Source organism: Quercus suber, unplaced genomic scaffold (genome assembly GCF_002906115.3).
Source record: "Quercus suber isolate HL8 unplaced genomic scaffold, Cork oak 2.0 scaffold_256, whole genome shotgun sequence".
NCBI lineage: Eukaryota > Viridiplantae > Streptophyta > Magnoliopsida > Fagales > Fagaceae > Quercus > Quercus suber.
This window is the reverse complement of record NW_027069712.1, coordinates 417,573-561,751: the sequence shown is the minus strand read 5'-3', so window position 1 is coordinate 561,751 and position 144,179 is coordinate 417,573. Positions and strand designations below refer to the sequence as shown.

The 144,179-nt window shown below is 35.0% G+C and overlaps 9 protein-coding genes and 1 long non-coding RNA gene across 12 annotated transcripts; 5 read left to right on the top strand and 5 right to left on the bottom strand.

The window, feature by feature from the left end:
• Nucleotides 1–33,090: 33,090 nt before the first annotated feature.
• Nucleotides 33,091–34,433, top strand: LOC136070738 (extensin-like). The gene is made up of 2 exons (XM_065781089.1): nucleotides 33,091–33,593; nucleotides 33,630–34,433. Exons 1-2 carry the CDS (start codon nucleotides 33,158–33,160, stop codon nucleotides 34,331–34,333), a joined length of 1,140 nt encoding a protein of 379 aa, XP_065637161.1. The 5' UTR covers nucleotides 33,091–33,157; the 3' UTR covers nucleotides 34,334–34,433.
• A 12,319-nt stretch (nucleotides 34,434–46,752) lies between these two features.
• Nucleotides 46,753–47,875, top strand: LOC136070732 (uncharacterized). Its single transcript, XM_065781069.1, has 2 exons — nucleotides 46,753–46,764; nucleotides 47,492–47,875. The coding sequence occupies exons 1-2, from the start codon at nucleotides 46,753–46,755 to the stop codon at nucleotides 47,873–47,875; spliced, it is 396 nt and encodes a 131-aa protein (XP_065637141.1).
• A 2,325-nt stretch (nucleotides 47,876–50,200) lies between these two features.
• Nucleotides 50,201–50,623, bottom strand: LOC136070730 (uncharacterized). The gene has a single exon (XM_065781068.1). The coding sequence runs from the start codon at nucleotides 50,621–50,623 to the stop codon at nucleotides 50,201–50,203; it is 423 nt and encodes a 140-aa protein (XP_065637140.1).
• A 15,207-nt stretch (nucleotides 50,624–65,830) lies between these two features.
• On the top strand, nucleotides 65,831–74,584 carry LOC112008808 (retinoblastoma-related protein). Of its 3 annotated transcripts, XM_024041149.2 has the most exons (19): nucleotides 65,832–66,095; nucleotides 66,410–66,552; nucleotides 66,876–66,980; nucleotides 67,077–67,219; nucleotides 67,310–67,406; nucleotides 67,533–67,579; nucleotides 68,286–68,484; nucleotides 68,844–68,910; nucleotides 69,058–69,237; nucleotides 69,319–69,512; nucleotides 69,611–70,502; nucleotides 70,812–70,974; nucleotides 71,096–71,168; nucleotides 71,794–71,970; nucleotides 72,058–72,177; nucleotides 72,253–72,397; nucleotides 72,507–72,619; nucleotides 73,999–74,114; nucleotides 74,214–74,584. In XM_024041149.2, exons 2-19 carry the CDS (start codon nucleotides 66,421–66,423, stop codon nucleotides 74,362–74,364), a joined length of 3,114 nt encoding a protein of 1,037 aa, XP_023896917.1. In that variant the 5' UTR covers nucleotides 65,832–66,095; nucleotides 66,410–66,420; the 3' UTR covers nucleotides 74,365–74,584. The 3 variants fall into 3 exon arrangements, with proteins under 3 accessions (XP_023896916.1, XP_023896915.1, XP_023896917.1); XM_024041148.2 differs by having other exon boundaries at nucleotides 65,831–66,095; nucleotides 66,414–66,552; nucleotides 67,077–67,406; XM_024041147.2 differs by having other exon boundaries at nucleotides 65,831–66,095; nucleotides 67,077–67,406.
• A 1,025-nt stretch (nucleotides 74,585–75,609) lies between these two features.
• LOC136070737 (uncharacterized) lies at nucleotides 75,610–76,715 on the bottom strand. Its single transcript, XR_010631972.1, has 2 exons — nucleotides 76,578–76,715; nucleotides 75,610–76,481 (listed from the first exon to the last, which is right to left on the bottom strand). It is a non-coding gene; the product is annotated as an uncharacterized LOC136070737 (long non-coding RNA).
• An 85-nt stretch (nucleotides 76,716–76,800) lies between these two features.
• Nucleotides 76,801–82,599, bottom strand: LOC136070729 (retinoblastoma-related protein-like; the record flags this gene model as incomplete). Its single annotated transcript, XM_065781067.1, has 14 exons — nucleotides 76,801–77,162; nucleotides 77,272–77,416; nucleotides 77,492–77,611; nucleotides 77,699–77,875; nucleotides 78,501–78,573; nucleotides 78,695–78,857; nucleotides 79,167–80,058; nucleotides 80,157–80,350; nucleotides 80,432–80,611; nucleotides 80,759–80,825; nucleotides 81,185–81,383; nucleotides 82,090–82,136; nucleotides 82,264–82,360; nucleotides 82,451–82,599. Coding segments are annotated over 14 exons (2,646 nt in total), but the record flags the coding sequence as incomplete, so codon positions are not given.
• A 22-nt stretch (nucleotides 82,600–82,621) lies between these two features.
• Nucleotides 82,622–84,959, top strand: LOC136070736 (retinoblastoma-related protein 1-like). The gene is made up of 4 exons (XM_065781087.1): nucleotides 82,622–82,763; nucleotides 82,873–82,985; nucleotides 84,372–84,487; nucleotides 84,588–84,959. Exons 2-4 carry the CDS (start codon nucleotides 82,923–82,925, stop codon nucleotides 84,736–84,738), a joined length of 330 nt encoding a protein of 109 aa, XP_065637159.1. The 5' UTR covers nucleotides 82,622–82,763; nucleotides 82,873–82,922; the 3' UTR covers nucleotides 84,739–84,959.
• Nucleotides 84,960–85,986: 1,027 nt separating this feature from the next.
• LOC112008799 (uncharacterized) lies at nucleotides 85,987–92,021 on the bottom strand. Its single transcript, XM_024041138.2, has 5 exons — nucleotides 91,897–92,021; nucleotides 91,633–91,716; nucleotides 88,857–89,449; nucleotides 86,963–87,138; nucleotides 85,987–86,866 (listed from the first exon to the last, which is right to left on the bottom strand). Exons 2-5 carry the CDS (start codon nucleotides 91,652–91,654, stop codon nucleotides 86,413–86,415), a joined length of 1,245 nt encoding a protein of 414 aa, XP_023896906.1. The 5' UTR covers nucleotides 91,655–91,716; nucleotides 91,897–92,021; the 3' UTR covers nucleotides 85,987–86,412.
• A 12,307-nt stretch (nucleotides 92,022–104,328) lies between these two features.
• On the top strand, nucleotides 104,329–136,872 carry LOC112008798 (DNA-directed RNA polymerase I subunit 2). Its single transcript, XM_065781086.1, has 23 exons — nucleotides 104,329–104,426; nucleotides 105,001–105,064; nucleotides 105,591–105,661; nucleotides 110,032–110,109; nucleotides 110,201–110,246; nucleotides 112,337–112,517; nucleotides 112,600–112,652; nucleotides 112,798–112,871; nucleotides 112,966–113,083; nucleotides 113,840–113,960; nucleotides 116,049–116,164; nucleotides 122,862–122,989; nucleotides 123,076–123,155; nucleotides 123,663–123,904; nucleotides 123,992–124,156; nucleotides 124,295–124,459; nucleotides 124,572–124,646; nucleotides 129,111–129,214; nucleotides 129,301–129,376; nucleotides 130,102–130,230; nucleotides 130,311–130,451; nucleotides 134,197–134,409; nucleotides 136,555–136,872. The coding sequence occupies exons 1-23, from the start codon at nucleotides 104,335–104,337 to the stop codon at nucleotides 136,855–136,857; spliced, it is 2,835 nt and encodes a 944-aa protein (XP_065637158.1). The 5' UTR covers nucleotides 104,329–104,334; the 3' UTR covers nucleotides 136,858–136,872.
• A 566-nt stretch (nucleotides 136,873–137,438) lies between these two features.
• Nucleotides 137,439–141,856, bottom strand: LOC112026427 (probable LRR receptor-like serine/threonine-protein kinase At3g47570). Its single transcript, XM_065781066.1, is given in 7 exon segments — nucleotides 137,439–137,682; nucleotides 138,442–138,860; nucleotides 139,151–139,957; nucleotides 139,960–140,283; nucleotides 140,286–140,369; nucleotides 140,372–140,599; nucleotides 140,602–141,856. Coding segments are annotated over 6 exon segments (3,075 nt in total). The 3' UTR covers nucleotides 137,439–137,682; nucleotides 138,442–138,483.
• Nucleotides 141,857–144,179: the final 2,323 nt, after the last annotated feature.

Below are 144,179 nucleotides of genomic sequence, written 5' to 3'. Positions count from 1 at the left end.
TATTTTTACCCACATATGTTGAGGAGTGCTTATGAGAGAAAACCCTAGCCACGAACCTTGAGAGTTAGAGATTCTTATACCTACATTTCTCTACACAATTGCTTGTGGATTTTCCTCAACTCCTACCTCTCCATTTCCACACCATTGAGAGGTTGATAACCCAAACACTTACCACACCCTTCCAGAGTGTCAAGTGAGGTTTTGGTGCTACTGGGAAGCATTAGAAGAAGCCAGACTTTGGTGGATGCAATCGAGCATATTGTGGGATTTGGAAAGCTAGACAAGACACGGTTCCGAGAAGCCTTGTTAGAGTAGGAGCTTGGAGAGCTTAGGTACATCAGGTAGATTAGGCTTGGAGGATCTTTTGCTAACCCATGTTTCCTAACTAATTGTCTAGTGGATCGATTACCGCTTAGAGAGCGACAGAGAGGTTTTTCGCCGAGTTTTTCGGCTTTCTCTTCGATAACACATTATCATGTTATCTTGTGTTTGCATTCTTCTTCCCTACTCTTTTACCTTTCATTTTATTGCTATATTATAATGATTATGGGTTAGAGTAGCTTATTTGTTTATCCGCTCGCATTTACTCTATTCCGCACTTAGTATTAAGTTAGCGTAAAATCTATCGAGCGGTAACTTTTATTTGGGGGTCTAAACAGCTCTTGTGTTTTCAACACATTTTCGAGCATTCATTATGTTTTTCACTTTTGAAAATATGTTATTTAGAAACATGGTACCTAACACATTTTTTGCACTTTGAGTACTTTAAACACATGTTTTTACAAAACTTTTTAAAGCCATAGTTTTCTCATCATTTGAAAACTATTGTTTGATTCACAAACCAAACAGAACTTAAATGGCTATAGTTTGGTGCTTAAATGTTGAGAGAGAGAGAGAGAGAGAGAGAGAGAGAAAGAGAGAGAGAGAGAGAGATTACTTCTAGGGAATCTCTAGCTCCAAGAGAAAGGAAAAACTAGAGAAAAACATGCATAAAGGTAACAACTTCTTTATTTTTCAATGGGGAAAAATGCACATACACCCCTAAACTTTCAACCACTAGTAGGGATGGAGTTAAGAATTTTTGTTTGGGGGGGCCAAGTTGCAGTACTAATATATTTATCAAGACAACCCTCCCTCCCCCCCCCCCCCAACACAGACACAGAGATATATACACAAGCTTTGTTTATTATATACACACATATATATACACACACTTTTTTATTTGGTAAGTTCTATATATACACACACCAAAAAAAAAAAAAAAAGGCTTAGTATTGTCAATCAAAATTATGTTTGATGGCAATCTTTCATAAAATTAATAAAATTCATTTTTATCATTTTCATGGTGAAATTCTTAAAAAGTTTCATTTTCTATACAAATTATCAAATTTTATACTAATGTAAGTAAAAAATCATTCAATTGAACTAATGAAATTTTCAAAAACATGAATGATCCAAAACTTGGAGGAACAAGTTAGGCTCCAAACATATTTGAAGCTATCTTGCTTTAACCCATTATGTGGCAACTAAAGAGACATTTCATGTGTAGTTTTAGTGACAAGATTTTTTAATGAGTCAATGACTTGTTAATCGCCACACAACCAGTTGAAAAAGATAAATTCAAACATGTTTGGTGCCAAACTTTATCAAATATTTAACAAATATAAAAGCACATTTTACAATAAAAAATAGAATTGCAAAAAATAAAGTTATGTCTCTATAACTATTAGACCAATTTTTTTTTTTTTTTAAGAGCATCATTGGACTAATTCAAATACTTGGGGGGGGGCGGAACTCTTATTTTTGTTGACTAAATTCCGTAAATATTAAAATAATTATATATATATATATATATTTCAAAATGTTTGGGGGGGTGGGCATGGCCCCCCCACCCTTCAACATAGCTCCTCCCTTGACCACTAGCCAAGACACCCCCTAAGTTGTTATATTGGCCAATTTACTCCCTATACTATTCGTACCTATCAAATCAGTACTTCAGTTAGTCTAACTTTAAAACACTAATATAATGGGCATGTGAGAGGCATGTGTTCCTCACAAACCAAATTCAATCATACGAAAGAAAGGATAGAAAGAAGAGAGAGGAGAGACCAGAGGTTTGACCAGTAGAGAAGGGAGAGAGAGAGAGAGAGAGAGAGAGGTGGTAGAACTAGAGCCACCGCAGAGTGTCTTCTCATCATCTTGCTACCCTTGTTTTGGCTATGCCTTGGTGGTGTAGACATCGCATTTTGTGCCCCTTACGACTCGAGCCCCCATTCCCTAATGAGGTTCGAACTCCAAGGCCTAAGGCCACTTTAAAGACTAATTAGATATTAAATTGACTTGAGGAGTGTTAAAATGAGAAATATAACCTTTAAATGAGCAAAAATCTATTTTTAGAAATAAAATGACCGAAGTGATCCTCAGCCTCTATACGTGGGTTGCGACTTGTGTACGCGGCCAAAGCATGCGTACGCAACTAGGGTTTCAGAAGCATAAGAAAGACAAGTTTTCTACAATAATGGTTGAGGTTTGAAATGAATCCCACATCGTCTGGAAGCTGTTCCAAATCCCATTTTTTTCAACTATAAAAAGCCTTACATGGTACATTTTCAAAAGACACACAGAAATCCTACAGGAAGAACCTAAGATTCACTAGAAAATAGTGAATCAAAAGAGAGTTTTTCACAAGCCAATTTTATTTGATTGGGACCTTTTCTGGCCCCAATCTTTTTAGTTTAATGTTGCTAACCACTTTTTTATTGAATTGTCATAGATTAGACGGAGGGGAATGGTCAAAATCAAGCTTGGAAAGCTTTTTGTGAGGTATTCCTTCTTCACTTCTTTTCTTTCTTTTTTGTCTTTAAATCTTTCTTTTTCTTTGTTTGTTTGTTAAAACATGTTTTAATATGCTTCTCTAGGTTAGGTTTAAGTTTTGGTATGCTTAAAATGTATGTTTGTTAGTTAGAATTAGGGTTTTAGTTCATGCTCTGTTTTTTGCCTTGTTCATTTCTGGGTTAGGGTTTTGAGTAAGTCCCACTCACACATGCCATGAGCATGCGTACACGAGTTAAACCTTGCGTACGCAGGCTTCGGGCTATGTATACAGGTGCTTGCCCAGAAATCCTAATCCAAATTCTTTATGTTGTTTATTTGGTTTGTTTCACATGTTTTGTTCCTTTTTAAAGTCTGTTCACATGTTTATATGTGCCAGTACCTCTGCCTAACATTCTTGCTTGCTATCACATGCTGGATTAGGGTTTTTTCTTTTTTTACCATGCCATTCATTCATATGTCCATGCATTAATGCCATAGGGTGTTGCTGAAAGGTAAGTAAAGGATAAGTCATGCATTAGGAATGTCCATGCATTTGTGTTGGTTTTTGATAATATGATGGAGCATGCTTAGATGTAAGATTAAGGTTTCTAATGTGTTAAATGCTTTGATGCCATGATTAGATGAATGCTAGGGTTTCTTATGTGTGTTTGGCTTTCTTTTGCTTTGTGGATGGATAAGCATGCTTGTTTAGGGATAAAGATGTCATGTTGTTTGCTAGATGCATGTTAGTGTGTGCGTGAGTCAGGAATACAAGTGTTGAACTAATTTTTAATAAGGTTAAGATTAAGACACAATGATAGGAGGCCAACCTTAGGATTGGGCAATCTTGGGTGCCTAACACCTTCCTAAGAACGTACCTAAACTCCAAACCCATATCTCTAGTAGTAAGATCAAAAGTTCTTTCCTCGAAGGGACGCTATATATATGGTTGCTAAACCATTGCAAAAACTAGGTGGCGACTCTAAAGACCCCTTGTGTTCACAGGTGGTTTCGCTGTGCTGTTTACCAACCACCACTGTTATGGGTTTTTTTTTTCCCCTTTCTTACATGGGCTGATAAAATCTCCATTTACGAATTTCTTTAGTAGAAATTCTTGGTTTGGTTTATTTTTGGGTTTGGTCTTTGTGAAATTATGAGAAACGACGCCCCCGGCTAGTTTTGGAATTGATTTGGTTTGGGCCAAAATCATGTGAATGGGTGGAATTGTGTTATCACCTCTCAAAATGGAGGTTCGATTGATTATATTTTTCTCTTTAGATTAAAGGTTTTACAATAGAGTCACCATTTACTCAATTATTGGAACAAATAAGAAAACAAAAATTGAAAAATTCATCATTTTATTGATTTGATAATTAATTTACATTGATCATAGCAAATTACATGGCTTTGGTCCTAGGTACAATCTAAGATATAGTACATGGTTTTGTTTCCTGGTTAAAATATGTCTCTATGAAATTGTGAGAGATTGTGCCTCCAGCTCGTTTTGGAATTGATTTGGTTTGTGCGAAACCCAAATGAATGGGTAGTCATGTTATAATCTAGAGATTGAAAATTACATGGATAAATATTGATCTACTAACTTTTGATTTAAGCTCAGACGCTATGTTACAAGATAGGAAGGTGTTAGGCACTCACCTTACCTGGTGAAACTGGTCTTCTAGACTATAATGGCCAACATTCATATCATATCATCTAACATGTTATCAATTAATTTGCATGTTCATTGCTTTGTGTGTGCATGTGATAAACCATAATTTCATTTATTAATTATTGCATTTGGATTAAAAAATAACTTCTAGTGAATGTGTGTGAATGGTGATGCCCTAAATTCAAGTATTTGGAAAATTATGAAAATAACTTGTTTTTCATATTTTGGATGTGAATTTAAGATCAAAGCTAGTGTTGTGCATGAATATGTGATGAACAACCAAGAACATGTAAAGAATGATATGAACAACATTCAAGCATATCAAGAAATTTAATAACCAACTAGCATTTTGTAATCTTAAATTGACATTATAGCAACATATAAAAAAAAAAAAAAATGCTAAGGAAAATGATTATACCTGCATGCAAGATCCACAAGGTGGAGGAGGAGGCTTTTGGTAGAAGTCCTAAGGGTAGAGTAGAGAAGAAGAACTAGGAGAGGGAGAGTGAGTCTCACTCAATACCTTAAGTCTCAAGAAGACCAAGAAATGACAATATTAACTCTACTTCACTAGAACTCAAGAGGGGAGAAGAAATGATGTTTTTTGTCTCCTAGAATGGAGGAGAGAGGGGGGTTTATATAGTAATGGTAGAGAAAATATGAATGAAATGACATTTAGTAAGGGTTGAAAAAGGATCAAAGAGAATCATGAACCTAGACCCTATTTTGGCATTTAGAAAAAGTTGGTACGTTAAATTTGGAGGTTGGTGGGAGTGATGAGCAAGAAAAATGAATAAAACCTCGATTTTCCCGTAGCTCATGTAACAGCTTTCAGGGCTAAATTGGAGGTTGGTGCTAAGATACTTATCTCCAATGTGAAATTACTCTTTTACCTCCATGTGAGGTTAAATGCAGGTTGTAAAATGAGGTGTCAACAGAAATTCTTAGTGTTTTTTTATTTTTATTTTATTTATTTATTTATTTATAAATTTTTATCTCCATATGCCATTTACTTGTTATTGCTATTGAGTATGCCATAGAACTATTTGATTAAATTCCTAAGATAGATATTACTCCTACTCAAATGGTTCAATCTTACCAATGAAGCTTGAAACTAGCTGCATGCATTAGTGGGTGTGTCCAGATTTTTGTTGATGGAAAGGTATTTAAACTTTCAGCAATGAATTTTCTTTCGTATTGTTGTGTTGGAATGCATTAGGGATGAAATAATTGGATTTATCTAAAGACCCTTATAAGAAAGGAAACTAGGTGTCTTCTACCATGATACTTATATAATTACTTTTTTCTATACACCACATCATGTTTTCTGGTAAGACATCTGTCTAGTGATTTTTCAAAGCCATGGAAAACAGTGGTCAAGTAAATTATTGATTGATGGAACAAGATCACAGTTTGATTATAGGCTGTTAAGATCACCAAAGACAAAAGTAAAATTCCCAAATACCCTATATCTTCCAAATTCTCAGCAAAACACATTTAAGTAATGGTCATTGAAATCAAGAACAATTTCATGTTTGCTTGGTTTAATCTTTGGGGTTGGTGTTTCTACAAGGTTGCTTGCAAAGTCTTCATCAACAACAATTTCATGCTTGAGGTTGGTGAAAGAAAACAACAAATACACAAAACTTCATGAAAAAATATAATACCTATGGGGAGAAAGGATTTTTCCTAAATTTTTTAGAAGGTTTACTATTAAACTGTGTTGATGCCTCACGGCGGTCGACCACCCATCGCAGTGATGCAAGTGACTGGAATGAGTTGATTTTAAACCTATTAATTACCAAAAGTAATTGAAGATACCACCAAACATTGGGTTTTTTCTAAGGTGTGATTGGTCACCTGACTGTATTTTACTTTATTACCAATTCTAGGCTAAGAAAAAGGTCATTTTTCCTAATCTAATACGGACAGGTAAAAAATCTTGATTCTTGAGTTTGGAAGTTTGATTATGTGTGAGAAAGGTGTTAGGCACCCCACAACACTTGTTTGGAGACAGTCATTTGTTTTGATAAAATCTTAATTTTTGAACATTGGCAATTAAAACAAGTTATTTGCATTAGCTTTTAGGGCTTTAAAAAAATTGGGCTTCAAGGTTTGATTTTGGAAGGGGTATGGTCTTAATTAATGCTTTGCTAGCATTTTGGAATTGTTGCCAAATTTCCACAAAGAAAATCTGGTTGCATCTCGCCTTATTTTCATGGCAAAAATTTGACAACACTTCGCCTCAAGTGCTTCATAACACACAAAACATTATTCTCACCAAGCATTCTTTGTGAGAATATGGCAACAAAGATGCCCCATTTTTCATGGTGAAAATCTGGTAGAGTTTTGCGTTTGGTGTGTTATGGCACATCGGTAGGGTTTCATGCCTGTGTACACGGTGTGCGTCAATATGTTCATACTAAGGAGAGCCAAAGATCTCCAAAGCAATAGAAAGGTTGATACATGTTGCATACATGAGGAAACCAACATCACTATCTGATATGGATCAAGACAAACACACTGCAATGACCATGCACACAATATAGCATGAGTATACACCTACAACAGTCGCCTTGAGCGCATACCCATACTGCAAGGTCAAGTGTACCCATGATCATGATAGGGTTAGTCTCCTAACCATGAGAGTCCATTATACAAAGTGCACAACCCAGCAAGGTATAGGAAAGATAAATCAGACATTGCCATACCCTAGGAACATGACCCAAGCAAGGTATAGGAAACATAAAACAAGCATCGTCTACATCCCAAGGTGATGGCCTAACAAGGTATAGAGAATGTAAAATAGACATTGTCATACCCTAGGAATGCGGCCCAAACAAGATACAAGTAAAGGAAACCCTAATCTAGATAACCATATGGAGAGGCTAAGCCTTCTATCTACTGAACATTGCCCTTTTGGGGCTTGCATCTTCTTGCTTTCACTTGCCCTTTTAGCTTGCATCTTAGAAGTTGTGTCCTCACTCCAAGCATGCACATGAAACAAAAAAGAAAACAAAGCTAGCAGATAAGCAAAAGAGATAACAAAGAAACAAAGGAAGCACACAAAAGGGCAAACAAGGAAAGAAAGCACACAAAGGGGAAAACAAGCATGTTATCAAACAAACATTTGGAGAGGCTAAGCCTTCTATCTACTGAACATTGCCCTTTGGGGCTTGCATCTTCTTGCTTTCATTTGCCCTTTTAGCTTTCATCTTAGAAGTTGTTTCCTCGCTCCAAGCATGCACATGCAACAAAAAGGAAAACAAAGCCAGCAGACAAGCAAAAGAGATAACAAAGAAACAAAGGAAGCACACAAAGGGGCAAACAAGGAAAGAAAGCACACAAAGGGGAAAACAAGCATGTTATCAAACAAACATGTGGAGAGGCTAAGCCTTCTATCTATTGAACATTGCCCTTTTGGGGCTTGCACCTTCTTGCTTTCATTTGCCCTTTTAGCTTGCATCTTAGAAGTTGTGTCCTCACTCCAAGCATGCACATGCAACAAAAAAGAAACCAAAGCCAGCAGACAAGCAAAAGCGATAAAAAAGAAACAAAGGAAGCACACAAAGGGGCAAACAAGGAAATAAAGCACACAAAGGGGAAAACAAGCATGTTATCAAGAAAAAGAGGGTGTCTTGGAAGGACAAATGTAGGTTTGGATTTGATGTTCGAAGTTCCATTATATTGGAGTATGAATGACACATGTGCCATCAAGCAAAGTTCCCTAGAGGGACTCGGGATCTCGTGTACAAAGACGGGTGTGAACCTGCATGAGATTATAAGTAGGAATTAGGCTTGATGACACAAAAAAGCATACAAAGACACATGCATGAACATATAAACAAGTATGCAAAGATGCAAAGAAATTAAGGAAGTCAAACAAGATGGTGTAGATATTGTATTTTATTAGCCCTTGATTTGCGTGCAAGACCCCAAAAATTTCAAAAATATCAACTTTCTTTCATGGGGCTGCGAAAATATCTAGATTGCATGGTGCAACCCATTCGGGCATCGGAGCACTCGAAGTGCCATTTTAGGTCAAATTGACCAAAATGCCTTTGGTTAACCCTAGGTTAATCGAAAGTCAAAGTCGGTCAAAATCATCCAAAATAATATTTTTCATGTTTCTACATCAAACACGAGCTACTCAGTGATTTTCGTCAACTTTGAACAAGTTTGACCTGAGGTTGACTCCTAAGGGGTCATAAAAACCCTAATTTTGATCTGATAGTCAGAACAGGTTGAAACTAGCATCATTGTGAAGATTATTGAATCCATTTTCCAACGATAATTAATGGGTCAAAATTAGAGTTAAAACGGTTGAAATATCCTGAAAACTGTGCAAAGCATGTCAGCTCGCTTCTCGACGCCATAACGTTTGATCCGACTGTCAAAATTTCATTTTGTTTAGTGTTCTGGAAACTAGACATCTAGAGCTTTCCAGGGACAGCAAGATCAACTTAATCAAAGTTTGGAAAGGCCTTCAAATATGCATCCGAATTTGAACTAGGGAAGAAGTTGGGATTGTTGATGTTAACATTGGACCTCGTGGCCACTAAAGGGCTGCTGGCCTAAACTAGTGGCCACTTAGTGGTCACTGGTATTTGAAGTGTTATATTTTCACCATAAATACCCCCAAACACCCTCAGATAAAAAAGAAAAGAAAAAAAAAAGAGTAAATTTGGGCAATTTTAGAGATTTTTTAGGTAGATTCTCTCTCTTTTTCTTTCTAAATTCTTTCCCAAACACATTAAAAAGCCTTTGATTTCTCTCTCTTCTCAAAAATCTAGAGGCAGTGTTCTTGCACTCTTTTTTTCTCTCCTTGGATTTAAGGTTTAAAAGGTGTAGATGTAGCTTTTTAGCTACAATCTACACCCTTTGCTTTATCTTTCTTCATAGCATGTCTATTTACTTTCCATAGTATATCTTTGCTTTATCTTGTTTCCTAGCATGTTTTATAGCTTTCCTATCATGTCTCCTTGCTTTTTGCCGTGATTTACTGCTTTGATGATGTTGACCTAACTTTCTTGGGCTAGGATATGCCTAAATATTGTATTTGTGCTTAGATCCTTGTGCCTAGGTGCTTCTTGCCATGTTTATGCTTAGATTTCCATGTTTATGTGCTCCTTGCCATGTTTATGCTTAGATCTATATATTTGTGTGCTCCGTGCCATGTTCATGTGTCTAGATCTACATATTGGTTGCTATGCCATGTGCTTCTAAAGCCATTTATCTCTTATTATCTCTTCTTTCTTGTGTTTTGGCCCTTTAGGTAGGGTGTAGATCTAGATCTTGTGGTGTAGGCTTATATCAAAGGGTTTGGATCATTTCCTTTATGTATATATATGATTTCTTGCTTCTATGCTTTATCTCCATGTTTGCATGTCTAGATCTAGGCTTTGCCATGCTTTGTGCCCTCCATGGGCTTGTGCTTGTCGGTCTTTAGGGTCATTTCCTTGTGTGATTGCATCCGTCCTTCCTATGGCTTATTTGGGAGTGACCACTTGTGAGATACAACACCGTGGTGTTGGATTGCTTGATGCATACCCATTCTCTGCTCCGTGCAATGTTATGCTTGCTTTGTGCTACCCATTTGCCTTTCTTTGCTTCTTTGCATTTTTGCACGCATATGTTCATTCATGAGTTTGTGTGTCATCCCTACTCCAATCTCATGGAACTAGGGACACCGATCCAAACCTACATTTGTCCCCTTAGGACACCTTCTTTTGTTTGATAACATGTATGTTTGCCCTATTTGGCTTCTTCTGATTGCTTGTCTCTTAGCATGCTTTCCTTTTAGTTGTTTCTTTGCTTGTCCACTAGCTTGTTTCCTTTGTCATTGCATGTACACGCATGGAGCATGGACACTTGGAGAAAGGGCATGACCTCCTAGGCATAAGCAAAAAGGCCAAGGATGCAAGTAAGAAGACACAAGCCCACAAAGGGCAATGTTCAGTTGATTAGGAGGCTTAGCCTCCTCAAGTGGTTATATATTTCTCCCTTTCTCATAGCGTCTTCCCTAGAGCAATGCATTAGGTTTCCCCCTCTCCTTGTACCTTTTATCTTTCTTGCATCTTGCTTAGGCTGCATTCCTTGGGTATGGAAATGTCTATTTTATATTTCTTGTACCTTGCTGGGCCATACCTTTGGGACATTGACAATTTCTGTTTTACTTTCCTGCTCTATGTGATGGCATTATGCATGATGTATGTATGTATATATATATATATATATGCTTGCACGTGTGTGGGTAATCATGCACTTTGTATGATGGACTTTCATGGCTATGTGAGTGACTCTCTAGTCATGAGAGCTCTTGACCTTGTGGCATGGGTATGTGCTTAAGGCATTTGCTATAGGTGCATACTCATGTCATATTGTATGCATAATCATCGCGGTGTGACCATCCCGTTCCATTTCACCAAGTGACATTGGTTTCCTCATGTATGCGACATGCATCAATATGCTTGATGCTTTATGGGGTTCTAGCTCGTCCTAGCACGAGCACGTTGGTGCGCACAGGCATGAAACCCTGCCAGTGTGCCATAGCAGACCAAATGTGAAACTTCGTTGGATTTTTTCTGTGAAAATAGGGCACCTTCATTGCCGTATTCTCATGGCAAAAGCTTGGTGAGAATAGCGTTTTGCGTGTTATGATGCATCTGAGGTGAAGCATTGTCGGATTTTTGCCATGAAAATAAGGCGAAATGCTGCCAGATTTTCATTGTGGAAATTTGGCAATGATTCCGAACACACTAGGGATGCATCGATCAAGACCACTCCCTTTTTGAAACCAAACCTCAAAGCCCAATTCAATTAAAGCCTCTAAAGCTAATGCTAAAAGCTTGTTTTAAATTGCGAATGTCCTTAAATTAAGATTTTACCAAAATAGAGGATTGTCTACGGATAGACATTGTGGGGTGCCTAGCACCTTCCCCACACGTAACCATACTTCCAAACTTAAGAATCAAGATTTTTTTTTTACCCATCTGCATTAGATTAGGAAAAACAACATTTTTCTTAGCCTAGGATTGGTAATAAAATCAAATTGAGTCATGTGACCAATCACACCGTAGAAAAAAACCAATGATTGGTGACGACTTCACTTACCCTTGGTAACTCGATTAAAATTGAATAATTTTTTAGTCACACAACAGAGGTACAACCGTTGTCACAACACCTGAGCTCCCAAGCTCGTACTGTGCAAGTGCGCGAGTGTCACCACGATGGGTGGTCGAACCGCCACGAGGCATCGATGGACTGGTGACTTCACTGAGGGCACTTAGAGAGTTTAGCCCTTAGAGCTTTTGATAAGATCTTAATCTTTGGACATTGGCTTTCAAAAACATTGAAATTGGCATTAACCTCTGGGGCTTTCCTTTTGAAAAATGCTTTTACTATATCCTAGTAAACTATTTTCAAAACTCAAAAATATTTTCCAAAAAAAAAAAAAGTTTTCAAATGGTTTTCCAAAAACTAGCTTTGAGGTATTTTTGTATGTGTGAAGCTTTCCTGCCTTCCTAAGCATGCTTTATAGCTTTCCTTCACATGTGCGAACCTAAGGTAGTAGACTTAATTTCTTATACACCTTTATCTATTCATATATCTGTTGTACTTGGAAAGTCTTTCCCCTTTCATTTCAAAATGCATGACATCATCCCTCATATTGGGTCAAACCCGGACTTAAAGTTGAAGGCGAATGCTGGATGCGTATACCTTAGATAGTTATTGGATGTCGAATTATAGGCTTTTCGTGAATTCATGTGTGGACAAGATTATGCTAAATAGGCCCCCTTGATCTACTTTATCCCACAACTTCTCTGAAGGGAAGATTTAGATGATCGAGGTCCCCCTTAAAGATAGGACCAACTTACCAGTTAAATCATGTCTCATATAGTTGGCCTAGACTAAGTCAAAACCCGTGAGGACTAGGAAGAGCCAAAGCCGAGTGAACATCCAAACCTAGGGTAGAATATCCTTCTTAGGATTGCTTTCAAAATGAGTCAAGGGGAAAGTTTCTAGTTTCCGTTTGCAAGTTTTCCCTTTTGCTTACATTAAAGAGTTGTGCTCTACTTCAAGTTCTATCCATCCTGTTTACATAGCATTTGTGATTAGCCCCTAGGGAAAAGCAACCTCGTTGCTTGTACATTAGATCATACCCAATCCCTAAGGGTTTCCAACACTAGAAGGCCATGCATGCATACACTAAATGCCTCCGTCTTGTAAATGTGTACAGATAAAATTTGTGGCAAGTAGCTAGAACTCTGCACCAAGGAGGACATTGCCAAGAGTCCAAGATCTTCTCCGAAAAGGCAAGGCCATCTAGAATGAAGCCTCTTCATTGTAAATTTGAATTTTCTTGTATTGTGAAAGGCCCACTGTTGGAGCCATTGTTTATAGCCCATGTTTTGAGGGCATTGTAAAAAGCCAAAGTTTTGTAAAAGCATTGCTTTCCTTGTAGTCAAAAGAGAAGGGTCCATCCCGCAATTTCAAGCATGATATGAAAGTTCTGATTACATGCCAAGCTTGTGCATTAATTCTGCATCACTACAAGAACTCACCATGATAAAAACCCGCTCAAGGGTCCAAGCCAATATTTTCAAAAAAAAAAAATAGGTGCATTTTTAATAAACAAGAACCTAAACTAACTTCATATTAGTTTTGTGTTTCCACATTGTCAAATTTTCAAAGGTACCCCGTTTCTTGCACATCCCATTCTTACAAAGATGCCCCATTTCTTACCATCACATCGTGATCCTATCATCACTAGGTCTTGTGCTAAAGAGATGTCTACTAGTGGTCCTTCCCCCATCGAGGAAAACACTCATGAGATTGCTCTTCTGAAAGAGCAGATGACAGAAATGATGCACACGATACAATAGTTGGTTGTAAGAGGGAGTTGAGATTCATATGGTCACACTCCAGAGGGCCCTGCAGCCTAGTGTAAAAATGAGGCCCGGCCGTTGCCAGATCCAAATCAAGGCCAAGCCACGCCGCCATTCATCCCACAAGGGGGTGGCCAAGAATTGAATCCTCCTAAGGATAAAACCTTAAAGTCTGGCTACGGTAGGTCAAAAGTTAAGTGGAAACCCTAACTGAGAAGATTCGTATCATAGAGGGCTTCGGTGCTTAAGGAAGTGTCGATTTGGATAGCCTGGCCAATTTCCCTTAGGTCATTATGCCTCCCAAGTTCAAGGCACCTGAGTTTGTCAAGTATGATGGCACTGGAGATCCTTGCGCCCATATGTGCATGTTCTGTAGGAACATGGGACCAGATCCAAACCCAAATTTATCCTCCTAGGACACCCTCTTTTGTTTGATAACATGCGTGTTTGCCCTCGTTTGGCTTCTTTGATAGCTTGTCTCTTAGCAAGCTTTCCTTCTAGTTGTTTCTTTGCTTGTCTGCTGGCTTGTTTCCATTGTCATTGCATGTAAATGCATGGAGCATGGACACTTGGAGCAAGGGTGCGACCTCCTAGGCATAAGGAAAAAGGGCAAAGATGCAAGCAAGAAGACGCAAACCCACAAAGGACAATGTTCAATAGATTAAAAGGCCTAGCCTCCTCGAGTGGTTAATCTTTCTCCCTCTGTCATAGCCTCTTCCCTAGAGCAATGTATTTGGGTTCTCCCTTTCCTTGTACCCTTTATATCTCTTGCACCTTGCTAGGCCATACCCTTGAGACATTGGCAATGTCTGTTTTACCTTCTTGCTCTGTATGATGGCATTGTGCATAATATATATATATATATATACACGCCTGCGCGTGTGTGGGTGATCATGCACTTTGTATGATGGACTCTCATGGCTATGTGAGTGACCCTCTTTAGTCATAAGAGCTCTTGACTTTGTGGCATGGGTATGTGCTCAAGGTATTTGCTGCAAATGCATACTCATGTCATATTGTGTGCATAATCATCGCGATGTGACTGTCTCGATCCATGTCACCAAGTGACATTGGTTTCCCCGTGCATGCGACACGCATCAATATGCTTGATGCTTTGAAGGGGTCTAGCTTGTCCCTGTACGAGCATGTTGGCGCGTGCCATATACACAGGTATGAAACACTGCCGGTGCACCATAGCACACCAAACGCGAAACTCTACCAAATTTTCGCCGTGAAAATGTGGCACCTCTGTTGCCATATTCTTGTAGTGAAAGCTTGGTGAGAATAGTGTTTTGCGTGCTATGATACATCTAAGGCGAAGCGCTGCCGGATTTCCGCCACAAAAATAAGGCAAAATGCTGGCAAATTTTCGCCAAGGAAATTTGGCAAAGATTTCGAACACACTAGGGAAGCATCGATTGAGACCATACCCTTTCCGAAACCAAACCTTATAGCCCAATTCGATTAAAGCCTCGATAGCTAATGCCAATGGCTCATTTTCAATTGCCAATGTCCTTAATTAAGATTTTACCAAAATAAAGGATTGTCTATAGATTGGCGTTGTGGGGTGCCTAACATCTTCCCCACACATAACCAGACTTCTGAACTCAAGAATCAATATTTTTTTTTACCCATCCACATTAGATTAGGAAAAAAAGACACTTTTCTTAGCCTAGGATTGGTAATAAAATCAAATAGAGTCAGGTGACTAATCACACCTTAGAAAAACCCAATGAATGGTAGCGACTTCACTTACCCTTGGTAACTCAATTAAAATTGACTCATTTTCTAGTCATACACCAGAGGTACAACTCTCCTCCACAGCACTTGAGCTTGTACTGTGCAAGTGCGCGTGAGCATCGCCGTGATGGATGGTTGAACCGTCCCAAGGCATCGATAGATGACATGAAGGCAAGCAAAGGAAGCATAAAAGAAGCAAAGTATGTTATCACACAAAAGGGGGAGGGTAAACATGTTAAAATACACAGTCAAAGGCTAACATGAGAAAGCCTAACACGTAAAGCTATGCAAAGGAGGAAAAAAGCAAGTGGCAAGTAAGCCAAACATCACGAAGATGTACTCCTAAGCATGGTTGCATCCGAAAAAGCCACCAAAGGGGGTGGATGCTACCAAACAAAGCATATGGCCCCAAAGACCAACAAGCAACAAACCCACAAAGGGAAAACAAGCAAGAACAATGCAAATGCCTAGATTTAAGCAAACAAGCATGGATCCAAACATAAACACATGGATAAAGGGGAAAAAATTCAAAGAAGAACTAATCCAAACCCTTTATTCGAACTTGGGTGTATGTATGTAGGCCTAGTCCACTAGATCTAGATCTACACCCTACCCAAAAGCCTTACACAAGAAAGAGGCATAAACAAGAGATATAAAGCTATAAAAGCACTAGGCATAGCATCCAAACAAAGCTTTAAGCACATGAACATGTATATCTAAACATGGCACGAAACACATAAACATGGCAAAGAGCATAAACAACATATCCTAGCCCAATAAGGCTAGGCCAACAATATCAAAGCAATAAAACATGTTATAAAACAAGTAGACATGCTAGGAAAACAAGTTAGAAAACAAGATAAAGCAATAACAAGGCTATGAAATTAAATGGGTGTAGATAGTAGCTATAAAGCTACATCTACACCCCTAAACCTCAAATCCAAGGAACCAAGACCAAGGAGAGGAAGATGAGAGCAAGAACACTACCTCTTGATTGTTGAGAAAAGTGAGAAATCAAAGATTTTTGTGTTTGTTTTGGAGAGAAATTAGGGAGAAAGAGAGAGAATCTACCTAGAAAATGCTCCAAAACGCCCAATTTATTTATTTATTTTGGTTATAGGGTGTTTAGGGGTATTTATGCTAAAAAAATGGCTATTTAGCTTTCAGTAGCTGCCTATTAGCTCCAACAACCCTTTAGGGTGCGCTAGGCTGACATGCTGACATCATCAGTTTCATCCTTTTTAGTCCTGACTTCGATCACGCATTTGAAGGCCTTCCCAAACTTTGATTGAGCTGATCTTGGTGTCCCTAGAAAGGTATGGCTGTCTATTATGAAAGTGAGCTGATACGTCTAGCACGGTTTTTGAAGATATCTCAACCATTTTAACTTTGATTTTGACCTATGAATAGTCATTGGAAAGGGAATTCAATAACCTTTTCAATGGCATTAGTTTCAACCTATTCTAACAGTTGGATCAAAATTAGGGTTTCTAGTGCCCTCAAGAGTCAACATTGGGTCAAAGTTGGTCAAAGCTGACAAAAATCTTCGAAGAACTCGGGTTTGATGTTAGAACATGAAAAATGTAGTTTTAGGGTGATTTTGACCAACTTTGACTTTTGGCCAACCCAAGGTTGACTAGGGGCATTATGGTCAATTTGACCTAAAACTGTACTTTGAGTGCTCCGATGTCCAAACGAGTTGTGCCACGTCAATCTAGATGTTCTCATGGCCCAATGGTGTATGGTCTGTTTAGGTGCACACAGCTTATAAATGAGCTGTGTTAAATTTCACTCAAATCGGGCATTAAAAGCTAATATTTGCTAGGAGGTTAAAGCTGAAGAAAAATTTAAGCTTATTTTTCGCATGAATGAAAATTTTTTGACTTCGTATTTTTGAATGCTAACGGAAGGGTTTTATATATATATATATATTATGAGTTATCAATGGTAGTGATTGTAGTCTTTAGTGGTGCTTGCGTCTCATGGTTTCTGATTTCATTTATATTGTATCTAATGGCATTTTTTTTTTTTTCCATGAGCCAGCTTTTACTAGGTTATATATGTAAAACAATTCACATTCTCCCTTCTTGGACAAGGAAATTATTATTTAAGGGTTGTCTAGCTAAGAACCTTGTAGGTCAATTGACACATTTTGGTGTTTTTAACGGAGATGTCTAAGATTCAAATCTCCTTATGCATCACCTTTCTATCATATGCAGATTTTCATGGCATGTAAATTTGCAGATTTTATAATGACTATAACTGTTACATCCTTACTTCTTTCTTAGATATGTAGATTCCTTTCATTATCTCGATTATCTCTTTTGTTCTCTATAACATTTATTTCTAATTTTGCCCAGTCTAATAATTTTTTTTATTGTTTATTTATTTATTTATTTTGATAAATAACATCCATTTATTTATTTATTTGGTTGTGTAGGATTGTAATGTATATATTTACCTTGAGTGGCATGGTTTTGAATTCATAGCAAGGAGTAGAAATGTTATTAGTGGACTATTAGACACTAACCAAATGCTGAAGAACAAAGTTGCAAAGTATAAGAGAATTTTGTTTAAGTCTGGGTGTTAATGTTGGAAGTGACTTGAAGTGACTATTTACGTATGAGTACTAAAAAAATGGTTTGAGACATAATAAGAATGGAACTGGTATTCTGCTTCCATATTAAGTACCTATATTTGATTGTTGAGTACCCTATATAATATACAACCATACAATATAAATTCCATCAATGAAACCATTTGATGAAAAGTTCAATGTAGTAGTACTTGAAATTTACCGGTAATTATTTACTTCCTTTAGCTCTAGACGTAGATGATTGTCTTGATTGCCCTTACTTTTTCTTTTTATAAGCCTTCTTGTTGGGGTTATTAGGAGCTTTATAGGTTCTTTGATTATGGCCACATTGGAAACAATTCCCACATTTCATGGCAGTTCTTTTGCCTCCCTCTTTCTTACCTTTTTATGCTTGCCTACTTTCTTTGTAAATTTTGGGGGCTTGATTGGGTCATAAGGTATTTTTGGCTACTGTTATGGCTTGGAAGTGGGCTTACCATCCATTGGTAACAACGTAGGACTATCTCCTTACTATAAGCAATGTCTACATAAGTCTCAAGCTGCTTTCCATGCTCAATTATTGCAGCGACAACATGAAATCATGGGATGGGATTCCACTCAATCCCCATCTCCCATAACAACAAGTCCTCTCATTCAAGTCCACCACATATCTTCCACCATAAATATACTCCACCTCATATTTGGACTCTCCATTCCAAAGAGAAATGCAATGTACAGCCTTGCTTGTTATCCTCTCAATATTTTTATGGATTCTTGGAAAACCCTCCCTTCATACCTTCTCATAGATCTCTTTTGGTATGCAACCTTTGCGTCAGCATCATTCTTATGATCTCCATCATTGTCAACACTAGTAATTCACAAATATACATTAGTAATTCACATACAGGTTATAAATTAGGATATTTTAAATATATATATATATATATGTATATAAATAATTTACATTCACATTAATTGTTTCTTGCCTTCTGTCAACCTGAGATAAAGATCCATCGATTCTCATCCACATGTCCAATGTCATCCAAATGATATTGTAGAAACTAGGTCCAAGAGCTTTTATTCTCAATTTCAACGATAGCATAAGCGATTGAGAAGATATTATCATTCTCATCCTTCCTAACAGCAACTAGCAACTGTTGCCCGGTTGTCCCTTTCAAATGACAACCATCTATCCCAATAAGTGGCCTACAACATGCTAAAAATCCTCTTTTACAAGCATCAAGACAAACATATATTCCCTTAAACACAATATTCGCAATTTGTATCTTCACTATGCTACCTACATTCCACTTCCTAATAGCAGTTGCATAATCCCAAAGTCTCTCATACTGCTTTTCCTCAGCACCATGTCTCGTCTTGAAGGCCATTCTCTTAGCCTTATAACATTGGTCCAAAGTCATATCAACTTCATGTTCCCTAGACACTGTAGCCTTCAATGCATTTGTTGTCCAAGTATGATCATCCTTAAAGAATGAAAAATATTTATTGGCTAGCCACCTTGAAGAAATCTTACAATTCTTATGATCATTGCCACACATATGTATGCTCTTAAAAGTTTTGATTTGAAAGACATCTTCCATTTGTGTTTGGGATGCATGTATCTTCCAACCACATTATATATATATATATATAGAGAGAGAGAGAGAGAGAGAGAGAGAGAGAGAGTTGTCACTCTCCCTTTATCATTGTGCTTATACTCAAAATCATGTTTTTCTCTAATACACCACTCTTTTAGTGCCTCCTTGAAGACTACATGTGATGCAAATTTGAGATCCTTCATTAGTTGTACATTCTTCATGCCAATGCGCTGGTTAAACTCAAGGAACCTAGGCCTTGAATTCCTTTCATCATCAAACGACTCTTCTACACTACTCAACTCATCACTGTCCCCATGGTTTGTGTCTCCTTCACCATTCCAAACTCCTTCAAGCTACTTGCCCCCAATTGCTCTATTGATTTGATCATCCTTCATACCAAAATCTTCATTTATATCATCATTAGATTCAGAAAAATCACTCAAATTGTAATCTTCATCATCCTTATCATCCTCCACATCAATTGGAACATTCACAACTTTAAATTGGCCATCAGTCTCAATAGAATCATATTAGGTTTGTGATGAAAATCAACAAATATTAAAGGATCCATTACTTGTTCCAGTTGGGCCTATTACAAGAGCAAGATCTAAGAAGATCAAAGAAGCACTTAATGGGCTGATTCTAATACAAGACATTCTAAGCTTGGCTCAAAGGAAGATGAAGGCATAATAAATTTAATACAAGCTATTGAGCAAGGTAGTCAATAATGTATTAGTATCGGCCGATATGTACCGTACCGGCATGTATACCGGTATCGAAACATCAACGTTTCGTACCGGTTTAAATACTGGTCGTACCAGCTATGTATCGGCCATACCAGCCAATTTCGGGCAATACCGACCAGTACCGGGTGTACCGGTCGGTACAGAAAAAAGTTTTTTATTTTTTAAGTTTTGTAATTTTTGAATTTTTGTTAGGGCAGAACGGTAACTTATTTGTATTAACTTATTAGTATTATTTGTTTTCTTAGTATGCAATAGTAACCTATTTTTTATATTGTGTTTTTTTTTTTTTTCTTTTAATTGATACTAAAGTTTAAAACCATAAATAATTAGTTCTGAATTGAAGAAATGTTTGATGGTAAACTTTTATACTTATTATAATACACACACACACACACACACACACACACACACACACACATATATATATATATTTATTTATTTATAAATATAAAAAATAGTAGTAAACCCAAAACGCAAAACGGTACACTAGTATTGTCCGGTATCCGAAATATATCGTACCGCTGGCCAAACCGGTACAGCCTCCGGTATGGTATTGACTCCCTTGCTATTGAGTGCTGATCTGGCTTAATTGGGCATGATTTATGGTGTGGATTAATGGTTGATTGACTTTCCAGCTCTATACCAATTAACAGATGTTTTTCCTATTCTGGAGTTGCCAATTTCAGACCAAATCCACCTTAATTTTAGGCTTCTATTATTTAAAACGTTTTTTAGCTATTTTCATATTTTTGAGCTGCTAATTTCATACCAAATCAATTTAATTTAGGCTTTCATTATTTAGTACGTTTTTTTTTTTTTTTATATTTTCCTATTTTCAGTCATGTCTTACAAATAGCATGCACTCATTGTAATGGAGGGATTATTGAATAAAAATAAGAAAAACGTGATTTTTTGCTTCTTTTCTTGGTTCTTCAAAAATTGTGAACTTATCAGGGATTCTTTCTTGTGACGTTCAAATTTTGTACCTGCAGTTCGTAATTCAGTTATAATCATTGGGTCGGAGTCTGTTACTTATACCTTTGGTTTGTGTTTCATTTATAAACGTTAGGTCAGGGTTTCTATCAAAATCTGAGTTTTAGTTTTTTTGGGCAAATATTCCAATATTATCTGTTAGGTCTCAAAGCGTGTCGATTAAGGTTCACATCAGTTTGAGAGGCTTGTATATTTGGCATAGAAGGTGAATTTCTAGGGAGTGATAGTGGACATTCATCCATGGCCACAACACAAAATTAACAAGAACATTAATTGAAAAGCTGTAGGAAAAAAAAAAAAAAAAAAAAGGAGAGAATAGTTAAAAAAAAAAATATATATATATATATACTTGAATGCAATAAAAAGGCAAGTCAACTATGAAATAGTGGGATTAGAAAATATATGAATCTACAACTTCCAATTCAATATGATAACTAGACATGGCAAAACAGGCGGGTTAGGTCGGGTCAATCGGGTTGCGGGTCAAACGGGTCACGGGTTAAAAAGGGGTCATTTTAAGCGGGTCAAAATCGGGTTCGGGTCAATCGAGTTCGGGTCGGGTCGGGTCAGGTCGGGTTGACCCGTATTTTTTCATATGAATTTTTTTTTAATAATTTTTATAAAGAAAACAACATGTATCTGTCATTTGGAAAGTTATGCAACAAATTACTTGATATAAAATACATTATTTTGAATTCACCACTTATATCAAGAATGAACTCAGTTAAACTTATTAATACTTATTCAATAATTTTAAAATTATACAAATCCTAACATTACTATCTAAAACAAAATAACACAAAGATAAGTAAAACAAATACACAAGTTTTATTTCTACACAATATCAACATTCCAAATATAAAACAAAATTACAAATGACTTATTGGATAACTCATTTGATAAAGAATAAAAATATATAAGAAATTTACAATCTTGAAAATTAATTTTATAATCTATTATCAGTTGTGGTTGACACTCTATTTCAATTTGAGATATACTTTAAAATTTGATTGCTTACTTTTTGCAATGTCTATTGCTTACTTATTGTTTATATGTCTTTCTTTCCACACATGCGGTGATGTGTTTGTTGAGTGTTTCAGGAAAGACAGGTACATTCTGATCAAGACCTTCTACCTCTTCTTGCAACTTCTAGGTTAGGAGTCTTAGATTGGGATGTGTGATGTATTTGGGCATTTTATTGTATATGGGCATTATGTTGTATGTGTGTTTTGTCACAGATTGCCAAAGGGGGAGATTGTTAGGTTTTGAGTTTGTAATGTTGGCAAACCATGACAAAACATGACAAAAACTAAGTCTCATTAGTTTAGAATGGTCTACATTGAAGCCAAAGACAAAACTTCAAGTTCAGGATAAAAACAAATGAGNACTAAAATTTGTATCGTTGAGATAAGATATTACAAAAGGAAGTCTAAATGTGAAAGCCTTCATTTATTAGTCTGTAGCTGTGTGCAACACTATCTTCTTGAGATTTGGAAACAGCTGTGTGGCCCATGAAAATGAGATGATAAATCAATAAATCATAAAGTAATCATATTTGATATTTACCATTCAACTAGGGAAGATGTAGTGAAAATATTTGGTAATTACCTTAGGGATATATAGAGTTGGAGATGATTAAGAAGGGAGAGGGAGCTGGGGCTTAAAGGCTTGAGATATCTTGTATGCGCTCCATCATACCCACGCTGTCTGGTTGACTGTACCTTGGGCTCTATCTTTTAAGCCGAATTTTCAGCTGTGGCCTGAAACCTGTAAGTATGGGTTTGACAGATCTATAGCTGCGTTTTTACAAATGTGGCTATAGGCCGAGGCCAATGGCTTCGTTTTTAGAAACACGGGTAAAGGACATATTCTAACTACATTTATGAAAGGCAATTATACGGGAGGCTATAGCCACATTTTAAAAACGTGGCTATAACACTTTTGTTTTGTTTTTGTTTTTGTTTTTGTTTTGTTTTTTATTTTATTATTTTTTTAATTTGGCTATAGTCGCATTTTTAAAATGCTGCTATAGTTTTTTTTTTTGGCCAGATGGAAAATGCTTGGAAGTAAATGAAAAAATTGGTTGGAAATAGAACCCTAGATAAATATGTGTGAGAGTCTGTGTGTGTGTCTAGTGAGTTTGGTTTGAAGAGCTCAAGAAAATGACCTCTATGAAAAATATTTGTAACGTCAAGATAAGAAATTGGAAATGGAAGTGTAAACAAGAAAGTCCGCCTTTATTAGTCAATAGTTCTGTGGAACAAATCTTGGTGAGAGCTAGAAACAGCTGTGTGTCCCATGAAAATGAGATGATAAATCAATAAATCATAAAGCATTCATATTTGATATTTATCATTCTACTAGAAGATGCGGGAAAATATTTCGGTAATTACCTTAGGGATATATGGACTTGGAGATGATTAAGAAGGGAGAGGGAGCTAGGGCTTAAAGCTTGAGATATCTCGTATGTGCTCCATCATACTCTCGCTATTTGGTTGACGGTTCCTTGCGCTCCATGTTTTAAGCCGCGTTTTCAGCTGTAGCCTAAAACCTGTAACTATAGGTCTGAGGGATCTACAGTCGCGTTTTTACAAATGTAGCTATCGGCCAAGACCAATGGCTTCGTTTTTAGCAACGCGGCTATAGGACATATTTTAACTGCATTTACGACTGGCGGTTATAGGGGACAGCTATAGCCACATTTTAAAAACGTGGCTTTAACCCTTTTGTTTTTGTTTTTGTTCTGTTTTGTTTTAGTTTTTATTTTTATTTTTTTGAATTTTGCAATAGCCGTATTTTTACAATGCGGCTATAGTGCTTTTTTTTTTTTTCTTGGCCAGATGGAATGTGCTTGGAAGTAAATGAAAAAATTGACTGGAAATAGAACCCTAGATAAATGTGTGTGAGTTTGTATGTGTGTCCAATAAGTTTGGTTTTAAAAACCTCAAGATAATGACCTCTACGACTAAAATTTGTATTGCCAAGATAAGAAATTGGAAAAGGAAGTCTAAACATGAAAGTCTTCATTTATTAGTCAATAGTTCTGTGGAACACTATCTTGTTGAGATTTGGAAACAGCTGTGTGGCCCATGTAAATGAGATGATAGATCAATAAATCATAAAGTATTCATATTTCATATCATCATTCAACTAGAGAGAGATGTAGTGAAATATTGGGTAATTACCTAAGGGATATATAGACTGGAGATGATTAAGAAGGGAGAGGGAGCTGGGGCTTAAAGGCTTGAGATATCTTGTATGTGCTCCATCATATTCACGTTGTCTGGATGACTGTACTTGCGCTCCATCTTTTAAGCCGCGTTTTTAGCTGTGGCCTAAAACCTGTAACTATAGTCTGAGGGGTCTATAGCCGCGTTTTTACAAATGTGGCTATAGGCCAGACCAATGGCTTCGTTTCTAGAAATGTGGCTATAGGACATATTTGACTTATTTATGAAAACGGTTATGGGGGACAGCTATAGCCACATTTTAAAAACGTGGCTATAACCCTTTGTTTTGTTTGTTTTGTTTTTTGTTTGTTTTTTTTTTTTTTTGTTTTGTTTTGCTTTGTTTTTTATTTTACTTTTTTTTTTTTTTTAATTTGGCTATAGCCGCATTTTTAAATGCGGCTATTATTTTTTTTTTTCGTTGGCCAGATGGAAAATGCTTGTAAGTAAATGAAAAAATTGACTGGGAAATATGTGTGTGAGTTTGTGTTTGTGTCTAGTGAGTTTGGTTTTACAAACTCAGGATAATGACCTCTGTGACTAAAATTTGCATCGTCAAGATAAGAAATTGTAAAAGGAAGTCTAAACGTGAAAGTCTTCATTTATTTGTCAATAGCTGTGTGGAACACTATCTTGTTGAGATTTGGAAACAGCTGTGTGGCCCATGAAAATGAGATGATAATCAATAAATCATAAAATATTCATATTTGATATTTATCATTCAACTAGAGAAGATGCTATGAAAATATTGGGTAAGTACCTCAAGGATATATAGACTTGGAGATGATTAAGAAGGGGAGGGAGCTGGGGCTTAAGGCCTGAGATATCTTGTATGTGCTCCATCATACTCATGCTGTCTGGTTGATTGTACCTTGCACTCCATCTTTTAAGCCGCGTTTTCAGCTGTGGCCTAAAACCTGTAACTATAGGTCTGAGGGATCTATAGCCGCAAATGTGGCTATAGCAAGCCTTCGGAAACACTATAGGACATATTCTAACTACATTTATGAAAGGCGATTATAGGGGACAGCTATAGCCACATTTTAAAACGTGGCTATAACCCTTTTGTATTGTTTTTGGTTTTGTTTTGTTTTGTTTTGTTGTTGTTGTTGTTGTTTTTTTTTTTTTTTAATTTTTTAATTTAGCTATAGTCGCATTTTTTAAATGCGGCTTTAGTTTTTTTTTTCTTGGCCAAATGGAAATGCTTGGAAGTAAATGAAAAAATTGACTGAAATAGAACCTAGATAAATATGTTTGTGAGTTTTGTGTGTGTGCCTAGTGAGTTTGGTTTTACAAACTTCAAGATAATGGCCTCTATGACTAAATTTGTATCGTTGAGATAAGAAATTGGAAAAGGAAGTCTAAATGTGAAAGTCTTCATTTATTAGTTGTAGCTGTGTGGAACACTATCTTGTTGAGATTTTGAAACAGCTGTGTGGCCCATGAAAATGAGATGATAAATCAATAAATCATAAAGCATTCATATTTGATATTTATCATTCAACTAGAGAAGATGCGGTGAAATATTGGGTAATTACTTCGGGGATATATAGACTTGGAGATGATTAAGAAGGGAAGGGAGCTGGGCGTAAAGGCTTGAGATATCTTGTATGTGCTCCATCATACTCACGTGTCTGCTTGACTGTACCTTGGCTCCTTCTTTTAAGCCGAATTTTCAGTTGTCGCCTGAAACCTGTAACTATGGTTTACAGATCTATAGCCGCGTTTTCACAAATGTGGCTATAGGCAAGACCAATGGCTTCGTTTTTACAAACGGGCATAGGACATATTCTAACTACATTTATGAAAGGCAATTATCGGGACAGCTATAGCCACATTTTAAAAACGTGGCTATAAACCTTTTTGTTTTTGTTTTTGTTGTATTTTTTATTTTTATTTTTTATTTGGCTATAGTCTCATTTTTAAAATGCTGCTATAGTTTTTTTTTTTTTTTGCCAGATGGAAAGTGCTTGGATGTAAATGAAAAAATTGTTGGAAATAGAACCTAGATAAATATGTGTGAGAGTTTGTGTGTGTGTCTAGTGAGTTTGGTTTTGAAGACTCAAGAAAATGACCTCTATGACTAAAATTTGTATCGTCAAGATAAGAAATTGGAAATGGAAGTTCAACATGAAAGTTTCCTTTATTAGTCAATTGTTTTTGGAACATATCTTGGTGAGAGCTGAAACAGCTGTGTTTCCCATGAAAATGAGATGATAAATCAATAAATCATAAAGCATTCATATTGATATTTATCATTCAACTAGAGAAGATGCGGTGAAAATATTGGTAATTACCTTAGGGATATATAGACGTGGAGATGATTAGAGGGAGAGGGAGTTGGGGCTTAAAGGCTTAGATATCTCGTATGTGCTCCATCATACTCTGCTGTCTGGTTGATGTACCTTGCGCTCCATCTTTTTAAGCCCGCGTTTTTAGCTGTAGCCTAAACTTGTAACTATAGGTCTGAGGGATCTATAGCCGTGTTTTTACAAATGTGGCTATAGCCAAGACCAATGGCTTCTTTTTGAAACACGGGTATAGGACATATTTTAACTACATTTACGAAAGGCGGTTATAGGGGACAGCTATAGCCACATTTAAAAACGTGGCTATAACCCTTTTGTTTTTTTTTTTTTTTTTTTTTTTTTTTTTTTTTTTTTTAATTTGCTATAGTCGTATTTTTAAAATGCGGCTATAGTTTTTTTTTTTTTTTCCTTGGCCAGATGGAAAGGGCTTGGAAGTAAATGAAAAAATTGACTAGAAATAGAACCCTAGATAAATATGTGTGTGAGTTTGTGTGTGTGTCTAGTGAGTTTGGTTTTGAAGACCTCAAGATAATGACGTCTATGACTAAAATTTGTATCGTCAAGATAAGAAATTGGAAATTGAAGTGTAAACATGAAAGTCTTCCTTTATTAGTCAATAGTTCTGTGGAACATATCTTGTTGAGATTTGGAAACTGCTGTGTGTCCCAAGAAAATGAGATGATATATCAATAAATCATAAAGTATTCGTATTTGATATTGTTAGGTTTTGAGTTTGTAATGTTGGCAAACCATGACAAAACATGACAAAAACTTAGTCTCATTAGTTTAGAATGGTCTACATTGAAGCCAAAGACAAAAACTTCAAGTTCAGGATAAAAACAAATGAGTTACAAGCTGGTTGGTTCGATCGATCCAATCTAATTTTCGATTGATCGAAAATCGCGTATCAGTAAAATCAACAAACGTAAAAAGGCCATAACTTATTCGTTTGAAGCCCAAATTGCGAGCCCTTTTTTTTCAGTATTTGAAGGACATCATAAGCTAACCCTAGGGAGGGTTTTTAGTGCTTTTTAGAGAGATTAGAGTGCCTCTTGTGCCTCTTTTAATTTTTAGGGTTTTGTACCCAAAAGCTCTCTTATGTTTTCTACCGGTGTTATCCCTTGAAGAATCTCAAGATCCGGTGTTGTAGAAGTTGTTGCCTTCTCTAGTCATCAAAGGTGTTGATGATCTAAACCTTCAAGGGTGGTCTTGGAGTCACAAACAGGAGATTTTGTGTTGATAAATCTTTGAGTAGGATCTCAAAGTCACAGACGTGGGTGTTTGTGTTTTGCAAAGGCCAAAGAAAGAAGGAGTCCGTGAATTCGGAGCTTGCTCGTGGTCGTGTCAGTAAGTTCTACTAGTGGGTAGCATTAGGAAGTCGAGCGGGGAGCCTGTAGTCCTTTTGTTTGAACTTCGATTCTTTCTAGTGGATATGCTTTTTACCTTAAGGATAGCTAGGTCAAATCCTCCCCAAGTTTTTACCGTGTGGTTTCTTGGGTGATCATATCATTGTGTCTTTTATTATTCCGCTGCTTTATTATTTTGATATGATTATTTGATTGCTTTAACCTAGAATTTTTCGGAGCCTGCGCGTGGTCGTGTCAGGAAGTTCTACTGGTGGGTAGCATTAGGAAGTCGAGCGGGGAGCTTGTAGTCCTTTTGTACAAACTTCAATTCTTTCATAGTGAATTCAGGTTAGCCTTGAGGATCGGTGGGTCAAATCCTCCCCAGGTTTTTACCGTGTGGTTTCCTGGGTGATCATATCTTGTGTTATTTATTTTCCACTGCTTTATATTCTTGATATGATTGTTTGGATTGTTTTAACCTAGAATTGCTTAATTTGACTAAGTAACAACTTGGCTAATTAATCCAGGCTACGCAATCTGGTTGTTTAAGGGGTCTAAATTCCTGTCAGTACCAAATTGATTTAGAGAAACCTTAAAAAGCAGCCACTCTCCAAATTCTTTAAATAAAAAATTAGAGTAAAGAATATTATAATATTTCAGGGTTCAAACAAGAATCTCAAATTCACCAAAGGGTGCAGGACCATTGAATGTTCAATTATTCCTCTCCCCCTCCATATGGTCAATTTTAAACAAAGAGGAGCTGTATTGCAAGCAAAAGAACTTCTATGCTTGCTATATCAGCTTCTTCAGCCATACATTTGCACATATAAGCTGAGGGTACCAAGGAATGAATTTTTTTTTTTTTTTTTTTAGAGTAAAGTTACTTAAAATTTTCTAGATTGCAAAACAAAAGTAGTGTCAATTCCAAGAAATAATGAAAATTATAAAAACCTAGATATACCAAAAACAATGAGTACTAAAACTTTTAAGGGATATGAAAGAACTTAATTTGTTTGTTGCTGTACTAAACACTACTATTTCATCACTCTTATTGGTTTTTAACTAGACTTACAGTAACTGACTTTCTATTTCATATGAATGTGTATTGTATTTTATAGATTTATGTATATAGGATGTCATTATGGGCAGAACATCTTGGATTTACGGAAGACTGCTTCAAACAACCAGAGTCTCATCATTTTCATCATTTTTTTCTTAACACGTAATCAATAGAACCAATCTTTGTCCAAACCAATCTTTACGAGATGGGTTTTGCTTCAGTGCTAACGGTTGCTGCTAGAGGCATGAGACACATTTTACACCATTTACAACAACTATTCACACTCAAACATAATTAGTTTGACACTATTTACAACAACTATAACAAAATCATGCCTACAATCAGATAAGACACATTTTACACAAACCCAGAGACATCACTGAAACACTACCACTCGATTTGCCAAAACCCCCCATCAAAACCCCAAGCACATTTAAACTCATTAATGAGAAAATAATCATTGCAGCATGTGAAAGACAACAAATTTCTCATTAATGATAAAATCACACAGACATAACCATATAGCAAGAAATACTTTACATCATCATCGCAGCATATAAAAGACAACAAAATTCTCATCTTGATTAGTAAATTTACTGCTTTTTAAGTAAGTTTCAACAAAATAATCAAAATCCCACATAAAACACAATCTAATATTAACCAAGATCAGAAAAGATATCAGAGGAGGGGACCGTACCTGTAATCAATGGCGGCGAGAAGCAACGACGACTAAGGGAGACTAGATAGGGAGAGTGAGACTGATGGAGAGTAAGGAAGAGTCAGGAAGCCTGATCGTAGAGTGAGCGAAGGAGAGTGTAGAGAGAGAGTGATGGCAGAGAGCGAGGGAAAGAGAGTGTACAGGGAGAGAGTGAGTGAATAGGCGTTGTGAGACGTTAGGGTCCTATTGATTCAAACAGCTGAAGAAAACTTGATTTTACGATTCCCAAGTTATGAATGACTACACAATCATTTTTTTTTTTATTGGGAAAAACCCATGTCTGCTGCACCAGCGTGGCACAACGGTCAGAGTAACTCGATCATAGTAATATAGAGTTCTTCATAAAAACTCGACTCTCGTATTATCGAGTTACAAAACAGGGGCATTTCCCTGTTTAGTTTGGAAAATTGGGCAAAATGATGTTTAATTTGCCTAAAAATGGCAAAAGCCCATTTTTTCCTGAGGTGATATGATACTTAGTATTTTTGGTGACAATAACCAAACACTTTATTATTATGTAATTTTACAATTCTCATTTAATGTACCAAAGATTTTATAATTTCATATAAAGAATTTTGTTTTTGTTTTTGTTTTTGTTTTTGTTTAATAGATGTAAGGTAGAAGTCATGTGAATTTCTATTATTTTTAGTTAAGAGGTGTAAATTGAACTGATTTTGATTTAATTGTATCCATTTAGAGCAAGAGGAGTATGTAATTGCCATTTTTTTTTTTTTTTTTGGAGAATGAGTATGTAATTAAGTACACAGTGTACTCACGGGTTTAATATCACACAACTGACTAACCACAAAAGGGCCCAACTCTTGTTGAGAGTGAGAAGGCTTTAAACCACTGGTGTGAGTTCCTGCCATCCGATGTGGGACTTTACGCCCCGCTTCTTTTTTTGAGTATGTAATTACTTAGAGCAAGAAGAGTGTATTTGGTGCAAGTGTAGTGACAACTTTTAGGACTGACTTTTATTCAAGATTAGCCAAAGCTCATTAGAGTAAATAATTTTTTTCATAAATTCAACAAATAGCTCAACCTTTGATTGGAGTATTATTTTTTTAAATTCCTGCTTTCGTTATGAGATTATTACTGGTTTTTCAAAAGATTTTATTAATTTATTTATTTCAGAAGATAAAAAATTACCACAATTGTCAACTGAAGGGATCAACATTCTGACTCGCATTATATATAGCATTTATGGTTATATTGTTCCAAAAAAAAAAAGTATTTATGGTTATAGAGGGAAGACAAGGATCTAGGGCCTGTTACTATTGCACGCAATGAAGGCTCTCTGTCAAAATTGGCACTTAGAACTAGGTGGCCCTTCCATTGAATTGAATACCACCCACCCTGCACACCATCCATCATTCGATGAAACTTGAGCCCTAGCTGCCCTACGAAAGCTGAGAGTGAGAGAGTTCCAATATATATATATATATAGTCCATACAAATCCATTTATTGAAAGTTTTTTTTGATAATCTCCATTTATTGAAAGTTGTAACATTAGCTGGCTATGTTTAAGCTTTGTAGTTTTTTGCGCCTGGATTTGTCTTTCTGGTATTCACTGCATAAATAAATGTACACCGTGCATTTAAGATTATACAGGGATAGTGTGTTTTTTTTTTTTTTTTTTTTTTTTTTGGTCTCTTAGAAGGATCTGGTAGTGTATGTTTCCACCGTACATTTAGCAGCTCTTTGCATGTTTTTTTTTTTTTTTTTTTTTTTAGTGTGTTTTTTTTTTTTTTGGTCTCTTAGAAGGATCTGGTAGTGTATGTTTCCACCGTACATTTAGCAGCTCTTTGCATGTTTTTCTTAAAAAAAAAAAAAATTGAGATAATTTCATTTTTAAACTCTAGTTTAGGAATAGTCCCAATTAAATCGTACACAGTGTAATTTTAAAAATAAAAAATTAATTCCTATATATTTTTTAAAGTAATAAATTAAACTCTGAAATCAAATTTAATGTAACACCGTCTAACGTTAACTATTGAGAGATAGGGAGAGAGAGAGAGAGAGAATTAAGTAGATACCAGTGTCAAAGCATGAGATGGAGATATGACGTTTTGTTCTTAAAGATAACCAAGTGGACAACATCATCAAAACTACGAGTATCACAAGAGATGTCCCTAAGGATGTTAAGGAGTGGTCTAAAATTGATCCAGATCTCTTTCTAAAACTGAAAAAAAAAAAAATTAAAATTTTAAAATTAAAAAATTTTTAAAAAAAATCTACTTTTATGTTTTATCAGCGTCCCCCCCCCCCCCCCACAACCAAAAAAAAAAATGTTTATTTCAACGTGTTCCACCAACTTTGACTCTAGAATTTGAAATTATAGATTTAATTTGGATTATCTTTTTTTTTTTTTTCTAAATAAAAAATTTGGTGTGGACTCATCGATCCCATATCATGAGATGGTAAGACTAATACCATGTATACTATCATCGACTTGATGAGGCTATTGTTGTGGGTACAACACATTTGTTTAAACGCCACTGATTAGACTACTAAACTTCGCTCTACAATTTCATGTTAGGCGATACGAAGATTTCTACTACCAAATTATACCCTGTAGTGATAATTTGGATTATCTTAAACTATAGAGTTTAATGTGAAATTATCAAACATTCTTTTGCCATCTCTTTTAGCTCAAAAAAGGGGGGGAAATGAATGTACGTACGTGCTGAAATTTCAACAGCAATTTCACATTAAAAAAAAAAAAAAAAAACAGCAATTTCACAAATATATTGCTTTTATTTTCACTTTATAATTGTTATTTTAGTTTTTTTTTTCTTAGAGAAAGAAATTTTATGTACATTTTTTTTACGCCAGTCCTTTTTAAAAATCCTTTTGGCATTTTTACTTTCTCTTATTTCTGGCTTTTTTGCTTCTTGTTGTTTGCTTGTTGGCATACTAAGGAAATTCTTTATGCCAAGAAAAATATGACATTTATTTAGCTTAAATGAATAGTAGAATGTAAAGTGCATATTGTAGGTAAAATGATTCTTCTAATATGGTTAATATTTGTTAATTTGAGAGAAAGTGGACATTCTTTTTGCTTTATTCAGTGAGTTTCAGTTAAATAATGTTTTTGATGATTAAATAAGAAATTTAAGGTTCAATCTTTGTTTACATAAAAAACTTATTATTATCTTGATCTGATGATAAAGAGCTTCTTGTAAAAGCAGACACTATATATTGAAACTATCTCAAAAAAAATTTACCTTTATTCATGTAAACTAATAATTTTTCAATATTACTTATGAATACTCCGTGAAATTCTGGCCTGATTCTCATCCTCATTAGTACACCATTACAATTTTCTTTTCCATTCTTTTTGTTTTGTGTACGTTTTGGTCAAAGCAAGTTCTCAGTTTTCAGTTTCACCCCCTATATATATATATATATATATTGACTTCTACATGCAGAAAGATACTTGAACAAGGGGCTAATATAATAATGTAGTAGAAATGAAAGCAAACGTAGTGCTAGTAATCTTTGTAGCTATACTTTTGCTAACTCACTCCCTCACAGAAGGCAGACCACATTCCAATCACAAGCACCAAAGTAAAGAAGTAGAAAAGAGAAGCAACAGAAACCGAACCAGAACCAGAGGCAGAAGCAGCAGCAGCAGCAGCAGTACTGGGAGAAGAACAAGAGCATCCAATTGTGACCCATTTTACCAATACCTCTTTGATGCCTGTGGCCAATGGCCTTTTCCAACTTCTCCTTCCCCAGACAACCCTTTTGACCCAACACCAAGACGATCTCCTTGGCCTAATATTTCACCTCCCTTGCCACCACTTGCGGCTTCTCCTCCACCTATATATATAGTACCATCTCCACCCCCAATTGTGCTCCCACCAGCTCCCATAATATCACCTCCACCACCTTCACCACCCCCACCTTCACCTTCACCACCACCACCTTCACCACCCCCACCATCTCCACCACCACCCTCTCCACCACCACCACCATTGGTTCCGTCACCCCCACCACCACTACTTCTACCCCCACCAATACCTCCATTAGTTTCATCTCCTCTAGTTCCTTCCCCACCACCACCTGATGTTACACCAATATTTCCATGGCTAACACCTCCAGACACTACAAACTTTCCACCACCAGACTTAATTCTCCCACCTCCCATACCAGATTTACCACCAGATGGCTTTACGCTATCTCCACCATTTGTCCCAATTTTTTCTACGCCATTATTACCACCACAAGAGCCATTATTTTCATTTTCACCACCAATCATTTCAACCCCACCTGCACCAGACACTGGTGTAAATCAGCCATTACCACCAGAGCTAATTCTTCCACCTCCTCTACCAGATTTGCCACCAGATGAGTTTACACTAGCTCCACCACAGTTTCCAATATTACCACCACAAGATCCATTTTTTTCATTTTCACCACCAATCATTTCAACCCCAACAGTACCAGAGACCTTTCTGCCGCCTCCCTTGGTGGATCCTGAAGTTCCTGATGTTCCACAAGAACCTCTTCCGTTTTGGTCCACGCCACCAGCACCTGATATGGTTTTTGATGAACCAGTACAGCCATTGATGTCACCACCGCTTCCTTTCTTGCCTCCTTTTCAGCTTCCACCATCATCTGATTCTCCTCCATTTATGAACTAAATTGCATCTTCAACCTTGCGTCCACTTCGAATAAATAAGTTGTAACTTGTAAATCACTGAAAGCTTTGGCTTGTGAATTAATTTTTCATTTGTTCTGTGATGCATGTTCTCTTATAATGTCTTGTTTGCTGGTTGACGATGACATCTTTAGAATAGGATGAGGAGAAATATTGTTAACAAAAACAGCGTGTAGAATATATGACTATATATTTTTTTTTTTTTTTTTTTTTTTTTTTTTTTAACTGTCCCGTGCAAGTCTCTCATTTTTTACAAGATTTGGAGAGGTAATACCTTACCTTTAATTATTGTTTTTTGAGAAAGTGATTCTTGGATTTGAATCCAAAATATGTCTCTTCTGATCAAAGGCAGTTAAAATTGCACCAAGACCCCATCTCCTGGATAACAAATTAACAATTTATAGGTGTCATACATCTCTTGGATAACAAATTATCAATAGGTGTAAATGCACTATTGGTCATTATATTTTGCATTTTTTTTATTTTAGTCTTTATATTTCTATTTTACCACTTTTAGTCCCTAAAACTAAAAACGCGTTCCATTTTGGTCCTTACCATCACTCACTTAACGAAAATATCTTACATGAAAAACGGAATGCACTGTTGGCACAGTAAATACTGACATATCTATTAAAATAATATTTAAAAAATGCTACATCAGCATCCACGTCAGCTTCCATATCAGTATCTAACCTTAAAAAATAAATTTATCAATTTTAAAAATTATAAAAATTATAAAAAACAAAAAAAAAAACATAATTAAAAAAAAATGGTGGAACTTAGATTTGTTATATTTGTGCCTAGTTTCTTTTTCTTCTTTATTTTTCTTCTTCTTCCCCAAATCTTTCTCTCAGTTTCTCCGCCTCCCTTTCTTTCTTTAGTCTTCTTTCTTTCTTCCTCTTTTTCTTCTTTCTCCCTCTATCTTGGTGCTTAGCCTTCTTGAACTCTTTAAGCAAGTTCCTCCACTTCTCTCATCTCCGACGAAATCTACTCCCACAAGTGCTTGTTCGACTTCGGCTTGAACCCACGTCTCAGCTCTTGTCTTGGACCCACATCTCGGCTGGCCTTGACTTCAACTTCGACTTCATGGTCCTCGTCCTCGCCATTGTTATCACCGAGAATCATTTGCTAGTGCTGATGGTGAGAGTGGGCGTGAGTGTGAAGGTGAGGTTGAGGAGCGTGGTGAGGTGGTAGGTCACCGCAGCCGCGGCCATCGTATGGGTTTCCAGTTAGATCGGACACCCCTTTTCTTCCTCACTTTCTCATCTCTCTCTCTCTTTATCTGGGTTGAGTTTGCTGTATTTGTTTTGGATTTTTGATAAATTTTAAAAGGGATAATATGGGTTTGTGAAAGGAAGTTTTTGGGTTTGTGTATAAGGGGATCTGATGGGTTTGTGAAAAATGTTTAGATCTTAGGATTGACATCAAAAATTTGGTTGGTTGTCAGATTTGGATTTTTTTTTTTTTTTTTGAAACTGAAAAATTTGTTTGGTTGCCAAGAAAATATATAAGAGTATCTTAATTTTCCTTAATCCAATCTAAGTTTAAGGATGGAGTTCTTCACTACCTTGAGTCCATTGGTTGCCACGGTTTGTGTGTGTTTTTGTGTTTGGTTGACAAGAAATGGCAAGAAAATGCTAGAAAATTTGGGTGTGTGTTGTTATATTTAAATATGGGTTTGTGTTCATTGTGTTATTGTTGAAGATGAACTCAGATCTAAATTTATGTATTTTTTGAATTTTAATTTTGCTGTTATTTTTTTTAAAATTGATAAATTAATTTATATAAAAAAAAAATTTGATGCTGATGTGACATTTTAAATTTCTAGGCAATCAAACATGTTTAAGGAAGAACATGAAGAATATGAACAATCATGTTTTTCCTAAAAACTAATGAATTTTATTTATTTATTTTAATGTTTGTTTTTAATTTAATTAATTAATGTGTGTGATTATATTATTTTTAAATTCCATAGTCAGCTACGTCAGTTTTTGTCGTTAGTTGAGTGACGGAAAAGACCTAAATGTACGGCGTTAATTGGTTTAAGGACTAAAAGTGGTAAAAACAAAATGTAGGGATCAAAATAGAAAAAGTGTAAAATGTAGAGACTAAAAGTGCATTTACACCTTAACAATATATACAATCAATTTGGAAATTGGTAATTTCAAGCCTCCGAAGTAGTACAGCTAGAGAATAAGGCATAGTTGAAGGATAAGCTTGGTAAAAGGAGTATACTGTTAGGATATGTGCCCTTTAAATCCTATTGTATGATGTTATGTATAACATTATGTTGTGATTAATAAAGTTGTTTTATTATTATCTAAAATAATGGTAACATAAATATTTGGACATTATCATATAGTCCATGAGATGCATAGTATGTGATTTATGTGATTTAGTTACAGAAGATATAAATTACAAGTTTTTGTAAACTCAGAATTTTAGTTCATAGTCGGTGATGAAATTGGGCATTTTATCTGCGAAGACTATAACATATCAACTAAGATGATTTGTCTTGATCATGGAAGTGGAGACTTCTAGTTGGTATGTTTTAAATGTTAAGACATGTTGAATTAGACTGCTATGAGATTTATTATTCTACTAACTACAGTCAAACGAGTAATAAATTTCACGACCTCTGTTTATATCAACTTTTAATCCTGAGAGAATAATAAACCTGATCATGAAGTGTAAGTTACATTAATATATCAAGAGTGAGATCTAAAGTCACGATCAAAACCTAAGTATATTGGGTAGTCACATTTAGTGTTGAAGGAACATATATTCTCAAGATGGAATTCATAATTTCATAACGGATATATAAAATATTCCCTTGAGATAAGTTTAATGAGTTTGGTTATTCAAAATGTTGGGCCTAACCACTTTAGTAAGAAGTTACTAAAGTATATATTTATGAAATTGGATTTCATAAATATATGATGAATAACTTAAAGAATTAAACCGGGTACTCAAGAATTAAGATGTAATAATCTTCATAATGACAGTCAACATTCATGACTTTGTATTACTACGAATATTTTAATGAAGAGGTTGTATATATAATAAAGTCTTGAGATATAATTTATTAATAAGGCCTAAAGTGCAATTATATTTATATAGTGGTATTAAATATAATTAATGGTAATTTTGGGCTTGTTAAGAATTGACAGAAAAGCCCAAAACCCATTGGAGCTGGAGTCTTATTTATCCCTTTTGGTTCCACTCCAAGTCGCATACTAAAACCCAATTGGAATGGCCCAAAATGCTAGCCCAATTAGATAATCACTTATATATAAGAAGAGAAATATACAGAATTTTTAGATGAATGAAAATAGTGTGTATGTGAGTGTAAGCCACTCTCTTATTCTCCCTTAAACACATACGCGTAAACTAATTGAGAGACCACACTTTTTAGGCATAAGTGGAATTGGAGTGAAGATTAAAAGTGTTTCCAAGTACTTCTAATCTTTGATTTTGAATTTCACTGCACCAAAGTACGCTTTCTTATTCTTAAATTTTGAAATTTACATAGTACATGTTATCAATTTCGAGTGAACTAGATTTGCTAATTTTCCGCTGCGTATGTTTGTATGCGATACAAACCATGTTTATCCAACACATATTTTGTTGGGGCCTAGATCCTGGTTCTAGGTTTTAATATATTCAATTCCATTGTTTCTCCTCATAATATATCTATCAAAAGCATTTAAACATCTGAGGTACAAAGTTTAAGCGCTTACATTGTTTAGGAATGAGATGCTAAAGAATTAAACCTTAGCCCTTTAACTCACTTCCAAATAGGCAGAGCAATGATAAAAACTGTTAGTCATTTTCGAGTTTATTCAATTCATTTGCCTTGTCAAAATATGCATTTATGAAGTGCCACATACATTAGACTAGGTAGATAATGAAGGAGAGAGTTTGTCGGTAAGTATGTGAGTGTATAAATAATGATGATTTGGAATGAGGGTAGTGGAAGTTAGTGGAAACTGGAAATTCTAGTCAGCTAGCTTACCAGAATCAATCACATGTAATGTAATTGGAGTAATTTTAGAGTTCTTGACTATAATAATTGGCTTAGGACATGTTCAAGTTGTGTATGCCATTGCCAGCATAAAAGCAAAGGGCACTGCTTTGGTTAGGGAATTACTAATAGAATTGGAAATAGGTCTAAATCTTGAGGAATGGGTTGTTGGGCTTCCATACGTTGTTGATCATATTCGTTGAGAATGAGGTTACTGGGATCGGGCACGCATAAATTGGTCGAGAAAAATTGGGTGTCCTTCAAACATATTTTCAATCTGGAAGCTTTTGCGGGTTACTTTTTCTTCCCCTCTCATGGTACACTAATCAAATTTTATATAAAAAAGTTGTGTAATTCCACAGTAGTGTTTATTTGGTTTTTCTATGTTTGTTTAGTCCTAGATTAATGGACAAGATTAGAGTAGAAATAAATTAGGCCCCTCTTATATGTGAATACTTGAGTTTAAATATATGAATCAACCGTGCACTACAAAAAACCATAGTTTTCAAATCTGGACCGTTCATTGAACCGTAAAAGAAAGAGGTTCAAGGTTTTTAAGGTTGAACCGAGGTCGAACCGGAGTCGAACCGTAATGACGTCATAATTAATTTAATAATTATTTTAAATATATAAAAAAAACATTAAATTAATAAAAAAAATTAACTAAAATAGTCTAATTCGTTTAGAGAATTATCGTTACTTTAAATATTAATCTAATACAAGAATTCATTGTATAAATATTATAAAAATATTAAGTAAAAATATCATTACATTAATTTCTAATCTAGAATATCTACGTCCACAATATTTTTACAACAAATTATAGATTGATTTAAATTTAAATGTATCATTGAGATTACTTTTTTGTTCCAATAATAACAACTAATAACAACTCAATAAATTTTTAAAAATATAATAAGCATAACATTTCTCTTTCTAACCCAATACAAATTTAAAATCTTTTAATTTTTATTCCCTCCCTCCACCTGCCACTCCACAGCAACACATCACGTTTGGATCAACTTTACCTTTTTTTTTAATTTATTTATTTTATTTCCTAAGGCTTTCATTTCCCAAGTTAATCTCCACCACACCTTTAAAAAAAATCTCTGCACCAAGTCAGAGTCTAACTTTCTACATATTTATTTCTTTTACCTTCTTTTATCTTCTAACTTCATTTCTTCCGTCGCTCCTTCATTTCTACACCACACCTTCATTTCTTCCGTCACTCCAGTCTCCAACTTCCCAGTTCATGCTTTTTTTTTTTTTTTTTTTTTTTACCTTTCTTTAGTTTTCTTAAACCAATTTACGCACCATCTAGATGGAGTAGAGGCAGGAAAACAAGACAGGGAGAGAAAGAGAAGAAGATTAAGAAAAAAAGTTCTGGACAGAGAACAAACGAGAGACAGAGCTAGGGAGATAAAGATGATGGGATCTCAATATTTTCAATGTTTGACAGCATCTCATAGTGGTTGAAGTTTCAACCATGGTGATAAGGTGCTGTGAGCTTGATATATATATATATATATATTTTTAAGCGTTGATCTGAACCGTGAGAACCGTTCACGGTTCTCAAATCCCGGCGGTTCAACCGCGGCTCGAACGGTTTCGTGCTTTTTGTGCATAGAACGGTTCTGGTGGTTAAAAGAACCGTGTTAGTGAGAGGTTTCCGGTTATCCCGGTCGGACCGTACGGTCCGGTCCGGGTCTGAAAACCATGCAAAAAACAAGGGCTATAGTGGTGTTTGAAAAACGCCACTATAAGTCATAAAAACACCACTATAAGTTATAAAAACGTCATTACAAGTCCCTTTGGACTATAATGACATTTTCTACAGTGGCACCACAAAACCCCACAATTGTACCGTAACTATAGATCTATAGTGGCATTTTACAAAAACACCATTATAGGTCCATACCCTATAGTGGTACCTATAGTGGCGTTTTTAAAAAGCTGCTATAGACCCTTATATATTTTTTTAAAAAAATTGGCTATAGTAGCATTTCAAAATGCCAATATGGCCAACAACCACCAAAAAAATTTGTAAATTGCAAAACATAATTTCATATATATTAAATAGATTTTGAAATTTATGAAACATAAAATTAAATGCTTTCAAATTTTAAAAATTAAAATTTCAATTTTAATAAAGTTAAGGAAAAAAAAAAAAACAATATATATGTGTATATATATATATATATATAAAAGAACACAAACCTATAAAATCTCGTCTCCTTCAACGAAACTAGCCCAAACCCAATACTAAATGCATTCAAGAAACCAACCCAAACACAAGAGTACAAGCTTAAGAACACAAACCCAGGTTTAAACATAAGCACAAGATCAGAAACACGAGCACAAATCCAAAAAATTCAAAATCAAAACCCAAATTCAAATCAAGACATAAACACAAACATAATAGAATATCCACTTCATTCAAAATGTTCATCATTTCCTCCATTTTCTTATTAGCCAAATAGGAAAGAACCAAAAAAAAAAAAAAAAAAAAAAGAAGATAGATCTACTGACCAAAAAAACACAAAAAATCAAAAGAGAGAGATAAAAGGGAGGGGAAGGGGAAGGGGAACAGGTCTAACCGTCGTCTGTCTGAGTTGGCCAAAGGCAAATCCACGTCGACAAGTTGAGAAGGGAGGGCTGGGCTTCGCAGCTTAGTGAGAGTGTGGAGTGGACAGTGGGTTGACGTTAGTGGCATGGAGTGAAAGAGAGTGACAAAGTGAGTTTTAGAGAGTGAGAGAGGTTTTATATATATATAATCAAAGAGTGAGAGAGTTAGAGTTAGAGTTTGAGAGTGAGAGATGAGATATTTTGAAAATTTTCGGTAATTTTCAATTGCTTTTTTTTTTTTTTTTTTTTTTTTTTGCTGGACCTATAGTGTGTGTGTGTATTTAGGTTCAACTATGGTGGCACTTTCCAAATGCTATTATAGATCACTCAAAAAAAAAATTTAGGTAGGACCTATAGTGGCGTTTTCCAAAATCCACTATAGGTCCTTGTAAGACCAGGACCTATAGTGGTGTTTTTGAAACAATGCTATAAACCCTTTCAAACGCTGCTATGAGCCCATTGTTTTAAAATACCACTATAGACCCTTCAAAACGCAGCTGTAGAAAACCTATAGTGTCGTTTTTTATAAACACCACTAAAAAAAAAAGACCTCTATAGGCCTTGATTTTTGTAGTGCCACTGTGGACTAAATGGAGTCGCCACCTAGATTAGGTCTAAAAATCATAAATATAGTGCCCTTACGTGGAAGGACTTGTTTTACTACTAGAGTATAGGTTCAGAGTTTATGTATGAGGATGGGAAGGTGTTAGGCACCCAACCCCACCCGACCTATGGGTCAGTTTTCAGTCATTGTGTCTTACATCTTAATTTCATTAAAGATTCATTCAATATTGTTATCTATACTCACACATACACATACATCTAGCAATCAACATGGCATTAATCATCCCAAAAACCCTAACATACATTTATTATGGCAACTCACATCAAGCCTAGCATACATATATCATGCATATCATATCATCTCATACAAGGAATGAGCAAACAACAAGATATCACAAGGGTTGAAACATAGACATGGCTATATCAAAGAAACATGTGATTGCATTCTAGACATCAAGAACACATCATCCAACCAAGCAAGTTCAACTCATCATTAAATATATATCCAATGCATGTTCATGTGGATGCATGACTTACCTTACTTACCTTGCTGCATCTTAGCACATATGCATTAATGAATGGACATGTCAATGCATGTTCATAGTATTAAAGCAAGAAAAGAAAAAGAAAACCCTAATCTAGCATGTTAAAGACAAACAAACAATTAAACATGTGAAATAGAAGCTCAAAAGCATGAAAACATGGAACAGAGTCTAAACAGAAAGAATTACATGTGAAAACAGAAGTAGAAACAGAAGAAATAAAATTAAGGTTTCTAGGCTAGTTCATGCGCACGCATGAACAACCCTGCGTGCGCATAATCAAGCCTATATGTGCAAGCAAGATTATGCGCATGTGGGTTTCTGCCCAGAAACCCTAGAAACGCAGTAAGCAAGGCAAGGTTCTAAAACACGAATTCTAACAACCTAACAAGGTTTTAATATAAAAATAAACAACCTAAACTAACAACAAAAATAAACAAAACAAAATCTATTCCTAAACATGCATTGGATCTAATTAACAACAATCAAAACATGTTCATCAAAATATCCAAACATTTAACTCTCTAATCAAAATATGGTGAGACACAACAAATCAAAACCAAACAAAATCAAATCATATTTCTAGAGAATATACAACATATAAATCAATTAAGAACAACAAGAACAAGTCATAAAAAGATCCAATTCAAGGAAAAGTCATGAAGGAAGACTCACCTTACTTATGGGAACACACTTGTTTGATATTTAACCGGCCCCTCAATGCCTACAACACAAAGATTAAGTTGAGAGAACAAGAGAATTAAAGAATACAATAGTTTTTAATAATCACAACTCAAGAGCAGGATTAGTTTTGAAAAAGGTTTTGAGAAATCAAATTGGAAAAATAGTTTCTGCCTTAGAACTAATTAAAGAGAGGTTTTTAATTTGTCAAAAACATGCAAAGGTGCTATGTGGGAGTTTTGGAAAAGAGAATTAGGGTTTTAGAAAAGATGAAGGCTAAAATATGACTCTCTCTAGCTAGGGTTTTGATTGGAGGCATAAGATGAGTTTTTTAATGTTAAAATTAGGATTTTCAGACTTTTTATTGATCTTTGGACATTCTCAAGGGTCCATGGGCCGGCCCACATCAAGTTTTGGCCCTTAAAATGTAGTTTTAAAACCCAACAAAAAAAAAAAAAAAAAAAAAAAAAAAAAACAGACTGCCTAGTTGGCCCAACTTCAAATGGTCATAATTTACTTAATATAAGTCCAAATTAGGAAAACTTTGTGTTCAAATTAAAACCCAGGATGTCTACTTTCCAATGAAAAACCACACTTAGCAACTTTGTGTGGATCAAAAATTATGGGCAAAATAGTAAGCAAAATTCATTTTTCAGCATTGATTTCATATGTCAAGCTTATTATTGGGGCTGGGGACCAAAATTTATTAACGGGTACAAAATCTGGTGTCTACAGCTACTTCCATGATTAAGATAAATCATCTTAGTTGATACTTGATATTCATAGATAAAAAACTCAATTTCATGACCGACTATGGATTAGGGTTTTTGAGTTTATAGGGAAGTTGTAATTTTGATTTTCTAATTGCAAGTCTTATCCCCATACCTAAATCGCATACAATACATCTCATGTACTTTAAAATAATTTCCAAATATTCATTCTAAAATAATCTGAGAAAATAAAATAAAATCTTTATTTTGAATCCATGAATTAGGGGTGGCAATTCGTGTTCGCGTGTTGGGTTGTGTTGTGTCAACTCATGAGTATTCGACGATATAGGTCAACACAAACCCGACATGTTTATTAAACGATTCAAGATTCCTCAACTCTAACACGACCCATTTATTAAACAGGTTAGTCTTGTCGACCTATTTATCAAATTTTATCAATATGAAAAAACAAACAAATAAATATTTTTAATATAAAATTTAGAACTAACGAGTAATTGCATCACAAATAATCATTCAAAACTAAAACATATCACAATATCACAAATAATCAATCACAATATGTCAAAGAAAATAAACCACAACAATTGGTAAAATGTCATTTAATTAAATGGGTCAGATGGGTCAAATGGGTTTTATATGTTCGACACAAACCCAGCCCGTTTATTAAACAGGTCAACTGTGTCAACCTAAATATGACACGAACCCGTTAAACTTTAACCCATAACCTGTTAATTTCATGTTGTGTCATGTCAGGTTCGCGGGTCGTGTCCAATTTTGCCACCTCTACCATGAATCATGTATATATGGATTTCCTAAATATATATATATATATATATTGTTAGACAATAGTATTGCATTCCATGATTTAATATTTCTTTAATATAAAGGCATAATAATTTGCTTGATACTATCCGAGGAAAAAAAAAAACCAATTTTTTTTCTATTTTTTATTTTTAGAAAAAGAAACAACTAATATAATTGATTGAATAACCAAATAAGAGATAAATCAATATGATCTAACATGAAATTAAAACTTGCAAATGACAAATTATTTTGGCCTGAAACATGTAAACAACGACATAGTTCCATGACTCAAATATAGAATAATAAAATTAGGTAATACAATGTTGGGTTAAGATAGCTTGACCCCGGCTAAATAATTCAATTACAAGTATAAGGAATCTTACCAACTACTCTAGCCTATCCCGAAATACCAACCTACAGTTGAACTTTCACTCTAATACCCAATTGGATTTAATCTTGTAGTAGCCTTCTTTTCCTTGATGCACAAACCTCCAATTTGTGACTAACCCTTTGCACGGATCCTAGTACGTGGCTAACTCCAGCAACTTGAACAGATGTTATTAGTTGTAAAGTTCTTCACTTCATCAACAATGAAGATCTAGAGACACTTGGTTACAAAACCATATGGCATACAAATGCAGTAACTTCTCACAAAGAAAATAAATTTCTTGGTCTCTATATCTGTGTGCTACGGCTCTTAAAATAAGTATTATATATGTCTAGGGTTGTGAGAAAAGAAACTCTAAAAAAATACAAAAGCCTGGGTTGAATTTTAGATATGAAAATTCTAAAATCGTAATTCTCGATAGATCGAGCTGCTGTCGAGCTATCTATCAAGCTTTACATTAAGTCTCGATAACAGGCATCTGTCGAGCTATCTGTCAAGACTTAATGAACAACTTTTCTTTACATGTTTCTTGGACTAATCTTAATGACTTTAATACTTGACTAGAACAACATGTTTCTTGAAGTACTAAACCCATCTTAGATTTACCCAATTACAAGTAAAGTTCATTTTGTCAAAGGATTAGCCAATTACAAAACATATGACCCTAACAATCTTTCCCTTTGGCAATTTGTGACAAAATCACAAACAATAGTTATGAGAGAAGTCTAACACAAGCATCCCATAACCAACAAAAGTACATAAGTCTAACCCTACTACGAAATCTTGAAAAACTTTGCAAGAAGAGAAATCATGGCATGGTAGAATTGCATCCTGTCTTAACTGAAACACTTAAACAAGATTCATCAAGGCATCAATTGTGAAACATGGACAAGTTGTATAAAAGAAAAAACATACGTATAAAGAGAGAAAAGAAACAACGCATGTGAGAAAAAGGTGAAGAAAAACATACATCATCATCACCATCATATATATATATATCAAAAAATACAATGTATGTAAAAGAGGTCACAAGACCATGGTACATAAAGTAAGAAAAGCTACAACAAAACCTCACTACATCCCTCAAAACACTCCCTTTATCTAGTATATCCTATGCTAGCTCTCCCCCTAACATAATGACTACTCTCATATACAAAATTACTCTATATTTTTGTCACAATTGACAAAGGGTGCATCATCGAGAGGTCATCATCTCATCATCACTGGAAGAGCCAGAATCATCAACGCCATCATCATCATCTCCACCAAAAGTGGACTCCTTAGCAAACTCAGGTGAAGGTTAGGGCACAAAACCACCAAGGTGAGACTGGCAGCAAGCAATGCGACTGGTTCTAGTGTTCATCTAACACATCTCATCACATAGATGGTCAAAATGACCACCAAAATCAGCACGCGTGTGCTGAAGCTGATCCATGATGTCAGCGAGAAAGATATATGCCCTAGAGGAGGAAGAAAGGGCAGATGCAGAGGAGGGTTGAAGGGTAGGAGCTGCATCCTTCATCTTCATATGAGGCCACTTTGTAGCCAATTGCGCTGCACTCCTCCGAATAGACTCCTTGCTTATGGCACCCATGACATGGAAGAGAGGAAATAGAGGAATGGTGACGTGCATGTATAAGGATGTGTGTGATAGCTGAAGGAAAAATGAGCTTATCATGTGTAGCAGTGTCTTGATAGCAATCTAGAATAAGTATTATCATGTGTGAGGGAAAATCTATAGAAAGATCTTCCGTGAGAGAAAGAAGGAAACGAGAATGAGGCTCAATGATGGTGTTATAATGTGAGGCTCAATGATGGTGTTATAGTGTGACCATGGAGTGTGTACAAATGTCATCACCATATTAAGGATTTGTGGACCCTTAGCAAACTCAATTGTGGAGAAATTTAGGGTACCTCACCACAATATGGCATTCTCACAAAAGAGTGAGGCCAACTTGTCTCTAGAGATAGAAGAGAGACACTCATGACTAGGGTAATTCAAATGATCCACCCTAGGGACACCGGACACATAGTACCTCGAAAATGAGCTCCAAGGTAACTACGATGCATGCACCTCAGAATACTGTAGTAAACCTAGGTACAGAGGTATCGATGGCATGCATGTTGGAGTAAAACTCTTGTATGAACGTTTCGGGACACCTAAAAGGTTCTTACATAGAGAAGCCCATCCCCAAGAGCTAAACGCACTGAGTAGAGGAGTGTCTAGAAAGTCAAACAAAATGACTTAGCGTTTTGAATGAATCGCCTAATCAGAAAATTTCTCAAAGAATTCATCTCATGCCTTCTCATCACAGAACCGAACAAAATCAGAAGGGAAGGAGGAAAAGGAACCATGACGTATCGGGTTCTTAGAAGGGACAGATTTCTTAGGTGCCATGAAAAGGAGACTAAATGAGAGAGAGAGAGAGAGAGAGAGAGAGAGAGAGAGAGAGAGAGAGAGAGAGAGAGAGAGAGATTTATATTAAAGAAATATTAAATTGTGGAATGCAATACCATTGTCTAACAATATTTGTTTTTAGGAAATCCATATATACATGATTCATGGATCCAACATAAAGATTTTATTTTATTTTCTCGGATTATTTTAGAATGAATATTTGGAAATTATTTTAAAGTATATGAGATATATTGTATGTGATTTAGGTATGGGGATAAGATTTGCAATTAGAAAATCTAAATTACAACTTCCCTGTAAACTTAAAAACCCTAACCCATAGTCAGTGATGAAATTGAGTTTTATTTTTATTTTTATGATACCAAGATCAAAACTATAAATTTTAACAGTAGAGCACTGAATGCTCTGTTTAGTTCCGCAACTAATGAAGAATTCAAGAAGATCTCTTCCACTGACAATGCGAAGGTAGCATGGACTATTCTTCAGAATACCTACGAGGGCGTAAAGGCTGTTAAAAACTTCAAGCTCCAAAGGCTCACTACCAATTTTGAGGAAATAAGGATGTATGAGGACAAGTCATTCGATGAATTATATGCCAAGCTCAAGGACATAATGAATTCAGCCTTCAATCTTGGAGAACAAATTCCAGAGCCTAAGATTGTCAGGAAGATCCTCAGATCTCTTTCGAAAGATTCCATGCCAAGATCATTGCCATTGAAGAATCAAAGGATCTTGACTCTATTCCTTTGACAGAGCTGATAGGAAACTTGCAAACCTATGAATAAGGGTTGGCAAGGGTAGTAAAGGCAAGAACATGACCATGAAGACTAAGAATGATGATAACGATGAGTCGTCTGAAGATGAGGATACTAAGTTAAAATCTTATATCACCAGAAAATTCAAGAAGTTTATCAAAAATGCGAATGCAAAGTAAGTGATAAGGATCGCAAATAGTCTGCATTTTCTCAATTCAATTCCCAAGACAAAGGCAAGAGAGAATTCAAGGATGCTGGTCAAAGCAATAGTATTCTTGCTGGACCAAAGTGTTAAGAGTGTAAAGGATTTGGACACATGAAGCGAGAGTGTCCCATATATCTCAAATCCATTGGCAAAAGCAAAGCCTTAATTGCCACCTTAAGTGATACGGAACCATAAGTAGATTCTGATGAAAGTGACCAAGATAGGATAGTGAGTGCTTTCACAGCTACTGTTGAGTCTCCTGAGGAAGTAGTAGACCTAATTGATGAGGAAGAAAAGTTGATAGAATCAAAGTTTGAGAAGATGGATGATCAAGATGACATCCACACTGCCTACATTAAGTTGTACAAGGTCTCTAAGAAGCATGAGAAGCTTTACAAGTTGGCTATGAGAAAGCTTAATGAAGTGGAGTTGGAACGTGAGGAACTCTCCACCAAGGTTGATAAAGCTAATCAAACCATTGGAGCACTGAAATTTTGAGAACAATCTTCTTGTTGAAAAGGCCAAGAAACTAGATGCTGAACTATTTCAGGTTATAGCACAACTGGAAAGGACTTCAAGTGCCCAATCGAATGAAATACCAAATTTCCAGAAGTTTGCATTTGATAAAACAAGTTTCGGGTATGATCACTCTCTCTCCTCTAGCAATACCTCTTCTAATNTCATAAAAAATAGATTGACTTAAAATAGAAAACATAAACCAACAATCACACAAGTACCAGGGGAGAGAAGTGATAGAATCATTTGGAGTCCTTTTCCTTCTAGATGGGAGACATGGATAGGGATCGTTTCTTTTGTATGAACCTTTATTCAAAAGGATAAGGAGAATTGAAACCATTGAAGTTCGAAAGAAACATGACAGCCTTAAGAAGTTCTCCAAGAGGAGCTAAAGAAATTTGAAGTTGATTTTAGTTCTCCAAAGATGACACACTATTGCTTTGTTAAGTGGCTAACCACTTATAGCAATTTGGATGAGTGTGCACAGATGCTCCACATTAGTGACAGAAATGAGGCTTCTTTGGTTAAGACTTCTTATTGGTGGAGCAATGATTATTCTGCTTAGACTCTTTCTTACCAACCTTAGGGGTTGCTCCTAGAATGGATTTTCCCTTATCACTTTTATCTTCACTCACATTTTTAGTTTTAGAATCAATTACCTTAGAGTTATCATTATTAGTAGGGGGAACAAAAATAACTCTATTTAAAGCATTAGAAGAGGTATTGCTAGAGGAGAGAGAGTGATCATACCCGAAACTTGTTTTATCAAATGCAAACTTCTGGAAATTTGGTATTTCATTCGATTGGGCACTTGAAGTCCTTTCCAGTTGTGCTATAACCTGAAATAGTTCAGCATCTAGTTTCTTGGCCTTTTCAACAAGAAGATTGTTCTCAAAATTTCAGTGCTCCAATGGTTTGATTAGCTTTATCAACCTTGGTGGAGAGTTCCTCACGTTCCAACTCCACTTCATTAAGCTTTCTCATAGCCAACTTGTAAAGCTTCTCATGCTTCTTAGAGACCTTGTACAACTTAATGTAGGCAGTGTGGATGTCATCTTGATCATCCATCTTCTCAAACTTTGATTCTATCAACTTTTCTTCCTCATCAATTAGGTCTACTACTTCCTCAGGAGACTCAACAGTAGCTGTGAAAGCACTCACTATCCTATCTTGGTCACTTTCATCAGAATCTACTTATGGTTCCGTATCACTTAAGGTGGCAATTAAGGCTTTGCTTTTGCCAATGGATTTGAGATATATGGGACACTCTCGCTTCATGTGTCCAAATCCTTTACACTCTTAACACTTTGGTCCAGCAAGAATACTATTGCTTTGACCAGCATCCTTGAATTCTCTCTTGCCTTTGTCTTGGGAATTGAATTGAGAAAATGCAGACTATTTGCGATCCTTATCACTTACTTTGCATTCGCATTTTTGATAAACTTCTTGAATTTTCTGGTGATATAAGATTTTAACTTAGTATCCTCATCTTCAGACGACTCATCGTTATCATCATTCTTAGTCTTCATGGTCATGTTCTTGCCTTTACTACCCTTGCCAACCCTTATTCATAGGTTTGCAAGTTTCCTATCAGCTCTGTCAAAGGAATAGAGTCAAGATCCTTTGATTCTTCAATGGCAATGATCTTGGCATGGAATCTTTCGAAAGAGATCTGAGGATCTTCCTGACAATCTTAGGCTCTGGAATTTGTTCTCCAAGATTGAAGGCTGAATTCATTATGTCCTTGAGCTTGGCATATAATTCATCGAATGACTTGTCCTCATACATCCTTATTTCCTCAAAATTGGTAGTGAGCCTTTGGAGCTTGAAGTTTTTAACAGCCTTTACGCCCTCGTAGGTATTCTGAAGAATAGTCCATGCTACCTTCGCATTGTCAGTGGAAGAGATCTTCTTGAATTCTTCATTAGTTGCGGAACTAAACAGAGCATTCAGTGCTCTACTGTTAAAATTTATAGTTTTGATCTTGGTATCATAAAAAATAAAAATAAAACTCAATTTCATCACTGACTATGGGTTAGGGTTTTTAAGTTTACAGGGAAGTTGTAATTTAGATTTTCTAATTGCAAATCTTATCCCCATACCTAAATCACATACAATATATCTCATATACTTTAAAATAATTTCCAAATATTCATTCTAAAATAATCCGAGAAAATAAAATAAAATCTTTATGTTGGATCCATGAATCATGTATATATGGATTTCCTAAAAACAAATATTGTTAGACAATGGTATTGCATTCCACAATTTAATATTTCTTTAATATAAAGGCATAATAATTTGCTTCATACTATCCAAAAAAAAAAAACCAATTTATTTTTATTTTTTATTTTTTATTTTTTACTTTTAGAAAAAGAAACAACTAATATAATTGATTGAATTACCAAATAAGAGATAAATCAATATGTTCTAACATGAAATTAAAACTAACAAATGACAATTTTTTTTGGCCTGAAACATGTAAACAACGACATAGCTCCATGACTCAAATATAGAATAATAAAATTAGGTAATACAATATTGGGTTAAGATAGCTTGACCCTGGTTAATTAATTTAATTACCTAAGTTATTTAATTCAGTTCAATTACATGCAAATTGTGAAGGCACCAACAAATCACAAAAAATACTAAATACAGTGGAAAATAAATTTAACAGTGCGATTTGTTGACAAATGGGGAAAACCTTGCAAAGCAAAAATCCCACCGGATGATTTTAAGGTCACCATTCCCAAGAATCCACTAATCAACAATCAAGCGATTACAAGTATAAGAAATCTTACCAACTACTCAAACCTATCCCGAAATACCAACCTACAGTTGAACCTTCGCTATAATACTTAATTGGACTTGATCTTGTAGTAGCCTTATTTCCCTTGATGCACAAACCTCCAATTTGTAACTAACCCTTTGCACAGATCCCAGTACGTGACTAATTCCAGCAACTTGAATAGATGTTGTAGGCTGTAAAGTTCTTCACTTCATCAACAATGAAGATATGAAAGCACTCAATTACAAAACCCTATGGCGTACAAACACAATAGCTTGTCACCGAGAAAATAAGTCTCTTGGTCTTTGTATCCGTGTGTGACGGCTCTTAAAATAAGCCTTATATATGTCTAGGGTTGTGAAAAAAGAAACCCTAAACAAATACAAAAACCTGGGCTGGATTTCAGATTTGAAAATTCTGAAATCGTAATTCTCGATAGATCAAGTTGTTGTCAAGCTATCTATTGAGCTTTACATTAATTCTCGATAGCAGGCATTTATCGAGCTATCTACTAATACTTAATGAACAGCTTTTCTTTACTTGTTTCTTGAACCAATCTTCATGTCTTTAATACTTGACTTGAACAACATGTTTTCTGAAGTACTAAACCCATCTTAGATTTACCCAATTACAAGTAAAGTGTATTATGTCAAAGGATTAGCCAATTACAAAACATATGACCCTAACATATTATATCCTTAGAAATTATTGTTACATAACTCAAAACAACACAATTTAAAACAAATAGACACTTGAACAACTTCATAGAGCATATCTAGTTTAAAACAAATAGACACTTGAACAACTTTATATAGCATATCTAGCCCTACACCAGCCCTAACATTCTTCCAGTTATTTGATATCAAGCACACTAAAAATTTGGAACGCAACTCAGTAAATAAAGTGGATGAACATAAAAGTAGAAGAATATGCTTCAAGGTTGTCAATTATATATATAAGATGTCGCAAGTTCAGTTAGTTCATTTAGTAAAGTTTTTTGTCGTCGAATAAGAGATTTGGAGTTTGATCTCTGTCTACACCAAAAACTAATTGGTGTTTTACTTTGATGATAAAGATCAATTATCAAGAGTAGATGTTATAGGTCAAAATTACCTCTCAAAAATATATATATATAATAAAAAATTTCGTTTTTAAAAAAAAAAGCAAAAACTATAAAAGCTTATCATGTTTTCTAAAAGCAAAAACAAAAGCAAAAAATAATAATAATAATTGTAAAAGTTTATCATGTTTTAGAAAGCTCTAAGCGTGCCTTTTGAATATCCGTAGTTATTAGGTGATCATGTGTATAAAACTTGAAATATACCATAAAATTTGCAAAATCATCATGTGCTAAATCAAAAAAATATGTCAAATCAATTATACATATATATATATTAAAATCATTCTAAAGCCATGTATTCAAGCTGTATTGATTAGCTCGTCCACCACAATTACAATATGGGGCTCCCACTTCAACCCTAATCTCACAACTTTAATAGTTAGTTAACCTTATTTTTCCCTTCCCTAAGTAAGCCCTACAATTGACTCTTCCACCAAATAAATTTTAGTTTATACTTGCAGTGTATTCTTTTTCTGACAATCAATTTTTTGTTTTATTTTTGTCTATTTTGGTACTTGTGCCGATTAACATTTTCAAAATCAATTTATTTTCAATTTTTTATCTTACTATTAATTAAAATTAAGTGTCATGCTCCATGAGACACAATATATATATATATATAAGACACAAAACATAAGCACTGGAAAATTATCAAGGTGCTCGTTAGTGTAGATTTTCATTTTATTATACACATTTTTGACAACCAGGCAAGAACTCATTATCTACAAAATCACTCAAAAAAAAAAAACATGGTAATAAGCTTTGATGATGCCAAAATCGTCAGTTTGGGTCACTCGCCCAATCCAAAGTATTAGACAATCTCGTAGGACCTACAAGATAAAGGAGAGATAGATCGAATAGACCACCGGGTTGTACCCGGTGGGGTAGCATCCGATGCTTAAGTTAGTATCAACCCATATTTTTCATATTTAGATAGTGTTTTGCAGTAGTTTTTGACGTACCTTCACAAGTGAGACGGACTATCCCTTTTATAGGTGATTTGGATAGCTGTTATACATAATTGGAGACAATTATTACCCATGTGTAACAGTCATCGTATTGATGGGCGTTTAAGACCAATGAATAACGGTCGCCATTAATGTGTTGAATGTGCTTGAACGGTTACATCTTTTGGTCTACTAATGATGCAAGGTTGTCCATATTAATGGACGACCTTAATGATTTTTAAGACTCATCAATTGCCCCCCCATTCCCAAGTCTGATTTTGCTTTATGCTGGTCAGACTTAGGGAATGTTCTTGACTTGTTTAGATTCAAGCTTCTTTATCTTCAACTACTTTCTTCTTCAACGGTAGTATTTTTGTGAAGACTTCTTAGTATCTGCCTTTTGAAGGTCCTTTTGGACGTTCGAGGGGTCATAGCTTGGTCTTGAAAGTGAGCAAATTTATTTGGACGGTCATTTTTTATCACTGCTGAAGAACAAGCTAATTTCTTTGGACGACAATTTTTTATCACTGTTGAAGTGTAAGGTGATTTCTTTGGATGACCATTTTTTATCACTACTGAAGAGCGAGGTGATTTCTTTGGACGACCATTTTTGATGACTTCGATGCTTCTTCTTTTACTCATTTTCTGGTTGTCACATTTGATAATCTTGATTTGCATTTGACTTGCGTTTGTGTAAGAATCCTTGTCTGCTTACATTCGTCTAAGGGTATTTAGTCACTTAGCCACTTTTGGGTGACTTACATCCAGTTACGGAGCTTCGTCATTTAGGCTTCGTTAGTGATTTACATCTGTCTTGGTAGAATCTTATCACTTAGCCATTTTTTGGGTGACTTACATCCAGTTACGAAGCTTCATCATTTAGGTTTCGTCAGTGATTTATATCCGTCTTGGCAGAATCTTATCACTTAGCCAAATTTTTTTTTTTTTTTAGTGACTTACATCCATTTAAGAAATCTTGTCACTTACGCTTCGTCAGTGATTTACATTCATCTTGGCGAAATCTTATCAGTTAGCCATTTTTTTTTATGACTTACATCCATTTAAGGAATCTTGTCATTTAGGCTTTGTCAGTGATTTACATCCATCTTGGCGGGATCTTATCACTTAGCCATTTTTTTGGTGACTTACATCTATTTAAGGAATCTTGTCACTTAGGCTTCGTTAGTGATTTACATCCGTCTTGGCGGAATCTTATCACTTTTTTGGTGACTTACATCCATTTAAGGAATCTTGTCACTTGTTGCTGGAAATATTCCTTGACGCTACATCATTTTGGACCTTCTTGAGGCCATGTTGATATCTGCATTAAGTAGCACATGCACTTGCCAAGACTTGGTTAAACAAGAATTTTAGAACAATTCATATATAAATAATAAGTTACCAATAGCCTAGGTGGACATTTTTCTTATTTCCTTGTAATCCTAGAGTTTTACCTCTTTTGTGATCTGTCTAGTAATGCATACATTTTTGCATGAAACCTTACTAGGTGTAAATTTTTATAGACGAATATAAAATAGACAAAGATAAATGTGTTATCTTAAATGACAATATTATTTTGTCACATACCTCGATCTTTTTATTGTTGAAATCTTCTTGACAAGCTCTTCCCTTTTTAAGATGACGAGCTCTTCCCTTTTCAAGATTTTTTTTAAGCTTAACATGATACTTCATGTCTAAGGCCTAGACCTCTTTTGCTTCAATTTTTTGAAGGCGTAAAAACTAGGCCATGTTTTTGCCCCCACTCAAACGTGAAAAGTACAATTCTCATTTGTTGACGACTAGAGGAATGGTCTGTCACGATTGGAACTTTTTTTTTTTTTTTTTAAAAAAACAAGATACTTCAGTAGAGTGGAAGTTCACCAAGTACATAATTTCTAACCTTCAAGCCTAGTCCCTTCCGGAAAATACTTCATTTTTTATTTTTAGTTCACAAGCTAAGAATAATAGTATTCTATCCCTAATTTTTCTTTTCTATATTTTATTTCACTTCTAACCTGAAAACTTCCTGGACCAGACAAAATGGTCCAATGCATGCGTATAAAAGTTTCCAGTTCAGGTAAGTGTTTGCTGATTACAGCACTTACTAAAGTTTTGTTGTGCAAAAGCCATCTCAATGGAGCAATCACTAATTTTCTTGGGACTTCAAATTGTCAACCTAAAACAAGTAATAAAATTTGTAAGCGTTTTCACAAATTATGCCAAATATTCATGTTTTTAAATAAGATGAACTGGGTTTAGACACATACTTATTCACAGCCTTTTACCCTTCATATAGAACATGTTTCAAGCAAACCAAACAGTTTGTTACAAAAATTATCTTAAATTAAAAAAAAAAATGATTAAAGAAAGTGAGAGATGTATGTCTCAATCTATTGCATGATGATGCTTAATTTTTATAGTACCTCTAAAAATATTATTCATACACGGATACACCCTAATCGAAGTGTTATGAAGCATCTGCCAAAGTAAAAATATATTAGCACAACAGCAACCAAAGTATTTATTATGTGTATACAGAGAAACAACTTTTCTTTTGGCAGGACACAATAAGAGGAAAAGCAGAATAAAATGACGAGAACATCTTACCTTTGAAATATATGGAGATGAGGCAGATGCTACAACAGTAGAAGGTGCGTCAAGATCCAAAAGATTCAAGATTCAACTACTGGGAAAATAAAAATTCCAAAAGTCCTGTGGTTTGAGCATTACGCCATTACCAACCTGACTTGTAAAAAGAGGGGGAAAGGGTAAGAAAATTGATAGATTTGAAAGCTGTTGTCTGAAAATTATAACACATTCCAAATGAGATAGATTTTTTTTTTTTTTAATCAAGAGACCAGAAATGTATTTAGGATGGAAATTTTATCTTAAATCTACCTAAGGATTTGTGCATGTCTAGACACACTAGACTCGATATCCTTTATGCTTTTGAATTAAACAAATTTACCAAGCTACATTTGAGAAATTGAAGATATTATTCAGCCTAATTATCTCATTGCAATAACTACATAAAACATTAGTTATTTACTAGTTACTCAAATAACATTGTGCAATAAGAACATGTTAAAAGCTTATATATAAAGAAAAGATTTGATAAGTTCCTTCAAACAGCAATACAACACTATAAAAAATGTGGAACAACTGCAAATTTTTGCAAGAAAATAGTGCATCATTTAGTATAGTAAAGGTATACACAAGAGAAAGTGCTAAAGGGTAGCACCTAGTCAAGGCACCCCCTCCTAGGACTGTACCTAGTTGAGACCATTGTTAGGTAACGGTCTTTAGATATGCTCAAAAACTCAAAATATTCAAAATTAGGCAATTAAACCATTAATTTATTAAATTTGTGGCCTTACCACCGCTAGAAAAGGACACATAAGTGTGGGGATATTGTATTTATTTTACTATCTAAATGAATCCCTGGAAGATATATACAGTATTTAGTATATTGTCTACATGATTCACTGACTTCTGGTACAGAAATGATGAGAATGTAAGAGTAATTAAAAGGCTAAACTTTGTTTACCATTGCTTTGCTTTGCGACGAATTATTCCAGTTTCGGAAGTTTATCTGAACTGCTTCTTTTGCTGTCATGCTCTACAATCTCTACACTTTTTACTCTCTTTGGCCTGAAAGGTTCCATGACTTCCATCTATTCCATTCATCTATGGCCCAAAAGAACATGCAGAATGCTGCCCCATGTTTGAACAGAGACTGCAGTCACGTCAAGAAGAAAATCTTATCGCTTATCAACCTTTTAGAAAATGAAAAGCTCCAACATTTGGAAGCTTCTCTGAGCAGTAACAGCCTACCATATAATAATGGGTGAAAGAACATAAGAAAAAAGATGGTTATTTTAAATTTTGGAAAAATTCAAATTTAGTTTGTAATCTTTAAACTAGTATTAGAAAAGAACCATTGCACCTAAAAGTCACACAGCCCAGCACAAAAGTATGAATTTTCTATAGATCAACAGTTCAAATGAGAATATTAAAATTAATATTAGTAGATATATAGAAAACCCCCCACCCCCCACAAAACAAAAAGAGAGAGAGAGAACCAACAAAATACCTGCAAAATAAGCTAATTCCTGCAATGGTAGTTGCTAGATTAAGTCCTCTCGATGCGTTTTAAAAACCACTCTATTTATGTTAAAAACCACTCTATTTATGCAATTATTAAGAAGCAACCGTACAGACATCATATTATCAACATGGTCTTATGTACAAAGATATAAATCATTAGAATTAAAAAAAAAAAAAAAAAAATCAAGGGAAGGATTATCTTATCCTAATTTTTCTTGTTCAAATAACTTTTTTGGAGAAATCAGGAGTCTAATTAACATTTTATAGACAGGAAAAAGAAAAACAGATTGAAAAGAAAGAGAGTTTTAAATTGGTTCAATTCAGCATAAGAAAGAAGTTAAATAGTTTTTAGAAGTTGTCTAGAATATCAAAACCCTCAAAACCAGTAGCTGAATTTTAATTTGGGATTAAAAGATAGATAGATAGATGCTTACCTGGAGAATTTGTTTCTTCTTGCTGGTTCTTGATGAGTCCTAAAAATCATTAAGGTATGGATGATCTTGCATCATTAGTAGACCAAAAGATGTAACCATTCAAGCACATTCAACACATTAATGGCGACCGTTACTAATTGGTCTTAAACGCCCATCAATACGATGACTGTTACACATGGGTAATAATCTCCAATTATGTATAACAGCTATCCAAATCACCTATAAAAGGGATAGTCCGTCTCACTTGTGAAGGTACGTCAAAAACTACTACAAAACACTATCTAAATATGAAAAATATGGGTTGATACTAATTTAAGCATCGGAGGCTCCCCCGCCGGGCACAACCCGGTGGTCTATTCGATCTATCTCTCCTTTATCTTGCAGGTCCTACGAGATTGTCTAATACTTTGGATTGGGCGAGTGACCCAAACTGACGATTTTGGCATCATCAGTTTGGCGCCGTCTGTGGGAAAGCGATTAGTCATCTAGCTCTTCCTGTGACAAAGGGTTCACTCAGTTCAATCTAGAGTACCTCATGGGATGAGACTCAATGATCATCTCTTTACTCTGCCCATATCCAGTCATCTAAAATTGGGTCGAGATGGGAAAGATAAAGAGATATTACCAAGGCACCATTGTCTTTAAAACACGAATTGTCAGCCGAATGAATAGACGATGATGAGAGAGCCTAGATCCAAGGTCTCAAATCTGTTGGCCTCTAGCTTGAGGGTCTGGTGGAAAGACACCTCTAGTGATGCCGTTACCAATGAAAGTGTGACTCCCAGCCACAAGACATGATTGGGTTGGTTGACGATGACATAAGAACTTCATAACCTGTGACCTTCTGAGCATGACACAGTACACACGACAACCACAAAAATTGAGCGACTTTGGTAAACCTCGCAGGAATGGCCCAGCTCCTAGGCCTTAAGGTAAGATGTGTCGTTTCTCAACTTGTTATATGGTCTTACATCATCTTGTTAAAAGATCGAGAATACTAGAAGTCTAAAAATGAAATGATAACCTCGTCTAAAACTTTCGAAATATAACAAAGGATTTTATTCTATTAGATATCATTTTCTTAAAAAATAAAAAAGAAGTGATTGTATGTGGTCATATAGTTTTTAGCCATCCAAGTCAACTATGATGAAATTACTATAGGAGAACTTTCCTTTCTTAGTTTCACCGGCTCCCCATTGTTTTTAGTTTGCATGAAAGGCGGAACCAAACTTCAATAGAACATAATTATCTTACCAAAATTGTGATCTTAAATATAGACATTGAAAAAAAGAAGAAAAAAAAAAGAAGGAAAGGTAATGAATACCTTGACTGTTATAAACTGCATAAGTCAAACCAGTCTCTCTGAGGTCCTTGCCATTAAAGCCAAATATAATTATATATTGTTAAGGATACAGTTGTAGTCATCAAGGATAGCAGCTAAGTCATTCGCAGCTAGTGTTACTGATGTATCACAGCTGTAGTGTTCAAAATACAAATCTTGGATTGTGTTGAGATAGGATTAGGATAAGACGGAATTGTATTTAATTTTGTATCTAAGTGATAAGGGAGAAACTTATCTAATTTGTATAGAAGAGTCAAGGCCGAATTGCATGGAGAAGCATATCTGATTGTGTATAGATGTGGTAAGGCCGAATTGTATTTTAAATTTTGAATATGTTAAAAACTATGCTATATATGAAAATGCCTTGAACCGTGAATGGTAAGGCTAGGAAACAATTTCAATTAATTGTTTTTACATATGTTATGGCGTAATTGATATCCTAATAATGGCTCCTGCTATAACTAAAACAAAAATAGAATGTTTGTGTCCCTTTATGGTATTAGATTAATGGTACACTAAAGAAAAATAAATAAATGGTACCCTGATAATATCTTAGTTGATATTCACGGGTAATAAAGCCACAAAATAAGGCCATCCCCTAAACTTATATGTGTATTTATTGGTGGCAAAAGTATAGTAGAAAATGCATAACATGGTTAGAATGCTCTACAGTCGGTTATGCATGAGTTATTAGTCCGTCAGTTGGTTAATGAAACTATGTTTTTCAAGGAACAATTTCGCAAAGATTTAAAAAGAAACCTTTAGGAATAAAATGCATGAATGACATATTCGGCCTTGCACATAGAATAATTTTCAAAGAGAATGCAAGGTGGGACTGAGGTTGAAAGATCCAGAGAATTATAAAATTCAGTCCTTACAAAATTACCGCAATAGTTAAGCATAAATCATTTTCAAAATATTATGAAATTTTGAATCTTAAAATGTTCCACAATAGAAGAAACAAAATTTACTATTCAAACTTTTCCATGTATAAATATATGTTGCTTTGGCGTTGAGAATGGAGAATTTAAATGGTTCCATCTAGAGCTAATCATGCCTTTGAGAATTCAAAGGGAAAAATGTGGGACTCTCACGGTGTCACAATCCACATGTATGATTCAATAAAAGTGGCTATACAGGTACAATGTTTTTATTTTATGCTCGCACTAGTGACCTCACCAGAGTAAGTACTTACTCACATATATAAGAGCAGAGCTTACTGTCTCTAAATGCTAAATAGTATCAAATTATTTCCACGTGATTCTATTAAACAGAATGACATATACTCTATATTAAGCTCATCATTTGAGAATAATCGAGATTATTAATTTGTTAGTATTTTTTGAGCAAAATGAGCCTAGTAAAGCTTGACAAAATGGATCAACAAAAGGCTCGACATAAGAGGAATCATCCGGCAGAAAAAGGTCATAGCATAGGCACAACTGTTGAGAATGTCGTAGAGGTTTTCTTGCCAGCAAATGTACCTTTCATGTTTGAATGGGGGCAAACCCTCTGGATATATCTACATCTTCAAATAGCTGGAACAAAATACAGCAACGATGGTGCCCAATTCTTGGGCCTTAAGGTCAGATTTAAAATTTTCTTTTCCTTTTAGCTCTTTAAGTATTTGCAATAACGTTTGAAGTCAAGTTTTAGGCATAATGACAAATATCATTATTGCCAAATAAAAACCTAGCTATAAATTTAAAATAAGATCATAACTGNTAGTATACACATAATAAATACTTTGGTTGCTGTTGTGCTAATATATTTTTACTTTGGCAGATGCTTCATAACACTTCGATTAGGGTGTATCCGTGTATGAATAATATTTTTAGAGGTACTATAAAAATTAAGCATCATCATGCAATAGATTGAGACATACATCTCTCACTTTCTTTAATTCATTTTTTTTTATTATTTAAGATAATTTTTGTAACAAACTGTTTGGTTTGCTTGAAACATGTTCTATATGAAGGGTAAAAGGCTGTGAATAAGTATGTGTCTAAACCCAGTTCATCTTATTTAAAAACATGAATATTTGGCATAATTTGTGAAAACGCTTACAAATTTTATTACTTGTTTTAGGTTGACAATTTGAAGTCCCAAGAAAATTAGTGATTGCTCCATTGAGATGGCTTTTGCACAACAAAACTTTAGTAAGTGCTGTAATCAGCAAACACTTACCTGAACTGGAAACTTTTATACGCATGCATTGGATCCATTTTGTCTGGTCCAGGAAGTTTTCAGGTTAGAAGTGAAATAAAATATAGAAAAGAAAAATTAGGGATAGAATACTATTATTCTTAGCTTCGTGAACTAAAAATAAAAAATGAAGTATTTTCCGGCAAGGGACTAGGCTTGAAGAGTTAGAAATTATGTACTTGGTGAACTTCCACTCTACTGAAGTATCTTGTTTTTTTTTTTTTTTCACCTGAATTCTTGCATTAATTAGTAAAAATTTCGAATATGATATTGAGCTATTGTTTCCTCTATAGATGATGGTTCTATTAATCATGCAACCTGTCTCGTAACTCCTTTTCAATGAGAGGTGAGCTTGCATGTTTTTGTAGTTAATTTTTTAAGTCCTTTATATTTTTAGTATCTAAGATTTGCAATTTAGACTTTTTTAGTTACTATGTCTCCTTATATTGCAAGATGAAGTTGCTTTCATGCATAACCATTATTGTTAGGGATATCAACCATTATATGGTCACACAATTCCCACTGAAGCAGACAAACGGAAATTTAACCATTATTCGTTTGACTTAGATTTGCTCGGATTCGGCGATGTTTTTCATAGATTTGCTCAAATTCGACTATGCTGGTCTTAGATTCGATGATGTTTGGCCTATAGATCCGACAAGGTTTGGCTCAAATCCGCTTAAATCCGGTTGAATCTTTCTCTCCTCCGCTAAGATTCGGCAAAGATCTACCACTCTCCACCCACCACTGCTTCTTCATTGGTTTCGACCGAACTAACCGATCGTCCGCCACACCCCAATCCGACTCAACCTGTAGTGGTTTCTGATCAGTCACAAGTCTTCACTTCTTCCACCCGACCTGAGTGAGTTAAGTGGCAGGTTCATCTCAAACCTGATCCGCTCGACCCATGGATAACCTTACTCAATAGATTTTAGCAAATCAGTCTATTATTTATTCTTTTTGGTGTTCGTTTTTCAAATTCGATGAGCTTTTGCTCAAAACTTGTTCCATCTAGTGAAGCATCTTGCCAACGGGTTTTCTTATTTACGAATTAATATAATTAAAATAAGCAATGTTGCTTATACTTATAAACTGAATTAGGTACATTGCATGTGTTTGTCTTTGGGAGGCAAATCTGATACCTTTAGAATTGTGTGGTGTAAAGAAGTTCAAAATTCCAATTTTCAATTTGGTTTGATCAACTTTTTTGTCTTGAGATATCTCACTCCATCATTAGCCCCTTTTTTTTGTGCCACAATACAATATGGACGGTCAAAAGATACTGATATTCAAGACAGTTCAATAAAGTATGTTTCTCAACCAGAGGTTTGCATGCTACAAGGCATCTTTCAATGATAGTAGACACTCCTGAATTTCTAATGGGAGCATAGCATTGCTTATATCACAAAATGCTACCATACTGCTTCTTCATGTAGTAAATTTCACTCTTAGATGGAAAAAATTGGAGCCTGGACAGTAAGTGAAATCAATCCAAAACATCCTCTAAAACATGGAAAGAATCAGCGGTTGCTATGACCTCAATTAAGTTATTAACAAGTATAGTGAGAGAGAATCCCCTTAGTCCATTCGTCCCTTCAAATTAACTATTGGAAGGACTATTAATGGCAAACAGTGGGAGATTATTTTGAAGGTAGCAGCTCACAAAAATAGAAGGTCCAAGAGAAGTGGATATGCTTATGAAGCAAAGACTTTGGAAGGGAATGAGTTTTTCTCTGGTGGAGCTAGCTGTGGACGAAAGACTCAACAGCTTGCAATCCAAGATGTAGTGGGAGAAGCGATTTTGAAGGCTATGCAGATGGGATACAACAAGATTTTGGTTCTAAGCAACAACACCAGGCTTGTGCAGCTGTGCAACCAAGGAAAGGATCCAACTTGGACAGATCAGAATTTTGTTGCAGACATGAATCATCTCCAACAACAGGGTTTGACCACTCATTACTTGTTTGTACCCAAAGATATTATCTCACATATAATAGACTTAGCTGCTATAACTACTTGCTTCCCTGTTAGCCACTGTAGACTCAATCCGGACCATGTATAAGTCAGGTGGCCCTCTTTTGTACTATCTCTTTTTTTTTTTATCTAATGTTTATCTGGTATCAAAAAAAAGGCAAACAGTGAATCTTGGGGTGGTGTTCGTGTTCACTGTACAATCAATCTTTGTAAAGGTTTCGAAAATACCAACCGTAATGCACATTGGTGCCAACACCATTATAGACGATCATATTCTAATATTTTTGAATGAGGTTAACTTCAATTGCACATAGATCATCATAGGTTTTATTGTAGTTCTTGATAACATATTCAGCCAAGGATATGTTGCCCCAATTATCCAATTAATGAACAAAGGCTGGTTATTCTGATGAAATAACATGCATTGATTATCAAATAGTAGCTTTGCTATTGATGCCTTTCAAGTTGACTTAGCAAAAAAAATAAAAAATAAAAAAGCTTTTTCTATTGAGGACTACTTTTGTGCAATCACTGCATAATGCATTCTATGCTCCTAGCAGCTCTGAGAAAGTAAATTGTGTGGCATGAGCTTTACCATATCTTTAAGACATGCTATCTCATTGAGCCATGAGACTCTTGTTGCTTTAATTCATCTCTTATTTCTAAAGCGTCATACTACATGATTGTAATGCTTAAATACATATATAACAAAATAGATCCAATGCTATAGAATTTTTGATTTTATAATTAATAATTGTTGATGGTCGTTTTCACGACACATTTTCTACAAGTCCAATTTGGCCGAGTTTGACTTTATGGTGGGCCTAATTCATGTATTATAATTTATTTCATTCTTTTAAGCATGGCCTAGATCCAAATGACATAAGAGGAAGTTGAAAGAGTGATCTGGAGGGCATGAGTTGACTTTTCTTTATGCCTTTTGCATAAGCCCAAGTCATGCGTGTTGTAATACCCTAAATTTTCACCCAATCAGAGGTTTCTAGCTCTTGCTGTGTGTGGCTGAACATTTTGACCAACCTATTTTAGCCCCTAAAGCTTGGCTGGCACCCTTGGCTGAACTTGGCTATTGGACACCACTAAGAACACCTTCCCAATGATTTGAAATGGTTGGGGAAGAACACCCAATTAGAATTGGTCAAAACATTTCCCTAATTGTGATTAAAGCATGTTATGGCTTTACCCAAGCAAAGGCTAACTAAAACATTACCCTCATTCAACATCTTGAAGGTCCAAAGCCTCAGCCATTAGCTAAAAACCAGTCATTAAACACACCCAATACTCACTATAAACCCCCTTCATCAGTTCAAAATGAATTAGCCACATTTTTTCTTTAGAGCTGAAACTTTAGAGAAAAAGCTCATTCAACCAGCAAAGATTCTCACTATTCTAAAGCTTGGGGGGTGGAACTATTATTATAGAGGAACTTTCCCTTTCCCTCTCACGAACTCACTCAATTGCCTCTTCTAGTTGTTTATGGGTCAAAGTTTTAGGTCTAAAGTTCTAAGTGTATTTTAGCATTTTTATTATTACAGTTTCGATTTATTTCTTGTTAAATCACTCTTAGCCTTTATTCATCATACATTTGGAATACTGTGATTAACTATCTACAAATAAGAAACTCAAGGGAAATTTTGGGCCCGTTCTTGAATTTTGGCCTTTGTCGCAAAAACATCACGATAATAATCATATCATTTTAAAGTTTTTTTTTTTTTTTTGGGTTTAAAAAATTACCATTTTAAAGTTGCATACAAAATAGGGATGGAATGAGTATAAATTTGAGTATAGCCATATATCAAAACAGTAGTTGGAGCCTTTAAAGATTCTCCCCCACACCCCCAAAAAAATAAATAAATAAATAAACGACACCAACCCCATTGGGCCCTATTGCTCACAAAAGTTTGGGCTGGGCCCCCTTTTCACATACCTAGACTAGGTTCATAACCAAAGGGCTTTTTCCAACTCCAAGCCCAAAAAACAGTTCCGTTAGTCACCGTCATCCTCGCCGTAACGATAGACTTCAATCACACACTCTCTCTCCATAACGGAGAAAATTTTGGCGGTAAATAGGAGAGACAAAGAAACCAAAACAAAAGAAAAAGAAACCAAAACAAAAGAAAAAAAAACCTAACCTTTAAACCACCATGACGTGTCAGATCCCCATTGGGCAACCTATGCATGTATGAGTGTCGGCCATGATGTTGATGATAACTGATAAGGATCATCCATGTGTGGATTTTTTCCCGCGCGAGACCAACCCACACTAGAGGGTTTCCCCCAAAAAAAAAAACACAAAGAAAGAGAGAGAGAGAGAGAGAGAACCCCTAAAATAGATGAGAGAGAAAGAAACGAAGAGAGAGAAAATTTAGAGGGAAAAAAAATAAAAATAAAAAAAGATAGATAGGGTTCAGAGAGAACTGAAAGAAAGAGTGTGTGAGAGAGAAACAAAAAACCCAAAAGCCTATTTCTGGTTTCGATCTGAATAAAAACGCCGTCGTATCTTCACTCTTCATACCTACAGTTTAGGTCAGAGAGATCCACCAGATCTATACCAAATTCGTAAGTTTTTTTTTTTTTTTTCAATTTTTTGTTCGTTAAAATCTAAATCTTGTTAATACTATTTTTCTTCAATGTGATTTTTTTTTTTTTAATAATTAGAAAGTATTTTCTTTGTTTTTTAAAATTTGCTTTAGAAATTCCGTAATTTTTTTTTTTTTGAATTTGGATTATGAGGTTTGAGTTTTTAAGGGTTTTGTGGACTCAGAATATTGACTTTGGGAATTTAAGTTTTTTAGTGATATTAGCTTCTTCTTTTTTATTAATTATTTGTGAAAGATTTGAAATTGGTGCATTATTGTGATGGATTGAATCAGCTAGGGTTTGGATGAGTCCAGCTGCATTGGAGAAGATGGAAGATGCTAAGCCTTCGGAAGCAGCATCGGCCAACAATTCACAAACAGATAGCGCCGCGGCTACTGTCGACCCATCTGAAGCTCGATTCTCCGACTTCTGCAAGGTCTTTTTTTTTTTTTTTTTTTTAAATTCTCTTGTTCATTGTTATCAATGTTATATTTCATTGTATGCGTTTAAATTGAGGTCCGCGCGGTTCAATTCTTTATTTGTTTTTAGTTTTTACTGCTTGCTTTCCCTAGCATTACTCAGTTTTTATAAGCGAAAAGTGAGTTTTCTGTGAATTTAGGCTTGCAAGGTTTATTTTTCTCTTCATTCCTTGTTATTAATGTTATATTTAAATTTAGGTTTGGTGGGTTTGTTCTATATTTTTATGTTATTAAAAAAAATGTGGGCTTTCTGTGAATTAAATATGGGTTTTGATGACAGAACGGAATGTTGTTGGATGAGAACACTTGCACGCAAGCTATGAAGCTGTTCAAAGAAACCAAACACCTTCTACAGACTAATGTTTCAGCTTTTGGCAACGGAACGGTATGTATTATTGGTTTGTATTGTCCCGTAAATGTGAAGATAAGGTGAGGAAAGGTCTTTATGTGAACTAACAGAATTGTGTTTTGTCTGTACCAGCTTGATGAAGCAGAAAAGTTTTGGTTTGCTTTTGTTCTGTTTTCTATTAGAAGGCTAAGTGAGAAGAATGGGGATAGTGAGCAGCAAGGGTCTAGTGATAATGGATATACGTTATGCCAGATATTGAGAGCTGCGAAGCTGAAGTATGTTTCTGATCATTCAAATTTCCTTTATTTTGTGATCGATCGCTTTTTTGTGTTTTGGGGTCATCCTCATATTTTTGTTTTACATAGCATTATGGACTTCTTCAAGGAGCTTCCTCAGTTTGTTGTCAAGGCTGGTCCAACTTTGAGTAATGTATATGGTGCAGATTGGGAGAATAGACTTGAGGTATTGGTGTGACAGAAATTTATGCCTATAATTAAAAATAAAAAAAAAATAAAAAATTTTGTTTAAATATGTGTCTGTTTATTTGGGCTTTTATTCATGGTTTTGTTTTCATTTTTCTCCGATCAGGCAAAAGAGATGCAGGCCAATTTTGTGCACTTGAGTCTACTAAGCCAGTGCGTATCTTTTCTTTTGCATCTTTTATTTGAAGTAATGACTTTAGTATCTGCTGCATCATCAATTGACCTTTTGTTTAAGATTTTGCCTTCTCCATTGAGTATACCACATGTTTCTGTTTTAATCCCTTTCTTTTTGCTTGAGTTGGTTTTACTGTTTTATATTGAATGCAAGAAGGATGAGACCAGGATGCAATTTAATACAGCTACTTCCAGAAGCTCTTATGTTAGTGGAGATCATGCAAATCTCTTTAGTTTTATTTGTGTATTTTTGTAGTCATGATGTGTGCTGAAGTATTGAGTGTCCATATTGAAATTAATGCTTTTGGTGAAAGGGGTAGTGCGCATTGACGATTGCCATGGTGGGTTATGGTGGCAATAGGTTGTGTAGGGCAGTGGTGGCCACATGGTGGTTCTTGCTTGGTATATGGAGACAATTTTGTGTCAAAGATTGGATTTTGTAAAGCTTTTGACTTTTCTTTGAGCTCCACTAATTACTTTGGAGGAACTCAACAGCTCTAGTGATATTTTTTTATTCTTATATGTTAAAAGTATTATTCTATTTCTGCATCTGAATTTCACTGTGCATATGATGAAACTTTCTTATATTGCAATACACAACTGTGTTTTTCAGTACTTTCTCTCTTAATAATTTTTCGAGTTCATGCATAAATGGCCTAATTATCTTACACATTAATAATTCAAGGTCCTACAAACGTGCAATCCGGGAATTTTTCTTGACAACTGAAGCAAATGTTGATAAGCAGTCTGCTGTTGCTAGTGCATCTGGCTATGTCTCGGACTACCACCGTTTTGGATGGTTGCTTTTTCTGGCACTCCGCGTACATGCGTTCAGCCGTTTTAAGGACTTGGTGACTTGCATGAATGGTTTGGTTTCCATATTGGTAAGTCATTTTTCTGCTTTACTCAAGTCCATTGCTTAGTAAAGTTTTGGGATGTTGTTCTGGTTAGGGGCATGAAATGTTATGTGTCATATTTTAAATGTTGCTATTCTGAAGCCTAGGAGAGGAGACAGTTTCGCTGTTGTTAGATTGTGTGGCAACATGAGCCAACGTCATAGATGGAGGATTAGAAAACAATTAAAGCTAAAGATTTTGTATATTGTACATTATGGTTGACAATTTGACCATGTTGATAATAATTTTTGGCTATACTTTTTACCTTTTTAGAAGATTGTGTGGTAATGTAGAAACAACATATCCAATAAGAGTGTTTTCTCACTGCTTATTGAAATCTGTAACAGGCTATCTTAATTATTCATGTTCCTGTTCGCTTCAGGAATTTCAAATTTGATGATTCTCAACTATTTGGTAATTCCTCATTTATCCCTTTTAGCAGATTTTGTTAGATTTCTTCTTCTTTTTCGGAAGAGATGTCTATTTTTGACATGATTCGTGGCTATCTGATCCCTTATTTTCCTTCTTCATCTGTGCTGATTGTGTTAATGTGTGGTTCAGTTAAGAAAGATGGCAAAGGTGTAGACATCCTTTCATCACTTTGCAACAAATATCAAACATCAGAAGATGAGTTGAGGAAAATAATGGAAAAGGCTAATAATTTAATAGCAGATATCTTATGTAAAAAGCCTCAACCAGCATCTGAGTGTAGAATTGGAAACTTGGAGAATATTGACACAGGTACACCCACACACACACATATTTTGTAACTATTGATTTTATAATTTAGGAGACGCTTCTGAAATTTTGATATTCATGCAGATGGTTTGTCATATTTTGAAGATCTACTGGAGGACTCATCTTTGTCATCCAGTTTAGGTATTTTAGAAAAGGATTATGACGGTGCAATTCGTAGTAAGGCCGAACTGGATGAGAGGATTTTCATTAATGATGAGGACAGCTTACTTGGTTCAGGGAGCTTGTCAGGAGGTTCTGTGAATATAAGTGGTGTGAAGGTATGTTTTCAATGAAGAATGCGTGTGCAAATGATGTCAATTTGAGTATTTGTGTTGAAGAAGATATGTTAAATATTGATATTTATTATTTTGTTCAGAGGAAATTTGATTCGATAGCCTCACCTGCTAAGACGATTACAAGTCCACTCTCTCCTCAGCGCTCTCCTGCATCTCATGCAAATGGAAATATGGGGTTTTCTAATTCAAAGATGGTAGCTACGCCTGTAAGCACAGCAATGACAACTGCAAAGTGGCTTCGTACTGTCATTTCACCACTTCCACCAAAGCCCTCAGCAGAGCTGAAGCGTTTCCTGGCATCTTGTGATAGGGATTTAACTGAGGAAGTAGATACAAGGGCAAAAATAATATTGTTTGCTACATTTCCAAGTACTGCTCAGGGAGAGCATTGTATGTCTACAAACCTGCAATCTGCAAATCTCATGGACAGCATCTGGGCAGAACAACGAAAATTTGAAGCACTCAAGTTATATTATAGGGTATTGGAAGCAATTTGTAGAGCAGAGGCCCAAATATTGCATGCAAGTAATTTGACAGCTCTATTGACTAATGAGAGGTTCCATAGATGTATGCTCGCCTGTTCTGCTGAACTAGTTCTGGCAACACATAAGACTGTTACAATGTTGTTTCCTGCGGTGTTGGAGAGGACTGGCATTACAGCTTTTGATCTTAGCAAGGTCATCGAAAGTTTCATTAGACATGAGGAATCCCTCCCGAGAGAATTGAGGCGGCATCTGAATTCATTAGAAGAACGACTTTTGGAGAGTATGGTATGGGAAAAGGGGTCCTCTATGTATAATTCTTTGACAGTTGCAAGGCCTAACCTCTCCGCAGAAATAAACCGTCTTGGACTATTGGCAGAACCAATGCCACCTTTGGATGCAATTTGCATGCACATTAACATGAATTCTAAATTTATTTCTGGAGGGGTTCCTCCCTTCCCTTCTTTGCAGAAGCATGAGACTTCACCAGGTAATGGTTTCTTTACTCCTTTTTAAGTTTTGCAATATTTTTCTCAAAGTAACATAATATGCAATGCACAAGTTCTTAACATCAAAAAACTTGTACTGTGAAGGGATGATAACTCATTGTGGTGTATGAAAATTTGTTGTTGCAAATGTAAGAGTTAAACTCATGGCATCTACCGCAATGGTTATGCCTTACTACCAAGCTGAGACACATGGGGATGTGCAGAAGTAGTTGGAATAGCTTTATTTTGTTGAAATAAATTGTGATATCAATTTGATCAACGTCTTACTCTATTAGCTAATTATTATTCAGGTCAGAATGGGGATATCAGATCCCCAAAGAGATCATGCCCGGACTATCGAAGTGTATTAGTGGAGCGGAATTCCTTTACATCACCAGTCAAGGAACGCCTCCTGGCCTTCAGTAACCTTAAATCAAAGCCGCCACCACCTCCTTTGCAGTCTGCGTTTGCTAGGTACTAATTAACAGAGATGTATTCTCAGGAGGCAGGAAGTGGTGAATCTAATTTATTTGCATGATTTTATTTGTGGCTATTCTCTAAATAGGGTTCTACATTTGGATATTTATGTGTGCAGTCCAACACGGCCAAATCCAAGTGGTGGAGGGGAGACGTGTGCAGAAACTGAAATCAATATATTCTTTAGCAAGGTATTAAGCACAATTCTGATGAAAATTATCGCTTTGTACACTAACTCAAGAGTCTAAGAGAACTTGCCAGATGGATGTATCATGAATATGGCTAAGGTTTTGGAGACAATTTGTCTCTCCGCCTTTCCTCCATGTTGTGTTGGGGACTCTTTGTGTGTGTGGGGGGAGAGGGAGGGGATTTGACAAATGATATTTATTAGACCTTATGAGGCCAGCTATCCATTTGGTGGCATATTTTATCTGGCCAAAAATTTTTTTAGCCATCCCATTTGAAGCTTTTCTGTGGAAAGATCATAAGTCTTCCTGTAGATGACATGTAGATCAAACTGTCAGCCATCTGTCTGGTCTGTGGTGGAGGATTTTGGAGACAATCTAAAAGTGAATGTGTTCTGTAATACTGTAGTCCCTATGCTAATTTCTGTGTCTGCATTTAATTTTGCACTATTTTTATAAATTTACAAATGAAATATTATGGTAAACATCTGTTTCAGTCATTAATTGTACTTGTGGTGAGTTTGCTACCTGGCCTCACTTTCTGGACTTAGTTAGCATTCAATTCCTCTGCTGCTTTACTTTCTTTTTGGTTATGCATTAACAGTTAAATGTTGTGTACTTGTGCTTCTAGATTACTAAGTTGGCTGCTGTCAGAATCAATGGTATGGTCGAAAGGCTACAACAGTCTCAGCAGATTAGGGAGAATGTGTATTGTCTTTTTCAACAAATACTAAGTCAGCGGACATCTCTATTTTTTAACCATCACATTGACCAAATCATCCTTTGTTGTTTCTATGGAGTTGCAAAGGTTTGCTATGATGAACTCATGAGAGTTTTTGGACTTCTGTTCAATCATTCTCCTTTTATCTTACTCTTGAGCTGTTTTTGCCTGCAGATATCTCAACTCAATCTGACTTTTAGGGAAATTATTTACAACTATAGGAAGCAACCACAATGTAAACCTCAAGTTTTTCGCAGCGTGTTTGTTGATTGGTCATCTGCACGGCGCAATGGGGTATGTGGTCTAATCTCTACTCTTTAGTTGTCAGTTTTCTAGATAAGTTTAACCCCCTGAACTGTTTGGAAACAGAAAACAGGACCAGATCACGTTGATATCATTACATTTTACAATGAAATTTTTATCCCCGCTGTAAAGCCTCTGCTGGTTGAGCTTGGCCCTGCTGGAGCAACTACAAAAACTAACCGAGTTCCTGAAGTCCACAATAATAATGATGGTATACTTTTGTTACAAATTTATATGTAATTGTTAAGCTCATTTGATTGCAAATGCCATCCTGCTTGTCATTGCCTGATATGCCTCTTTTGTCTTTCTTGGCTGATTAGCTCAATGTCCTGGATCGCCTAAAATATCTCCTTTTCCAAGTCTCCCTGATATGTCTCCGAAGAAAGTATCAGCTACACACAATGTGTATGTCTCTCCATTGCGATCATCCAAGGTACTTGTATGTTTCTTTAGGTGTTATTAGGAGGATATTTGCTCCTTTTCCTTCTTGATCAAATTTGTCGACCTCACATATTGATGAGTCCCCTCTAGCAAAAGACAAGCAGCATTCGGAGATGAGTATTATTCTTCATGTGTTATGTGAAGTCATTTTAGATATATTTGACATTTGAGTTCATGGGCATCTTTCATCAGAGGGTTGATTATGCAATTCCGTTACATTTTCAGTTTGTTAGAACCTTGAGTCACAACCACCCACCCCCCCCCCCCCCAAAAGCTGATTTTGTTTCACTTAATTTCGGTGTGAGAATTACCAATTGAATGGACATATGAAATATATATATATATATATATTTCATAGTTAACTGTTAAGGGGGTGTGTAGATTTATATGAATTCGGTGGCATTATTAGAAAGCAAATCAACTGCTTTTTTATGTAGAAATTTCCCTTCATCTATTATCTCATTGATGGGCAAATAAATTTGTAGGCTAGGCATGGAAATAAGTGTGTAGAACTTGTGTTTCTTACAATTTCCTTGGAACAAAAAATTTAAGCTCTACACAATGAATTCTTTATAGGAAGGAGTATGTTCAAAATGGCATTTTTGTGGAGGGTGTTGAGATTCCACTTCTTGGACTAAAGTTGGTGTTTTTGAGATCTTCAAACCGGAGTTTCCAGTGGATGTTGAGGGTCCTTTTAATGGGCAAGGCTTGTGTCCGGTGAAAATTTTCACTGGACACAGCAGGATTTGGACACGTGTCCAAGATCTAACGTGTCCAGTGAAAACTTTCACTGGACACAAGCCGGTCCCCTTTTAATAGAATTTGATCAATGTCCTCTCTCTCTCTCTCTCTCTCTCTCTCTACAATCTGAGATGATGATTTTCATGTCTTTTTTATGTTTTAGTGTAGCATTTGACCTTCACCTATATTTTTTTCTTCCAAAAAAAATGTATTTATTAAAATAAAAAAGAAAGGTTATGTTGATGATGAAGCATCCATAATAAGGAATTGTTATGGGTGCTTGATGAAATATTTGATTGTTATTTGACCACCTAAATGCTGTGATGCATTTCTTGTTCTCATTCAACATTGAATGCTAACAGTGATAACTTATTTCCTTTGGATCAATATTATTTTTTAGCTTCCTCTGTTGATTGTGATGCTGATACTTTGACCAAACCCAAAAATATAAAATATAAAATGTTGGTGATAAATAATGCAGTGACTGTGCTCTCAAAGCAGACTTGAATCAAAATAACTTGAATCTGCAAATACCCTGTTCTTAAATTAGGAGCTAAGCATCCTTGGACTAGTTATTGATTCCTTATGCTGACCAAAAAATAAAAAATAAAAATTGAATTATGTCTGCAGATGGATGCTCTGATATCACATAGCTCGAAAAGCTATTATGCTTGCGTTGGAGAGAGTACACATGCATATCAGAGCCCTTCAAAAGACCTGACTGCCATCAATAACCGCTTGAATGGGTATGCTTTTCTATATGCTTCAACTTCTAAGGTTTGAGGCTTTTTCCCGTTATTGTACTATATTGACCATGTCCTCATCTGAATTACTTATTTCTTCAGTACCCGGAAGCTTAGAGGCACCCTAAACTTCGACGATGTTGACGTTGGCTTGGTTAGTGATTCTATGGTTGCCAACAGCCTCTACCTTCAGAATGGGAGTTGTGCATCCTCATCAGGTGCACCACTGAAATCTGAGCAACCTGACTCCTGATTCAATGGACTACTGTCCTTTTTTGTAAATTCTTGTTCTTCTCTCATTTCTTCACTTATTTAATCTATACTTGTTTAGCTTATGATGGGGTGTTGTGTGAGCGGTGAGTTATTGTAGAATGGCTGCCACCACCCCCATGTGCTTATGTAAGTTAGGTATGGAGCTTGAAAAATGTAGTGGCTCTAATTGACTAATTTAATAAAAAAAAAATTTCTGCTTATTGTGGTTGTAAGTATATTGTTAAACTTTCTCCTATTAGTGCCTATTTCCATATGGGATTTGGTGTGACATAATTTGTCCGGTCATTGTAAACAGCCAGACCCTAAAATCATGTTTGTGCTTACTTCTCTTCCCTGATTGTCTTGGAGGTATAACCTATGTATGCACATACCAGCAGCTAAACCTTTCACATTATTCACATTATTTTAGCTGCCTCTTTACTCAGAGAAAAGCCAAATGGCACATTAATATGCACAGTTGCCTTGGCCTGTAGGCATCTCGTGGAACAGAACACTGCTCGCATGCCCTTCCCACCACCCCCAAAAAAGGAGAAATTATAAAGTTCTCATGATAGACAAGTGATGTGGTCTACTATTCCAGTAAAAGACTCCCACTTGTTTAAAATTGTAGACTTTTAAATAAAAACTAAATACTGACTTAGTAATTTTAAATATGTGAGTCTTTTATTGGAATAGTAAAAAAATGACGTTATCCAATAAATTTGAAGGGCTTTGAAGAGAAACCTTTTCCAACAAAAAGTTTGAGTTATCGAAGAAACATTGCTTTATAAATTATAACGAGATACTAAAACCACCAAAAAGTTTGAGGCAGATGTAACGAAATAGAATCACCTATTTCTTCATCTTTCTTTTTAAGGCTTCTACAAGTTTTTTTTTTTAAAATGGTATTTTTAACTTATCGAGTCCTTACAAAGAGAGTATTATTATTCACTATCTAGAAAATATGAAAGAAAACTGTAGTAGCGGAAATTTTAAAAAAAAAATTTATATTTGTTAACTTTTTAAGTTGGTAGCTTGCCAAACAATAAAAATCGAATTCCTCGTTTTATTTTTTCCAACATAACAATAAGTCAGAACCAACACTACGTTAACTTTCATGCAAAATCCAAAAGGTTGCCATTGTTGAAAGAAAGCACTAAAAGGTTAAAAAACAATTTAGAACAATGAACAGACGAGACAACTTAAGACAAGACAACAGTAGGAATCTAAAAGCAAACAAGTGACATGCAGCAAACCAGGCCAAGCAGATGATCTACTGATTCCCATTAGAAAATGCATTAAGATAAGTGTCCCTACCTCACAAATTATTTAAGATAACTTAGCATGCCTGAGCATGTAAAAGCACCATCCTAACTACCGATTTCTCACCATTCCCAATTGTTGTCCAGTCAACGATAAGTCAGCTTTACAGGTTGGAGCTCCCATTTCTTAAAGGACTACTTTGGTGTTTAGCAGAGACACACTATTAAGCAATTGAGCCAACTATTTATATGGTATTCTGTATGAAGCAAAAACCTCACCAAGCAAGGCATAAGCTTCTACTAGGAGACAACCCACTACTTTGTCCCTTCTTTTTTCCATTTTTTACGTTAAGAAAACTTAGGATATGACCATGAGAGATTGAGAGAGATATCTTCTCATACTCCGGTCAGGGAGAAACCCATTCGAAGTAATGGCAGAGGGCTCCTCTAGTGACAGTCCAGTTCCGCATCCAAAGAAAATGCACCCTTGCTTTGGCCCTGGCTTCTGATCATCGCTCTGCTGCTCTTCACCCACAGTAACAATAAGGGTGATGCTGGAAAATAGGAATCTGCATGTCTTTCGGTTTTTGGGGTTGATTAGGGGAAAAGGACACTTGGTCTGGGGACTGCTTCCACATCAATGAATGATCAGTTGTCTGCCACATTAGAGAGTTTGTAATGGAGAATTTGAATCCCTGCGCATTAGAAGCACAAGTAGGCGAGCAGTGTTTCTGGCATCATCCAGGCCACAGTGAGCACGGCCCTGCCATACCAATCCTGCCATCTCAACTGCCTCCTTAAGATTGCACCCACACCACCAAAAACCTCATGGAAAGGAACCTTCAAGTTGATCCATCTAAGAAAACAGCACCAACAGAGAAACTGAATCACATGATATCAACATGCAAAGAGTTCAAATAAATGATATTTATTTATCTGCATAAATATTTACCGGTTAAAATAAGGAGGCTTCCTAATCTTCTTGAATCGACACTCAGATTCCAGCATCCCCGACAATCCCAATTTGACCATGTCACCACGGCAAAATTGGCGTTCTTTATCCCCTTCTCCTCAAGCCATTTATCATGCCTAAGGAATTCAATTGGTAATTCTCACACCGAAATTAAGTGAAACAAAATCAGCTTTTGGGGGGGGGGGGGGTGGGTGGTTGTGACTCAAGGTTCTAACAAACTGAAAATGTAACGGAATTGCATAATCAACCCTCTGATGAAAGATGCCCATGAACTCAAATGTCAAATATATCTAAAATGACTTCACATAACACATGAAGAATAATACTCATCTCCGAATGCTGCTTGTCTTTTGCTAGAGGGGACTCATCAATATGTGAGGTCGACAAATTTGATCAAGAAGGAAAAGGAGCAAATATCCTCCTAATAACACCTAAAGAAACATACAAGTACCTTGGATGATCGCAATGGAGAGACATACACATTGTGTGTAGCTGATACTTTCTTCGGAGACATATCAGGGAGACTTGGAAAAGGAGATATTTTAGGCGATCCAGGACATTGAGCTAATCAGCCAAGAAAGACAAAAGAGGCATATCAGGCAATGACAAGCAGGATGGCATTTGCAATCAAATGAGCTTAACAATTACATATAAATTCGTAACAAAAGTATACCATCATTATTATTGTGGACTTCAGGAACTCGGTTAGTTTTTGTAGTTGCTCCAGCAGGGCCAAGCTCAACCAGCAGAGGCTTTACAGCGGGGATAAAAATTTCATTGTAAAATGTAATGATATCAACGTGATCTGGTCCTGTTTTCTGTTTCCAAACAGTTCAGGGGGTTAAACTTATCTAGAAAACTGACAACTAAAGAGTAGAGATTAGACCACATACCCCATTGCGCCGTGCAGATGACCAATCAACAAACACGCTGCGAAAAACTTGAGGTTTACATTGTGGTTGCTTCCTATAGTTGTAAATAATTTCCCTAAAAGTCAGATTGAGTTGAGATATCTGCAGGCAAAAACAGCTCAAGAGTAAGATAAAAGGAGAATGATTGAACAGAAGTCCAAAAACTCTCATGAGTTCATCATAGCAAACCTTTGCAACTCCATAGAAACAACAAAGGATGATTTGGTCAATGTGATGGTTAAAAAATAGAGATGTCCGCTGACTTAGTATTTGTTGAAAAAGACAATACACATTCTCCCTAATCTGCTGAGACTGTTGTAGCCTTTCGACCATACCATTGATTCTGACAGCAGCCAACTTAGTAATCTAGAAGCACAAGTACACAACATTTAACTGTTAATGCATAACCAAAAAGAAAGTAAAGCAGCAGAGGAATTGAATGCTAAGTAAGTCCAGAAAGTGAGGCCAGGTAGCAAACTCACCACAAGTACAATTAATGACTGAAACAGATGTTTACCATAATATTTCATTTGTAAATTTATAAAAATAGTGCAAAATTAAATGCAGACACAGAAATTAGCATAGGGACTACAGTATTACAGAACACATTCACTTTTAGATTGTCTCCAAAATCCTCCACCACAGACCAGACAGATGGCTGACAGTTTGATCTACATGTCATCTACAGGAAGACTTATGATCTTTCCACAGAAAAGCTTCAAATGGGATGGCTAAAAAAATTTTTGGCCAGATAAAATATGCCACCAAATGGATAGCTGGCCTCATAAGGTCTAATAAATATCATTTGTCAAATCCCCTCCCTCTCCCCCCACACACACAAAGAGTCCCCAACACAACATGGAGGAAAGGCGGAGAGACAAATTGTCTCCAAAACCTTAGCCATATTCATGATACATCCATCTGGCAAGTTCTCTTAGACTCTTGAGTTAGTGTACAAAGCGATAATTTTCATCAGAATTGTGCTTAATACCTTGCTAAAGAATATATTGATTTCAGTTTCTGCACACGTCTCCCCTCCACCACTTGGATTTGGCCGTGTTGGACTGCACACATAAATATCCAAATGTAGAACCCTATTTAGAGAATAGCCACAAATAAAATCATGCAAATAAATTAGATTCACCACTTCCTGCCTCCTGAGAATACATCTCTGTTAATTAGTACCTAGCAAACGCAGACTGCAAAGGAGGTGGTGGCGGCTTTGATTTAAGGTTACTGAAGGCCAGGAGGCGTTCCTTGACTGGTGATGTAAAGGAATTCCGCTCCACTAATACACTTCGATAGTCCGGGCATGATCTCTTTGGGGATCTGATATCCCCATTCTGACCTGAATAATAATTAGCTAATAGAGTAAGACGTTGATCAAATTGATATCACAATTTATTTCAACAAAATAAAGCTATTCCAACTACTTCTGCACATCCCCATGTGTCTCAGCTTGGTAGTAAGGCATAACCATTGCGGTAGATGCCATGAGTTTAACTCTTACATTTGCAACAACAAATTTTCATACACCACAATGAGTTATCATCCCTTCACAGTACAAGTTTTTTGATGTTAAGAACTTGTGCATTGCATATTATGTTACTTTGAGAAAAATATTGCAAAACTTAAAAAGGAGTAAAGAAACCATTACCTGGTGAAGTCTCATGCTTCTGCAAAGAAGGGAAGGGAGGAACCCCTCCAGAAATAAATTTAGAATTCATGTTAATGTGCATGCAAATTGCATCCAAAGGTGGCATTGGTTCTGCCAATAGTCCAAGACGGTTTATTTCTGCGGAGAGGTTAGGCCTTGCAACTGTCAAAGAATTATACATAGAGGACCCCTTTTCCCATACCATACTCTCCAAAAGTCGTTCTTCTAATGAATTCAGATGCCGCCTCAATTCTCTCGGGAGGGATTCCTCATGTCTAATGAAACTTTCGATGACCTTGCTAAGATCAAAAGCTGTAATGCCAGTCCTCTCCAACACCGCAGGAAACAACATTGTAACAGTCTTATGTGTTGCCAGAACTAGTTCAGCAGAACAGGCGAGCATACATCTATGGAACCTCTCATTAGTCAATAGAGCTGTCAAATTACTTGCATGCAATATTTGGGCCTCTGCTCTACAAATTGCTTCCAATACCCTATAATATAACTTGAGTGCTTCAAATTTTCGTTGTTCTGCCCAGATGCTGTCCATGAGATTTGCAGATTGCAGGTTTGTAGACATACAATGCTCTCCCTGAGCAGTACTTGGAAATGTAGCAAACAATATTATTTTTGCCCTTGTATCTACTTCCTCAGTTAAATCCCTATCACAAGATGCCAGGAAACGCTTCAGCTCTGCTGAGGGCTTTGGTGGAAGTGGTGAAATGACAGTACGAAGCCACTTTGCAGTTGTCATTGCTGTGCTTACAGGCGTAGCTACCATCTTTGAATTAGAAAACCCCATATTTCCATTTGCATGAGATGCAGGAGAGCGCTGAGGAGAGAGTGGACTTGTAATCGTCTTAGCAGGTGAGGCTATCGAATCAAATTTCCTCTGAACAAAATAATAAATATCAATATTTAACATATCTTCTTCAACACAAATACTCAAATTGACATCATTTGCACACGCATTCTTCATTGAAAACATACCTTCACACCACTTATATTCACAGAACCTCCTGACAAGCTCCCTGAACCAAGTAAGCTGTCCTCATCATTAATGAAAATCCTCTCATCCAGTTCGGCCTTACTACGAATTGCACCGTCATAATCCTTTTCTAAAATACCTAAACTGGATGACAAAGATGAGTCCTCCAGTAGATCTTCAAAATATGACAAACCATCTGCATGAATATCAAAATTTCAGAAGCGTCTCCTAAATTATAAAATCAATAGTTACAAAATATGTGTGTGTGTGGGTGTACCTGTGTCAATATTCTCCAAGTTTCCAATTCTACACTCAGATGCTGGTTGAGGCTTTTTACATAAGATATCTGCTATTAAATTATTAGCCTTTTCCATTATTTTCCTCAACTCATCTTCTGATGTTTGATATTTGTTGCAAAGTGATGAAAGGATGTCTACACCTTTCCCATCTTTCTTAACTGAACCACACATTAACACAATCAGCACAGATGAAGAAGGAAAATAAGGGATCAGATAGCCACGAATCATGTCAAAAATAGACATCTCTTCCGAAAAAGAAGAAGAAATCTAACAAAATCTGCTAAAAGGGATAAATGAGGAATTACCAAATAGTTGAGAATCATCAAATTTGAAATTCCTGAAGCGAACAGGAACATGAATAATTAAGATAGCCTGTTACAGATTTCAATAAGCAGTGAGAAAACACTCTTATTGGATATGTTGTTTCTACATTACCACACAATCTTCTAAAAAGGTAAAAAGTATAGCCAAAAATTATTATCAACATGGTCAAATTGTCAACCATAATGTACAATATACAAAATCTTTAGCTTTAATTGTTTTCTAATCCTCCATCTATGACGTTGGCTCATGTTGCCACACAATCTAACAACAGCGAAACTGTCTCCTCTCCTAGGCTTCAGAATAGCAACATTTAAAATATGACACATAACATTTCATGCCCCTAACCAGAACAACATCCCAAAACTTTACTAAGCAATGGACTTGAGTAAAGCAGAAAAATGACTTACCAATATGGAAACCAAACCATTCATGCAAGTCACCAAGTCCTTAAAACGGCTGAACGCATGTACGCGGAGTGCCAGAAAAAGCAACCATCCAAAACGGTGGTAGTCCGAGACATAGCCAGATGCACTAGCAACAGCAGACTGCTTATCAACATTTGCTTCAGTTGTCAAGAAAAATTCCCGGATTGCACGTTTGTAGGACCTTGAATTATTAATGTGTAAGATAATTAGGCCATTTATGCATGAACTCGAAAAATTATTAAGAGAGAAAGTACTGAAAAACACAGTTGTGTATTGCAATATAAGAAAGTTTCATCATATGCACAGTGAAATTCAGATGCAGAAATAGAATAATACTTTTAACATATAAGAATAAAAAAATATCACTAGAGCTGTTGAGTTCCTCCAAAGTAATTAGTGGAGCTCAAAGAAAAGTCAAAAGCTTTACAAAATCCAATCTTTGACACAAAATTGTCTCCATATACCAAGCAAGAACCACCATGTGGCCACCACTGCCCTACACAACCTATTGCCACCATAACCCACCATGGCAATCGTCAATGCGCACTACCCCTTTCACCAAAAGCATTAATTTCAATATGGACACTCAATACTTCAGCACACATCATGACTACAAAAATACACAAATAAAACTAAAGAGATTTGCATGATCTCCACTAACATAAGAGCTTCTGGAAGTAGCTGTATTAAATTGCATCCTGGTCTCATCCTTCTTGCATTCAATATAAAACAGTAAAACCAACTCAAGCAAAAAGAAAGGGATTAAAACAGAAACATGTGGTATACTCAATGGAGAAGGCAAAATCTTAAACAAAAGGTCAATTGATGATGCAGCAGATACTAAAGTCATTACTTCAAATAAAAGATGCAAAAGAAAAGATACGCACTGGCTTAGTAGACTCAAGTGCACAAAATTGGCCTGCATCTCTTTTGCCTGATCGGAGAAAAATGAAAACAAAACCATGAATAAAAGCCCAAATAAACAGACACATATTTAAACAAATTTTTTTATTTTTTTTTTTATTTTTAATTATAGGCATAAATTTCTGTCACACCAATACCTCAAGTCTATTCTCCCAATCTGCACCATATACATTACTCAAAGTTGGACCAGCCTTGACAACAAACTGAGGAAGCTCCTTGAAGAAGTCCATAATGCTATGTAAAACAAAAATATGAGGATGACCCCAAAACACAAAAAAGCGATCGATCACAAAATAAAGGAAATTTGAATGATCAGAAACATACTTCAGCTTCGCAGCTCTCAATATCTGGCATAACGTATATCCATTATCACTAGACCCTTGCTGCTCACTATCCCCATTCTTCTCACTTAGCCTTCTAATAGAAAACAGAACAAAAGCAAACCAAAACTTTTCTGCTTCATCAAGCTGGTACAGACAAAACACTTAACAGAAAACAGGACCAGATCACGTTGATATCATTACATTTTACAATGAAATTTTTATCCCCGCTGTAAAGCCTCTGCTGGTTGAGCTTGGCCCTGCTGGAGCAACTACAAAAACTAACCGAGTTCCTGAAGTCCACAATAATAATGATGGTATACTTTTGTTACGAATTTATATGTAATTGTTAAGCTCATTTGATTGCAAATGCCATCCTGCTTGTCATTGCCTGATATGCCTCTTTTGTCTTTCTTGGCTGATTAGCTCAATGTCCTGGATCGCCTAAAATATCTCCTTTTCCAAGTCTCCCTGATATGTCTCCGAAGAAAGTATCAGCTACACACAATGTGTATGTCTCTCCATTGCGATCATCCAAGGTACTTGTATGTTTCTTTAGGTGTTATTAGGAGGATATTTGCTCCTTTTCCTTCTTGATCAAATTTGTCGACCTCACATATTGATGAGTCCCCTCTAGCAAAAGACAAGCAGCATTCGGAGATGAGTATTATTCTTCATGTGTTATGTGAAGTCATTTTAGATATATTTGACATTTGAGTTCATGGGCATCTTTCATCAGAGGGTTGATTATGCAATTCCGTTACATTTTCAGTTTGTTAGAACCTTGAGTCACAAATACCCACCCCCCTCACCCCCCCCCCCCCCCCAAAAGCTGATTTTGTTTCACTTAATTTCGGTGTGAGAATTACCAATTGAATGGACATATGAAATATATATATATATATATATTTCATAGTTAACTGTTAAGGGGGTGTGTAGATTTATATGAATTCGGTGGCATTATTAGAAAGCAAATCAACTGCTTTTTTATGTAGAAATTTCCCTTCATCTATTATCTCATTGATGGGCAAATAAATTTGTAGGCTAGGCATGGAAATAAGTGTGTAGAACTTGTGTTTCTTACAATTTCCTTGGAACAAAAAATTTAAGCTCTACACAATGAATTCTTTATAGGAAGGAGTATGTTCAAAATGGCATTTTTGTGGAGGGTGTTGAGATTCCACTTCTTGGACTAAAGTTGGTGTTTTTGAGATCTTCAAACCGGAGTTTCCAGTGGATGTTGAGGGTCCTTTTAATGGGCAAGGCTTGTGTCCGGTGAAAATTTTCACTGGACACAGCAGGATTTGGACACGTGTCCAAGATCTAACGTGTCCAGTGAAAACTTTCACTGGACACAAGCCGGTCCCCCTTTTAATAGAATTTGATCAATGTCCTCTCTCTCTCTCTCTCTCTCTCTACAATCTGAGATGATGATTTTCATGTCTTTTTTATGTTTTAGTGTAGCATTTGACCTTCACCTATATTTTTTTCTTCCAAAAAAAATGTATTTATTAAAATAAAAAAGAAAGGTTATGTTGATGATGAAGCATCCATAATAAGGAATTGTTATGGGTGCTTGATGAAATATTTGATTGTTATTTGACCACCTAAATGCTGTGATGCATTTCTTGTTCTCATTCAACATTGAATGCTAACAGTGATAACTTATTTCCTTTGGATCAATATTATTTTTTAGCTTCCTCTGTTGATTGTGATGCTGATACTTTGACCAAACCCAAAAATATAAAATATAAAATGTTGGTGATAATAATGCAGTGACTGTGCTCTCAAAGCAGACTTGAATCAAAATAACTTGAATCTGCAAATACCCTGTTCTTAAATTAGGAGCTAAGCATCCTTGGACTAGTTATTGATTCCTTATGCTGACCAAAAAATAAAAAATAAAAATTGAATTATGTCTGCAGATGGATGCTCTGATATCACATAGCTCGAAAAGCTATTATGCTTGCGTTGGAGAGAGTACACATGCATATCAGAGCCCTTCAAAAGACCTGACTGCCATCAATAACCGCTTGAATGGGTATGCTTTTCTATATGCTTCAACTTCTAAGGTTTGAGGCTTTTTCCCCGTTATTGTACTATATTGACCATGTCCTCATCTGAATTACTTATTTCTTCAGTACCCGGAAGCTTAGAGGCACCCTAAACTTCGACGATGTTGACGTTGGCTTGGTTAGTGATTCTATGGTTGCCAACAGCCTCTACCTTCAGAATGGGAGTTGTGCATCCTCATCAGGTGCACCACTGAAATCTGAGCAACCTGACTCCTGATTCAATGGACTACTGTCCTTTTTTGTAAATTCTTGTTCTTCTCTCATTTCTTCACTTATTTAATCTATACTTGTTTAGCTTATGATGGGGTGTTGTGTGAGCGGTGAGTTATTCTAGAATGGCTGCCACCACCCCCATGTGCTTATGTAAGTTAGGTATGGAGCTTGAAAAATGTAGTGGCTCTAATTGACTAATTTAATAAAAAAAAAAATTTCTGCTTATTGTGGTTGTAAGTATATTGTTAAACTTTCTCCTATTAGTGCCTATTTCCATATGGGATTTGGTGTGACATAATTTGTCCGGTCATTGTAAACAGCCAGACCCTAAAATCATGTTTGTGCTTACTTCTCTTCCCTGATTGTCTTGGAGGTATAACCTATGTATGCACATACCAGCAGCTAAACCTTTCACATTATTCACATTATTTTAGCTGCCTCTTTACTCAGAGAAAAGCCAAATGGCACATTAATATGCACAGTTGCCTTGGCCTGTAGGCATCCCGTGGAACAGAACACTGCTCGCATGCCCTTCCCACCACCCCCAAAAAAGGAGAAATTATAAAGTTCTCATGGTAGACAAGTGATGTGGTCTACTATTCCAATAAAAGACTCTCACTTGTTTAAAATTGTAGACTTTTAAATAAAAACTAAATACTGACTTAGTAATTTTAAATATGTGAGTCTTTTATTGGAATAGTAAAAAAATGACGTTATCCAATAAATTTGAAGGGCTTTGAAGAGAAACCTTTTCCAACAAAAAGTTTGAGTTATCGAAGAAACATTGCTTTATAAATTATAACGAGATACTAAAACCACCAAAAAGTTTGAGGCAGATGTAACGAAATAGAATCACCTATTTCTTCATCTTTCTTTTTAAGGCTTCTACAAGTTTTTTTTTTTTAAAATGGTATTTTTAACTTATCGAGTCCTTACAAAGAGAGTATTATTATTCACTATCTAGAAAATATGAAAGAAAACTGTAGTAGCGGAAATTTAAAAAAAAAAATTTATATTTGTTAACTTTTTAAGTTGGTAGCTTGCCAAACAATAAAAATCGAATTCCTCGTTTTATTTTTTTCCAACATAACAATAAGTCAGAACCAACACTACGTTAACTTTCATGCAAAATCCAAAAGGTTGCCATTGTTGAAAGAAAGCACTAAAAGGTTAAAAAACAATTTAGAACAATGAACAGACGAGACAACTTAAGACAAGACAACAGTAGGAATCTAAAAGCAAACAAGTGACATGCAGCAAACCAGGCCAAGCAGATGATCTACTGATTCCCATTAGAAAATGCATTAAGATAAGTGTCCCTACCTCACAAATTATTTAAGATAACTTAGCATGCCTGAGCATGTAAAAGCACCATCCTAACTACCGATTTCTCACCATTCCCAATTGTTGTCCAGTCAACGATAAGTCAGCTTTACAGGTTGGAGCTCCCATTTCTTAAAGGACTACTTTGGTGTTTAGCAGAGACACACTATTAAGCAATTGAGCCAACTATTTATATGGTATTCTGTATGAAGCAAAAAACCTCACCAAGCAAGGCATAAGCTTCTACTAGGAGACAACCCACTACTTTGTCCCTTCTTTTTTTCCATTTTTTACGTTAAGAAAACTTAGGATATGACCATGAGAGATTGAGAGAGATATCTTCTCATACTCCCGGTCAGGGAGAAACCCATTCGAAGTAATGGCAGAGGGCTCCTCTAGTGACAGTCCAGTTCCCGCATCCAAAGAAAATGCACCCTTGCTTTGGCCCTGGCTTCTTGATCATCGCTCTGCTGCTCTTCACCCCACAGTAACAATAAGGGTGATGCTGGAAAATAGGAATCTGCATGTCTTTCGGTTTTTGGGGTTGATTAGGGGAAAAGGACACTTGGTCTGGGGACTGCTTCCACATCAATGAATGATCAGTTGTCTGCCACATTAGAGAGTTTGTAATGGAGAATTTGAATCCCCTGCGCATTAGAAGCACAAGTAGGCGAGCAGTGTTTCTGGCATCATCCAGGCCACAGTGAGCACGGCCCTGCCATACCAATCCTGCCATCTCAACTGCCTCCTTAAGATTGCACCTCACACCACCAAAAACCTCATGGAAAGGAACCTTCAAGTTGATCCATCTAAGAAAACAGCACCAACAGAGAAACTGAATCACATGATATCAACATGCAAAGAGTTCAAATAAATGATATTTATTTATCTGCATAAATATTTACCGGTTAAAATAAGGAGGCTTCCTAATCTTCTTGAATCGACACTCAGATTCCAGCATCACCCGACAATCCCAATTTGACCATGTCACCACGGCAAAATTGGCGTTCTTTATCCCCTTCTCCTCAAGCCATTTATCATGCCTAAGGAGAGCCTCACTTAGAGTCACACCTCTGTCCACCTGGCACCAGACAATAAAGTAAGAACAAAGTTAAAATGTAAAAAGGCAAACAGGTAAGACGACAGAAAATATTCAAAGAAAGAACGAGATTTAGAAGACAGAAAATATGAGAAGTCTGGCCATGGCACAGTTCAGTATATATATTATAGAAATCCAGTATTTTTTTTTTTTTTTTTTTTTTTATAAGTTATAGAAATCCAGTATTGTTCTTGTACAAGTTTCTATTTCTTCCATTTTTTTTTTTTTTTTTTTTTTTTATAAGTTATAGAAATCCAGTATTGTTCTTGTACAAGTTTCTATTTCTTCCATCATTTAGTCACATATTCCATCAGTTTCAGGCAGCAGCATCCAGATAATTTTACCTATTAACCATCAAGTCATCTAAAATCACATCATCTTTTTTGAGATGGAAGGAGTAGTAATAGATAAAATCCACGATAGCGATTACCATGTACAAAGACACCCAACATCAACATACATTAAAGTTGGAGAATATTTTTCACGACAAACAGCTGATATTCCACTAATATCAATGTAAAGTTGCACACAAATCTAAGACCATGATCCAATAAAGCACATATCAGCATGGTCAACTTCAGAATCCATGCATAAAGATTCTTCTCTCTTTTAGGAAAAAAAAATCAATATAGATTTTAATATATATACAAGGACAAGAATTAATGTCAACAGTTTGGAGTGAATGATGAAATTTGTTTCAAGAAAATCATTTACATTGAGATTCATCAGCCTCCATTATTGATTCGATTGCAATATTGCAAAAATGAGAAATTGCTTTCCACCATTTTTTACTAAATCATCCAATATCAAATTTGACCACTAGAGATCCATCATCTGATTCACCAAACATAATAGACACCGTATGGTCATTCTTTTCAGCTAGAGCCTGTTCTTTAGCTAGATTTATTGCTCCTTGTATGTCTCTAAAGGTATCTAAGACATAACTTCAATTTCCTTATAAATTAGAAAGATATACATACAGACACACAGACACAAAAACACACAAACACAACACAACTCTTCAATATTCTTATGGAATAGCAAGTATCAACTGAAATATTTGGTTGTTCTCCTCTTCTTCATCCATTATTTAAAAATATATAATTATATATATATAATGACCTAGATTATGATGGAAAAAAGACCAAAACCTAATGCTGTTACCGATATAGGCTGCATACAGTCCTACTGACATTTCCACCAAAGTTCCAAAAAAAGTAAATAGGCTGGCGTGATGGTGGATGGGGGGATCTAAAACATAAATTTGCACTTCATCGATGAAATATTTTCCTCAGAACTCTTAGCAATGTTTAACCATCTGTCAAATCTCCAGATACTAAAATCCACAAATCAAAGACAAACACATAGCTACAGCAGTCTGAAGTTAAACTTTCTACATAAAGTAAGAACCAAACTACCATTAACAATATCAATTATTGCTAATGTCACAAAATATTTCTCAATACCCTAATTAGAAACTAGAAATTTTATGAGACGCTAAACTATAATAAAAATGGTTCTCCAAAGCAAAGCATATGCTTGTCTATCCAGTTAATTCATCACAAGTCTAAGAAAAGAAGTTGGAGTTCACTTCCTAAGTGCCATTATAACATTAACCATACACTGCAACAGACCATTTATGCAATATGTGTACTTCATTTCCTATCAATAATTACAGGTAAGCAGAGTTCAGAACAAACCTGAAATTGCTGAATACCAGTAAGATCCTTGCAAAAATCACTAAGATGCTGATTGCAAGTTGGCCGCACATATGTCTGAAAATTTGATTCCAGCTGGCCAGTCACACTGCTCACAATGACAGACGGAAACTCTATTATCTCTTGTGGATGGGGATTTCTATCCTTGTCACATGTAGCCTCAAAGTCTATGACCACAAAATACTGAAAATCTTGAAATTGGAAATCATAGGGGTGACCTTGAGCAATCATGTTAATTGGAACATATGGGAACTGATTCTCCACAGTAAAGGGGTAAAACTGGCTCTCAAATGCATTGATTTGGCACTGTGGAACCTTGTGAGAGTCAAATTGGAAGGTCGACCAGGTGCCAAAATCATGTTGATAGGTAGGTTTGCTGTAATAATCATTAGGTGGCTCAAGAAACCCACCACCCAATGGGCGGTCTGGATCAACATCCACACCTTGGTGGGTACTTATTTCATCTTTAAGTTGTGTAAAGCTGTCTATAGAATTCCCATTACAACGCGGGTTGTAAGGAATTCCCTGGCTCTGGAGGCATTTTACGGATGCCTCACAGTTCCTTTGCATAGTTTCTGCAGTAAGAATTAAGAAGCAGAAAACAATTTATTAGGACATTGAATTTTATTAGCATCAACCATAAATAAGCCCCCTTTTATTTTACAGGTAATTAAAAAAGAATACCAACCAAGTTTTTCCTATAAGAAGAATTGGACAAAGCACAAAAGAGAAATTCATGGATTTATTAGATGTCAACATCTCATTAGTAATGCTTTAAAAGGATGTAGTTTTTGGAAAGTGATAAATAAGTTTAAAAAAAGGCTTTTGGTTATAAATTACAAGACAAAAAACAGAACTTTTTATGCAATCTATGGACATTTATTTTTTCCCTTTTTTGCTCGATTTTATTGATTATTTGCATTTTTAACATTCTCTTTAGTTGATTTTTTTTCTCTCATGTTCTTCTTGTGCACTTGAGTTTCATGACCTTTTTTATTGGAAATTTACACAAGGACCTAGTGGATTATGAATCCATGAGCTCAATGGAATACTTGAGTTCCACACCCTCATCTCCATCAATAATTTCTTTTTTATGACATGGAACCTCACCAAGGTAGGGCCTTTTGAACCCACTTTGGAGAGTAAACCACAGATACACAACCCCACCCCTCATCTTCATCAATAAATTTATAATCAAACAAAAGAAAAAACATGCAAGAAAACTTTTTTTTTTTTAATTTTAAAAAAAGGTAAAAGTAATCTATAAAGCAAATGTTTTTTATGGAAATTCTCAAGAAAGCTCCAAAAGGAATTTCTCGCTCAAATTTTGACACAGACTGGATTGGTCAATCAACTAAATTAAATTCAACAAATCAACGTCGTCGTCTTCTTCTTCCTTTGTTTATTTTTATTTTATTTTATTTTATTTTTTATAACTTAAACTCATCAAAGCAAAATCATCTGGCTGGATTGCTAAGGACAAAAATGACAGAGCAGGGTCCACTTTTTTTCTTGCTATTTTTAATTTTATTTTTTGCTAAATATGTGCTTTCAATCAACTAAAGAAGAGTATATATATGGGAAGGATTAAAATGAAAAGTCACGCAACCTTATACACAGAGAAAAAGAGAAATAAAGACCCTCAAAACATTATGTTAAGAAAAGCACAAACAGAAGAAACAAGGCACCATCGGACCATACGCTAAGAGGAACCTCAACCGAAATTGGTAAGAGTACCAAAACCACCTAAAGTGACCCTTTTGTTTGCTTGAGAACTCAAAGCAGGTCAATATGAGTAATTGTAGGAAATTAACACACTAAGTTAATATCTTCAAAATCAAACTTATATCACCTGCTACCACATGCAGTAGAGTAGCTATCACGGCTGTATATGTAGATATAAATTGCACTACAAAACTATGTTTTTGTCTCAAGCAAACATTCAGACTGCCCAAGGAAATTCTAACTTGGATTAGGATCTACTAAGAACTTCATTGAAGCAAGTCTAAGACAAATACAGAAAACTTCATTGACACCTTAATTCATTTACACTTCAAGTTCATTGTTCAACTAAGGATATTCAATCACATTACGATTTTAAGACACCATCTCTCCACTACAATTACAAATATCCATTATACAAATGCCAAGGGGAAAACATGAAACAAAAGGCTTCTTAAGAATATCTAAGCTAAAAGTTGTTGATAGGTTTCACAAAACCAAACTGTTTGATAGAATGCTCGGCTTCAGAATTTCCCCAGCCATGACATACACCCCGGCTCAACTGGTCAATTGGGTTTGATTCTCAGCTCTAATTTCACATTCTAGAAACAAAAAGATAACCAAGAATGAAACTTTCTATCATACACCTCCCACATGTAAATTCACACGCTCAACCACTACCTTGTTAGTTGCAAATTTAAACCTGAAAACGACTTTAATTTACTCAAAACACCTCGAAATTCAAAACCCACATCACAATTATTTCCCAGATCCCCACCAATCACTCACTACTAACAATTATCCTTATCCCAACACTGCCACTGACACCAATCCCTCCTTTTCCTCAAACAAACACTAATTCTCAAAATAAAAATTTCATCTTTCATTCATTAAGAGTTTCATTCAACACACAACCATACAATAACAGAATCAAACCAATAAAAGAGCCAGAATTACACTGACACAAGGAGAATTCAGAGCAGTAACCGTCAGATCAAAAAACAAAAATTAATTCAACAAACAAAAAATTTGGTACCTTTGGTTTCAAGGGCCATCATGATCTTGTGTATAGTTGAGATCCACCGGCAAGTACATCAGATCTTTCTCTACAAATTCCCACCTTCACACACCACAATCATTTTTCACAAAAATTTAAACTTTATTAATCTCACACACACACACACATATATACACACATACACAAGTATATATACACAATATATACATATATATAAATATACACACAAAGAATCATTAAAAAAAAAAAATTTAGAGAGAGAGAGAGAGAGAGAAAGAAAACCTGTTCTCTTTGAGGAAGAGAGAGAGAATGAGAGCGAGAAGAGAAAAGAGTAAGTTGAGCTAATAAGAAGTTTTTTTTTTTTTTTTTTTTTTAGTTGTTTTTTTTTTTATAGTGTTTTTTTATATAATAGGTAGTGGAATTGGTTATATAAGGAAAGTGTGTATTGGTGAATAGATTGGGGCCCACGCAACGTCAGTCAGAAACGTAGTACTTTAAACTATAAAACTACTCTCTCTCGCTCTTTTGTTGTTGTAACTGGTTTTTGTGGGAAGTGAGGACACGTGTTGCGCATTCAGTGGGTGGTTACGCTGGCGCGGGCTTTAAGATATTTTATAAAAGATACGAGGTTTGATGTGATCTTGGCCGTTGGTTTCTGTGTTTGGTTCTTTTTTTTTTTTGGGGTGTGGCGGTGGAAGTGTGTCAGTTAGTTTTTGACCGTACGATTGTGTTGATGTATCTCTGGGGTCTACAAGTGTTGTTGGTATATGGTCGGACTTAGGTATTTAAAAATAAATAAATGAATAAATAATTTTCTTTGTGTGTGGATGTTAATGTTAATATTTATCATGTCTATGGTTGATACACATTATTATGAAATAAAAAATTTTAAACAATAGAGTTTGTGAAAAAAGAAATACTAGATTTCATTTACAAATAATTTAATTAAAATAATTATTTATTACAACTAGTTTATTTAAATTTTAGTAAAATAAGAGGTGATTATGAAATAGTTTGACTCGAAAAGTTTATTGTTAACGGACATGAGATTTGGAATTTGTACTCGGTCTATATAAAAAATTAATGGATTCTTTTAAAAAAATAACAAATTTAATTAGTGTGCTAAGCTAAATACAAGTAGTTATTATAGAGTTGATATCACAATTCATTTCAATTTACCAAGAAAAAAAAAAGTAAATGAATATGTATATGAGTGTTTTATTTTGTGTGTGTGTAGTGTGTAAGTACGAGTCTTCTTTTTCCTCTCATAAAATATTAGTAGTTTTGTTATCTTATAATATAAAGGAGTGGTGTCCCAAATTTTTTACTAACTTTCATTCATTGCCCATGAGATACCCCGAAAAATGATGAATAATATGATGGATGTCGCTTAAAATAGATTGATTGATTTGGATAGGGTTGTCAAAAACAAAAAACGTTCCAATGATGGTGTGTTCAGGTGGCAAGATTTTGGCAAGTGGATTTGAATTAGGATGATTAAAATTCAAATACCTTTTTTTGGGTAGTTTTTAAAAAGATCAAAGATTTGGATTTAACCAAATCCATCAAAGATCTTAAACTTTGAAATATTTTGATTTAAAATAACATCTAACTTCATAGTTTAGATATTTTTAGGCATACCTCAATAGATTTCATATTTTATAATTTCAAATAGTCATAGGTGTAAAACATACCCAAATAATAAATTTATAAATTTAGAATTAAGAAATTTCAAATCCAACAAGGATTTTTAAATTTTAATATAAATTTTAGACCTCCTAGTGTTTCTAACAAAGAGGCATAAGGATGAATTCACTTGAAATATATCAAGGTGACATAAACAAAACAATTTTTTTTTGTTTTTATTTTCTTATAGAACCATTTGAAAATTTCATACCAATATATATATTTTGACATTGTTGACTTATTTTAAAGTTGTGGCATAAATTTTGAAATCTCACATTTGTCCAAATTATCGTTATAATTGTATTTTTTCTTTTTTCTTTTTAGTATTACTTATAATTTTGGAAAATATTAATATAAATTAATCAAACCTTCTTCCAAATTTTTTTTTAAAATTTTTTTTTATGTAAGATAGAATTTATATTCTAGCCTAATCTAAGTGTATATGTGTGTGAAGTTCCCACCTAGAGACTTGAACTTGAGTTCTTGCACCTACACCCCACAAGCACTTATACTTGTAGAGTGACTACCACATCAAAGGTGCATGGTGATCAAAAAAATTAAATTAAAATTAAGAAAACCTCACCTTCTTTTCTATAAAGCATTAAAGCTCTACACAAATTCATTAAATTAGGTTTGATATTTTTTTTAAACAAATTATAATTATACGAGGAAATTTTTTTTATCTAAAATTTGACCTTTCAATTAAACTGATATCACTTATAAATATTTTTATCATTTCTTGTATATTGCAAGACTTGGAGAATTATAACGTATATAAAATGAATGTCTTTGGATTTTTCTTTGCTTATTTACTATTGTTACGTAAGCTTTTAAAATTTCATTTTTTTAGCCCTCCCTTTGTTCTTCATTAGAATTGTGCCCTTAACAACTTGAAGAATTGACATTTAGAAAAATGAATCAAATCAAAGTGAAGTTATTATAATGAATTGAATTATATATAACGCTTCGTTTGTTTCGATCATAAATCTTGTATGGATATAATCTTCTTCGTTTTCATGTATTTGGTAGTATAAATAATTTTTTTTTTAAGTCAAAATAAAACTATCTTATGATGTTCTCTATTTAGCTTGACTTGGGATAGAGACACAAAGTTGTTTTCTATGAACGTTGTTTGTTTTGAGATTAACATTTTCTAAAAACCATTTTCTACAAACCATTTTTATAGAAAAATGTCTTATTTTCCTATGTTTGGTAGGAACCTTAAAATGAGTTGGAAAATTATCTTTTGATTTTCCTTATTTAACTTTGCATTAGATAGCTTTGCATGGATAGAGTTATTTTCCAGAAAAATGTTGGTAAAAAAAAAATTCTATCTCATGCCAAGTTAAATCTGGAAGGTTAAGGAATACTTTTACTTTGACAATTATTATTATTATTTTTATATTACAAAATACAGAAAAATACAAATAAACTATTTTCACACAATGTTTTCTAATGGTGAACCAAAAATCGGACCATCTCCAATTCGTCCATAGAGTTGTCCAGAGCCAGGAAGATTAGCCCAACATAAAAAGGTCGTCCAGTGTTAGGAGGTCGTCCGTGGGCATATAGGTCGTCCATCAAGAAAACACCTGGAAGACCGCTCAACACTTAGAAATTTTTCGAAAATGGATTTATGTACAAAAGCTTGTAATTCGGACCATGTTCTACTATTTTGAAGTATGAGCAAATCTTTATTCATCGCTATAACTTCCCACTAAGTACTTAACTTTTAATGATAGTTGTAGAAGATAAGATTGAATGTTCTAACTTCTACAGCAATTGTGGAAGTTAAGTCTGAACCTTCCAACTTCCACACATGTTGAGGAAGTTACTAAACAAGTAACCACTCTAAAGCTCACTATATAAGGACTCATCTATATCAAATGAAGGTATGTTTCCGCTACTCCTAAAGTTGGAATCCTTGAGTTCTAGAGAGAAAAACTAACTTAAGCATTGGAGAGTTCTTGGCCGGTTTACCCCAAGCAATCAATAGTCCATTGAAATCTGGAACATTCAGCTTATTGATTTTCTTTGCATCATCATTTTCCATTGAAACAATCGAAATTTTTTTTCCATACTATTAGTAACAGGATTCTCTATTTGGGTTTCATCATTTTGTATACTAAAATATCCTCACACAAAATTTAAACTCTCTAAAATACTCCTATATTTCAGTTAAATAATTTTAAATTTAAAAACACAAACTGGTTAAAAGAATAATTTACTATTTTTTTAAAAAAGTTCATAAATTTTAAGCCTTTTCCTTTCTCTTCTTCAATTTAAATTATAAATTTTTATTTTAAATTCAAAATTTCAAACTTTTAAAAGATCCTAAAAATTACCTTACTATTTCTTACTTTTAAACATTATGATACTAAACCTAAAATAAAAAATAAAAATGGCAAATTACAATTTACCCACCTGTGATTTGGTCGAAATTTAAGTTGTATATTTGTGGTTTGAAATTTGACACTTTACTCACTTGAGGTTAGCTCAATTAGATTTATATAACTCACACCTATTAAAAATATGTAATTTTGCTCTACATTTATATCTATTTCCTCCAAAAACACAAAAGACATAAAAATACAAGATCAAATAAGATAAAAAAAAACTATCATTCGAAACACTTGCATCATAAAATTTCAAACTACAAGTAAGTAATTTAAATTTTAGTCAAACCTCAAGTTGGTAAAATGTCAAATTTTAAATTACAAATACGCAACTTAAATTTTAGTTAAACCTCATTTTATAATTCTATATATTTTATTTTATTTTATATAAAATAAAAATTTTACTCTAATCTAATTGAAGTATATATGTATGAATCTCCAAGATATATCTCAAATTGAACATAGAAAAAAAGAAGAAGGTAAATTTGTATTTAAAAAAAAAAGAAAAAGAAGGTTTGGACCGGGTGGGTGGATGCCATGACATAAAAAGCCCAAGTCACACAAAAAGCCCAAACCATACCCGAACCCTAAAACCCCTCTCTCTCTCTCTCACAAAAACCTTTTCTGTTTCGTTTTGTCATTCAAAAACCTCTTCAAAACCCCAACTAACAGCTCCCTCCATCCTCTCTCTCCAAAACCATCACATTCAGACCACACCTGCGTTTTCATTCAATACAGACAGAGAGAGAGAGAGAGAGAGAGCAAAAACCAAAAAGCAAAAGCAAAAGATGTCACAACAAAAGCAAGAAAAGCAAGAAGACGGGAAGCCACCCTTTAATCCCCAGTATTTCGGAATACAGCAGCCGAAACGGAACGTGAAGCCGAGGCCGACGCCGGCTCCGGAGGACCTGGAGCCGCTGCGGGAGCTGTTCCGCCACCAAATCGAGTCGTTCGACTACATGGCGGACGCGGGTCTCTCGATCCTCTTCGACAGCATCAAGCCCGTCCAGATTCACGACTCCTTCTCCAACCGCACCCTCAAGATCTCCTTCGAGAACCCCAAGCTGTTCCCTCCGATGAAGGACCGGTCGTCGTCCTCGATAATTTTAGAATATATTAATATAAATTAATCAAACCTTCTTCCAAATTTTTTTTTTTTAAATTTTTTTTTTATGTAAGATAGAATTTATACTCTAGCCTAATCTAAGTGTATATGTGTGTGAAGCTCCCACCTAGAGACTTGAATCCCAATTCTTGCACCCACACCCCAAAAGTACTTATACTTGTGGAATGACTACCGCACCAAAGGTGTGTGGTGGTCAAAAAAATTAAATTAAAATTAAGAAAACCTCACCTTCTTTTCTATAAAGCATTAAAACACTACACAAATTCATTAAATTAGGTTTGATATTTTTTTCAACAAATTATAATTATACGATGAAATTTTTTTTATCTAAAATTTGACCTTTCAATTAAACTGATATCACTTATAAATATTTTTATCATTTCTTGTATATTGCAAGACTTGGAGAATTATAACATATATAAAATGAATGTCTTTGGATTTTTCTTTGCTTATTTACTATTGTTACGTAAGCTTTTAAAATTTCATTTTTTTAGCCCTCCCTTTGTTCTTCATTAGAATTGTGCCCTTAACAACCCGAAGAATTGACATTTAGAAAAATGAATCAAATGAAAGTGAAGTTATTATAATGAATTGAATTATAACGCTTTGTTTGTTTCGATCATAAATCTTGTATGGATATAACCTTCTTCATTTTCGTGTATTTGGTAGTATAAATAATTTTTTTTTTAAGTCAAAATAAAACTATCTTATGATGTTCTCTATTTAGCTTGACTTGGGATAGAGACACAAATTTGTTTTCTATGAACGTTGTTTGTTTCGAGATTAACATTTTCTAAAAACCATTTTTATAGAAAAATGTCTTATTTTCCTATGTTTGGTAGGAACCTTAAAATGAGTTGAAAAATTATCTTTTGATTTCTCTTATTTAACTTTGCATTAGATAGCTTTGCGTGGAAAGAGTTATTTTCCAGAAAAATGTTGGTAAAATAAAATTCTATCTCATGCCAAGTTAAATCTGGAAGGTTAAGGAATAATTTTACTTTGACAATTTTTTTTTTAATATTACAAAATATAGAAAAATACAAATAAACTATTTTCACATAATGTTTTCTAATGGTGAACCAAAAATCGGACCATCTTCAATTCGTCCATAGAGTTGTCTAGAGCCAGGAAGATTAGCCCAACATAAAAAGGTCATCCAGTGTTAGGAGGTCGTCCGTAGACATATAGGTCGTCCATCAAGAAAACACCTGGGAGACCACTCAACACTTAGAAAATTTTCGAAAATGGATTTATGTACAAAAGCTTGTAATTCGGACCATGTTCTACTATTTTGAAGTATGAGCAAATCTTTATTCATTGCTATAACTTCCCACTAAGTACTTAACTTCTAATGACAGTTGTAGAAAATAAGATTGAACGTTCTAACTTCTACAGCAATTGTGAAAGTTAAGTTTGAACCTTCCAACTTCCACACATGTTGAGGAAGTTACTAAACGAGTAACTACTCTAATTGTGTGGAAGTTACTAAACAAGTAACCACTCTAAAACTTACTATATAAGGACTCATCCACATCAAATGAAGGTAAGTTTCCGCTACTCCTAAAGTTTGAATCCTTGAGTTCTAGAGAGAATAACTAACTTAAGCATTGGAGGGTTCTTGGCTGGTTTACCCCAAGCAATCAATAGTCCATTGAAGTCCGGAGCATTCAACCTACTGATTTTCTTTGCATCATTATTTTCCATTGAAACAATCGAAATTTTTTTTCCATACTATTAATAACAGGATTCTCTATTTCGGTTTCATCATTTTGTGTACTAAAATATCCTCACACAAAATTTAAACTCTCTAAAATACTCCTATATTTTAGTTAAATAATTTTAAATTTAAAAACACAAACTGGTTAAAAGAATAATTTACTATTTTTTAAAAAGTTCCTAAATTTTAAGCCTTTTCCTTTCTCTTCTTCAATTTAAATTATAACTTTTTATTTTAAATTCAAAATTTCAAACTTTTAAATTAAGGATCCTAAAAATTACCTTACTATTTAATGCTGCTTCACAAATTTCCACATTAAAAAAATTGAATTATTGCATAAATGAAACAAAAATCATTGCAACATATTATAAAGACAAATTTACATAAAAGAACATTCAAAAATGAATAAACACCCCTCTAAGGAAAATAAATAACAGTAAGCAAGGGTAGATACATGAGTTTGAGTAAATGAAGTAGAGGAAAGATACGACAAAAGAACACTTGATTACCACTCAAACAAACCCGAAGCATGTATCCACACAAACAAAGTCTTGAGGAATGATAAATTCAGGTCATGAACCAATCTTTCATAACCCTCAAGTGTCCAAGCATTCCGTTCCCGCCAAATGCCCTGCATGAGGCAACGGGGAATCATACTCCAAATCCTACTATTACTACCCACTAAAGTTGCCTTTCCAACTAGCTAACAGATACATAACACCTTTTGGCATAGCTTAATGAACCCCAAACAAAAAAAATATCATGTTCCAAATCAAAAAAAAAAAAAAAAAAAAAATCAATGAAATATTTCTTATATAAAAAATTATTTATTGTACTCCTCCAGAGTAAGAAGAAATGTAGAGAACAACATTGTGTTGGAAGCCATTCAAATTTAGTGTGTTTGAAGTCAAGTCTTTTTATATAGTACTAAAATCCAATGAGGACCAAGAAATTCCAGGGTCTGGATAAAGCTTTGTAAGGCTTCTTTTGTTACAGTTTGTCTTTCCCATGGAGTATTTGGAAGCCCAAGGCTCCACCTAGAGTGCCATTTTTGCTTGGAAAACAGCTTTTGGAAGAATCCTCACCATGGATAATCTTAGGAAGTGACATCATTGTGATGCCTAATGCCTAGCGGTGAGATTGATTTACTAGCTTGTTGGCAAGGCTGTTTTGGAAGGCATCATGGCATAGGCATTTGGAATGCAATTCATCATTTCCATATGTGGTGTATTTGGAATGACAGAAACCCTCAATGTACATCAAGGGTCATGAAACATTAGTGTCAGAATTGAAGTTCATATTCCTTAGATCCTTATATGAATGGGTATCACTTCATGACAACTTTCCTTTTCTAATTCATTTGAAATGATAAATCTGTGTAATTTTACACAATAGTTGTTGGTGCATCTCTTGTATACTTAAGCACAGACATTCCAAAAAATACGGCATATCCATGTCAATCACATGCTCACATGTTGGACGCAAACATGCACGGGACACTCCTGCATGTGTATCCTCAATATGTTGAGAAGGATAAAAATTAAATAAATAATTTCTTCAATTTTAGATACATTTTTAAAGATTTTGATACTTTTAATTTATTTTAAAACCTTAAAATAAACATAACATATGCTTAATAAATAAATATGCCTAAATTAAGTAATATACTAATTGTCATATGCCCCCTATGAGTTGGGTTCTTAAGTTACACCGTTTTGTGCAGTTACACCGTATATATATATATATATATATATATATATATATTCACTCATGAGTTCTTTGAATCACAAACTTAGTTCTAATTCTCCAAATATTACTTCAACTCAACCCATACCCCTTTTTTTTTTGATAGGTAACAACTCAACCCATACCCCTTCCCTACCAGAAATACCCATCTGATGGGCCAACCTAAAGTTGCTCAACAGCCACTAACATATAGAAAAAAGTGCACTAGCAAACCCACAATGAATGAGCACCAAAGCCTAGGGCACACTTGTTATGTGCAAGCATTACTTTTATTTATTAGTCAGTTTAAATTTGTAGAAACGTGTGTTTAGTGCACTTGTTTTGGTTGTTTGTTCCACCATTTGCTGCTACTTCTTAGGACTTGATTGTTGTAGTGTTATAGACTAGTGATACCCAATTTCTAGCCTTGAATTAATAAAGTTATATGCACTTTAATTATGTGAAAACACTTGTGTCCATTTTATCAAACTTGAAGGCATTGGTTCCCTTGAAGCTAGTGTTTGTAACTTTCCGTTATATTTAACTATAATCACTATGTAAATTCATGCAATATATCACATTTTGTGATAAATGAGCATAGACATATAGTTCTTAACTAAACCAGAATAAACAAACAAGCACTCAAAATTAACTAATCAAAACAAAACCACAAATTGTGATGAATTCTATAAAACCGGAACGAAACACAGAGCACAAACCTTAAGCATGTATAATAAGCAAGTACTGATCAAAATATGTCCGATATGAAGCTGGTCAGGGGAATTGGGTTCAGTTTTGGCATGACTGCTGGTGTAGCGAGTCAGCGACCATCCTCTTAGAGTCTTTTCCAATCTTGTATGAGAATGCTACTGATCGGGAGGCTTCTGTTGAGTCTTTATTGATGAGGCAGCAGGGGGGGGAGGAGAAGTTGGGATGTGCAGTTCCATTGTGACTTTAATAATGGGGAGATGGAATCGGTGGCAGCTTTCATCCATCTTTAGGAGTCTCACGTCCCTCCTACTGATGGTGGGGATTGAATGAGGCGGAAGTTGAGGAAGAGTGGGGACTTTTGAGATTCATTCTTTTATGGTGTGTTGAAGGGGTCTTCCTCTGCCTCTAGGTACTTGGGGGGTCAAGACCTCTCAAAGAGTTTCCTTTTTTGATTTGAAAGTGGCACAGGGAAAGATGCTCATTTCATACAAATTAAGGAGAAGAGGTCTATAGTAGATTAGTGTTGTATGTGCCCGTGTAATGGGGAATCAGTGAACTATCGTTTGATCCATTGTGGGAGGGCCCACCAGTCGTGGAGCTTTGCTTTAAGATCATTTCGAGTTGCACGGGTGATGCCTAAGAGAGTTATTGATCATTGATCTTTTGATAGAATGGAGAAACTGACTGGGGAAATATCAATCCACTATGTGGAACTTCAATCCACTATGTGGAACTTGACACCTTTATGTTTTATGTGGTGTATATGGAGGGAGAGGAACAGGCGTACATTTGGGGATGTGGAGAGCTTGGGAGGACGGCTCCTTGCTTCATTAATAGGAACTTTATTTGATTGTTATCAGGCTTGGGGACTCACATCCATTGTCATTGCTTCATGGTCTTTTTGCATAAGGTAGTCAAACAAAAAAAAGGAACACGTGTATTGCGGGGATTCAAACTCTCTCAAACTAGTCCATTTTATCAAATTTAGTCTTTGGTGATAAATAAGCATGGACACATAGTTTTTAACTAATCCATAAATAAATAAATAAAAACAAAAGCACATGAACAAATCAAAATTTAGAGTCTTTTGTGATAAATAAACATACACATTTATTGTTCATAACTAATCCATATAAAAAAAACCAAACAAGCAACAAAACTTATGTCATGACTTTTACAGAACCCGAAACGAAACAAAACAAATCTATGTTCCACTGCTTCATGGAACTGGTTGGGAAAACATTTTTCCACTATATGGAACTTGACACCTTTATGTTCAATGTGGTGTATACAGAGGGAGTGAAACACACGTACCAAACTTTATTTGATCGGTATCAGGCTTGAAGACTCAAATCCATGGTCCGCTGCTTCATGGTCTTTATTGCATGAAGTAGTCTTTTTTTCAATCAATTTTTTTCTAATCTATCCAAAAAAAAAAAAAACTTGGGTATTGTGGCTATCCAAACTCTCTCAAACTAGTCCAAAATGTAGAGTCTTTAGTGATCAACAAGCATATAGACACATAGTTCTTCAACTAATCCATAAAAATACAAACAAAAGCACTCAGAGCATGAACCTAGTAATGATGAACATACATACATACATACACATAGCAAGAAAATTTATGTCACGAAATTTTACAAAACCCGAAACGAAACGAAACGAAGCAGAGCACGCACGAACCTTAAGCATGATCGGAAACTGTCCGAAATTGAACCGCTCTCTGATGACAGGTCCGTCGTCGTACTGAAAGCAAACCTCCGCCATCAGCGCCCCGGTGTACGAGCTCTTGAACTGCCTGCATTCGTAAGGGTACAGGAACTCGCGGAACGTGGACTTGGAAGAGGACGAGCGAGACCGAGGACGACGACCGGTCCTTCATCGGAGGGAACAGCTTGGGGTTCTCGAAGGAGATCTTGAGGGTGCGGTTGGAGAAGGAGTCGTGAATCTGGACGGGCTTGATGCTGTCGAAGAGGATCGAGAGACCCGCGTCCGCCATGTAGTCGAACGACTCGATTTGGTGGCGGAACAGCTCCCGCAGCGGCTCCAGGTCCTCCGGGCCGGCGTCGGCCTCGGCTTCACGTTCCGCTTCGGCTGCTGTATTCCGAAATACTGGGGAACAAAGGGCGGCTTCCCGTCTTCTTGCTTTTCTTGCTTTGTGTTGTGACATCTTTTGCTTTTGCTTTTTTTTTGCTCGCTCTCTCTCTCTGTCTGTATTGAATGAAAACGCAGGTGTGGTCTGAATGTGATGGTTTGGAGAGAGAGGATGGAGGGAGCTGTTAGTTGGGTTTTGAAGAGGTTTTTGAGTGACAAAACGAAACAGAAAAGGTTTTTGTGAGAGAGAGAGAGAGGGGTTTTAGGGTTCGGGTATGGTTTGGGCTTTTTGTGTGACTTGGGCTTTTATGTCATGGCATTCACCCACCCGGTCCAAACCTTCTTTTTTTCTTTTTCTTTTTAATACAAATTACCTTCTTCTTTTTTTCTATGTTCAATTTGAGATATATCTTGGAGGTTCACACATATACACTTTAATTAACTAGAGTAAATTTTTATTTATATAAAATAAAATAAAAATAGATAGAATTATAAAATGAGGTTTAACTAAAATTTAAGTTGTCTACTTGTAATTTAAAATTTGACATTTTACCAACTTAAGGTTTGACTAAAATTTAAATTACTTACCTGTGGTTTTAAAATTTATGATGCAAGTGTTTCGAATGATAGTTTTTTTTTTATCTTATTTGATCTTGTATTTTTATGTCTTTTGTGTTTTTGGAGGAAATAGATATAAATGTGGAGCAAAATTACATATTTTTAATAGGTGTGAGTTATATAAATCTAATTGAGCTAACTTCAAGTGAATAAAGTGTCAAATTTCAAACCACAAATACACAACTTAAATTTCGACCAAATCACAAGTTGGTAAATTGTAATTTGCCCTTTTTATTTTTATTTTAGGTTTAGTATCATAATGTTTAAAAGTAAGTTTCTAGAATTTAATTCATCCACCTATGAAGTTAGTAATTAAAAAAAAAAAAAAATTCACCGAACAAAAAGAGAAATTATTTTGATTTTTTGATCTCTTTAGTACTATTTGTTTGTTGTGATCTAACCTGTATCTTGTTATCCTATTCAGATGTTGGTATGAGTGTATATGCAGGGTTCAATACACATTGTTGAATATAGTTATGCATACACATGACCTTACATTTTGAATGCCTATGCTTTCGGTGCTCAATAAAGATAACAACACATAAATTGGTTGCTTGTTATTTAAATTAAGCCATACTGTATTTTATATGGTGGAATCACCTAAATTATCGTCTTCTTCTTTTTTCCATTCTGGTGTTTCATGAATGTATTATATGCAGTCAAAGCATTGTCATTTGAGAGGTGCTGATCCCCAGAAACTGGTCTCTTGCAAAGAAGAACCATCAGAAATGGGTGGGTAAGTATTGTGATGTCCTTCAAACTAATAAAAACATAGTGAATGCATTATCCTGCTTATGAAACTAATGAGAATATGGTTGCATTATCTTGCTTATGAAACTTAGATGTATATTAGTATATAGTTGCATCATATTGTCAATCAAAAGAGTAGAATTTGCTAACTAACATAGTGAATGCAAATAAGTTAAGTGTTTCTACAATTGTGCTGGAGATTTCATTACCATTATAAATGTGATAAAAGCTTGAAATCTGCTTATTGTGGTCTTTTAAGATTCAAGTATCAATCCCCGCCTATACCAAAAGCCGATTGATGTCTTGATTTGATGGTAAAGAGCACAATCATCAGAAGCGGACACCATAAATTGAAACTCTTAAAAAAAAAGATTCAAGTATTATTTACTGTCGCATTTTTCTCAACTATGTTCTTCTGGGAGGAGAGTTTATTAAAGATATTTATCAGTGTTTTAAAAAAAAAAAATTAATAATATTTTTATAGTTTTTTTTGTTTAATCTGAATATAATTCCTAGTTCATTAAATTTCTTCCCCCCCTAATTTTTCATTGTTTCTGTAGATACTTCATCTTGAATGGTCTTGAAAGAGTGGTTCGACTCTTAATATTGCCAAAGCGGAATTATGTAAGTGAGCCCTTATGTCTTTTGCATATCTTTTGTGATAGTCAAGTGGGTGAAGGTGTTCAACCTTATATTATGGCTTGAGCTTGGATTTATTGTAATATCGGGAAGATCTAAAAAAAAACTTGAGCTAGTTAGTTGCTTTTTTTTTGTTTTTTGTTTTTGATAGGTAATAGATATTTTCATTAAAAAAGTACATCATGTTCATGATGATGAACATATTGTACTAGAAACAAATACAAACAAATCAAACAGAAACAGAAACAAGTTACATGAAATCAAAAACGGAAATACATTGTAAAACCCCAAATACGAGACCACCCAAACAATTTCCCAACTAGTTAGTTGCTTAATTTATGTTATTTTATGTTTGGTTAATATTGAAATTTTTGATGCATCAAGGATAGTTTTTGAAGTGAATCAGTACTTTTTTTGATGTAATCTTTTTCTCTTTTTTATTTTTATTTTTAAAAATTTTCCTCCTTACTAATAAATGTTGCATAGCTGAAGTAAGCTGTTTTTGATCCAGCCGATGAGTATGGTGCGGAATTCATTTAGTGATCGCAGAGAAGGATATACTGATAAAGCAGTTGTCATAAGGTCCTCTCTTCATACTATGCCAGTAGAGTATCTTCTTGTCATATTTACATATCTAATTTTTATGTTCCTATCAGATATCTCATGCAGATTTAGAAGGATAACTGAGGATTTAAATATGGATTTATTCTGTGTAATTTTGAAATATGATAATCTAATTTGACAGCTTATTCTTGTAAATAGAATTTTAAAGATACCACAATATAGAAAACTGTAGATGCATATACCTTTGACAATTATTTACAAATTTTTGGTTCAATAATTTCACATTCTTATTTATATATAAGTCTCACTTATGTAGGTTGAAATATGATATCTAAGCCTGTCACCAAGTTCATTCATTCTACCCTGATTCTGTGAAAAAGAGCTTTGAAACTAAAATTTCTGGTTGATGTCCAGCTTTTTAGCTAATAAAATTTCTAAGAAAGAAGATATTATAAGCCTGTAATCACACTAGGGTTCCTGGGAGTCAGTAGTTAGGATTTTGCATTTCACTCCCTAGGGGTGACACTTCAGGGTTCAGACATTCACTTGAAGTAATAGTAATTGGATTCTGATCCTTGTTCATATTTTGGCAAGAAAACTAAGACTAAGAGACCCAATAAACTTGGGGGACGAGCACATATACTCGGACCTAATATGAGATTAAAAACAAATGTCACATTGGACAAGGGCCATAAATGATAAAGCGCTATTGAACTGCAATATAGGTCCAACGTAGTATACCACCAATGTATGGTATACCTTTGCCTAATAACTTCAAAATTTAAAACTAATAGCGTTGCAGCTCCAACATATATCATCATTCCTGCAGCCAACTGTACCAGAAAGATCTCCCCAATTAATGCATTTGATGTCATCCTGTTCATGAGCTCTTGCTCAAAAAATAAAACAATGAAAACAAATTATTTTGCATCAACTTTGCTGTACTAATGGCTATTGAATCCCCCTAAGAGGCATGTGTTAGGTAGGCAATTAGATTGTAAAATAGAAAACAGATTTAAGAACAATTAAGTCTTAAACAAAAAGTTGACCATGGCCTAAAAGGATAATACTCAAGTACAATTCCTAGGATGCAGTACATTAGGTTCCCCAATTAAATTCAAACACATAGCTGTATTGAATTAATTGTCCTTTGAAAATATTACACTGTTTGTGCTTCATTGGTCAATGCAACCATGCATTTGAATTTAATTAGAGAGCCTAATGTAGTATACCTAAGTTTTGCCCAGCCTAAAATACATCATTGATATACCTCTAGAATGAGAGTCAAATGTGTCAGACTACTAAAATTTGTAATCTTTTCTTTTCCTGCATCAGCCTGACCCCCTAAAAAGTCATTTCATTTAATTTTTTCCTCGAATAGACAACAATAAGGCAATGCAATGAACTTTTAATGACCTCTCTTTGTCCTGCCTAGCTATTTGAAAAGGAAGGCTTTGCCCAAGAGAGTGGTTGTTATTTTTTTTAGCGATTGTTAGTAAACTTTGGAGTTTGAGCGATTGAATGCCTTTTGTTTTTTGGTTTTTCCTTTTCCTTTTTAGCTCTTGGTTCATTCCTCTGTTTTTAGATAGTTCAGTTAGGACCCAAATTTTAAGTGGGACATTTACAAGTCTTTTGAGATTGAATTGTCACTAATGACAAAGGTTTTTTTTTTTTTTTTTATTGTTTCTGTAGATACTTCATCTTGAATGGTCTTGAAAGAGTGGTTCGACTCTTAATATTGCCAAAGCGGAATTATGTAAGTGAGCCCTTATGTCTTTTGCATATCTTTTGTGATAGTCAAGTGGGTGAAGGTGTTCAACCTTATATTATGGCTTGAGCTTGGATTTATTGTAATATCGGGAAGATCTAAAAAAAAACTTGAGCTAGTTAGTTGCTTTTTTTTTGTTTTTTGTTTTTGATAGGTAATAGATATTTTCATTAAAAAAGTACATCATGTTCATGATGATGAACATATTGTACTAGAAACAAATACAAACAAATCAAACAGAAACAGAAACAAGTTACACGAAATCAAAAACGGAAATACATTGTAAAACCCCAAATACACGACCACCCAAACAATTTCCCAACTAGTTAGTTGCTTAATTTATGTTATTTTATGTTTGGTTAATATTGAAATTTTTGATGCATCAAGGATAGTTTTTGAAGTGAATCAGTACTTTTTTTGACGTAATCTTTTTCTCTTTTTTATTTTTATTTTAAAAAATTTTCCTCCTTACTAATAAATGTTGCATAGCTGAAGTAAGCTGTTTTTGATCCAGCCAATGAGTATGGTGCGGAATTCATTTAGTGATCGCAGAGAAGGATATACCGATAAAGCAGTTGTCATAAGGTCCTCTCTTCATACTATGCCAGTAGAGTATCTTCTTGTCATATTTACATATCTAATTTTTATGTTCCTATCAGATATCTCATGCAGATTTAGAAGGATAACTGAGGATTTAAATATGGATTTATTTTGTGTAATTTTGAAATATGATAATCTAATTTGACAGCTTATTCTTGTATATAGAATTTTAAAGATACCACAATATAGAAAACTGTAGATGCATATACCTGTGACAATTATTTACAAATTTTTGGTCCAATAATTTCACATTCTTATTTATATATAAGTCTCACTTATGTAGGTTGAAATATGATATCTAAGCCTGTCACCAAGTTCATTCATTCTACCCTGATTCTGTGAAAAAGAGCTTTGAAACTAAAATTTCTGGTTGATGTCCAGCTTTTTAGCTAATAAAATTTCTAAGAAAGAAGATATTATAAGCCTGTAATCACACTAGGGTTCCTGGGAGTCAGTAGTTAGGATTTTGCATTTCACTCCCTAGGGGTGACACTTCAGGGTTCAGACATTCACTTGAAGTAATAGTAATTGGATTCTGATCCTTGTTCATATTTTGGCAAGAAAACTAAGACTAAGAGACCCAATAAACTTGGGGGACGAGCACATATACTCGGACCTAATATGAGATTAAAAACAAATGTCACATTGGACAAGGGCCATAAATGATAAAGCGCTATTGAACTGCAATATAGGTCCAACGTAGTATACCACCAATGTATGGTATACCTTTGCCTAATAACTTCAAAATTTAAAACTAATAGCGTTGCAGCTCCAACATATATCATCATTCCTGCAGCCAACTGTACCAGAAAGATCTCCCCAATTAATGCATTTGATGTCATCCTGTTCATGAGCTCTTGCTCAAAAAATAAAACAATGAAAACAAATTCTTTTGCATCAACTTTGCTGTACTTAATGGCTATTGAATTCCCCTAAGAGGCATGTGTTAGGTAGGCTATTAGATTGTAAAATAGAAAACAGATTTAAGAACAATTAAGTCTTAAACAAAAAGTTGACCATGGCCTAAAAGGATAATACTCAAGTACAATTCCTAGGATGCAGTACATTAGGTTCCCCAATTAAATTCAAACACATAGCTGTATTGAATTAATTGTCCTTTGAAAATATTACACTGTTTGTGCTTCATTGGTCAATGCAACCATGCATTTGAATTTAATTAGAGAGCCTAATGTAGTATACCTAAGTTTTGCCCAGCCTAAAATACATCATTGATATACCTCTAGAATGAGAGTCAAATGTGTCAGACTACTAAAATTTGTAATCTTTTCTTTTCCTGCATCAGCCTGACCCCCTAAAAAGTCATTTCATTTAATTTTTTCCTCGAATAGACAACAATAAGGCAATGCAATGAACTTTTAATGACCTCTCTTTGTCCTGCCTAGCTATTTGAAAAGGAAGGCTTTGCCCAAGAGAGTGGTTGTTATTTTTTTTAGCGATTGTTAGTAAACTTTGGAGTTTGAGCGATTGAATGCCTTTTGTTTTTTGGTTTTTCCTTTTCCTTTTTAGCTCTTGGTTCATTCCTCTGTTTTTAGATAGTTCAGTTAGGACCCAAATTTTAAGTGGGACATTTACAAGTCTTTTGAGATTGAATTGTCACTAATGACAAAGGTTTTTTTTTTTTTTTTTGCATGAACATCTTTGTTACATTAAGTGTTTCAAGTACACATATTATCAAAAAATTCTTGCTTTTAGGTACCTGGTTCTTCTTTAACCGTTACCTATTTATTTGGCCTGCCTGTTTTGTCATCTGAGGTATCATAAATACAAAGTTTCATTTCAGTTTCCGTGATATGCATGTTAATGGTTAGATCCCTTTTTCTATGTTGATTATGAAATAGTGTCATATTAGTTATGTTTCTTTGTGGACATGGATGGAATTCCCATTATTGTTAATAGTCAACCAACAAAAAATCCCTTTGTTGTGTCAGCTTTCACAAATTATTGCTTAATTACTCATTTTCACTTTGAGGTTGTGATTGCTTTTTACTTGTCATTTCAGGTGTGAAAGAAAAAATCAGTCTTCAGTATCAGTCAAATTGTATTACCTTCGTAACGGAAGTGCAAGACTTGGATTTTGGTAAAGCTATGCTTAGGTCTAAGAAACTAACTTTTTTGGCTTGTGATTTTGAACGTGCTTAATTAATTTGTCCTTATATTTTATTTCATAGGATACAAGGGAGGGAGTACTTGCTTCCTGTAGGCGTTGTTCTAAAGGTGGGGTTTGTTGCATGCAATTTCTTTCAGATATCCTTGGGCCTTTTGCATTTTGTGGAATGATTCTATTTTATGAATAACGCTTCCAGTTATTAAGTAATGTGATTTTTGCTGAAGCAGATGCATGTTCTTCATATCAACTACCCTTCTCATGGTGATTCAACCAGTCACTAAGTTCAGCAAAGTTGATGCAAAAGAAGTTCTTTTCATTTTTTCACTTAAGATTTCAAGCCCAGGCTCATTAGGCTAATATTAGTACACTAATCCTGTTTGTAAAATATGAACTTCCTACCTTTTGTATGGAGCAAAGTTCGGTTTACCAACATATTCTTTTTATAAATTGACACTATCCACATGAGGTCTACTCCGTTAGTATACCTAAAATCCACTGTAACTTGCACTTGCATATGACATTTTTTGAGAAAAGTGATACTTTTTTGACCTGTAATTTGGAAAAATGACACTTTGGATTCTTTTGTGTGTGTGTTTAAATTATAAGTTGCAGTTTCAAATATAATGACATATTTTAGGAGATACTAATTGAGCATTAGGTCAGCAAAGTGCCACATTTGAACCATGGGATTAGGGGTTTGGCTTGTTTTGTGGTGACCAATTACAACCTTTCCTATAAATGGATGGGGTGGAGGGGAATTTTTATTTTATAACCCAACCTGCATTCAAGGTGAGGGGTAGGTTTTGGCCTCCATGCATTTTGTGGATATGATTTTAAGTATAAATAAGTGTGATATCTATACATGTGTACATAACTATTTCTTAGGGTAAAAAATTTTCATGGGGCAAGGACTTATATTTCCAAGTGTTGTTAACATCAAGCTTGGGCTAGCACATGGGCGATCCTTAGCCCACTGGCAGTGGTCTTGTAAAGCTTATGACAGAGATTGTTTCTTTGTGGTAAAAGACAACAATAACGGTATACAAAACATTTCTTTGTAATATTTTATTGTAATTCTAGTCTACTTACTATTAGGAACAATCCTAGACATAAAATATAGACTATAGTGGGAGTTCTTTTTGAGTGAAAAAGAATTATGGAAGGTGCTAAAATGTAATATGAACTTCCCCATTTATATGATGGGCATATTGAGAAATTTTAGCCATCCATTCAAATTTTAAAAGCTATGTGAAAGTGCTTTCCTTTGGCAATGTAGCTTAGGCCTTTTGTAGTACTCTCTCTCTCTCTCTCTGCTTTAGTTTCTGATGTTTGGAGTGTTTTGTTTGGTTTTTTGATGAATGGATTAGTATTATTATTATTTTTCATTTAAGCTACATTTCTGTTCCCCATTTTTCTTTCATATTTCTTGCCATCCACCACCAGGAATTGTTTTTACATTCATTCTCTCTTTGGTTAGTCCTATGGATTGATCTAATCCTTGATGGTAGCTCTTTATGAGAAGATACAGATTTCAAGGGATGCCTTTAAAATTGCCTTTAGTTTATCGTTTTTCCTAAAATTTAATTTCTATTTTACAATTTCTTATTTACCAAAACACGGACTACAATTTTCTTTTCTATTTATTTTTGTTAGTTTGCATGTCTGTGAGATCCATCTTGGTTTAATAAACAAATAATTATCCATTATTTAAGATTGACATATGCTTCCATTCATAGAGGTAAATAAATTGTTATCTCTTGTATTGTTTAATATGTATCTTTCCCTTTTTGATTCCTCTATTTTGTTCTTAATTATAAAATGCTCGTCAGCTCTTAATCTTTGTGTTATGCCAATAAAATAAAATTTATTGAATGGCCCAATTGTTTTTACACAACATTTATGCAGTTAGGGTGCCAATATGCCAAAGTTTTTAATGAATTAGTTTTCGAGAAGCTTGTTGACATTCTTCAACAAGTTTGAAAAAAAAATTTGAAGAGTTAGTATGGAGTGAATATTTGCAATAACCTTATGATTTTTTTTTTTAAAAATATTTTTATATTTAAGCGTGAGATAGACTTTTATGCAATGTGTATTTTTAGTTCTATTTGTGGTTGGCCTATTGTATTATCATGCACAATTGCTTATTTATTTATATCTGTTATGTTGGTCTAATGGATTTGCATATTTTAATAAACAGGCTCTTGTTGACACGACTGATCATGAAATTTATGTGAGTTTGACGTGCTGCTATAGTGAGCGAGATGAGATGGAAAAGGGTGCTGTTGGCACTCAGCTTATGGGTGAAAGGGCAAAAATTATTCTGGATGAAGTTCGTGATCTGTCTCTTTTCACTCGTCTTCAATGTCTAGAGCATATTGGTACTTGCTATGGGATATTTCATTTTCAGTATTGATTTTAAATAATAATTATATAAGTTAACCTTGGTTAATGCTAAATTAGGAGAGCATTTCCAACCTGTTATGGAGGGACTGGAAACCAAAAGTTATTCTGATGTAAGTCATGATTTGTTTCCTGTTACACTTTATTTTATCCTGAAATAGAATTAGGGTAAAAATTACTTTGTACGCAGAACCTGAAGAGTAACTACTATATAATTGTTTTCTCTGTTAATTGGTTTCATCTTTCCTTTCTTGGTAGGTTGCTGATTCTGTTCTTGAAGACTACATATTTGTTCACCTTGATAACAATTATGACAAGTTCAATCTGCTCATGTTAGCCATTTCCCCTCTTATGTTTCTCTTTCCCAACACAATGGTGCTGCCTTTTGTCTCACAGATTAATTTGTATTTGGTTTCTTCTCCTTAGCTTTATGCTGCAGAAACTTTTCTCACTTATAGATCAGACATCTGTTCCAGACAACTCAGACTCCTTGCAGAATCAGGAAGTCTTACTCCCCGGTCATCTGATTACCATTTATCTCAAGGTAAAAAACTGAACTGCTATGTTCCATAGGAAGTTTTCTAGTATAACGTATGATTGCAGCCATTTTTTTAATTAAATGCACTGCATCCATATCATTTTGTTATCTTCTACTGTTTGAAGACTCAAGCTTTTGACTACTCTAATTCCACTTCAACTCAAACAGATTCCCTAACCTGATCAAGTTGTAATGTCTATTGGTAACAACTTAAATGTCTTTTTATTTGGGGAATGTTATACTTTTTAAATGAGAACGTTTATCTTTTACCCTTCCTCTGTTTGATGTGGGATTTTGAATAATGTGTCTATGTCCTTGCAGCACTTATTGCAATGATGTGTTTTTAACATTTTGGTTAAAATATAGTGGTAAGAAATTCACAACCCTGAATATTAGAATTATATGAACAAGTCTTGGTATAGAAACCCAGTGCCTATTATGCAACTGTTATCATCTCTCTCTTTATACTATGTTGTCATCTTTCCTGGCATATCTTTTCATAAAATATTCATTTATAGATAAAGGAACATTCCATCATTTTGCCATCGTATGGGCCTTGAATTTGTGCCATACTGCTTACTCATATTAATTTATCACTATATTTTGCTGATGCATTGTACACAGGTTGGCATGGTCATCCTATGAACTTTTCTGGCATTTTATAATGATTTTCATGCCTGCTAATTTAATTTTTTTGCAGTGTTTTATGAGTTTTGGTTGTATATACTGTTTTTTTGACTTTATATATTTTGTGATTTCTAGGAAAAGCTAGAAGATTGGCTGCGCAAGGCAAAAAAGTCTCTTCAAGATGAGATCAATAAAAAGAGCAACATTAACAACAAGGGCAGCAACAACAAGAGCAAAAGTTTTGATTTTTGCAGCTGTATGTTATATTTTTGAGTGCTTAAAGAATTGCCATCTCTGTTCTCTTCTTCCTTTTTTATTCTCCTCTCTTGATTTCATTTCCATATGAAATGTGTCTCAAATGTCAGGGCAGCATCCCTTTTTTGATTCTTCTTGAGATGCTTGATCTTTGTAATTTTCCATTCATAACAGCTGGGGTATATCTTGTTTGCTTCCCGTGTACTTGGGTGCATCCCTTTTGCATTTAATTAATGATTCATTTACTTAAAAAAAGTGTCTCAATAAGTGTAGCTAGCTGTGGATGTATTCTTCGGATTATTGTCAGGGCTGATAGGGATAGATTTGTGGGTTATTCAATATGTTGTTGGAGATGTTTTCAGAGGTGTTGGCATAATGTTTGGTGTGGAACTCAACTCTTGAAGGTGTTATATCCCAAATAGTATTCTTTATCTGTGGAGAAGGGTGTTTTTGTTCACTCCTGTTTGGAGGTGCTGAAGAGGAGACACCCTCACAGTTTGTGGATATTAATTTTGACTTGATCTTATGATTGGAATTAGAAATCATTTGAATTGTTCTTTGATACCTTGTATCCCAATATCCTAAGAGGTATGGGCCAAGATAGATTGAGTTGGAGACTTAAGGGATGATAAGTTTGATATTCGTTCCCATGAGGCTTTAAGATGCTCTAATGTAGTGGCTTTTCCTTGGAGGAGTGAATTATGTGCAATGCTCCCAAAAGATTGGCTTTCTTTGTTTGGATTGTAGTGTGGAGCAAAATAAATACATGTGATAATCTTATGAGGGGGTACACCTTTGGTAAATAGGTGTTGTATGTCCAAAGATAGGGGTGAAACAAGTGGACAGCTCACTAATTCATTGTGTTTTTGCTAAAGGATTGTGATCCTCTGTTTTTCCATGCTTGGAGTTCTTTGGGTGTTACCGTAGCATGTTGTGGATATATTCACTGGGTGGACGGTTGATGTTAGTTTTCATTGTAACTCATTTGCTTGGATGATAGCTCCATTGTGTTTAATGTGGGCTACATGGAGGGGGAGGAATAACTACATTTTTATTGGTGCGTGGACTTCGGTTGTGGTGTTGGAAAATTAGGTTTTCAGTGTTGTTTGAGTGGTGCTATATACTTGGAAATTATAATGAGCGTTTGATTGTAGATTTAATAGGCTTTCTTTCTTTGAGTGCCTAATCTTTTATCTCTTTTTTTGTTTGGGTAATTTTAAGGAATCTTAGTATTTTTGTCTTCATTGTTTTCAGTGCAATTAATGAATAATTTTATTCTGATACTCTTTGATTATATTAAATCATCAGACATTTTTAGTTTTATGGCCATAGTTGTCAGCTTTTTTTTTTTTTTGGGTGTTTTCTCTCTCAATTAGTGCCTGAATTTGGTTTTTAAGAAGAATGAAGTTAAACACATGTTGATAATCATCCTTCCTTTTGAATTGATTTGGCGGTGAACACTTCCTCATATTGATGATTAATCGATTTGTTAAATATACAATGAAACTCCTCCACTTGTAAGAACAAGATGGGGGGGGGGGGGTGGTCAAGGTCATGGGACCCTTGTACCTTTTTAACTTACTAATAAAAACCATCTCCTGGCATCCTTTTTCATGCAGTGCAGGAGAACAATGCCACAATAAATGGTTTGCTTATGATTGATTGTTTTGATATTATAACACTATCTTCTCATTTGAACATTAATTTTAGGTTTACCCTGAAGTGAATTTATCAATTTAGACATTTAGAATTTATCTTTTGATATGGTGTTCTACATGACTAAATAAATAACATAGCATGCCAAGACCCTTGTAGCACATTGATATTTCTTGGTTTCCTTGATAAGGAGAACCAAGGTTTGAATCCCTCTCCCTTACACTTGTTTTAACAATTAAAATTAAAAAAAAAAAAAAAGTAAATAAGAGAGCATGCATTTTGCTTAGAATATTGCACAGAAGGTTATTTATATTTTAGTTTAGACAGTATTCTTTCACTTATTATTTTACTCATTAAAAAAAAGACAGTATTGATTATGCGTTATTATTCTTTCAAGACTTAACATTTCCATCTTCTTTCATGGATAATGCAGTAGCTGATGTCAAGAAGATTTTGGATAAAAATCCTGTGAAGCAAATCAGTTCTTCTGTTGAAAACTTGTTAAAAACTGGAAGACTGATTACACAAACAGGTCTAGATTTGCAGCAGGTATTGACTTACTGGTGATCATTTTTGTCTTAAAATTCATAAATTGAACTGTTTCTTCTTCATTCTCTGTTCGTGATAGTTTTTGTTTTTGCTCGGCTTTGTTTGTTATAGTTGTCATGCGTGAAAGATGCATCAACCTAAACTTTCAGTTGCTACTTAACAAGGTGGAGTGTTCCATCTTGCTAAACCAGTTATACACATCTTGTTCCTCGTTGAGCTCATTAGGAGATTATGCTTACATACAGTGTTACATGGACTAGGGTACAGTGCAGGGCGTGAGCAAGTTGTGGTGTGTGACTCTTCTGGTGCCCACAATGTAGGATATGGAGACTTAGCCTTGACCAAAAACATTAAAAAAAAAGATGTTCGTGATAGTTTTTGTTTTTGCTCGGCTTTGTTTGTTATAGTTGTCATGCGTGAAAGATGCATCAACCTAAACTTTCAGTTGCTACTTAACAAGGTGGAGTGTTCCATCTTGCTAAACCAGTTATACACATCTTGTTCCTCGTTGAGCTCATTAGGAGATTATGCTTACATACAGTGTTACATGGACTAGGGTACAGTGCAGGGCGTGAGCAAGTTGTGGTGTGTGACTCTTCTGGTGCCCACAATGTAGGATATGGAGACTTAGCCTTGACCAAAAACATTAAAAAAAAAGAATATACATGTTATGGTATAAGTCGATGTTTTTTTGGATTGATTCCCATGCACACACATGGGCTCAGCCAAGAAAAAAGCTATAGCCCAAGTCAGTATTTGGTTTTTTGGTTGAGTCTGTGTATGTGCAAGTTATTCTAAACATGGATGACTGTATTTTTGTGATTTAAGCCTAAGAGCATTCGCAACAGTGTAGCTATAATGCTATATTGCTAAAATTTAGCTCCACAAACACAAAAAAACTCCTACAGCAGTGGAGCCATAGGTAAAAATTTTAGATGAATTGCTATAGTGCACATCTATCTATAGATGTGCACTGTAGCTTGGAGCAAAAAACAAATTTTTTTTTTTCATTTTACATTCACACTACTTTATCTATTTTTTATTCTTTCTTGCTTTTCTCCTTTCTCCGTGTCTCTCTCCCTCTCCATCTCTTCTTTCTTCCTGCTAGAACATTCTCAAACCCTCTCTCTGGCCTCCATGGATGAAACCTTCAAGTAGTGCCTCCTCTCATGGCCACAGTCGCCACCACCAACGGCGGTGGTGATTTCTTATCTTTCTAACTCTCAAACCCAGACCCAAATGTCTCGATCTCCTCTCTAAATCGCCGGTCCTGAAAAGCTGAAGCCACGGAAACCAACGGCGGTGGTTTCCGCCTATTCTACTACAACGAGAAAAGGATTATCAAAAAAAAGAAAAGAAAAAAGTACAATGAGAAAGCAATTTACCCCTTTTATTAATCTGTTCTCTGAATCTGCAACAGTGGGATTTTGGGTCTCTTGGTTCTTCTAGGTTTCACTTTTGCTGCGTTTTCCGATTTGGCTGTGTTGATTTTTCTGCTTTTTTTTTTTTTTTTTTCTTCTTCATTGGTTTTGATGGCACCAGGGGGTTGTGGTTGTGCAGTGAAGGTTTCACTTTTGCTGCGTTTTCCGATTTGGCTGTGTTGATTTTTCTGCTTTTTTTTTTTTTTTTTTCTTCTTCATTGGTTTTGATGGCACCAGGGGGTTGTGGTTGTGCAGTGATTTTTATGGGATTGATGGTTGTTGCGGTGGTGTGCTGGAAGTTGAATAAAATATTATTTTATTGTATATGTTTTTTTGTGTGTAGTGGGATATATTATTTTATTGTAGAAAATATATTATTTTATTGTGATGTTTATATTATTTTATTGTGTTGAAAGTTAAAATAGATTCACTGCTGCAACATGTGTGTAGGTAAAATAGATAAAGTGACTTTTTGTGTAGCTAAATAGCTAAAATTTTAGATCCACTGTTGCGAATGCTATGAGTATGCACTTACACAATTAAAAAGTGAAGCAATGTGTTCATTGTTTGGTTGCAGCTGTGGAATTAGAACGTAGAGTTAGTAAATTTTGTCTCCCCTTCTCTTTCTTTTGATCATGGAGGTTTTAAGTCGTATCTTGAAGAAAATTGAGGAAGGTGGTTTCATTCAAGGTTTTCATGCGGGTCCTAGTATTTCTACTGGTATCCATATTTCTCACCTTTTATTTGCTGATGATACCATTCTTTTCTGTGATGCCTCTAGAGAACAGATTCTTTCTATTTGGCTGGTTTTGTCATGTTTTCAAGCTTTTACTGGTTTGAAGGTGAATGTGGGGAAAAGTGAAATTGTCCCTATTAGGGAGGTAAGCAACATTCAGACTTTGGCTAATATTCTTCAGTGCAGGGTGGGTAGTTTGCCTATGCTTTACTTGGGTATGCCATTGGGAACCTTGTATAAAATAGCCTCTATATGGAATCCGATCCTTGAGAGGATGGAAAAGAAGCTTTTAGGATGGAAGCGGATGCATTTGTTAAAGGGTGGTAGACTCACTTTGCTGAAAAGTACCCTTTCAAGCCTTCCGACTTATTACCTTTCCCTTTTTACTATCCCTAAAGCTGTGGCTACTAGATTGGAATGCATTCAGAGGAACTTCTTGTGGGGTTCGTCAGTTGAGTGTTTCAAATATCCTTTGGTGGCTTGGGAAAAGGTTTGCCTACCGTGCGAGTTGGGTGGGTTGGGAATTTGGAATTTGGCGTCTTTTAATTAGGCCCTACTTGGGAAATGGCTCCGGAGGTATGGCCATGAAACCACTCATCCATGGCATAGAGTCATAGCCATGAAATATGGGGAGGGAAAAGGGGGTTGGGGCACTAGAGCTAGTAGAAGGGCTTATGGTTGTGGGTTATGGCGGAGTATTAGTGATGGGTGGGATACTTTCGCTAAGCATTTCTCTTTTGTGGTGGGGGATGGTTCTCGAATTCTTTTTTGGTATGATAAGTGGACTGGGGATGTTCCCCTTAAAATTCTTTATCCTCAGTTATTTTTGTGCTTAGCTAATAAGGAGGCTTGTATTTTTGAAGTGTTAAGCCCTCCAATAGGTGATAATGACAGAGTGTAGAGTTTAATCTTTTATAGGGAATTCAATGATTGGGAGTTAGTGGCTTCCTACTCCCTTCTTCATTTCATCCAAACCCATATTCCTAGGGGTGGAGGGTGTGACAGGCTTTGTTGGGAACTTTTTTTTTTTTTTTTTTTTTTTGTGAGAATCTTGTTGGGATCTTAATGGTAGTGATTCATTTCATCCAAACCCATATTCCTAGGGGTGGAGGGTGTGACAGGCTTTGTTGGGAACTTTTTTTTTTTTTTTTTTTTTTTGTGAGAATCTTGTTGGGATCTTAATGGTAGTGGGAAGTTCGATATTCGGTCTTTTTATCATAACATTCGAAATGCAGTTCCTTCCACTTTCCCTTGGAAGGGCATTTGGAAAGCTAAGGTTCCTAAAAGGGTGGCTCTTTTCACATGGACAGTAGCTCATGGTCAGATTCTTACCTTGGATAACCTTATGCTTCGTGGTCGCCCTTTGACGAATCGTTGTTGTATGTGCTGTTGTAATGCGGAATTTGTGGATCACCTATTACTTTTTTGTTCGATAGCTTATTTTTTGTGGATGTATATACTTTAGCTGTTTGGGATCGATTGGGTCATGCCAGGTTCTATTGTGGACTTCTTATTTTGTTGGTATAATTGGCTTGGGAAGCATAGTTTTGATATTTGGAATTTGGTTCCAGGCTGTTTATTGTGAACCATTTGGACCGAACAGAATCAGCGGTCTTTTGAAGATGAGGGGAAAACTATGGTTCAGTTATTAAAGCGACCCTCTTTGATTGGTCTCGTTGTTGGGGTTTCTCGGATTGTTCTACCCTTTTAGATTTTCTATCGTCTATTAGAATAGATTAGGGTTTGCTTCTGTCTTTATGTTCATTTTTCCTTTGTTCACTACGGTGAACTCCTTGTATTTTTCTTACTTTTCTTTTATTAATAATATTATCTTCTTACTTATCAAAAAAAAAAAAAAATTGTTTGAAATATTGAAGAACTAATTTTGAAAATGAAAGACTAAAAAAAAAAAAGAAATTCTGATATTCTAATATTTGTTCTGATATTCTTATTTAAAATTATAATATTTTTTGATAAGTAACATAAAGATTTTATTAAGGGATACTTACACTTTACCCACTTGTGATTTGCCTCTAATTTGACTTGCCTACCTGTGGTTTTAATTTTAACACTTCACCCACCCGAGGTTCAATCCGTTACTGCTCCGTAACCCACCTTCCTGTCTGCCATTACTCTAACACTTTTTCTTTCAAAATCAAAACACAAAATAGATCAAACACTCCTCTTGGCTAGATAGAATTTTCCCATGAAGATTTTTCTGCTTCTTTTAGGTTTCTACACAGCAAACGCGCTGGCAACAATCCTTGGCCAAATTGGGGATTGGGATGTACTGGTTGCAGGTATAGTTGTTGCTGCCATTGAGGGGATTGGTAGCTTATATACAAAAAGCCTCTATCTACTGGGAGATTGCAGTCTTTCATTGTGATGATGAATTACTGGAAAGCTGGAGTTTGTTTGGGTCTATTTGTGGATGCTTTTAAATTGGGTAGCTAAAGATACTTTCCCCACCCTCCCCCCAAGTTTTGAGTACTTATAAAACTTAAAAAATATTCTGTCTTTTTCTAAGGTCTTATAAGTCGGAGAGTTTGGTTCATTTATTGGCTGTTGTAACCATGAGTCCCATTCTTAGGTTGCTCGCATTAGGTGTACTTGTATTACAACCCTTCTCAAATGTAATTTTTCAGTTTTCACATATATATCTCTATGTACATTTATGATCCTTTTTTTCCCTCTCTATTTTATATGGAATTTTTAATGATGTACACCTTAGATTAAATAGTAGAAGCTATACTCAAAATGAAGAAATGGATGTACTTTCATGTCTCTTCATTTCAGTGGAACAGATTTTGGGGAATGATTCTCACACTCTGTGAATGGGTGCTTCTCACTTTTGATTTATCTCACTATGGAAATAAATAGTCAATATATATGCCAGAGTGGTTTTGGAAGACTACAAATAAAGAGGTTTCATGGTACTGACATGAGCATGACTATTAGATTATAGTGAGCTGCTATTTTTGAGAGATCTTCTCATGCAGTTGGCCTAAGTTTTGATAGAATTTCAAATCTTTTGTGATGCTTTAGTCTCAGTAGTCATGAGCATGAATATGTTCTGCTAAACATCCAAAATATGGCATGCCGAGACAGACCCAGCAACAAAAAAAGAAAAATGAAGCTAGACCTTTTCTCATGGGAGTGTTTGATCTGTTTTGTGTTTTGATTTTGAAAGTAAACGTGTTAGAGTAACGGCAGACAGGGAGGTGGGTTACGGAATAGTAACGGATTGAACCTTGGGTGGGTAAAGTGTCAAAATTAAAACCACAAGTAGGCAAGTCAAATTAGAGGTAAACCATAGGTGGGTAAAGTGTAATTATCCCTTTTATTAAAAAAATAACACAGCCCAGTACATAGGAAATGTACTAGAGGGGCAAAAACATCAAGAAACCAAGTTACAATGATCAAACAAAACAGGAAGGGAAAAACAAGAAAAAATGGTAAAACTAAACACCATTCAAGATGAGTAAAAAGGACAAAAGACTTAAACTCAAGATTGGTTCGTTCGCAACCCTCAAAGCTTCTAGCATTTTGTTCCCGCCATATACACCACATCGTCTGCAACCCTTAAAATTATAAAATTTATAATGATGATTTTAATTGCACTTCTTTTTTTAATGAATCATTGACCCATACAAAAAAGAAGAAGAAGAAGATGATGTTTATATTAAAATTTAATTCAACCGTTTGTATTAGTCAATTCTATTATGCTTTGCTAGATTTTGGCCATTTCTAATTGAGAGTTGAATCTATGAATGGAGTTCTAATGAATTCTAATCTCGTGTTGTGGCATACAAATTAATGTAGATGGTCAGATCCCCATTGGTCTAACCAACAGATATTGCAATATGCCAATTTCTCCTTTATTGCCCCCATCCCCCTTCTCTTCTTCTTTGGATATTTCTTGTCCTTCAAGGTTATACCTCATTTCGCCTGCTTCTTGACTACGTAAAATAAGCCAAATTTTACCATTAGAAAAAAAATGTTCACTTCACCTCTATCAGGTGCTTGCGTGGGCTTTGTGCTTTGCGCCTGGGCTCCAAGAGGCCTTTGTTCTTAAGTTTGCCTTGTGCTCTTACCAACATTGTTCCCAAGTAGCCTTGGAATAAGAGAATTAGTTTTGGGGCACCTTCTAATGGTCAAATAGGTGCTGCCATGGTTTCCATCATTGGATCTTAAATCATGTTGTACACTGTTTTTCTCTCTAGACCTTATTCAACTCATTACATGAGCATCTGGCTTCCTAATCATTTTGAGCAAAATAATGATTCCATTTCCTATTTTAAGTACTAAACTTTTATTAATATAGATGCGTTGCGACTTTATTACATAAAACCTTCTGTTTGCTTGGGAAACACAATCTTTTATATGTAAAATATCAGAATGTTGAAAATAAATAAAAACATACTGTTCACTTTTATCTGGTTACCATTGTCTCAGTAAATCTTTTGAAAGTTTGCTATTTTTTTTTTAAAAATATATTAAAGTAGGATTATTCTTTTTGTATTTTGTTTTGCTTTGCTAGAGGGCAGGCTTTACGGTTCAGGCAGAAAGGCTTAATTTCTTACGTTTTATTTCGCATTTTCGTGCTGTTCATCGAGGGGCTTCATTTGCTGGACTTCGCACCACAACTGTGCGGAAGTTGCTACCTGAGTATGTATTTATTGGCTAACGTAATCAGTCAGTTAACATGTATTTCAACTTGTTTTATATATTTTTATATATATTTTTGTTTGTAGATCTTGGGGTTTTCTTTGCCCCGTGCACACACCTGATGGGGAGCCATGTGGCTTGCTGAATCATATGACTAGCAACTGTCGTAAGTTCACATGGTTACTTTTTATTTATTTATTTATTTATAATGAAATTATATATTTCTTAGATTCTATGTCCTTTATCTTTATGACTAATATGGTGCCATCCTGCCCATATTTGACTAATTATGACTATTATATGATACTACGTGTAAATAATGTTGGGAGTGATATGAATATGTTATATATCATATTGTTGAATTAACCATGCATTTACCTTTTGTGTCTGGTGATTTTTTAAATTAGAAGCTTGATATATAGAATTGGGTTACTTTTGGATGCTTTGTTTTCTAATTAAGTTAAAATTAAAATGATTTATTTAAAAAAAAAAACTAATATTCAAGATGATGTTTGCAAATGAGCTACAGTTCAAATAGCACTTGGTTCTCTCTCAATAATGGGATGGAAGCTAAGGTCCTGGGTTCAAGATCCATGCTGTTTTGTTTATCAGCATTCCTATCCGAATGAATGATCCATCTAAGAAAAGTCTTATACTATCTTATATTTTTCAGGAATTACATCTTTCTTTGATTCTCAAGGAAATATTAGAGATTTTAAGAAAATAAGAAAGACTATTCTCAGTGTTTTGATTGCCGTTGGAATGACACCTTCACTGCCAAAGCTAGTTCAAGCTGGCCCTCCCGAAGTTCTTTCTGTCCTTTTAGATGGTCGTGTTGTTGGTTCTTTACCTTCCTCTATGGTTGAGAAAGTCGTGGGTCACTTACGGAGATTAAAAGTTTCAGCTAATTCAATGGTTGGTTCATGTTAAATTTTCCTTGCCTTTTCTTCCCATATGTTCCTTGGATCTATCGCTAACATGTGCATGCTATATATGTGGCAGATTGCAAATGATCTGGAGGTAGGATATGTTCCGTTGAGTCTAGGTGGAGCATACCCTGGTTTGTACTTGTTCACATCTCCTGCCAGATTTGTTCGGCCAGTTAGAAATATTTCAATTCCTTCCGAGGAAAGTCAGAATATTGAACTTATTGGGCCATTTGAGCAGGTCGGTACATGATTTTCAAATGCATTTCCTACCTTCAAACTTTTTAGATGAATTTGGGTTTGGGTCATCTGCTGAACTTTTTCACAGCAGATAGGCTCCATGAATGAAAAGCTGATTCATTTTATTATCCCATTTTAGGTTTTTATGGAAATAAGATGTCCTGATGGTGGAGATGGTGGGAGAAGAAATGCTTTTCCTGCAACTCATGAAGAAATCCACCCAACTGGAATGCTCAGTGTGGTTGCTAATCTTACACCTTGGTCAGATCATAATCAAAGCCCACGTAATATGTACCAGTGTCAGGTATTTTTCTTTTTCATTATTTATTTTCAATTTGTATACTTGTGCATGTTGCTCCGTTTGTTTTTGAAATCTCTTTCGTTCAGTTTGTCACATACTTCTTTATAAATTGTAGATGGCAAAACAAACAATGGCTTTCTCTTCACAAGCAATTAACTTTCGTGCAGATCAAAAGCTATACCATCTTCAGGTGAAATGTCATTTCTTTTCTTCTTCTTTTATTTGTTTGAGAAGAGCTGTCCTCAGTGCAGCTTTGCTAATTTAAGTCTCATAAAGGTTATTATCTATTGTTGGTCCTGCCTGGCTGAGATCTTGGGAGGGGTCTTCATCGCATATTAATTTTCATAGGAGTCCATGATTCCTCTGGGCGATCCAAGATTCCAGATAAAACTTTTTTTTTTTAATTTAATTAATTAATTTATTTTAGTGTGTGGTTATTAGATTATGTGGTTTTAGTTTGGGAATGAGTATTTGATAGTAAAGTCTTTGGTGGTTGAATAAGAGATTTGAGGCTTAATCACTGTCTATCCCAAAAATCGATTGGTGTCTTGGTTTAATGATAGAGCTATTATCAGGAGCGGATGCTATAAGTTGAAACTTAAAAAAAAAAAAAAAAAAAATTTGGGAATTGGTGTCTTATTTATTTAAGTATTTCGAAGGTTAAAGCTATGTTAACAATGGCTTTTTTCACGTGGACAATGTCTTTGGGAAAGATTTAGTAGTGGACAATCTTAGTAGGGAGACAATGGATCATCTTCTTCACTAATGTTTTGTGTATTTGGGAAGGTCATAATAAAAAGAATTTGAATATTTGGAGGGAGTGTATATGAAGAGTATGAAGGTGGAGAGGTCATTTAGCTACCTATTGATTGATTGATTGCAGTCCTTGTTGATTTGTACCTTGTCTGATTGGTCTTGTGCTTGGGTTTTACTCATTGTAATTCATTTTTGGAGTTTCAAAACTTCGTTCAATTTTCTATATGATTCTTTGTAATGTTTAAGATACTTTGTGTTCATCAAGTAAGCTTCTTTTTCAATAAATACCATTACTTATTAAAAAAAGAAGAGAATAGAGGTGGGTGGTACACTTTTTGAGGAGGATTCGGAGGTGAGGATCAAGTGCTGCTATTTTATGAGTCTCTGCATCAAGAAATTGGGAGCTGTAGACCTAGGGTGGATGAGCGACTCTACTTCTAAAAGGGAGAGTGAGAGTCGAGAGCTTTGGAAGGAATGGATTCTACAGGTTGTGAGGGATTTACAAGGAGAAAAAGCACCAGGACCATATGGGTTCACCATGGCTTTTTTTCCAATTGTGGTGGTAGGTGATCAAGGCGGATGTATTGGCATTCTTTGAGGAGTTCCATGAGCAACGCAAGTTTGAAAAATCTCTTATTGCATTCATTCCTAAGAAGAATAATGCTTCAAATTTCAGGGATGGGAGTGTTTGCAAAATTCTGGCAAAGGTGTTGGCAAACAGGTTGAACGGGTCTTGCAAAAGCTAATATCATAATCATTGAATGGCTTTGTGGGAGGTGGGCAAATCCTAGATTTGGTTCTTATTACTCCTTAATGCTTGGATAGCAAGGTTAAAAGCAATATTCCAAGTCTTATTTTGCAAATTGGACATTGAGAAAGCATAATACCATGTAATTGGGAGTTGCTACTTTACCTCTTGGAAAGGAAAGGGTGTAGGGGAAGATGGAGAAGTTGGATTTGTATGTGTATTTCATTGGTTTGGTTCTCAGTTCGAGTGGATGGTGTCCTTCATGGTTTCTTTGATAGGTTGGGGGGATTGAGACAAGGTGATCCTTTATCTCATTTACTGTTCATATTGGTTCTGGAATAAGAAGGTACTAAGTAGGATGTTGGGGAGAATAGATAAAGGAGGTTTAATTAGGGGCTTCAGATTTGGTACAATTACACAAGAAGGGTTGTGTGTCTCCCATCATTTATTTGCTGATGACTCTCTGTTGTTTTGTTGCCGATATTGAAATAAAGAATGGTGTTGACTTGCTTTGAAGCAGTAACGGGTTGAAGGTTAGTCTGAGCAGGAGTGAGATGGTGGGCAGTTGATAATGTGACAGTGCTTGTTGATATTATGCTGTATGGTATGGTCTTTATCAATGATCTATCTAGGAATGCCATTGGGGCCTTCCTTCAAATCAAATCTGGTTTGCCTGGAGAAAGAGGGACCTACTTATTACCTTTCACTGATCCTATTAGTGTGGCTAATAGGATTGGGAGATTACGGAGGCATTATTGTGAAGTGGCATGGGAGATGAGTTCAAACATTATTTGTTGGTGTTTTGGGATGGAGGATGCGTGCTTATGGAGACATGTAGTAGCTGTGAAGTATGGTGAAGAATGGGGTGGATGGAGTACAAAACTTGTTTGATGAACTCATATATGTGGTTTATGGGAGAGCATTAGGATTGTAGATTCCTAAATTACTCTCATTTTGACGTTGGTAATGGTAATTGGGCTTGGTTTTGGCGTGGTGATCAACCTTTGTAAGAGACTTTTCAAGCCTTCTATGACAATTCTTTAGCTAAAGGCAAGTTGATGGGCTCCATGCTGGTAAGACAAACTGTGGGGGGGGGGGGGGGGGGGGGGGGACTTTCACTGATCCTATTAGTGTGGCTAATAGGATTGGGAGATTACGGAGGCATTATTGTGAAGTGGCATGGGAGATGAGTTCAAACATTATTTGTTGGTGTTTTGGGATGGAGGATGTGTGCTTATGGAGACATGTAGTAGCTGTGAAGTATGGTGAAGAATGGGGTGGATGGAGTACAAAACTTGTTTGATGAACTCATATATGTGGTTTATGGGAGAGCATTAGGATTGTAGATTCCTAAATTACTCTCATTTTGACGTTGGTAATGGTAATTGGGCTTGGTTTTGGCGTGGCGATCAACCTTTGTAAGAGACTTTTCAAGCCTTCTATGACTGTTCTTTAGCTAAAGGCAAGTTGATGGGCTCCATGCTGGTGAGACAAACTGTTGGGGGGGTGGGGGGGTGGGAGGAGGAATTGGAATGTGCAACTTCTTCAAGATTTTAATGATTGAGGGTTAGACATAATAGCTGAATTTCTCAATCTGCTTGATTCCAATATCCCACTTAGGATAGGAAAGGATGTGACAAGATGTGTTGGAGGTTGAGCAGTGGAGAATTTCATGTGTATTCATTCTGGAAGGGGGAAGATCCTCATGTGTGATAATCTTATTAAGCATGTTTACATGTTAGAAGGGTAATGTTGTATGTGTAGGTGTAGCGGGGTGATGGTGGATAATCTGTTGTCGCATTGTTTTGTTTTGTTTTTTTTTTCTTATAAGTAAATTTTTTTTTTTATTTGAAGTCATAAAATGGAGTCACCCAAGTATACAGGAAGTATACAGCAGGGGGCCAAATCAATCAAATACACAAGTTACAAGCATCCATCAAATCATATACCCAAAAAAATAGAATGACTTCTTACGATAGACATCCAATCTGATAGTGTTTTAAAAAAGAAAAGTGTTAATCTGATGTTGTCGCATTGTTTTGTTGCATTTTACTTGTTAGTTTTACCTTTAGATCTTTTGGGAGTTGGTAGGTGTTACTTGAAAAGGTCATTGACCTCTTATTTGGTTGGAGAAATGGAATTGGCAACATTTGTTGGATGTTTGGAATTTAGTTCTGTTCTGTTGATGTCAACAATTTGGCGGGAACTAAATCGCCGTATGTTTGAAGATGCGGAAACTGCAGGGACTCAATTTTTAGCTTTGTTTAGTGGTTCTTTATTTAATTGGTCTCGAGCATTGGGTTCCACTCGTACAATTTCCCTCCCAAAATAAATAGAATTGTTTTGTGTACAAATTTTTTTTTGTTTTTTGTTTTTTGTTTTTATTTTTTAGACTCCTATGTGCTCTTTACACATGGAATAGTCTCTTTGCAATAAAATACATCTTGTTAAAATAAATAAATAAATAAAAATTGGAGGCAGAGGTAGTTAGATTCGGAAGGCTATACTTTTATGGATTGTATGACCACTTTGGAAGGAGGGATCAAAGCACTAAAACTGCAATAATAAACAAAATGTAACAAAGTTTGAGCAAGAAAAAATCCTGTTGCTGTCATCTACTCAAACAAAGTTATAAAAGGATGTAGTTACAGATCTAATGGGTCTTTCATACCCCTCAAATCTGCATGCATTCCTCTCCCTTTAAATACATGTCATCAAGCAATGAGGGATGGCTTTTTAAATCTCACTATTCTGTTGTTGGCCAAAATATATTACCAGCAAGCTAATAAATCAAACACCCCTCTAGGAAGCACCCACTGAACCTTTAGGAGGGCAAAAATCATATCCTACAACTCTAGCAAACGGACAGTGAAGAAGCAAGTTATCAATTGTCTCGTTATCCATTAGGTGCTTATGTAGCTTATTGATGTGAAAAAATATATTATTGTGATAAAATAATGATATTTTAATCTTCTATCTACATTTATTGTGCAAGGTAAAACCTAGTGGCCTAATATATACTAGAAATGAAAATCCATCTCATCTGAATGGATCTTATGGATTGCCTTCATAAGTTATTTTCCGTTTATCCTGTGTATCGTTTTCTCTCATTTCAGTTTTTAGATTGAAAATATTTTGAGGTATTTACAGACTCCTCAAAGTCCCATTGTTCGCACGAGTTCATATACAAAGTATGGCATTGATGAATACCCATCAGGCACAAATGCAATTGTTGCAGTGCTAGCATATACAGGGTAAGATCTTCAAGCAATCCCCCCCTCCCCCTCTCCTCTTATTTATTTATTTATTTTTTTTAAAAGAATATCTCTATGAAGTTCAGATATGACATGGAGGATGCCATGATTTTAAATAAGTCATCTGTGGAGCGTGGGATGTGTCGTGGACAAATATACCAGGTTTGCTTCTTTCTCTCCTCCAAGTGCTACTTTGACAGGTTAAATTTTCTAGACATATTCTATTGCAATAAATAATAGCTCTTAACATAGTATATCGCAATATATAGTTGAACTAAGTCTCAAAACAATTCAAATTGGGAGTTGGCAATGGATCTCTGTCAATGGCAACGAATCATCATATATTGTAATATATCTTCATAATTTCTTCTACTTTGGGCTTTTTTTCCCCTCCTTTGGTTTGTCTTATATCCACCTGCTTTTCTGTTGGTTCAACCTTTTTGTTCCCTCAGTGTCTTTCGCAGATATATGGATTCCTGTACTGAAGTTTTAGAATAGGTGATTTGTTTTTTATGAAATGAAAATTTTCTCATTAGAGTTTTTCTATTGAAACTAGTTCATTGGGTCTATAGCTATTTTGCCTAATAATCATCTTGTTTTTTCAGAATGAGTTAGGCTTGAAATTTGTGTCTTAGTGATTTAATCATCCTTTTGTGTGTTCATTTTTCATCTACAAGTATATGTATGTATCACTGTTTGTATATATGAGAAAAATACTTGCAAGAAAGTAAATGCGAACAATTGTTAAAGGCTGGGTTACCTGGTTAATATACAAATTTTTAGTGCTATTTTCTATTACAGATTATGATGTTTTGCTCTGATTGTTATAGATGCAGAACTTTATGGTTTTTCTATTTGCTCATTCTAATTACCCGATTTCTGGGCAGACGGAAACTATTGACTTAACTGAGCAGAGCAGCAGGTCAGATCATTCCCAGAAAATATTTCGAAGAAGTAATGTTAATAAGTCAATGCATTCTACGATTGATTCAGATGGGCTGCCATATGTTGGTCAGGTTGGTCTTGTCTTCTGCTCATCTTATTTAGATATTATCTTTTTGGTATTAAGGTTGACCAACAATCTGAAAACTTTCAGACAATACAACAAAATCAACCCTATTACTGCACTTATGATGAGGTAACAAGTACCACAAGACCCTACAACCGGAAGGGTTCTGAGCCTGTTGTTGTTGATTATGTTGCTCTTGATGGGAAAAACAAGGAGCATCCTCGAAAGGTAAGCGGACAGGATGTTTTCTGGTTGATACTTGTCGGGCAATGAGTCAAAAATTTGAATATTTATATAATGATGATATTGTGGTTGTGGATTTTTTCTTTTGGGTCCCCTCTCCCTTATTCCTATCTGTATGCTAAGTTTAGTCTACCACTAAGAGTTTTAGGTTTCTTCTCTTTTCCAACCACTTTGATTTGAAAATAAGAGAAGAACAGAAAGGGGATAATGAGACCAATTGTTATAATTTACAAGATAAAAGGGATTTGGAGAGAAATTTTGGTTGTAAGGGTAGGAAGGCATCAAATTTATTTACTGTTATTTTCCCCTTTTCTCTGAATAAAAACATGAGGAATCTTTCTTTTCTCTACTCTATTTCCTTTTTTTTTATCTAAACTATGAGGCAGGGGTTGGGGGGATTCATTTCATTGTGCTACTTTGACTGTATCTGATGCTGTGGATGGTTTTAAGACAAGTTAAAAAAATGCTGTGTGCAGAGGATTAACTAATTGCACTTTAATGCATTAACAGTGCCTTGAAGAGCAGAGTGGGGCCATCTTTGTTTGACTGGTCTTGGGTTTGGGGGACTCACTTCTAGTGGTTCCTCTCCCCTTTTGCCTAAACCTCTTCTCCTTTGTAATTAATCTTCTGTTTTGTTTTCTTTTTCTCTTATTTTTGGTTTGCTTTGTGCTTTTCATGCATAAAGTAGCTTCATGAATATACATCTTTCTTACTTATCAAAAAAAAAAAAAAAATGATAGAAAGTGATGTACTCTTAAGTTTGTTCAGATGGAATTTCAATATCTAAGTGTTTGTGTTGATGTATACTGTTTAAGCAAATGGTTCTAGATTAGCTCAACAAACTGTTATGCTCGGGTACCTTAGACACCTTTAGTGTTGCCTGCACTTGCGGAAAATCCCTTCGCTCCACTCCCTTACAAAGACCGTAGGAGTCCCAACAAGGTTCAGTCATTCAAAAAAAAAAGATATTTTTTTGAAATTTAAGTTCTACAATCAGACAAGTATTTTTGAAAGGACTGTGTGTGTGTTACATCAACCAATGGTTTTGAGGTTGGCTTAAATGTTAGGAGGTTGAGGGTGGAAAAGCATGGTTTGGTTGTCATTGTAATATACAGATATAGAATGCAATCCCTTTATGCGTCATGTGATGTATTTGGAGAGAAAGAAATGCTAGTTACTTTGAGGATTGTGAGAAATCAGTCTTGGACTTGAAGCTTGTGCTGTTGAAGACCTTATATGATTGGAATTTGGTGGCTTTCAACACATGTTTTTATTTCACTGATTTATTTGAATTTCTTGATCTTTTTGCTTTGTCTCTAATTTTGTTGTAATTGTTGTATACTTCCTGTGTGCATAGGTTGCACTCCTTTTTGTTTTTTTAATGAGGTTACTTATAAGCTAGATGGAAGTGATAGAGCATCAAATCTACAACGTGTATATAGTGAATCATGAAGAGCAATAGGAAGACTTGGGATATGAAGATGAAGGAAAAGAAAATGATTCAAGTCATAAAATGATGACTGAAAAAAGAATGGTTTAGAAGAGTTCAAATAAAAAGAATTTAAGTAAGAAGAGTTCTAAGTAGAAAAAAAAAAGAAAAAAAAAAGGAAAAAAGGAGGTATATGCGTTGGATATGATATTGATTGATATCCAATGAAGGAAAAAGGATAGGCATTGAATATGATAGTTATAGGTATCAAATGAAATGGTAAATGCCTTTGGTTGGATTGTATTTCTTGTATTTGTCTAGATGCAAGTCTATATTGTTGTTTGTGGGTAAAAATTCTAAGGTTAAGGAGCTTTTACTAGTTTTGTAAAGAGGCTTGTAAAGATCATAGGGACCCTATAGAGGTTGTGTGGTGGGTTTTGGAAAAGAAGTTCCTCTAAAGTATATTAAGTTGATTAAGGATATTTACTTATAAAAAAAAAGTTGATTAAGGATATTTATGACCGGGCAATAACTAGTTTGAGAACAAGTAGAGGCATCAAAAGTGAGTTTCCTATCATTATAGGTTTGCATCAAGGATCAAATTAAGTTCATATCTCATTGCACCAGTGATGGATGAGCTCACTAAAATGATTCAAGAGGAAGTCCCTTGGTGTATTCTTATTCCAGATGATATAGTTTTAATGAATGATACTAGAAGTGCAGTTAATGCTAAGTTAGAATTTTGGTGAGATACTCTAGAATCTAAAGGTTTTTGATTAAGTAGGACTAATACTAAGTAAATGGAATGTAATTTTAGTAAAAATTAGAAACAGAGATGAAAGGGCGGTAAAACTTGATGGCAAGAGACATGGGTTCTAGTCAACTCAACTAATAAAGTCTCTTGTTTGTTGTTGAGCAAGAAATTTGAGGTTTAAACCCTGCCTCCACCAAGAAATGATTGGTGTATTGGCCTCATGTTAAGGATCAATTATCATGGAGGGAATGCCATATGTTGAAATTATATTGTATTGATTAAAAAAAAAAAAAAGACTTGATGGTCAATAGATGCAAAAGAGCTAGAGTTTTTGATATTTTGGATCAATAGTTCATAAAGATGGGAAGCTTGAAGGGAATGTGAATCCTAGGATAAGAGTAGGATGGTTGAAATGGAGAAGTGTTATGAGTGTTATGTGATTGTAGAATACATATTAAGTTAAAAGGTAAAATTTTATATGACTACTATAAAACCAACTACGCTCTATGGTATTGAATGCTGAGCTGCTCTTATAAAAAAAAAAATGGTATCGAATGCTGAGTTGCTACATATTTGTAGAATGAGCGTGGTTAAAATGAGAATGTTAAGATGGACAAGTGGAAATATGCAGAAAGATAGGATTTAAAATGAGGAAATTCGCTTAAAGATGGGGGTGGCCCTTATTGATGATTAGATGAGGATAGTCACTTGAGATGATTCCTTCATATTCAAAGGAGAGTGATCAATGCATTAGTAAGAAATAGTAAGTAAATTCAAGTTGAGGGAACAAAAAAGGTAGAGGAAGACCAACCATTAGTAGAAGTAGGTGAAAACTACATGTCAATCAAGAAAGTAACAGAGGCAATGACTTTGGGTAGAATAGAATTGAGGAAAAGAATACATGTAGCCAACCTTGACTAATCTGTTGAGAATCCATAGTTGATCTCAAAAATTTTAGGACTCAAAACCTAAATGTGCACAATAACGATGAAGAAATTTGAGTGCTGATGTAGCTAACAGTCACCTTCAAAGCTTTTTTGTTGTAGTGGTTGTTTTCATCTTTTTCCAGTCAGATTAAAAGCCGCGGGCATTGCCTTTTTGTGTACAACGTATGGACATTACATTCATTCCACTTCTAATGAAGGTCAAAATTGTTAGTTTAAAGAAAAAAGGGCCTTTAATTTACATGCCTTGTCTGGCTATAATATCCTCAATTTAAAATTAATTAGTTAAGCACTACAAACACTGCAGCATACATCATTACCAGTGATAGTAAGATCTATTTTATGCCTATAGCTATTAATATAAATCTTTAGCTCACCAAAAAGGAAAAAGAAAAAAATTGATTTTTTTTTTAATATATATTTTATTTTTAACGGCTATTCCTCTTTGCTATGTGGACCATTTTATGTGCATGGCTATTTAATTAAACTGACTATACTATCAATAGCCATGGCTTAAATAGCAGCTATGTGCATAACTTACTAAAAAATGCTGACTATACCTATATTCTGGAATTAATGTTTTCTGTTCACATTTTTGAGCAGGCGAATATACGTTTTCGACATCCTAGAAACCCCGTCATTGGCGATAAATTTAGCAGTAGACATGGTCAGAAAGGTGTTTGCTCCCAATTGTGGCCAGATATTGATATGCCATTTTCTGGAGTTACAGGAATGCGTCCAGATTTGATAATTAACCCACATGCGTTTCCATCAAGGATGACAATTGCAATGCTTTTGGAGTCTGTTGCTGCTAAGGTACTCCCAACAAATTGAAAAGTATAGATATATGAAATTTTGTTTCCCTAGAACCTTATAAATTAACTGGTTTCTTTATATAATATGGTGTTGATTCATAATCCCGAATGTTCTTCAATGGATCACCCAAACCTTGTTCTACCTTGCCAATGAATTCTAGTTCAAATGACAGTTTCATCTCTCATAAGAATTGGAGGATAAGGTCAAAAGTTCAAAACCACTGGGTTGTGTAGCATACCAACACAAACTTCTTATTTTGTTGTGTGATTCTGTTTAGGCTTGATATTTTTTGTAGATTTTTCTTGTTCTTATGTGTGTGTGTGTGTGTGTTTTTTTTTTTTTTTGCCTACTATATTTTCTTATGATTATTTTGGAGTAGGGAATTTAAGTAACTAGCGGATGCAATTCATTATGTAGAAAGTAGGGTGATCATTTTACAATGTTTTATTTTCTGTGGAGTTTAAAAGATATGTGTTTTCTTTGTGGAATATTGAGTGCATCCCTTGCTTTGTGGCATGATGTGATAGAAGGAAAATGCATTGCGGAAGTAGGTGATTGATAAGAAGTATGGAATCTCTTGGAGTGAGTCTATGTAAAAACAGCTTTGATGTGGGGAATGGGACAAGAATTCGTTTTTGGCGTGATATATGGAGTAGTGATACGAGTGGCATGATATTCAAGTAAAAGTATCCTGTGCTTTTCCTAATTGTTGGGGATGGCAGTTTGGTTGATTATCTATAATATTGAAATGGGTGCCCTCATGGAAATGTTATATTCTTCAAAGAAATTCATGATTGGGAGCTATAATCTATTGAGCATCTTCTTGATGGTTTATATGCTATCACATACAATGGGAGGAGGAAGATAAAATGACTTAGTTCCTGCTGGAAATCATGATTTCCGGGTGATGAGTGGGAGGATGAAGATAAAATGATTTGGTTCCTGCTGGAAATCATGATTTCTGGGTGATGAGTTACTACAAGGCATTATTTTAATTTTTTGGAGGGGAGATATCCTCCACGGCAAAGCATATGAAAATGTTAAAGAGTATCCTTGAGAGTGGTCCTTTCTCTTGGGAGTGCTGTGTTTGGGAAAATTTTGGCAACATATAAGGTGGTGGATAATTATTATTGATTGGTGTTATAGGTGAAAGGATTATGGGAAGTTGTGGCAAACCAATTTTTACCTTGTGAAATTACTTGGGAGATGCAGTCATTAGTATTATGCTTGTTTGGTGTTAGTTGGGGAATGCCTTACTCTTTTATTGATTCCTTGCCTTGTTGGAAGGACATATTGGCATGAGAACCAATATTGAAACATGGAAGTCTTTTCGGTTATGCTTAATATGGTGCATATTGGGAGAATGGAATGCTCACCTCTTTAAGGGAACAAGTAGTTACCCTTAACATTAAATGAACTTGAAGTTCTTTGAAGTCATTACATGAATGTACTTCGGCCTCTATAATTGATTCTTTACTTCTAATAACTTTGCGACATGAAATTAAAGAACAGGAAAAATAAAGTTAGAGAACCTAGGGTTGGCACCTAGGCTTGCTTGGAGACAGTACTAAGCAAACTAACCTAAACCTCTAAGAGTCAACACCTAGGTTTGGCTAGAGTTGGCACTAGACCATGGAGACAATTTCAATAGATATTTTATTTATCCAAATAGTCTCTTTGATAGGTACTTTGCTTATATAGGAGTACTAAACCCCAATTCTAAGTAGCATAGGAAACCCTAATTTCAATAAAAATACAATTGGGCAACAAAAATTGACTTGCAAAATAAAATAAAACTAAATTAAAATAATTTTATCTTTGAGGATACTGAGAAATCTCTGGCTCAGTTTTTAGATTTGTGCCAACGGACTCTCTTTGATTGGTCTTGGTGTTGGGTCTCTCTAATTGTTTTGCTCTTATGGATTTTTCTTTTTTCTCTTAGATTAGTTTAATGATTGTTTGTTCCTCTTTGTTTCTATTTGTTCTACGTTCACTATTGTGAACTTTGTGTATCTTTCCATCTATTCCTTTTTTAATAATATTTACTTCTTACCTATAATTTTTTTTTTTTTTTGAGCTTCCACACACACACACACATATAGCATTCAAAAACCTATAAAGGATTCTTAAAAATTTTCACCACAGGGAGGTAGCTTACATGGTTATTTTGTGGATGCGACACCATTTACTATCCCAGTCAAGAAAGATAATGGAGATTCTAAACCAAAAACTAGTTCTCTCGAGGAAACTGATGGAAAGACCGAATCAAAACCTAATTCACTTGTTGAGGAGCTTGGTGAAATGCTAAAAAAAAAGGGGTTCAATTACCATGGTGTGGAGGTATTATATAGTGGTGTATATGGAACAGAGCTCACATGCGAGATCTTTATTGGGCCTGTTTATTATCAGAGACTCCGGCACATGGTTTCAGACAAATATCAGGTATGAAGTTTTTTCATTGTTATTATTTTTTTTAATAATATTGAACTCGAAGCTCAAAATTTAAATATATTGTCATCTTTTTTTTTTTTCTTTTTTCTTTTTTTTTTTTAAAATATAATTTAGATTAATTTTATAATTATTACTAGTTTTGAGAATGAGTAAGGGCATAACGCATTGTTGCATACAGTAACAATTTAACACTATATACATATCAAGTCTAAATTTTCTTGAGCGGGTAAATTCTATAGGATATACACCACTGTAAGTTTCTTTAAAAAAAACCTTCTTCCCTCTCCCCGTGTGTGTGTGTTAAAAATACTTAGTATTCTCAAAAGAAAAAATGGTGGGTTAATCCCATATTGGAAAATGAGTGTAAGTTAAAGATGTTTAAAGTCTGTACTGTGTATCCAATAGTTAGGCCATTTTGCATATACACCACTGTAAGTTTCTTTAAAAGACTTTCTCCCCTCTCTTTGTGTGTGTGTGTATGTTAAAAATACTTAGTGTTCCCAAAAAAAAATTCTACAGGATCTTTTTTTTTTTTTTTTTTTGAGAATCAATTCTACAGGATCTTAATTGTACATATATAGCTCTGGCAAAAAAAAATATTATTCAACGGTCCATTAAAATACAAGTTAATTAAAGAAGAAAATTTACATACTTTTTTTTTATGTGAAGAAAATTGACATACTTGATACAGAAAAAAAAAATGACTTCCATAAGAAAACTATAAAAGGAAGCTTCAAGATTGTTTATTTGCTTCAATGTTATGTATCATAAACTTGGAAAATCATGATAACCACCTTCATAATAGTCATCATCATTGTCCACCTGTGGAAAAGGAAGATAATTCAATATATTAGAACAATAAGCTTTGAATTTCAAAAAAAATGATGGTATGTTGAATGACATTTTCCCTAAGTAAAAGGGATTCTAAAGATATTCACTATCAATAACTTAATTTGCAACTTAAACATTCAATTATGCGTTACTAGTAAGAAAATCATGATGCAAGAATGTCCACTTGTGAAATTGACAAATCCCAACTCATTCAGTATTTTTGGAATTGATACCCATTTACTTAGATTTTTTTTAGATTTTTTTTTTTTTTTTTTTTTGGCTGTAGATTTTATTTAGAATTTTAAATAAATAAACTTAACAAATTTTTTAAATTTTACTTTCGAGCCTCCTTATACCTATGTCAATAATTCAGTACAATTGACAATAATCTTATGTCATCGAGAGAGACCTCTACAAATCTAGAGTAATAAGATGTAAGCCAGTTTCTTGTGAACCACTACAATAAGATAAATCACCAAATAGAAAATAGATTTCAGTGTCATATTACGTGTTTAGGTATTATACAAGAGTAATTGGACTTATTCCCAATTAATATATAGCATAATGAGCTTATCAAATTTCAAGTGGCACCATTTTTCAGATTTGCTCGAATAAAAAAAAACTAGCATAAACGTTAAAACATTTGGAGTTGCCTTATCGGATTAGATCACTCGGTGTGGAAAACTACCAAGTTTCCCTTTCTAATCACTATATAAATGACCCATTCTCACCATAAGACAGAAAATTTACCTGTGCCTTGAAGCCTTTGTCTATGTACATTAGTTCAAGAAGTTATTGCTGAATTGAGCGTAGCTCAATTATAACAGCACTTATGTTCATCCTTTCACTTGGAACTTCGACGGAACAAGCAACACCAATTCCAAGTATCACAATCAAGCAATTTTGAATTATTGGACTTCCATTTTGACCCTCATTGCAAGTAATGTCGATCATTGTTGCCTCTCCCTCTTCATTTTTCCAAGAAAGAAGAAGAGGATCTATAATGTCAATTACTTGTTCTGACAAAGCAGCTTTAACAAAATCATGAAGATTTAAACCATCTTGGAAGATGTTATCAATAGGCCTTTTTCCCGTAAACATCTCTAGCAATAATATGCCATAACTATAGACATCACCATATGTTGACACCTCATTTCCCATACCATACTCTGAAATTAAACATAACACATGTAATGTGAGCATAATTTTGTACCCAAAAAAGAAAATAAGAAAGTGATAAGATATTTTTAACCAACAAGTCTTCGAAAAGCTTTTTCAGTGGCATGTAAGAAGAAAACAATTATGATAAATGGAAATTTTTGTTATATAACATTTAATCTTCTAACTGCAAAACATCTTTATCAACATTGTTCTTTTAGGGTCTAAAATATAGTGGAAGATGAAGGGAAAAGGAAATACAATTAAAATTTTTTTTATTTAAAATGATAATGATATTTACCTGGAGGAGTATAACCAACTGTTCCTCTTACTCTAATGGAGCTTGATTGATCAACAGAAAAATCTTGGGTAGCATCAAAAAGCAATCTTGCCAAGCCAAAGTCACTTACGTGTCCCATCATTTCATCATCAAGAAGAATATTGCTAGGCTTAAGGTCGCAGTGAATGATTGGTGTTTGGCAATGATGTTGAAGATAATCCAATGCATTAGCAACGTCAATGGCAATATTCAATCTCTGAAGAAGACTTAAATTCTTTGCTTTGTCAGGAGCCTCATCCCTTGGATGCAGCCATTCATCTAGGTTTCCATTTTCCATTAACTCATATACCAAAGCTTTAAAATCATGACCTTGATAGTCAATACCAGAACATGATGTAAGTAACTTTACAAGATTTCGATGTCTAATGTTTCGTTGAGCCTCACACTCAGCTATAAAACTTTTGGATGCTCCATGACGCAAAAGGTTGAGTACCTTCACAGCAACTATATCTACCTGTCCACCTTGATCAAGAATTCCTTTATACACAGATCCAAAACTACCCACACCAATTAGATTCGAAGAAGAGAATCCATCAGTTGCATTTAGGAGACTTTGGTAAGATAGACTCAAAAGGAAATTTTGTGAGTCACTTGAGGTGTTATCTTTCCTTTTCTTTCTTAATGAATAAAGAAATAGAAGAGATAAAACCAAAGTTACTCCAAATAATGCAGAAGATATAGAGATTATTAACTTCGAGGTAAGGGTCAACCTCCTCTTATTGGATTCTTCGTATTTGCATTTAGGAAGCTGAAACTCAGGTATTCCCCACAGAGTTGACCATTTCCCTCAAGAAAAGTTGCACTTGTATTCTTAAAAACTCCGTCTGTTGGCACCTCTCCCTCAAAATGGTTGTAAGATAGATTCAAATATTCCAAATAGACAAAGACCTCCAAAAATTTTGGAACTTGGCCAGTCAAATTATTGTTTGAAATATCTAGACATCGAAGACCTCTTAATGATTCCAAAGATGGAGGAATGAGCCCTTGGAAAAAATTGCGTCCCATGTATAGATATTCTAGCATTATGCAACTTCCAAGGCTTGCTGGAATTTTTCCAAAAAACATATTTTTGGAAATATCCAATCCATCTAGATTTTTAAATTTCCTACTTCCATGGGAAAGAAACCAGTAAATTGGTTGGAAGACAAATTTAGAAAAGTTGGTGAGAATGAGAGGCCAATAATTGTGGGGATATTGAACCACTGAGATTGTTTTTAGCAAGATTCAAAATAAACAAATTTCGACAGCTGCTTATACTTAGAGGGATGTTGCCTTGAAGATTATTATCGTCTAAATACAATTGTGTCAAGGCTGTTAAATTTCCAAGAGAGGATGGAATGTTCCCAAAGAAATTGTTTGTACTTAATATCATATATTGTAATTTTTGAAGCATCCCAATTTCAGAAGGATATTACCAGATAATTTGTTTCGCCACATTTCAAGTCTCAACAAGTTGATCAAATTTCCTATTTCAGTAGGAATCTTTCCAGATATTTTATTATTATCTAGAACCAACGTGGCAAGAGTAGTTGAGAGATTACCAATGCACTTGGGCAACTCTCCCCCAAAGTTATTGGAATTTATAAACAAATTAGTCAAATAGGTAGCATTTATCAAAGAACAGAGAAAATTCAAGTCATTTTCTTCTCCATTTCCAAGATTGTTATACTGAATAAAAATTAACAAAATTCTATCTAGCTTCTCAAAAGAGGGAACTTTTCCACTTAGTTGATTATCACCCAATCCAAGTTTGTCTAGATTTGAGGCATTGGATATTGAAGCAGGGATAGATCCAGTAAATTGGTTACTGGCAATGCTTAATACTTCAATATTTGGTAGTCTGGTACCTATGTCCAATGGAAGATGCCCATGGATTTTGTTATATCCTACATTAAATTGTCTTAATGAAGACAAATTGAAGATTGAGGGAGGAATTGTACCAGACAACCTATTTTGACCCAAAGAAAACATTGAAAGCTTGGACAATTGGCCAAAAGTATGAGGGATGTTCCCCTCCAAGTTATTCCCAAAGGCAGATAACAAAACTAGAAACGAAAAGTTTCCAAAAAAAGGTGGGATGTTTCCAGTTAGATTATTAAAGTGAAAAGCAATAATTTGGAGCTTTGTCATGGAGGCAAATGTCATAGGAATTTCTCCTACCAGCTGGTTAGAACCGACACTAAGCACAACAAGGTTGGAGCAACCAGATATATTGCTAGGAATTTTGCCACTCATTGTGTTGTTAAACAATGATAAGCTTTGCAATCTAAACAAGCGGCCAATTTCTGGAGGGATTTCATTATAAAAGCTGTTGTTTTGGAGGCTTATATTTCTCAAAAAACTTAAATTTCCAATATGTGGTGATATGGAGCCTACCAATTTCAGAGATTGCAGGTCCAATGCTGTGACCCTCTGATGTCGACGACCACAGGTGACCCCTCGCCATTGACAGAAGTGGATGCTGTCATTCCAAGAACTCAAAACCTCAAGAGGGTCATGAGTGATCTCGGCTTTGAACTCAAGCAATGCCAACCTATCCGTCTCATTATTCCCGCAAACCACAGAGGTGACTAACAAGCCAAACCACCAGAAATGAACAAAGGCACGTATACAAAAAGATGAGGTGCGTGAGGATGGTTGAACTGAACTCAACTGGGAAAGCCCCATGCAGAGTGTTTCTTGGTACGAGTGGTTGTTGTTTGATTTCACTGCTTATGGTTCAGTATTGAAAGCACAATTCTTTTTGGTTCTTTGATCAAGGAAAGCAAGGACATTTATACCAAGTAAAGAACAATGACGCAACCTTAGTTTAGTGATGTGGATCGGACTGAATCCAAAATACAATTGGGACTTGCGGATTATAGATGCAGACTTTGTCAAAATATGTAATTGTCTATGACAGATGACTGACACCCATACAATGTAAAGTGGAAGACCTTCATAATTGTTTTCTAATTTGTTAAGTAATAAAGTTATATTTGGAACTCAATAAAAATAATAATAAAATAAAAAAATGAAAAACTTATAATTGGGCCAATATCTCTTTTATATACTTTACTAATAAGAACATATCATTTCAACAATTGCCGAAAACAATTAGAAAAAATTACTTAAGAGAAGATGCTAGGATTTATACGTTTCATATTAGTTCTTAAGTTTTTAATTTTATAAAATTAGGGTCTCAAACTTATGAAACTATTTCAGTCATGAAGTGATCTTCATTTCCATTTTTTGAGTAGTGACAGAGCTAAGAAAAGTGGGAAACTATTGAAAAAAATGTGTTTCACTTAGGTAGTCTACTTTGATTTTTTGACAACAAATTCTTACTCTAAACGAAGTTTGTGCTTTTTACCAATTTTTTATGACTATCAAATTGATTTATGAACAAGTCCTACATGAAAGTGTTGGGTTATAGATTGACTCCAATTAATTAATTCAATTATCCAAGTTGATTGATTATTTAAATTACATGCAATATCGTGAAGGCACACACAAATTACCAAATAATCTAGAGCTCAATGGAAAAAAAATTTGACACGGTAATTTGTTAACTAATTGGGAAAACTTACATAAGGCAAAAACTCCACCCAATGAATTTCTGGCCACCACTCCCAAAAATCCACTAATCAAGAACAAGCTATTACAAGTATAAAGAATTTTACCACTACCCGGACTATCCTAAAATACCAACCTAGAATTGAACATTTGTGCTAATCTCCAATTAGACTTGATCTTGTAGAGACTTCTTCAATTGCACAAATCTCCAATCCGTGTCTAATAGCTTTGCACGAATCCCAATACATAATTAACTCCTTTGCAACCTTCTTTATTGTTGCAGTGGATTTGCAACAATTTCACATAAAAACAACAATAAAATCTTCAATTGTTTGTGCCATAGATTTTTCTTGGTACAAAACCCAAAAGTGTAAAAGAGTCGCAACAAAATCTCTTTCTTATGTTTTTTGAACTCATAGGTTCAAAAGGCGGAAGCTATGGTTTCAATAAAAAAACCTTATGAAGCATTAGGGTTAGGATTTTCTTTTTCTACCACATTATTTAAATAGGAGCTTAATGGACCTTTTAATAGGCTCTCTTATTCTTATTAGGTTTACACAAACCCATAAACAAGTAGCCAATTAGAATAAAACATTGCAGGTTATATTCTGAAATCCCTTTAGCTCAATAGATCGAGATAGGTGGTATAGATCGAAGGTGTCGAGCTAGGTATCAAGATCCTAGTTTTCAGATTTTCACCGCTTGTTTCGTGAGCAATCTTCATGTCTTCAATACTACCACTTGTTATACTTCTTTAAATTACTTCATGATGATCTTGAAATCACTTAGATCTACCAAAATATAAATAAAGTATATTTTGTCATAGGATATACCAACTACATAAAAATATGACTCTAACAAAAACACATAGTTTAATCAATAGTTTCTTACTTTTCTTTGTTCAATTACTATACAAAGTAACAAAAATGAATAATGGAGGTGGACAGAAAATTCAAATTGAAATTATTTAATAAATTTGGTACTTTAATTAACAAAAATTAAAAACTTGATACCTAATCTAAAATATGATATAAAATTTGTGCCTTTTTATATAATTTTTCCAAAAAATCAGGATTTTTTTTTTCCTCTAAATTTATCGTATGCCATTCACGCCACATCACAGCCATCAATAATTCAGTTGAACTTTAGCCAACCTTAACCAAGGTTGTCCTTATATATTACTAGTTGTTTGTATATTGTGATGTCCTTATTTTGTTAGCTTTAATTTCGTGACAAATTTACTTGTAATTGCTACTTAATTTTCATATAATTTTGGAGAATATTTATAATTGGGTAGAAATACTTGAGCCTGGTCAAAGCTGCTGTGAAGATGAAATCGCTACCTAGTCGAGCCCGCGAGATGGACACATGTTAGAAAAATGCGAAATGATGTATCTGTGGGTACTTTTTAAGTTTTAACATCAAGTCATCAAAT

Excerpts from the sequence above, each read along its gene's own strand:
- LOC112008798 (XM_065781086.1), top strand. The coding sequence starts at position 104,335 with ATGTATTATATGCAGTCAAAGCATTGTCATTTGAGAGGTGCTGATCCC. Across the intron at positions 113,961-116,048 it reads AAGTTTTGATTTTTGCAGCT|TAGCTGATGTCAAGAAGATT; the intron begins GTATGTTATATT and ends TGGATAATGCAG. Across the intron at positions 116,165-122,861 it reads CAGGTCTAGATTTGCAGCAG|AGGGCAGGCTTTACGGTTCA; the intron begins GTATTGACTTAC and ends TTGCTTTGCTAG.
- LOC112008808 (XM_024041148.2), top strand. The coding sequence starts at position 66,421 with ATGAGTCCAGCTGCATTGGAGAAGATGGAAGATGCTAAGCCTTCGGAA. Across the intron at positions 66,981-67,076 it reads CAGCTTTTGGCAACGGAACG|CTTGATGAAGCAGAAAAGTT; the intron begins GTATGTATTATT and ends TGTCTGTACCAG. Across the intron at positions 69,513-69,610 it reads TGAATATAAGTGGTGTGAAG|AGGAAATTTGATTCGATAGC; the intron begins GTATGTTTTCAA and ends TATTTTGTTCAG.
- LOC136070730 (XM_065781068.1), bottom strand. The coding sequence starts at position 50,623 with ATGAAATTGAGTTTTATTTTTATTTTTTATGATACCAAGATCAAAACT.
- LOC136070736 (XM_065781087.1), top strand. The coding sequence starts at position 82,923 with ATGTCTCCGAAGAAAGTATCAGCTACACACAATGTGTATGTCTCTCCA. Across the intron at positions 82,986-84,371 it reads CTCCATTGCGATCATCCAAG|ATGGATGCTCTGATATCACA; the intron begins GTACTTGTATGT and ends TTATGTCTGCAG. Across the intron at positions 84,488-84,587 it reads ATCAATAACCGCTTGAATGG|TACCCGGAAGCTTAGAGGCA; the intron begins GTATGCTTTTCT and ends TTATTTCTTCAG.
- LOC136070738 (XM_065781089.1), top strand. The coding sequence starts at position 33,158 with ATGAAAGCAAACGTAGTGCTAGTAATCTTTGTAGCTATACTTTTGCTA. Across the intron at positions 33,594-33,629 it reads ACCACCTTCACCACCCCCAC|CATCTCCACCACCACCCTCT; the intron begins CTTCACCTTCAC and ends CACCACCCCCAC.
- LOC112008799 (XM_024041138.2), bottom strand. The coding sequence starts at position 91,654 with ATGATGGCCCTTGAAACCAAAG. Across the intron at positions 89,450-91,632 it reads GATGGCCCTTGAAACCAAAG|AAACTATGCAAAGGAACTGT; the intron begins GTACCAAATTTT and ends TTCTTACTGCAG. Across the intron at positions 86,867-86,962 it reads AAGCCTCCTTATTTTAACCG|ATGGATCAACTTGAAGGTTC; the intron begins GTAAATATTTAT and ends CTGTTTTCTTAG.